The sequence below is a fragment of the Epinephelus lanceolatus genome, chromosome 3 (assembly GCF_041903045.1).
Source record: "Epinephelus lanceolatus isolate andai-2023 chromosome 3, ASM4190304v1, whole genome shotgun sequence".
In the NCBI taxonomy this organism is placed as follows: domain Eukaryota; kingdom Metazoa; phylum Chordata; class Actinopteri; order Perciformes; family Serranidae; genus Epinephelus; species Epinephelus lanceolatus.
In genome coordinates, this window is record NC_135736.1 from 38,489,994 (window position 1) to 38,634,172 (window position 144,179).

The 144,179-nt window shown below is 40.6% G+C and overlaps 6 protein-coding genes and 1 long non-coding RNA gene across 9 annotated transcripts in view; 3 read left to right on the plus strand and 4 right to left on the minus strand.

Annotated features, from left to right (window-relative positions):
- zdhhc5a (zDHHC palmitoyltransferase 5a) overlaps positions 1-16,862 on the minus strand; it is a 22,994-nt gene extending 6,132 nt beyond the window's left edge. Inside the window, exons 1-9 of the mRNA XM_033623410.2 lie at positions 15,748-16,862; positions 9,753-9,874; positions 8,289-8,446; positions 5,931-6,103; positions 5,527-5,629; positions 3,917-4,008; positions 3,419-3,545; positions 2,628-2,736; positions 2,374-2,483 (exon numbers count right to left, since the gene is read on the minus strand). Coding sequence (XP_033479301.2) covers positions 2,374-2,483; positions 2,628-2,736; positions 3,419-3,545; positions 3,917-4,008; positions 5,527-5,629; positions 5,931-6,103; positions 8,289-8,446; positions 9,753-9,874; positions 15,748-15,911 — 1,158 coding nt within the window. The 5' untranslated portion in view covers positions 15,912-16,862. The remainder of the gene's footprint in view (positions 1-2,373; positions 2,484-2,627; positions 2,737-3,418; positions 3,546-3,916; positions 4,009-5,526; positions 5,630-5,930; positions 6,104-8,288; positions 8,447-9,752; positions 9,875-15,747) is intronic.
- Positions 16,863-30,272: 13,410 nt separating this feature from the next.
- slc43a1b (solute carrier family 43 member 1b) lies at positions 30,273-56,543 on the minus strand. Its single transcript, XM_033625401.2, has 15 exons — positions 56,336-56,543; positions 53,326-53,484; positions 51,294-51,477; positions 51,152-51,207; positions 50,865-50,941; positions 39,447-39,539; positions 38,835-38,968; positions 37,073-37,215; positions 35,650-35,796; positions 34,893-34,928; positions 33,985-34,117; positions 33,768-33,897; positions 33,562-33,635; positions 31,360-31,483; positions 30,273-31,238 (listed from the first exon to the last, which is right to left on the minus strand). The coding sequence occupies exons 2-15, from the start codon at positions 53,477-53,479 to the stop codon at positions 31,026-31,028; spliced, it is 1,698 nt and encodes a 565-aa protein (XP_033481292.1). The 5' UTR covers positions 53,480-53,484; positions 56,336-56,543; the 3' UTR covers positions 30,273-31,025.
- On the plus strand, positions 55,033-64,737 carry LOC144462484 (uncharacterized). The gene is made up of 2 exons (XR_013490773.1): positions 55,033-55,265; positions 62,699-64,737. It is a non-coding gene; the product is annotated as an uncharacterized LOC144462484 (long non-coding RNA).
- Positions 61,988-88,734, minus strand: LOC117255203 (sarcoplasmic/endoplasmic reticulum calcium ATPase 2). The gene is made up of 24 exons (XM_033623854.2): positions 88,369-88,734; positions 86,347-86,466; positions 85,763-85,780; positions 85,539-85,621; positions 85,233-85,337; positions 84,087-84,225; positions 75,338-75,504; positions 73,793-73,948; positions 73,497-73,638; positions 73,016-73,182; positions 71,801-71,889; positions 71,532-71,634; positions 71,223-71,354; positions 67,542-67,667; positions 67,211-67,432; positions 66,913-67,024; positions 65,784-66,022; positions 65,453-65,673; positions 65,123-65,325; positions 64,920-65,005; positions 63,590-63,723; positions 63,313-63,430; positions 63,010-63,144; positions 61,988-62,905 (listed from the first exon to the last, which is right to left on the minus strand). Exons 2-24 carry the CDS (start codon positions 86,462-86,464, stop codon positions 62,723-62,725), a joined length of 3,198 nt encoding a protein of 1,065 aa, XP_033479745.1. The 5' UTR covers positions 86,465-86,466; positions 88,369-88,734; the 3' UTR covers positions 61,988-62,722.
- Positions 88,735-90,526: 1,792 nt separating this feature from the next.
- pold4 (DNA polymerase delta 4, accessory subunit) lies at positions 90,527-95,848 on the minus strand. 2 transcript variants are annotated; one of them, XM_033623603.2, is made up of 5 exons: positions 95,710-95,848; positions 92,701-92,819; positions 92,211-92,294; positions 91,718-91,829; positions 90,527-90,682 (listed from the first exon to the last, which is right to left on the minus strand). In XM_033623603.2, the coding sequence occupies exons 2-5, from the start codon at positions 92,807-92,809 to the stop codon at positions 90,658-90,660; spliced, it is 330 nt and encodes a 109-aa protein (XP_033479494.1). In that variant the 5' UTR covers positions 92,810-92,819; positions 95,710-95,848; the 3' UTR covers positions 90,527-90,657. The 2 variants fall into 2 exon arrangements, with proteins under 2 accessions (XP_033479494.1, XP_033479493.1); XM_033623602.2 differs by having other exon boundaries at positions 92,211-92,297.
- Positions 95,849-101,130: 5,282 nt separating this feature from the next.
- p2rx3b (purinergic receptor P2X, ligand-gated ion channel, 3b) lies at positions 101,131-111,355 on the plus strand. The gene is made up of 12 exons (XM_033625002.2): positions 101,131-101,656; positions 103,860-103,995; positions 104,090-104,161; positions 105,613-105,682; positions 105,877-105,970; positions 106,323-106,400; positions 106,528-106,669; positions 107,400-107,536; positions 108,696-108,789; positions 109,611-109,676; positions 110,077-110,154; positions 110,876-111,355. Exons 1-12 carry the CDS (start codon positions 101,535-101,537, stop codon positions 110,999-111,001), a joined length of 1,215 nt encoding a protein of 404 aa, XP_033480893.1. The 5' UTR covers positions 101,131-101,534; the 3' UTR covers positions 111,002-111,355.
- Positions 111,356-117,276: 5,921 nt separating this feature from the next.
- Positions 117,277-132,801, plus strand: LOC117256051 (deoxycytidylate deaminase-like). 2 transcript variants are annotated; one of them, XM_033625348.2, is made up of 6 exons: positions 117,277-117,406; positions 119,025-119,124; positions 120,519-120,657; positions 123,988-124,098; positions 125,743-125,833; positions 130,428-132,801. In XM_033625348.2, exons 2-6 carry the CDS (start codon positions 119,035-119,037, stop codon positions 130,483-130,485), a joined length of 489 nt encoding a protein of 162 aa, XP_033481239.2. In that variant the 5' UTR covers positions 117,277-117,406; positions 119,025-119,034; the 3' UTR covers positions 130,486-132,801. The 2 variants fall into 2 exon arrangements, with proteins under 2 accessions (XP_033481239.2, XP_078022460.1); XM_078166334.1 differs by having other exon boundaries at positions 117,304-117,406; positions 119,028-119,124.
- Positions 132,802-144,179: the final 11,378 nt, after the last annotated feature.

Genomic DNA, 144,179 nt, shown 5'->3' on the forward strand with positions numbered 1-144,179 from the left:
TACATTTTTTTTAACTTCTGATTTATTGAAATTTGTTCTGAGCGAAACATGATGCTGAATTTAGCAGCAGACTTCAGTAATAGTAATATAAGGTATTAGTAAAAGAAATAACTTTTGGCGTTCATTTTTTTATGTGATACAAAGGAAGTGCAGTAAGTCAGTAGCACATTCTCAGCCCTAATGACTAAATACATATTTCAAGGTGTGTTGCTGAATTTATTTTATAACGAGCAATTTTCTAATGTAGGTTGAAAATGAAGTCAGACGGGGAAAGGCGGGGATATCGTGTACTGACGTTGAGTGACGGACCTGTCAATGTAGGAGTCATTCTCTTCTGCAAATTCTGATTTAAGACTTTTTTGCTATGTCTCGTGAAACTTATTTGGTTTTTATTTCTCATATCAACGGTACCGTTGGCAACAGGAACAATCCCTTTTTGTTCTGGTTACGTGTTCAACACACAGTTGCTGAAGACAAATATTTAGCTTAGAGTGGTTATTAGTCGTTACAGACACGGACAGTGCAACAGGTACCAGAGCTCCGCAAAGACATTTTAGAAAATGCTAAGTTAACATTAGTTAAATAATAAATCAGTCTTTACTAAATTGAAAGCAAATTACTTTTGAAAAGAACAAGTGCTGGCAGGTAGCCACTAAGATTAGCCACTGGGACTAACTATAGACAATATATGGGACTGACTAGCTCACTGTTACTTCTGCTATCTCACTGGAAGTTGCGCCCATAATCATTTCTACAGTAGTGCCCTCAGGAATAAGGTGGATTTAGATTTGTTACTGAGATTACACTTTATATTCACGCCCTGCTTCTACCTCCTAAAGCCCACAATACAGGAAAAGAGGAAGAGTTCTTCCCCTTTGACTTTTTTTCTCCATATGAGATTAACTCAGGTGACAGCAGCATGAAACACCAACATTAGATATCAAATTGTATTTATAGGACAATACTGACACTTCATATTAAAATATGGAAGTAAATTTGAGCCTTTAATACTGTGTCTGAGCTACAAGGGAACTCTGGGGGAATCTACAGGAAACACATTTCAAATCAGGGAGAAATGAAGGAGAATCAAAATAATATGTGAGTGCTGGACTGACACGACAGGGAGGATATGGACCAGACATGGGTGCAAATACTGAGTTGAACCAACTGATCTGTACCAAATTAAATGTATTCGTGTACAATTTAAATACAAAAATAACTTTCTTTCTCAGCCTTATACTTCTGTTTTACTTTTTCTGTCCAGTCATGCCAAGACAGATCAATCTAGTCACTAACCATTTTAAATGTATCCAAACAGTATTTCACCCACGTCCAGGGCAAACAGAAAGGGGCAGGAAACAAAGTTACGAGTGGAGATAAGAGGGGGAAAAAAATGCTTTTAGAACAATCACTTACTGATACTGATCAACAGAAAGCCACTGAGAAACCAAACCCAGATGACCGACAGGAAATCAAAAGGAAAAAACAAACAAAAATGGAGATGCATTAGACTGAAATTGAAGAGATAAAAGAAGCAGAAGCAGGGACAAATGGGAAAAAAAAAACTTCTCACAAACACACACACACACACACACACACACCATACATGCACTTTCTAAATTTGAGCGTCCTCGAAACTTTTTTTGTGCATTACTGCAAGGATTATAGTTACTGCAGATTTGGAGTCCACCTGCTTGGTTAATATGTCCAGTGAGTAAAACTTCCACAGTCCAGGCTATCAGACTGATAGCCCAGGTTACAACACTGGGACTGGCTCCCTCCACTGCATCACTCATAAATTCTCTTTCCCTAAAATTCAATGCCTTCAAAAGACTTTTAAGGATCCGCTGGAACTCTGTGCATACTCTTGAGAACTGTGTGATCTTTCAAAGTTTCTCTTGCTTGTGTGCTTGTCCTTGTCTCTCTCTGTCCCTCTGCGTGTACTCATTTTTGTTCTCCGTCCTGTGTGAAGTCTTTCCTCTTCCCAGGTCTCCATGGTGAAGATGAGGTCCTGCGTTTCAGGTCCTGTGCGTTTGGTGGCACCTTAAGTTGCTTGACTTCCTCCAGGATCCATTTTCCTCATACGTTTACAATCTATCTGTAATTTTGTTGTTGTTATTGTCCATACTGTAGTTTTATTATTAAGGTACACACGATCTATTGCATATCTGTTCATCTAGGGAGAGGGATCCCCTCTCAGTTGCTTTTCCTGATATTTCTTCCATTTTTTCCCTATTAAAGTGTTTTTGGCGACTTTGAGAAGTGAGGGTCTGAGATTGTGATTTGTGATATTGGGCGTTAAAGGAAAAAACTGTCTTGACTGTGCTTGTATATCACCTGGCTGTCTTTCCTGTGTGTTTATGTGTGCATTACCTGGTTGGCGTAAGCATGTGTGAGCGCTGTGTGGTTCTTGCCGGGGCTGTAGGTGGGCCTGTATTTGTACATGGTGGGGGTGGGAGGGGCTTTGTTCAGTAGACTGCACTCTGCAGGAGGGTGGGAAGAGAAAGAACAAAAAATATCACTCTGAGATCAGAATCCCATCAGGGTTTCATGTTAACAGGACATTAAGACAAGATGCAGATGGCCGATGGAAGTCAAGACTGTAGCAGGATGTTAGAAAACGTTACCCTCTGTGTTTCCCCTGGTGATTCCAGGGTAGCGGAGCTCTGGTTTAGGAGGAGGAGGTGGCTCAGCGTCACACGACTGGCTCTCCATCATCTCCAGACTGGACTTGGACTGGACAGAAGAGAAAAGAAAGATAGAAAGTCAAAATATCATATTCAGCTGACTGAAATATAGATGTTGTTATCGATCCCTATAGCGTATGTATGTACAGACAGGTGACCGAAAAACCTGACTAAATAAGTGGAGACACTTCATACATGAAAATGATGTGACTCGTATATTCAAAAAAAGGTATGAAATGGCTGAATGTTACATTAACCATCTTTTTAAGTTGCTCTGTGTGGTGTAGCTGTTACGGTTATTACAAACCAGTGATTGATAAATTGGTGGATAAATATGACAAAATAGAAGAATGGAAGTATTTTTTAACACTGCTTCAACTATAGAATAATTGAAAATTGAACCCTTCTTGGCTACGATGATTAAAAACAGTCAAAGACTCTGAGACCCCATTGAAACAGACTCGTGTGTTTTTGTACCCGTGTTACGAAGCGTCACAGCCAGTCTGGGCTGATACATGTGGCTGTCTTGCCGTTACTGATGTGACCTTAGAGGATTTCTGCAAACAGCTTTTAAACCTCTTGCTGCCATCTGGACCTTCCCATAAGAAAAACTTACCAAGTGCAGATCTGAATGAGAAGCGCAGCATCCTTACATAACAGGTTTACAAACAGGCGAAAGCAATTCTGTTTTTTCTTTATCTCGTGTCTGAATCAAACAGAATGATTCTTACCCGGTGCAGGTCTCCCTGTATACCGTTGTCCAGGATCTTTGCAGCCAGCTGGGCCTCCGTCAGCTGTGGCCGCAGAAAGGGAGGTTGCACACAGACACTCTGCACACACTTCTTTCTGCCCAGATACCTGCAGAGAGCACAGAGACAGTGAGTGTCCCCATCATAAAGGCCGACCACACGTACACTGTTAGTACACGCTTTCTTTCAAATGCAGCAGTAAACTAACTGAGCACTGAAATATGCTATTTATCATCTGTGCATTTTTTAAATGTCAAAGAATACTTGCAAATACTCCTGGCAATCTCAGTTACTCCCTTAAATTGTGGTCTTTGGATGCTTTAGGTCAATGTTATTTTGTTATGTAGCATATGCTCAAGCATATTGATAGGTTTTGAGTGGAGACATGCCTTTGAAATGTTATGTAATGCATTGAAATGTACAGCAAACCAGAGAGAGTAGTGGTTAAAAAAAAGGAAACAAAAGGTTAAAAAAATGCACCTGGGTGCTTGTGAGCTACAGAGGACATGGGAGACATTCTTCCAACAGCCATTGGTGAAAGGGTTAACACCCCCTCTGAACTTCCCTGTTACCTGGAGAAAGAAAAAGAGACACCAACAGAGGCATTCAAAACATGAAAGGGAGGGTGAATACAGTATAAAAGGATGTTTAGTAACACGTCACTACTACCAAAAAACATCCATATTAATACAGTATGATTTAAGGCATTAACTGTTTCTCTATATTGTTCTAAATAACGTCACTTATACTGAAATCTATTTAATATTTGAGCACTGAGAAAACGGCTTCATTTGTGGCAAGTAGTGCAACTCTCCACCTGCTGCCAACAGTTTTAAAATGATGTTTTAAATGCGCTTGGGTCAAGTGGCCCCTAGGTGGGGACTGACCCACACTCACAATGTGAAGTGCCCAGAGTGTGGGAAAACAACAATCTGCATGTCCAGAGCCAATTGCTATTTGCAGAGTACTGCTGTCATCATTTGTTCATAGTTGGCAAAGGTCTGTATTTCTTTTAAAGAAGGTGGTTACAGCGGTCACCATGAATAACTTGGATTATTTTCTACAAAATGAATGTGAAAGTCTGTCTTTTGAAGTAAAAAAATTAGATTAAACAACTCGGTGGACACCAAGTGTGAGATATGTTATAAACCAAACCTCTGGTGAAAAATAATCAGATCTAATGTGAAGTGGATCTCCAGGAAAAACTGGTTAACTGCCATCTTGTCAGAGAAGAGTGTTTTTGGCCACCTGTGTGATGGTTCCTGGTTTAATCCCAGCTTTCAGGCACTCAAACTTGCTGCATTTATGCTAACATGGTGAAGCTGGAAGTGCTCATCAGAGCAAACGTAGCTACCTAAAGGACAGGTATGTGCCCAGTTGGATTATCACCTGTGTTAAATTTAGGAATGTGCGTGGTTAGTCGACTCAATTAAATGTTGCTACCCTTGCTATTCCACACCAGAAATATTTGTCAGTTAAACTTATTAAGATGCCCAGAGGTAAATGGAAGGGGGTTTGGATTGGCATGTGAGATTAACCAGCGACTCTGATAAACTGCTCTCCTTCTCTTTCATACACGTGCACTCTAAGACTCGCATGCACGTTTGTGTGCCCAGTAAATCTCGGCAGCTGTACACGGACGCGTAAAGTATGAAACCTTAACACACACTTGCACTGGCTGGATGTCTTCTCACTAGGCTGAATGAGAGAGGAGCTTTGGCTTGACACTAGTTTGGTGAATGGGAGAGCCTGAGAAGCCTGGATGTGGCTCCTATAATACATGCAATATTTTTTAGGATAATGTTTAACCTTATACAATAAATTTTGCTCAATTTTGACAGTTTTCTGAGCATTTTCTTACTTAGAGACCAGTCGACTCATCTAAGTTTAAACTTCCTTTTTAACATCAGGGACATTAGTCATAATGAACATCCCTGTTTAACTGTGTGGAAAATGTAAAACAGCGCATTGTGTGATATTGTCTTGTATGTAGTAAATGTTGTTTCTTCCATCTAAAAATGCCACTGTTTGTAAGATGTCCTACTGTACATGACACTGGTGCACACGTACTGAAACACTGTGTATCCCACCTGTTCATTGGTCGTCCTGCCTCTGGCCACAAGCACTATGTGGAAACCAGTAAGACCAGCGACAGGGATGAAGAACAGGCCTGCAACACACATTACAGCCAGCCTGGGAGCACAGGGGGGTCAAGGAATATTTTAAGAGACCGGATTAAACAGACTACCAAAAACTGGACTGATAAAATTTGTTTAAGGCAGTTAGCTTTTTCTCAAGTCAAAAAAACAGACAAGTTTCATTACTTGTCTCAGAGTGTTGAGTGAAATCCTCCCACACCACACTGAAATGAATCCTCAGTACATCTCATAGCTGAAGCCAAGGAGGAACTTCAGCTTTTGCCAAGGTGGACAAAAGTGTGACTGAACAGATTGGATAGGACGAAAATACATGGGGAAAGCTCTGTAAAGGATACGTGACGATGGCGTGCAGGCGGTCGATGTTCTGGCGATGGTAGAGGACAAAAAGCAGGCCGAAGCCAAACACGGCCATGATGTGGGCCGTCAGAGACAGGAGGAAGAGGAAAAAGTAGCGGTAGTTCCTCCTGCCGATGCAGTTGTTCACCCAGGGACAGTGGTGGTCGAAGTCCTGCATTATGAGGGTTAAAAGACACTGTGGTGAGAAAAACAGTAATGACATTTGTCTGTACTCTCTTCTACATCTCTTTCACCATTGTCCTCTGTAGTGAACTGCTCAGGCACGGTAACCAATCGATTTGATTGGTAATTGAGTGAGGCTACTGCTGCATTAACTGGATTAGCTGCGCCCGCAGTCTCGAGCGGTGACCTTCAGAATAGGGATAGACCGATATGGATTTTTTAGGGCTGATGCCGATACCGATTTTTTTCCATCACCCTTAGCCGATGACTGATTATGGACTGTCGATTTTCTTGAGCCGACATTTATTGAACAGTAAAAAATACTAAAGAAAAGATGGAAAGTTGAGGTAGAACAGGTAGAATATTATTATTATTATACATTCAAATAAAAAAAGAGTTCAGTGCTCTTAAATCTTCCAGTAATGTCCTTATAAAATAAACAAATATTTAAGATGAAGCATAAATAAAACAACAACTACTGTACACAGTAGGATTCAACAGCTTTGTTCAACTTAACCACATACTTTCAAATGAAAAAAAGTGCCAGGGAAAAATAAATCCGCAAACCCATGCGCGTATCGGCCGATGCCAATACAAGTAAAAAACTCAAATATCGGCCCGATAGTCTATCCTTACTTCAGAAAAAACAACATTCAGTGGAGATTATAATTTATTGTTATTAATCTATCAGAAATTGGTCACAGGTCCAGAAAAAAAACTGTCACTCGGTCAAGATCTGGACCGCAGTCCTTCATATGGTGATGCCCGTCCTTTAAAATACCTTTGAATCTTTCACACTACATGAGCTACAGTCTGCAGCCAATCTCCACAGCTTAATCTCAATTACAACTCAACTGAGGGTGCCTATATTCTACCACCATATTCTAACCCCAATAATACTTTGTGTGAATTATGGGCTCAGCTTTTGATTATCTCTGTTACCAAATTGGCTTCTGTGAGAGCTAGCAGTGTTCTTACAGAGGTTTTCCTTTATCTTACAGATTTCTGGGAGATAAATGTTGTGGCAACACCTTAAACAGATTAATTTGATCATACATTTGACTTCTGCTACAGAGGGAAGGGAGGCTAATGAAGAGGTGACCCTGGATAACGTACAGTAGCATATTTAGCTTCTTTATTGAGTCAGAAGAGATACTTTAGCATTCCTTATTTTTCATGGACTACTTAATCCTAATAATGGAAATCCTAGTTGAAAGCTATGAAGCTGATACTCTTAAGGAGAAACCTGACTTTTTGCAGACTATCTGTCTCGTGTCCTTTTGTGTGGATTTAGGGACAGTTTATTATCATTCCCAGAAATCCCTAAGAAAAGGTAAGACACCCAAAGAAGACAGCTTCCTCTCACAGTGAAAGGAGACATCGAAAGTTGCACACATACTTCACACAAGGTATCCTGGAGCCAGGAATAATGTGGATTGTAATCATTTATTGTTGTTATCTCAGTCTGGTGATGCAGTGTGGGCTTTTTCCACATCAAACTGTACTTTCAACTCTATTATCCTGCAACCATTAAGCAAAATTGAAAACAATAAGAGAAGACGTGGACTAAAAGACAGGCACATGCACTTGTTTTGATGTGTTCATGGTGCCAAGATCAAAATAGGTCACATTCAGTGACTCCTATACCAGTACGAAAAAGGTCTAGAGATGTCCCAAGTTGATCTGAAAGACTGTTAGAGTCTTTAATGGGTGGGCATCAGCTATATATTAACCAAATGCACTTTGGGTATGCTTGCTGTCACAGGAAAGTATACCTTCAAGTGAGTCTGCAGAAAGTCTTTGTGTCTATCACAGAAACATTATACGGATGTATAATGCATCTAAAGTGCTGCTGCTGGTTGCATTTAAGCATCAGTTTTTGTTGATTCAAAGGATGAAGGGAGCCTGTCCAGTGTCTTACCACAACAGATCAACACTGATTCTCTCCTCTCCACCAGAAAACATTAAAGGAAAGCTGTGTTTCAGGAGACAGAGTATATCTAAACTGGATTTACATATTTTAAGGTAGGCCTACGTCAGGCTAAGTGTGCATGATGCAGCTTTCATCTTGTCTTCCACTTTTCCATCTTACTATCATGTATTCAGAGATGGTGTACACGAACAATGTCCTAATTTATTATAAGTAAAAGGTGAATGGGTGAGTGTGTGCACACCTCGACACAGTTGTCACAGACGGAACAGTGGGAGCACCGTGGGGGCCTGTAGAAGCGACAGGTTGAGCACCACTTCATCCTGACCTGGATCCCTCTGATCTCCACAGTCTTGTAGAGGGGAGCACGAAAATCGTCCTCCTTGTCCTCGTCCTCTTCGGCTGCAGGGGGCGTGAACAGAAGACACACACATGATGACACACACACTCAAAACCCTGAAATTTAACAAAATGAACATTTGAGCCCTGGCATCAAAAGACATACGCACATTAACTTCTTAAAATACCCGACCATCGAACAAATGTTTGACACATTTTTGTACCATTTCTCATTAAAAACTTGGCACAAGACCAAACAGTTCACATGTTCAATATTTCTACATTTCTACACTGCAGAAAATCAGTGATTAGTGAAAAACTGGATGATACAGATCTTATTTGTACACTTGGGAGAATCTTTATCCGATTTTCTCCTACAGTTCAGCTACAGGTCAATGAATTAATCAGTCAGTCAATCAGCAATTAGTGCTGTAACGGTTTGTGTTTTCATGCCAAACCGTCACATTCTAGTGCACACAGTCGTACGCAGACTACAAGATATGTGAACAGATTCATGCAATGCAGAACCAAAGTTCACACACGCAAGTTCGCCTGGGAACTCTTAGCCGATGGTTGCTGCATGCAGTAGCTTGTACAGGTTTCAGCCATGCTGCGAAATCTTGGTTGAAGCACTAATTTTAATTTAATCCGCACTTCCCCTGTCGTCCAGGTTACAGTGACAGTAAGCTAACACACAGTGAATCCTTTGCTCTGAGAATCCAAGCCAGAAACAAAATATGAGTGCAGTCCACAATGTTATTCTGTGTGATAATAGTGTGAGAGGCATTCACTAAATTATTAAAAAAACAAATTATTGAGATTTTACATCAGGAAAAAAAATAGTCAAATCCAACTTCCCATGTCTAAGCATTAAGACTCTTGAAGGATTGATTTAAGACATTATATTATCAATTCAGGCCTTATTTTTAGATCAATTAATTCAATGCCTTTCAAGACTTTCAAAGGATCTGCAGGAACCCTGCATATAAGCTATCACTGTAGATCAGTTGATATGACTGCTTTGAGCTCTGATTACATTTAAAATTAAACTAAATCAAATTGTGAATTTCAAACTTGTGCTGTAACTACTCCCCTTACTGACCCACCAACAATCTGCTCGTTGGACACAGGTGGAGAAGTTCTTCATCTCTGTGATGATTAAAATGTAAATTAGAGGTTTGATAACAGTAAATTACCTTTGAGTGTGGATGAGCAAGAAATGTATACACTTTGGAAATTAGTCCAAATGGCAAACTTGACAGTATGAAACAACAGAAATATAAACATACTGCAGACAGTAATTAGTGGACAATGTGCTGACACATGAACGTCACATAGATACAGTATACTCAACCATCCACATGCTCACCTCTTGGGAAGATGCCGGGGTCCATGAATGTGGCCATACAGAAGTTAGCCAAAACAAACAGGAAGATGACTCCATTGTAAATGGGCACCGCTACCGAGAAACGCTCTGAAAGCCACGGACACCTGAAACATGCAGACAGAGGACAGTGGGTGATGCTTCAGAGGAAAAACAAGAGAAAGATTCTTCTGTCACAAAACATACATTTTGGTTAGAATGAGTGTTGCCATGGTCCCTGGATGACAAGATGAATGGCCATTTGTTGGTCCTTTTACAGACTGATAATTACCATCATGATATCCTGAGAAATATTCTTGTTTGGTGAATTTCTTGTCTGGTATTTATTTCATCTGTTACATCCAGAACAGAGAGCTCCAGGACATTGGTCTACATGTGGACAGCTAGGAGTTGGTTTGATTGGACTGCAGATGATTTTACATTAGCCTGAAGTTAGAGTTGGTTGCTGTTACCACAACAAACATGTCCGTTAGCTCAAACCTGTGAAAGTGTATGAAGATTCAAAGTGAGCTGAGTCATTGCTTAGACCCCTTTAAAAGGATAAGGCTGACGGTTTCCTCATTTTTGTCTTTATGTTGACAAATTTGATGTAAAGACTTTATAAGCAACAATGTTAACCTGTCTCTCAATATTCTGATTCCATCGTACCATCTGTGGCATTCAACCACACACCCACTGGTTCCTCCTGAAGATGCAGATCTATGAAAATGGTTCACGCCTACAAAAACACACCTAAATTTTTCTACAATCGGTCACTGTGGTTGTTAGCAAACATTATTCAAATGGGGGAAAGTGTGCATTTGTTGGGGATGATTTTTGACTGTGGATTAAATCACAGTTAGTCAGGGTTTCCCACACGTTCATTTATTTGTGGTGAGCTGCCATGATTAAACATCTGCCGCCACGTTTAGATATTCTATTTTTGGAGCTGGATTGTTCATTAGGTGCTCTGTTGGAATATACTGTTAGCTCATTATTTGCTCCACAGATGGAGGGCACAGAGCGTCAGGCACAGTGAAAGTGAAACTTAACCTCGCAATCTGATCAGCTATTTTCGGATCGACTGGTTAATTACCCATCCCCGCCACTCAAAACTCCACAAACTGTTCCACCTGGGCTGCGTTTACAGACCCGCAAAAACCTTGGAATTTAGAAAGGGAACAGAGACTGATACAAATACGCACAGGCAAGAAAAAACACAAAAAGTCTGTTCGCTAGCTACCATCACACATAGATTATAATTCTGTGGGAAACACTGTTTAGTGCTCTGATGAGTGTTTGATGCAGCAGGACAGTGTACGGTTCCACAAAAAGAGATGGTCTCAGTCCGGATGGTTCAAACTTAACCATGGTTCAGTCCGTTCCTGAAGTGAAAACATCTTTTGGATAGTTTGGACCGTCAGACCAATTACAGGAAGTTTTGGCAGGCTATCATCAAATGATAAGAGTAGTGTAACGCTTCAGTGCGTCGTGTTTGTGTGTGGTTCAGTGACAGAGAAAATGACTGCACTCCGAGCAGACAGATGCTGGTGATGGGAGCAGAGGAGAAATTAGCAGTTAAGTCGTCGTAAATGTACAGTGTAGGTGTCAGTTTGTATGGAAACAACGAGAGGATGAGAGTGAGGGGACATGAGAGGACAGAAGAGCCTGTTGATCAACCAATCAGTGTCAAGTGTAGGGAGACGCTGTTCATGTAGGTGACGACGACAGGACTTTGCTATGTCATGTATACTTCTTTTGTGTGCTCACATGATTGCAATTTGAAACCAAAACTAAACTGGATCGAATGCATTTTAAGACAAAGTTACAGGTGTAAGAAAGGGCCTAAACTATCCAAGGCGAGCTCCAACCTCCATGAAATAGTGCCGACACTAACTGTTCCAGTGTTTCGCTTTCATTTCAACAAATCTAGACAAGAAGTCCATAAGATTTTTGAAGCTGCAGGAAAGCACATTTTGTCACATTTGATGGACACTGCTGATTGTGCTGGCAGTTCACTCCGGCTTCCAGTCTTCTACGACAGCACACAGGTGTGTTTCCGAAATGGTTTAATAAAAATAGGGTTTTTGACAGTGCTTTAGGAATAATACACGCTGCCGACAGCTTTGACGCCATCTGCTGGTATTTGTATATTTGACTATATGCAAACCAAAATAAACCAAGTCCATGCTAATTATTTTTTGCAAATAAAAATAACAAGCCTACATATCAAAATGAATTACACGCATATTACTGCTTTACGTTCTCCAAGGAGTTTTCTTTGATGTTTTTTATTAATTCACTAGTGAGAAAACAAGAGGAGGTGTGAGAGTGACCGCAGGGATTCAAACACTGACAGAGTCTGGGAGAAAGAAACAGCGAGAGACTGGATGATGGGCTTTTGTCAGAGTGACAGATGTTGGCCTATTTTCTCCTCACTAATCTGACCACCACACTGACCACACACACACAGATTAGATTTTCCCACATATGCGCGCACAAATATACACAGACGGCAGGCACACACACTTGTTCACACCTGTCAATCTGACTTTCTCACATTTAAATCATGTACACACTGCTTTTCCCACAGAGACTGGTTCGCATGCTCCCACTCTGACCACTATTTTTCCCTTCTCTCACACACACACACAAACCCACTCCGGAGTGAAGTGTCAGCGAGATTAGTGATGACAGTCTATAACACCATTGACTTAGCATTCTGTCAGAAACACTCATGAGGCTGAAGGCCACACAGAGGCGGATAAAACTGAAAATGCTGTTTACATGCGAAAACGACCTTAGCTCAGTCCACACTACTGTTTTCAGCTTGTTGTTTTAAAAGATTGGTATCCAAAGTCCGAAACTATGAAGCCAGCCAAACTGCTTTTTACTCCTGGTTTTTGTTGAGAGACAACACAATTGTCAAGCCTGTGTCCGACCCACAAAAGACAGACAGACAGATATTACTCTTCTGCGTTTGAGCAGGTTTAACATCAGTTCTGTTGGCCAGCTGAAATGATATCCCAGGTGTTAAGGTGTTGACCATGAACTGCGATGTTCCAGGTTCATGTCCGGCTCGGGATGTTTGCTGCTCCACATCTCCCTTCCTCCTCATTTCCCGTCATCACTCTACTATTGCTATAAAATAAGGCAAAAAGAAGCCCCTAACATAACTTAATCTTATTTAACTTCCTATCATCCAGCTACAATAGGTAGTTGTGCACTTCAAACACAGCTTGAGCTTTGTTTGTTCTTTGAATTAAGTTACTGTGAATGAAATACAATCTTATTTTTAAATACAGTTCACTTGAAAAGAGAGTTCAAACCATGATCAGCTTGAGTATGATTGATTCAGTGTTTATTATATGATCTTACTTATAATTGGCTGCCACTTCACTATGGTTATAACATCTCTGTTGCAGCTTTGTCAGTTGATTTCAAGCTTAAAAAAATCTATCTATGCAGTGAAAACATGTCAAAATTTCTCAGTAAAAACATTTACAGCAAAGTGAACTCTGTAATCAATAATACCTGCATATATTTACTTCTATCTATCTATCTATCTATTACATTTTTATTGCCAACAGCTGCCTCTCTGTGTTTGCTGTGTATATAACAATAAATAACTTGAAACTGAAATTTACAGCAACGACTCAGATGTGACTGCAACTGTTTGTTTCAATCCGACTGTACAGAAATGCAACACTACATTACGTTTTAGTTTTTAAACTTAAATTCAGAGCATACAAGTTGTCTGGACACCGCTCTTAACATGAAGGTGGCTGAGCTGACGGCTAGCAGCTAACAGTGCTAACTTTAAAAACAGCACTGTACAACGGCAACAGTACTGACAGAGCTAATGGTAACCAGGGAGGAACCGGAGGTGACGACACCGTCCTGATATCAGCAGTAATTGCCGTATAAGCATAGTGAAAAGTGACGGCGATGAGCTAGCCACTGGGATACAAACATGCACGCGTGTCCGGACTGGCTTACCACAACAAAGAACTTGGATTGCAACACACACACAGGGTTAGCGTGACTTCATTCTCTGCTCAGGACGCCATTACTCTATGATGTCTTTACATAGCAAATAGTGGTTTGCTGCTGTATTAATGCTCTTAATGTTGCAAACTGAATGTTTAAATAACAAATACCTGTTAAAATGTCATGACTGAAAAATGTTTTATGGTTCAATTAGTTTGATGGGCTTCACAAACCTTTAGTTAAGATCATTTGTTCTGCCAAAAGTATCCCAAACTGGACTGGCTTTAGAAGACACGTTTAATAAGTCTATTTACTCCTATTAACTCCTATTATCATTTCTCTATTGGTTCTGCTAAGCAAAGGTTAGAGTTTGGGGTCGATATGAGCTTAAAGGAGCAGTGTTTAGGATTTAGTGGCATCTACAATGAGGAGAATTTCAGATGGCAACCAGCTGAAACTTCTTCCATGTGCTCAGTGTGAACTCCCATAGGATTCCTCAAGTATTCATTGTTCAGGAGTTGTTTCTTTTTACTGTGAGCTGAATTATCCACAGAGGTCTTTTCCTCCCCCCCAAAAAACTAGGTAATTAAAAGTGGTAAAAACACTGAATAAAGCAGTTTCACATTACGAATCAGTGTTTCACAGATGCTGTTCAGCTTGTTGCAGATGGGCTGCTAATGTGTGCTCACTTTTTTCTCTTATAAGTTAAGACATAGACATTCAAGCAGTTTTTTGTTAAGAACTGAATTATCCATCTCTTATTTCTTCCACTCAAAAAAAAAAAAAAAAAAAAAAAAAAATGGACCCAGTGATTTCAGTCACTACAAACACCAAGCAAAGCAGTTTCACGTTAAAAATCAGTGTTCTTCCAACAGTGCTCATCATGACGGGAACGCGAACTAATTCCTCTTTTCCACCACCATTAGCACATGTATGCAGTTTTAGATTTTAAACACGGGTAAACCTGCTAAAAATAGGCTGTAGACTCCTTTCCCATTGCCAGTAGACAAGAGCAGCTCTGCAGCAGATGATTATGCCTTTCTGTGTGTGTGTGTTTTTTTTTGGTGTGTCACATTCAATGTCACGGACACGCCAGAGAACACGTAAACAACAGAGAGAAGTATGGAGGCCTATGAAAACTTTACGGTGGTTACTTTCTTTTTATATGTCTCTTACTCATTCAGTCTCTCTTTCAAACCCGGTGCAGACTAATTTGGATCGATGTTTGAGGACTGCTTAAGTGGAGACTGACAGTATTTTGGGGCGGCGTGTCATTGCATCTCGCCAGTTAAGAAGCTAAAATAAGCATGTTCACCCTGCTCCAATCGGCACTGATAGAGACAGCAGAGTCATTTCACCTGGACGTGAATGCTGATTAAATCCTTTCCCACTGCATTAAAAAGCCAGATATTAAAGAGCGTTAGCAGGTTTTTTTGTGCAGTGGAAAAGGGGCTTAAAGTGGCTGATGTGAAATTGCAAAGGGCCCTATCTAGAGCCAGTGTCTGGTTTGTCTATTGTGGGCTACTGTAGAAACACTGCTGGGCAAGACTCCGTGGACGAGAACCTGCTCTGTATATTGATATAAACGGCTCATTCTAAGGTAAAGGAAACATGACGATTCTTATTTTCAGGTGATTATACACTACTTATTACATTATATTATATTTGCAACAGTATATCCACCCAAATCATACACACTGAACCTTGAAGCTGTAGTTACTGACTGCAATTTGTTGACTTGGGAGCACTGGTAACCATGAACACTGCCTTTCTCATTGTACGGTCACCAATTTATGCAGACACGTTACAGCTCCAGGAGTGATCAAGGCATGCGTCAAATCATCACCACTCCAATCAAACTCAGCTGTCCATGCCCAAAGAAAGAGTCCCTGCACTCTATTGTCACTTATATTTTTGATATGAAATATTTTTTAGTTTATGAGATGAAATAATCATTGCAGCATATTAACAGGTCTGTATGTATGTGACACAATGCACTGTTGCCACTTACGTGAAGCAGAAGAAGAGCGTGGTGGAGCCAACGAGGAAGAAGGTGGCTGCAGATACCGGGACGTAGCGGGAGGGTCTCAGTGGTCTGCTGGGCGGGACTACGGCGTGGGGGAGGGGTGACGAGGAGGGACCCCGCCCTACACTCTTACTGCTGCCACCTGGCATCACTTCCTTTGTGTTGTGGTGTGAGTGTCTGTTCAGCAACTGCTATGCTGAGGAATTTATCATTCAGAGTTAAATGTTTCTTTAGGCGTGGTGTGTTGAGTGGATTTGTAGTTTGTGGGTAAAATGACGGCTTGGCAAAACGAAAAAAAAAAGTAAAGGACAGATACAAATGAGATGGAGGGATAATTGAGGAGGTGGAAAATAGGAAAACACTCCCCTGCTTCACCACACTGAGAGGGGAGGAGGAGCGATCGCTTGTTTTTTTTAGGTTCTTAGGTCAATCCTGATCTACTGTGTGTGTCTGTGTGAGATTAAAAGAAGCTTACAAGTCGCTCTGATGTAAAAGCCTTGTTTTCCTGTCAGCCAGAAAACAGGTGGGAAGGCGGGATGAACAAATAAGCCACAGATTGTAAAGAGGAGGAGGTGTCCGGACAGCTATCTCTGTCAGCGTTGCAGGTAAAAACAACACTAGTTCGTCTCCAACATGTCAATCAATTACAAATACGAGCCAATAGAAACTGATAATTCTTACGGGTCTGTTTCCACAAACAAGTCTAAAAAGAGGACATCTGCGAGGTGAATGAAGGCTTGGTGGAAAACGTGATAATAGTGCAATTAAAAAAAATGGCTGTTATTTAGATATAAAAAACAATTTGGACCCTTCCATTAAAACATAATTTAGGGAAGTGATTTTGTGCTGTGAAAAGCCAATCAAATCCTGACAGACAGAAAACCTCAGCTAAACTGATGAACCTTGAGTCTGATGTGACACGGTCCAGTTTGATTTGAGTGGTCTATAAGTGGGAGTTCAGTGAGGTACGAGAGTTGGCAGAGGTAGGCCTATTTTGGTGGGAGATGGACTTACAACATGGAACAAAAGCAACAGCGAGAAATGAAGTGAGGCTCAAAGAAAGAAAAAACGGGAAGCCTGAAAAAAAAAAAAAAGTCTGGGATGATGACTTTCCTTTGTGTAGAAAAAGTGCAGGTCAAGACCTCAAATGGGAAAAGGGTTTATTTGTAGCTGGGTCTGTGATAGAAAAAAGTATGGGGTTTCCCATTCACTTCAATTCAAACTTTAAGCACCCAGAGATCAGCAGTCTGGGCAGCTGTAGCAACGTGAGAAAAAAAGTCTTGCAAATGAAAAGGGACAACCCCTTGCTCTCTGTTGGAGACAATTCGCTTTCAGTCCAGGACTCGTATTAGAAACAGCAGTCTGTAAGCGGGCCAATGGAGTAGCCTGGTTTTCCTGTGTCGGGGCATCCCTAAACCCCGCCGGTGGCTGATTCAAACCACCTCACCTGCCAGCTGCACCAGGGGTGTGATTGGAAGACAAAAAGCAGTAGGTGTTGGTGTCGTTCTTTCCAAAACATCTGGGGGTAAATCCAGTAGAACATCCATTAGTATCCATGTAAATGAAATTTTCGAGAAAGAGAGTGTTAATTTGAAACACTGGGGGGTTATGTGCCAATGGATAGTGGTATTATCTCATATATCAGCCAGCAATGGCAACATAGCACAACTCAGTTCCACCACTGGTCTCCTTGTTCCACTGTGTTAGTAGACGACCGCGCCTGTTAGTTATGTAACCGTCAGCCTTCCAGCTTCAGGCCGCTTTCTGTTTTGCCCTCTTCTCCAGGGACTTCCAGGGCCTTCCCTCTGCTTCCTTCCCCAGCAGAGAGCACTGAGGCTTGGATAACACCCTCCCACAACAATCCCTTGGCAGATAGAGCCTCTCCGGAGCTACGTCCTCGAAATGACCTCAACAAAAACGTGAAAAACCGTGGCTTTTATGTGTGGAAAATGGACACTCCTTGGGCCATTTGTATCATGAGGTTTTTCAGGTTTAAAGTATTCTTCTCCACCCTGTTAAGCAGGATCCAGTGCTGATCAAAAACCTCCTTGACTGTTGATTCTGATCGCTTTGAGTGTATGGAGGAACACAGAGGTGGCCGTATTGAATATCAACTTCAACAGGTCATCCTGGGTCACAAAAGAAGTTAATCTAGTCTGAAGGTTGGCCGGGATGCTGCACCTACAGTGAGAGGACAAAGAGTTGGGTAAAGATCAAATGCTCCAGTGTGTAAACATTCATTTAACAAAGAATTTGCAGGTACAATTAGATGTTTGGTCCATCCTCTCTACAACAATAAGGCACAGTCAATGCACACAGTTAGGGATGATAAAAAGGCTGGAGTGTGATGACAGTATTATGTTTTCCTATGTTACTCACACTGTTTTAAATCTGAGCTGCTCCTGCAACTCGCTTATCTACATTCACTTCCATGAACACAAAACAAAGTGAGAGTTGAGTCTTAAACAAACCCCAACAATAGCCGGCGCACGATAACAATTCTAGGGGAAACACCACTTCCTTAGACAACTCTTGTTGACACTGTCTGCTTACAAGCGATAGATTGCAGGACAAATGTTTGAGGGTGTTTTCTCTGCAGAAACTTTCCCAGGGGACCAATAACCTTTTTAAGAGCTCAGAAACTTCACCTGCCTTTTGAGCAGAGGAACCAGGGACCAAATTAAGTTCCTCTAGAATAGTTTTGTACAAAGGCTTTAAGGGTGCTTTCACACCTAACTAGGGCTGTAACGATAACCGCATCCCCGCAATACTACAGTGGTAGTACATGGTACAATGGTAGTCTACAGGGATTTTTTGGCTGCAATACCATGAGTGGCCACTGGGAAAAATTACAAGCCAGGCTGAGCTGCTTTCCTGGGGGCCTGGGCCAAACTAAAAGTTGGGGATAGTTTAACTTTTAGCAGTGACCTGAGGCCAGTGAATACCTGCAGTCAATCAGAAAACAGTCCTGTGACTCCTGTGACATGCTGATCCATGTTACAAAGATTTACTTCCTGTCTAAAACATATGAGCACCCCTCCCAGCTGCAGAGAAATGAACATTATAATTGCAGCAAGCTGCACTTCGCTGATGCTTGGTGTGTTTGCGACATAAGGCAGCAGATATTTCTGAAGTTCTACTAAACATCACAATCTCTTAAACTGAAGTTGCAAAAAACAGACCAGTGTTTCTGCTATGTTCACGTAGCCACTGGATGTAACCTCAGTTATTTGAGTACAAGAACTGCAAGGAGAGGCACTGTAAAGTAGAGGCCGACATTTTTTTGGGAATCTTGTGGGTTTTGGGATTCCTGTGGGATTCCCGTGGGATGGGAGTCAATTTCACTCTTCATCATGTGCATTCACACACAGCATGTGTTCGCAGTATTGAGTGTACACACTGAGCTTTTAAGACAACAGGTCATCTGCAGGAAACCATTTTATAGGACACTGTTGTACATGTCAACAACACTAACGCTTTGGCTGGGCCTCTCCCTTTTCTGAAGTCTCCGCAGAGCTACTACCTGCCCCTCTCCCTCCTCTTTGATCCATCACAGAGTACTCGCAGCTCAGCAGCTTAACCAGAGAAAGCTGTTTGCAGAGACAAAGACAGGCAGAGAGACACAGTCGCTGTACACAGTTGTTCACTTTATGGACTCGAGACTTCAACTCTTCAATCAATAAGCAAATGAGTGCACCTGTTCAGGCGAGGCATGATGGATAGACCTGTCTTCCTACTCTTCATCTATTACTGCTGTCCCATTCATCAGCATTAATTGACCCCTACTCCTTTTCTCTGCCTCATCCTGTATTGACGCTCATCATGTTATAGCCTTTTCAAACTCCACAAAGTCAAGGAAAATAAATGAAATCTCCTGACAGCAGGTCTATAGCCCAATTAGCATACCTGGTGTCCCACACTTGCATGAGATAAACTCTGAAAAGTCTCCAATAGCGTTGCAGTTATTGCATGAAACTGCTCACAAAAAGGTTTGTGGATTATCTTAAGTAACTGGGTCATGATTTCTGGAAAGAGACAGTTTTTCAAATTTATCTTTTTGGCACTTTGAGCACCACAAGCCTCAAGCACTTTCTTTCTATTATATTCAAGAGAAGGCAGACATCTCTATGGCCGATATCGCCAACACTCTGCAATTCACACAAAAACAATCTCGACTGATGATAGCACTACAGGTAAGAGGAAAAATAGGTATATCTGAATTTGGGGGTCAAACTGTCCCTTTGAGGTAGTTTATCCTACAACATGATTGAAAGCGGTGCCAGAAAGCTGTGCAGGTCTTGTCCGCATTAAACCCCCTATTTACCACGCTCAGGTTAGGATATGCAAATAGTATACTATCCATCTGGTTAGCCAAAAACATTTTTAATCCTGCCATTTTATCTGTATTTGCATCTGTATGTATTACACATTTGCTGATACGCTAAGATTTGGGCCAACAATTTTTGGTCATGACATCCTGAAAAGGCAGTGTCAGCACTCATTTTGTACCTGCTTTTTATAATGGCCTCAAATGTATTCTTCAAAATGGGAATTTCAAGAAAAACCTACTCTTTGAATGGGCTTAATGACTGTAAGCTAATGCACAGGTGTGAGGTGTGTGAATGACAAACACGTGAACCCTACCATGCAAACTAGCAGGGATACAAGAGCTCGCATCTTGTCTATTACCCAATATTTGCCTACACTTGGCAGTCTGCCATGACAAAGCCAAAATTATGGTTTGTATCTCTGTCAAATGGTCCTACCCAATACTGAACACACACTCCCATACAATACAAGGGATATGGCAACCCAGCCATTCAATAAATCTCAGTCCATCACTTTCAGGGACTACACACAGAATAAGATGGTTAAGTGCTCACTCAAATCTATATTGCAGTATATTGCAGAGGAAATCTGAAAATACATTGGCTCATTTGCATTTCCTCAAGCTCCATGGAGATATAGATATTTCCTCATTCAACCATGACTGCTTTTCCATGTGATCCTATCAAAACTATGCATCCTTACTCCATCGGTCAGATTCTCTACCTTACAGTGCCATTAATGCTTGAAAATCCCCAGACACAATGGCACCTTCTTGCATCTAAAACGAGCCTACAGCACTGCCAGCAATTACACATATAAATCCTGGGTGTGTATGGCCCGCTGCAGTCACGGCAGCGCGGTAGCAGCAGCAGTTAGAGCATCGGTATATGCACCAAACCGGTAAAAATGATGCCAGCAACCTCATTTCCTGAGCACGAGTCTCTAATTTTGGATTGCCATTTTGGTGAAATTTTGCAGCATTGAAAAAAAAAAATAATAACTGACTTGAATGGGAGCGCTCACTGACGTCTCAAATGCTGGCAAAGGATGCTTTATGGACACAGCTGAGCCAGGTGACACGCAGCCCCCAATTGATTCAGTCAAACGGCCCAGCAGCGCTCGGTTTGACAGCTCAGTGGACACGATTCAGCCCGGCAGATGTGCCATTCAGTTTCGAAACGAAACGCCACGCCAAACCACACTGGAAAATGTCACAATTTAGTGTGGCGGTTGCGATAAGCAAGTGCACATGTTGCAACACCCCATTTAAAGCCTCCTCCCGATCACTGTGGGATCCACTCTGTAAATCGGCGTGGATGTACGATTATGCAGTGGCTTCTGGGTTTGATAACCGAGCAGCAAAACACCCATTCCCGGTCCGATTTAGGAGAAATCATTTGGCATAACGTTCCGTGCATGCAAGTGAAAGACATCCAGCCCACACTGGACAGTGGGTGATACTGAAGCCGGGGTGGGGACGCGTATTGAGGACGATATAAACGTTACAGACCTGGGATGAGGAGCAAAATTAAGCTTCAATTAAAGTCCTGGTGTTACGTTAACGGTAACGTTAGCTAGCTTATATCAGAATGCTAAATGTAACGTTAGCGAGTCCGTAGTGATGAAAGGAAAGTAGGGTGGAGATAACGTTAACTAACGTTAGCTTCCGTTAAAGAGCCACGGTAGCAGCACGATAATAGACATTATCCAACAGGATACATGATAAATGTATTACACATAAGCATTAGCCACACCAAAGTAATAAAGATACCTGGTTTAAGCGATACAATTATTAGTAAGGCTCAGTATACTGCACGAGCTTCCTTTCCCATGTAACATTAGCTAGCCTAGTCTCCACGGGCTAACCCTGGCTAGCAGCAGGCTAACAATTCACCTCACCTGTGAAGGGTTTTACAATTGCTCTGGGTCCAAAAACGGTGAATGGTATGTGCCACTCCTGGTCGTGTTATTCCCTCTTTGGATTATGATCGGCAGAGACAACTCCTCACATCCATTATTATCCATTCGACTCATTCAGCGGTGCCAGCAAGCTGTGCGGGTCTTGCTGTGATGGCTAGCTAAGTTGTCCCAGCGCCAAGCTAACACAGATAACGTTGAATGTTTGGCTAGCTAGCCAGACACCGATACGTCTGACGTTATTTTACTACACGCAGCTATCTTAACTAGCTGTTAGCTAGGGGTGGGAAGCTGCTTGGTTCCTTAACTTCTTTTAAATAGCTAACCTAGCATCTGTCTGCAGGCCGCTCCACCAACACGGAAGTTCACGAAGAGAAAGGCAAGTGGTTATAATCCCAAAACAACTGTGTGCTCCTCTCATATGTCCACAATACTGGTGGCCAAGAGATTCCCAGAGGCCGACATATTTGTCAGTACTACAAAACTCTAATGCCAGGTTCACCAGCAGAATTGTCGCAATGAAAATAGCGTTGATTGGACAAGAAGGGTGTCAATCAAGCTGCAAGCGTATTCTATTGCTTCTCCAGCCTTGACCCCCCGCCCCTCCTTACAGTAGGCTAAACGTCATGATTGCACTAAATCGTGATTAAATTTATTTCCCAGCATAGCAAAGCACAGCCACTGGCCTGTTGACTGAGGTGCAATAGGTAATGACGCCCTGGTTAATATATTTTATTGTGACTAAGCATGGTTGGCACATAAACTGTCTCTGACATGAGGTTTTAATCCTCTCATGTGACACACTGACACAGTAACGTATGCTTGTGTGTGTGTGTGTGCGTGTGTGTGTGTGTGTGTCCACATAATGAGAATACACACACACACACACACACACACACACACACACACACACACACACACACACGTTGGCAACACAAAGGGGAGATTAAAATGACAGCAGGGGCTATGGGGATAAACCCACACAACCAAGCTCCTCATCATTAACACACACACACACACACACACACGCACAATCTCCAAAATAATAACAAATGTGAATCCTGCCACCAGGAAATTGTACAGTACATGGAATTGGATTGTGACTCACCCTGCATGCGTGTGTGTGTGCGTGCACGTGTTGAAGCCCCTTGGCAGTTGGCATGTGAGGCCATAAAGCTCTTAAACTAAAGGGGCAATCATGGCATTAAAAAAACAATGGCTGATTTTGCGATGACCCATTTCCCTTAGGAGGTCGAACAAAGAAAGCAGTTTTTCAATGTGTGTGCCTCCATGTGAAGGCCAGACTGTCACAGGATAGGTCAATTCTACCTTAATACAATATTCACCTGTCCTTTAATATAGAAAAGGAGTACATAGAGGTCACAGAGTTTATGAGTAAACAGCTTAGGGTATCAGTGATGACTACAAATAGTCTTAATCTATCAAAAGAAAGAAAAGTGCATCTCAGTCCATGTGGAAAGGGGCTAACACCCATTTTAAAGGACCTTTTACCTGGATGGTTTAATCTGACATCCTGCATCTTGTCACGGGCCAGATTTGGCTGATCATGTTTGCCAAAAAATACCTAGTTTTGGGGGCAAAAGAGGTAGAAGTGGCTATGTGTCAGTAAAAAACAATCGCTTTTCTTGCCACTATCCCCACTGGTAAAACAGCGACAGGTCACTACAAAACACTCGTGGTTGGTGTCTGAAAAGCAGCTGGAAAAGAAGCAACGTCCAGCTAAATCACTTTTGTTGGTCTCGAATAGCTGCGTGCAGTGGTCAGCAGCTTGGCAGGTGTCTCCCCTAGATATTACGCCATCCATCTTCTCCTCTTCCCATTGACAAAGTCAGCTTGTATACTACACGTCAGTTTGTTTTAGAAACACGGATATGCATGAAACATTAGTGGTTTGCAGAAACATATCATGGAAACATTTTCTTCTGGCGACTGGGCTGACAGTATAAGTCTTCTTTATGCAAGGTAATAAGTCTTTGATAAGTATCTTTACTGTCGCTGCCGAGCTGGGTAATGTCTGTGCAACACAGTTTGTAGGAAAGAAGAAGTAATTTATTAATCCCTCAGGGGGATTTGTTTCCACTCTATTGTTTTGTTTTACACACACACACACACACACACAGCAGGCCTGAAATAGACACACGTGCACAAACAGGACCTACATATGCTTTAATGCCACTGTAGCTGTGAGGGAGAGCAGGTTCGATCCCAGCTCCTCCAGTCCTCACATCAAAGTATCCTTGAGATATTCAACCTCCCAATGGCTGTTCCATCGGTGTGTGTGAGTGTGTGTGAATGGTTACTGACTAGCAGGTGGCACCTTGTACGGTAGCCTCAGCCACCAGTGTGTGAATGTGACGTAGTGTAAAAGCGCTTTGAGTGGTTGGAAGACAACAATTTCAGTCCATTTAATGTATAGAGAGATGTCAGAGTGAGGGGATTGCCTAATAGGATGGTGCCCTGAACAGTTAGGGGTCCTGTGCCTTGTTTAAGAGCACCTCGGCAGTGGCCACAAGACGAACTGGCACCTCTCCAGCTACCAGTAAACACGCTCAAATAGTCGGAACTGGACTTTAACCGCAGACCCTGTTTCACAATGAGGCATCATACTATAAACTGTTGTAAGGAATCTATTTGACTTTCTTGGCAAACTCTTATTCATTAAAATAAGATTAAACATGTAAATGTGGAAACAAGCACAGACAGGCAATTTCATTTAACATTTTTAATGGCTTTTAATTCTTTATTTCTCCACAATGAATCAAAGCAATGTTGCAAATCAAGTCAGAAACCAAATAAATGTTACACAAAACACATCTTCCTCCTTTGAGAAAAGTTATTTACACTAAACAGTTATTTTTTAATTATGTTTTCCTGGACATTCAGTTTTTAAAGGTGATATTCTGTCACCTTTTACATTTGACTTTAATTCTATGATTATTTCATAAAACTTTAGCTCCCTCTTCATCGCCAAAATAAGCAATGACAAACGCTGTTGATTCTGCTGCGACCAGAATCAACTCAATTACTGATGATAAACAATTAAATAATAACACACAGTAGGTGAACACAACACAAGCCACACCTGTACATTGTGATGCAATCCAATACAATGAATATACAATAAATACTACCTCTCTAAAGCCTATAATGGCCTGTGTTTCTGTGATGGATTGTGTCATTCTTAAAAAGCACCTTCTTTATATTCTGTCTAGACAGCTATCAGATGAGCAGCGCGTCACAAAACATGACTTTTTAAACAAGGTGTTTTCTTTATTTGTGCGTATGCTGCCTTTAAATCAAGACACTCAAACATCAGCAGGTTGCACTTTGCACTAGAGGTCAACCCAAGGCACTTCCAAAGCATGCAGATTATGTCACAATTTTACATATTATTATGTAACCACTAAAACAAAGCTTATCATTGAACTATTACCACATTTTCCTATTAACACTGTACAAGCTCTCTATTCACAGGTTTTACTGGAAGCCATGTTGTGCTGTCAGCCCGAAGGGATTCACGACAAATCACAGTTTCAAATCTTTATTCATCATGGTGTGCTGTTGGCTTTGCTACATTCAAGTGCTTCTTGAATTGCAAGAGTAAAATAAAGCAGCTTTTGTTACTATAATATTTATTTTTATACTCTATAAAACACTTTATTTTTCTTGAATGAACTCCTTAACTGTGCCTGCACAGGCGAGGAGATGGAGGGATAAAATCTATCCAAAATTTCTGGCACCAAAAGCCTTTCTGAATCTCTATCATTTAACACCAAGATTTAAAACTTATTAAGTCATATGTGGCACATTATGGCACCATATATCAAACTGACAATATGACAGGTGGCACATAGAAAGGCTACTTGGTGCAAATGCTTTGAATTCAGTCTACATGCAGAGAGAAGCAAGCTAACAGTTTTGAAAAGCTTGTAAAATGTGCTTCTTGCTTCATTCTCTGCATTGAGCTTTAATGTCTGGCAGCAGCCTTTACAAATCGAATTGTCAGGGTTATCTGCGTTCTGCTTTGTGTTATGTCTGATTTGGTTTCCTTCATTTTGGGGGAACTTTCTTCTGGGCACAGAAACATAAAACACCAAAAGTCATTGTTAAATTACATTTGCTGGTTTCATACTAGAAATCTTTTGGCAACAGACAGAGTTGAAGCATTTTTTTAACCACTTAGGGCATTCGAAATAAGTTATTAACATGAGAATGACATACAAACCTAATCCCCAGAAAAATGTTGGCACTGTAAGTTTCTGTGAACCACGGATATGTTACATTTGCACATTATTGTGTGGTGGATGCTTTGAAATTTTTTGTCTCAACAGCACTGTGTTTAGCCTGTGGTTAGGTTAAGGCACAAAAAACACTTGGTCATGTTTTGTCTTAAAATAACCCGTTCTGGGGTCACTATCCCTGCTAGAGACAGAGCAGTGTTTCAGTAAAAAACTGTTGCTTTTCTTGACACAATGCAGCGACGTCTCAGCAAAAACCAACCGCTTTTTGTGGCACTATCCTTGCTGGCAAAACTAGTATTGTCGGCTACAAAACATTCACATTTGGGGCCTTAAAAGCTGCTGGAAACACAGCGCTGACTCATTAAATCACAACCAGTTTTGTTGTTTGTCTGTCTGCAGTGCCATTCACCATTCCCTCAACACCAAATGACAAGGTCAGCTCATATACAACATCACTTTAGAAATGTTGATAATATACAAATGAAATGTGCAAATATAAATTATATTTGTGTTTATTTTTAGGAACATACAATGCCAACATTTTTCTCTGCCGACTGGGCTGGACATACAGTATCATCACCTTTTCAGTTAATGTGTTACTTGTGAGCAAATAGTTGCTTAATTGCATATCCGGCGGTTACGGAGCAACATTAGCATTCATCTGAAGTTGTGTTCTTGGCCACCTGGCTAACAAAGTCTATTTTTCACTCTCTTTTAGCTCGGTTTTGGTCTCCACCAACTTCTGAGAAAAAATGTCTGATTTTTTTAGCTGCTAAATGCTCCTCTGTGTTCACCAGCTAGTTGCTAAAGTGCAGTTTGATGCTGAGCAGGTAGTGTACAGTGGGTTTTTACTGCTTTTTCTCTAAAAAAGAACAGCTGCCTGCTGTAGCTGAAAACGACACTACTGTATCAGAGCTGTGAGAGTGAACCACAACAGGTAAGTTGTGGCCTGGACAGCTAAACAATGAGCTGAAATTACAAACAGCTCCATAAAACTGAGGCCATACACTGCTATTGCAAAAAAAGCAGGTTGAGGGATTTTTTTCATGGTGTTGTATTGAACCGTGTGATTACTAAGCCATGCAAACACAGGAATCAAATAAATATAACCTTTTTAAATGAGTGAGTGAGTGATCGCGAATGGTGGTAGGCTACTATAATTTCATACAGTCAGATACTGACTCCTCCTTTGTTTACAGATAAAACAAACGAAAAATAACTTTCATTTATGAGCTTTAAAGGTGTTGTCCTCTGGATTTCTTTTTACATATTGGACAGGGCCAGGCTAGCTGTTTCCCCCTTCTCCTGCAGTCTTTATGCAAAGCTAAGCTAATCGGCTACCTACAAATTAACACACAGAGATGAGAGTGGTATCAATCTTCTCTTCAGCTATTCCAACTAACAGCCTACCCACCGGGGGATTATTTGCAATACTACATGCATGTTGCTTATAATGTTGCTTGTTGTTCTTATGTGAGCATGCTGCATTCAGCAAATATCTTCTTCAAGAGCAGAGACTACTAACCTCAGATTGTCATACTGCATGTTTGCAAAGTTAAATATGGAAGCAGTGGCTGTGGTTGCCACTTATTTTTAGGTCCATTATCTTAACATCACAACTTAAAGCCAGACTATGTAACTGTTGCTGAACAGTAGCCACTGCTGCAGGATAACTGCAACCCAATCACCATGATAAATGTTGGTAACTATTTGCAAACCACAGATATGCTACATTTGTGTGTTATTATGCAGTGGTTGAAACTTAACACCGCTGTTAACATGTGGCTAGGTTTTGGCAACATTTCTTTCTGGCAACTGGGCTGATAACTGTCACTTAAAGGAGCTATATGTAAGAAGTCTAAAGCAAATAGTCATAAAATCCTCCTAATATGTCACAGAGACTAAGGAATAATGTTCATATAACATACTGATCTCACCGACAACAATAGTACGGCCAGAATATTTACATCTAAAAAAATATTTTGCGGTCCGCAAATCATGTTTATGTTTTGAATTTATGTTTTGGCCTGTTGCACCACCCACCGCCGTCTACCAGTCACGCAGTCAGTAGAGTCTCAGCATCAGTTACAGTTACGACTGAGCTACAGCAGCACGGCAAGCAGCATTAGCAGTGTCCCAGTACATAGCATTAGCAGTCTCCTCAGCTGTATCCCGGCAGCAGCGTCAGCAGCAGAGAAGCTGGACTTGCTTGAACGGTCCGCTGGAAAACTGAAGATCAAGGACGCAGCGACGTAGCTCTGCCACGGCAGCCGCCCGTGGGCAAACAAAACAGTCTCCAGCGTGCCGCTGTCCAGCAACCTCAAATCTGTAAGGGAGGGGGGGCGGACACGACTCGCGGCAGTATTTTGAATTTGAGTGCAGTAACTGTTTTGGCCACATTCTTACATACAGCACCTTTAAAGAAGAATCATAAAGTCAGCAAAATGACTTTTTGATTATAGAACAATATTTAGTTAAAGTTTGTAACAGTTGCTTACATTTAGCGAGCAAAAGCTAGTGGTCTTACCGGATAGTGTAATGCAGTAGAAGCAAAAAACCCTGAGTGTACTGAATTGAGCAAAAGTATCTTTTAATGTCTATAAATTCAACTTTCAGTTTGTAGAGGAAGAATGTGTAGTCTATTTCATTTTGTCTTTAAAGTTACACAGTTTCTCTAAACGTCTCATTTTCTTGAGATAAAAGCTTTAATTATGATCATAATTGACTCTTTTTTCAGGATAACAATTTATCTTTTGTCATTTATAGTAATTAATCTTGAAGGGCAGGTTCACAGATTTTTAAATTTAAGTTTGCCTCAAAATGATACTTTCAGACAGACAGAGCAAGGCAAACAGGAGAATTACATCAATGCTACGGCTACAACTACAAAAAAAAGTAGATTTAACTGTACAAAGCACCTCGGTGGTGGTAGGTGACCTCATCAAGATTTAATGTTGAATAGGATGACTATTGTTTTAAGACAGACTTGAAAAAATGTGAACCTTTCCTTAAAAGTAGACATTAAAAACATGTCTAAATTATATTACTATGTCAAGATGACAAATATTGCTCATAACTGTAACATACAGTTACATACATAACATTCAAAATGCCACTGACAGACTCCACAGAGCACATATAACTTCATCACACTCGCTACCTGTGCGTTTTAGAATCGATTTTAGGATTTTAATTAGCACTTTTAAGGCCCGGATGGGATTGGCCCCTGAGTATAATGATACATTTTTAAATCCCATATGAGCCTGAGTGTAGCCTAAGATCCTCCAGTGGGTCCCTTTAAGAGATTCCAAGATCTAGATTTAAAACCAGGGGTGACAGGGCCTTTGCTGTCAGGGCCCCGTCACTCTGGAATGATTGGCCGGAGGAGATCAGGCAAGCCACATCTTCTTCCTCTTTTAAAAGCACACTTTTTGAAATGTACTTTCACCTAATGTGCTTTTACTTTACTTATTTAAATAAGTTATTTGGTCTATTTTGTCAGGTTTACATATTTCAATTAAATACAAAATGTCACTCAACTGAGTCAAGTAATTCTGACATAAATTATGTAATTTAACCTAATAGAAACTGAGACAACCTGACTACGAAACTATAGCTCACAGAATTTACCTAAAGTTTATGTCATGATTGTTAATTAAGTCTATAAAGTATAGATATGCTAATAAACATCAACATAAATTAAATTAATTTGATTTAATTTAATTCAATGAGCAAAAGTTACATAAATTCTCAGACTATTCATATCCGTTTTTATGTCATTTTATTACATATATAGTACTTTTGTACTTTATGTTAGAATTACTTGACCTAATGGAAACTTTATATGTAATTCAAATATGTAAACCTGACATTAGACCAAACATTTTTAGTGCTAATTCTTTGCTGTGTATGACAAATAATCAGGTCTATTGTTTTATTATGTTAATATATTTTATATTATGTTCTTTTTATAATGCTGTATTTTACTTTTATCTGTTTTCATTTTTGCTCGTATTAAACACTTTGTATCTATATTAGTATTATTAGTAGTAGTAGTAGTAGTAGTATCATCATTATACAGTATGTGTAGGCCTGTTGTTTTGGCTTGCAGTTTTGCTGTCAGCTGTGATGGATTACTTCGTTTCAAGCACATTCAATAATCTAAAGAGTTCAGTTACACTTTGAAAAACGTCTGGAAATACTCTTGTAGACCGACTGTATGTTATTAGTGGGATAAAACATGCAGAAACACTGTATGGTCCTTGAATTATTATGTTATTTGTCACTTAATGCTTTGGGGACTGGAAGCTTGTCAGTCCATCACATGTACTCATATTCTCACTTATGGGCAATTTGAGTGTTCGTGGAGAAAGCAAACCCCCACGGTCAGAACAATATGTAAACTCCACACTGGAGGGAGCAGACTGAGACTCATGCTGTGAAGCTACAGTGCTAACCACTGAGCCACCTTTACATGTTATTTTTAAATGACCATGTGATGAAATCTAGTGAAAAGTCAGAGAATATATTCCAAACGAAAAGCCTGGCATTAGGTCAAACTGTAGACCTACTGCTGGCGATAACCTTAAAGGTAAAATAAATTTTTGCTGTCTTGTTTTGTTTTTGCTAGATGTCATAGTTTCCAAACTGGGGTAAGGTTGCATTTACATCCTCAGAATATATTTTTAAACTACTAAAAACAGTAGTCAAAACAGACTATTACATAAATTGCTCATTTCAGTCCCATTGATTGTTTTAAGCAGTGTGTCCATTGGGTGTGTATCCATTAGCCGCATGCCCATTGGCTTGGCTCTTCAAATCAGACTGGTTTAGAGGAGCATTTTCTGATTGGCTGGCAGCCAACCTATCATGCTTTGCCTTTGCCCTGATCAGGTTTCTACGGTGATAAAACAGATAGCCGGGCAACAGGAAGCCAGTCAGGGAGAAGATGAGGAGGGCAAAATTGATCTGTTGTAAGGAGAGACACGTCAGTGCATGTGATAAACTTGTTATTAAACCTGCTGTATGTATTTGCATATGTCTGTCTTCTCTTTGATTGTGTGTGTGAGTGTGTGTGTGTGCTCCCTACCCAGTAAGGATCTCCTTTGAGGGGTCCCAGCATCACTATGAACAGAGGCTGTTGGAGCAAGGCGAAGGCAGCACTGATCATTGACTGCAGGCCTGTCAGTGTTCCAAAATGGTTAGCTGGATACCTGCAGCAGAATGGGAATTTCACAGTTAAAATATTGTGAGCCTAGCACAGTAGAATAATCGAGTACCAACTCCACAGAGCACTGGTGAAAGGTAAATAAGTATATTTACTTGAGTACTTTACTTAAGCATAAATTTGAGGTATCTGTACCTCTGTAGGTATTTGTCTGCAACGCAGTAATGTAACCAAGCAGCAACCTGTGGCACTGAAAAATTAAGCCAATGCGAAAGTGCCAAAAACTGCAGTTCACTGAACTACCACTTGAGGTTGGCTCCAAAACAGGTGACATGGTAAAATGCCTGACTTTACAGGATATATAAACGTATTTACAGCCTGGTACAAAAAACAGTTTTGGTCTTTATAGCTTATTTCAACGTTCATGACAACTGTACAGGGGGTGAATTTTTATGCAAACCAACCATTTACATTTTATCAAGGCCCAAAGTTACGCATATTTAAGGGTGGGGCCACTTTAGTGACAGGCTGTCTGCAAGGCCTTGATACAGTTTATGAGTCAAACCATCCACAGCTCCAACCTCTCCAAATATGGTCACTTCTTGCTCCAAAAATCCAAGATAGCAGCAGCTGAAATGCTGAATCCAAGGCTTCCAAACAGCAGTCCACAAACGAATGCATGATGCCATGGTAGCTATGTCTATTATCCATACAGTCTATGTAAATAAACATGTTCACAGGCTGGTACAAAACAGATCTGTAGAGAGACAGATTTGATTAGATAGTCCATAGGGACTTGGTTGGGTTGGGAACCGGAGGGTTGCTGGCTCAAGTCCCATCCGGACCAAAAATGGAGTATGGACTGATAGCTGGAGAGGTGCCTGTTCGCCTCCTAGGCACCTCAGAGGTGCCCTTGTGCAAGGCCGAACCCCCAACTGCTCAGGGTGCCTGTCGAAGGCAGCCCCCTGACTCTGACATCTCTCCATTTAATGCATGTACAGGTCCTGTTTGTGCATGTGGGTGTATTTTCGGCCTGTGTGTATATGACAACAGAGTGAAAGAATTGAAATTCCCCTCAGGGATTAATTAAGTATATCTTCTTCATCTTCTTCTTCTTCTAATACTACTACTACTAATGATAATATAATAATAATAATAATACATTTTATTTTCAGAGTGCTTTTCATAGTACTCAAAGACACTTTACATTAGTTAAAAACAATCATAATAAATTATTAATAATGATCATTTTAACTCACCCATTTAAATACTATTAAGGCTTAAAATTATGCATATTAAGGGGTATGGGATCTTTAAGTGACAGGTGTTTGCTGTCTTTTGACAAGGCACTACCATGGCAACAGCGCTGGTTTGATTATGTAACCACTGTGTAACCCCAAATTCACTAGCTGTCCCTATTTCAGTGTGTTTTCAGCATAGACTGTAAAAATAATGGACTCAGCTACTGCAAATTCCCCCACTGGTTTTTGGACTTCCGATTTGAAGCCTCCAGGTCCCCACTTCAGCTTGTTGCCATCTTGTTTTTTGGAGCCAGAAGTGACCATATTTGGGTGAGAGGCTGGCGCTGCAGAGAAGCAGGGAGTGGATCTGACAGAGATGCCGAGGACACTATCGGCGAAAAGCCCGTCACTCAAAGCGACACACCCTTATTTATGCATATCCTCAAGGCTTATTAAATGTTAATGGGTGAGTTATATAAAAACACACCCCCTGTACAGTGTCTTGATTAGGGAAATTAGCCATACAGACCAAAATTATTTTTTGTATCAGGCCTATAACTCCTGGGGTCTCAAGATTATTAACGGGCCCCTGGAGCCTGCCTCAAATGGCCGTTCATAGAACTGCAGTTTTTGGCACTTTTGTGTTGGCTCATGTTTTTGCTCAGTCAGATTATCACCTGTCTTAAACTGTGTGGAAAATGTGAACTAGTGAATTATGTCAAACTGTAAAATTGTGTAATTTTCTGGTTTTGCATCTGTCCAAAATAGTTGCTGCCCCACCATTTATTCCACCTAGAAACATCACTTTGTAGGGCTGAGGGTAATTACAGAGTCAGCTAATATCTGTTAGTGTAGCTTTAAACATGACAGTGGTGTCACTCACACAGCAGCATAGAGACCTCCACAGCAGGAGTGGATAAATCCTCTCACTATGGTGTGCAGAATGTACGACACCAACTAATAGAGATGGAAAGACACAGCAGAGAACAAATTAATAAATGATCATCGAAAGTGTCCCTTAGTGTTTCTTTATCTCTGTGTATTAGTATAATGTGTAAAACACGTATTCCTGTTCAGTGTTTTTCTAACCTGTAGGGGCAGGTTGTCAATCAAGGAAAGTATTCCGAAGGTGACCAATAAGAGGTTAGTGAAGATGAAAGCTCTCATGGCATTGGTCAGTTTCTGGATCTTCCTGTCTCTCTTCGGGGGATCTGATTGGCTGAAGGGGACAAAACTTTCTCAGCCTACAATAGACATTGTCTTGCAAACTGCTGTACAAAAATGTATACATGTAGCAACACAATACCTCTTTTCTATTTGTGTGTTTGCGTTCTCCTCTTCACACTCCATCAGCCTCCAGTCCATGATGTAGCCAATCAAAGGACAGGTCAATAGACACAGCAGCTGCATTGTGCCGAAGATAGATGAGTAGAAACCAACTGGGGAGGACACGCAGAGATAGAGTGAGGTTCATAGAAACACGTGGACAGAAGCAAATAGGAGACAGGTTGGAGTCTCTACTTATGGTACTTATTGTGTTATTTAAGGTTTCATTCCCCGTATGAAGGTTGAAATGGTATTTTAAATCCCATGCTGTTAGGAACACAATGCAGACGGAGAAGCAGTGGGTCTAAAAATACTGGGATCAGTCTAACACAATGTGCAAGGACCAAGGACACCAAGGACATGACTTTAGTTACATATTGCTTCCTGTCCAACTAATGAATACAATATCATAACAACAATAAGTGGTTGTCTTTGTAATATTTTGATTGAATTCCACACACGTAACCTTCAACTAGGACCATATTGTCCATGTTTATGTGTTTAAGTTACTTGTTGGAACAGCAAATTTTGTCCAGCATTGAGAAAGACCACTGCAACTGGCAGCAACAAAACAGGCTGCAAAGTAACCACTCAGGACAGATTTATTCATATTAGGCTTCTGAGAGAGCATTTAGAGCACTGGGGACAAGAAATTATTTTTAAAATAATTATTTTTCATAATAATTTCTAGTGTCCAGTGGCCTAAATGCTCTCTCAGCTTGATATGAATGAATTTCTAACTGTGTTTTGAACAAGTAAACACACAAAATACAACTGGGAACATCAGTCAAAACACTGTAGTAACTCCACTCAGCCCAGTCGATAGTAGGCACTTGTTAACGTAAGGACAGCTTGTCTACTGTTAACACTGAGTATCTTGACTCTTACCTTGTTCCTTCGCCTCATTCACCATCTCTTCTGAGGCTGAAAGAAACAAGTTTCAGGTCAACTCCACAGATGGTTTTACACAGTGACAATGTTTACATGCACCAAATATTCCAGTTTCTGCCTTTAATCCAAAAAAAACAATATTCCTAATAAGCTGTTAACATGGTGAAAATGATTATTCCATTGATATTCCTGTTTACATGCAACCGTGCGTACTCCGATTAATGTGCCCTAACATGTTGCTTGTTTCATTTTGCTTTGTTGCATCATGACAGGATTTTTCCAAAGTTTTCCACAAGTGGTGGACTTGATTGACCGTGTGAACACAGCCTACCTCTTTTATTCCTTCAAACACCTTCTTGAAAAGGTTGGCATTGGGTTATTTACGCATATCCAAAAACCTGCTGATTTCCAAGTCTGTCATAAAGCTTAAAAGCAGGTCTGTTTCTCCTTCCAATCACAAATGTGGGCTTTTCTTTAGGGCATGCATCTCTACTCCAGGCTTGCAAATTGTTGGTGAGTTGGTCTGTGGACAACCAACACATTCTCACTCTGACCTCAATACACATATCAACGTTTGGTCATGGACCTTCCACGTCCAGAATTGATATGAAAGCTACCTTGGCTGAGTTGGTTGTGAGTGAGTGTAACAAACAAGAGGTTGTGTACTGCAAACTGTGGTAAAAAACGTTTGTTTGTTTTGTTCAGTGATAACAAAGTAGTAGTTAAATTATTTAGGTTGGGTAATTATTCTTACGGTTGGGGTCACCGTGGGTGACCAGGAACTCCACCATCTTGTTCATGGCACCCATGAAGAAGATCAGCCTCAGCTGGGTCATTGCCATGGTGATGAGACTCCACAGTAAGATGGGAGAGCACACAGAGTGACAGAGTGGCACTGCGTCTGAAGGAGGAAAGAGAGAGAATGTGTGAAAACAGCCTTTAGTTCAGGTAGTGAACTACTCATGGAGTCACTCCAACAACTCAGCCAAATTGTTACAGTTCACTTCCCTGGAAAACTCCCAGAATGCACAGTTTCTCTTTTATTTTTCAAGGCACTTTTGTACCTAACCCTGGAGCTGGCATTACATTATTACCATGTAAAACGTCAGAGGTTTAATGACAGAAACTGATACATCAGTGTCCTAATTTATGGTGTAGTTATTCACTACAACAAGGAGCCATTTGGAAAAAGGGAAGGAGCACAGTGTGAGACAGATGGATGAGACTAATGAAAGCATAACACACATGATGAGTGACACTTTCAGTTGAAGCCTCAGGGAGTTTCACACAGCACTAAATGAACCAGTTTCACCATAATAAAACAAATACAAAACTAGTGTAATAGAATTCGTAGAATAATTAATTCAAGTTCTCAGTTATTCCAAGGTAAAATGTCTATTCATGTTGTTCCACTGGATTGCAGATAGATTGGTATTGTTACTGGTTTATGTGTCTTTTAATCATAAGAGCTTTTGTTGTAAAGTTTGCAGTTGCCTGGCACACAGTCTGAGGCTTTAGCAACAGGCACTGTGTTTTTTTTCTGTGAAAGGTATGAGATTAGTCCATCGGTTATAACGTCTCCCTTATTTAAGAGACAAGTTTTACACTTTTAGAAGATATGCATGCTTGCTTGTTTCCAAGCGTTAGATTAGAAAATTGAATCCACTGTCATATTTGTGTATTAATTATGGAGTTAGAGCCAGAAGGCGGTCAGCATAGCTTAGCATAAAGACTGGAGGCAAGTGCAAACAGCTAGCCTGGCTCTGTCCAAAGTTCAAACATACAACAACTAGTTCCTCTAAAGCTCACAAGACATTGTTTGTAGTTTATTGAATCCTTAAGCTAGGTTTATGCTTGCTGTAGTGTCTCTAATGTCATCATATCTTTTGCGTCAAGTGTGAAGGTTCTGAAAGTTGCCTTAGTGCTTGGGCCTGCACCTCTGAGTTTTTGTAACAACACACCCACTGTGCATACTGCAGTTTTGAGTTTAACATGGATGCCTTACAGGGAAGACTGGCCCAGTAGGTTCGCCTATACAGACTCTACAGAATCTCTATAACACTTTAATTATTAAAAGTTAATTAAACTTAATTTCATGTAAATTGGATAGTTCATTTTTTTAATGATTATTTTAAGATTATTATTATTGTATTATTGTCAATGATAATGTTTCTTACCCTGGGTTGTGCCTTTGGAGTCTGTCTGTTCGGGTTCTGGCTGCTGAGCTCCCATCATGTCTTCCATAAGAGTCACATGGGTGACATACGACTCCCCAGTCACCTTGTCCTCTGTCACAACTCCGCTCAGCTTCACCTTTTTACTGATAAGAAAAGAGAAAGACAATAAAATAACTACAGCCCTTACCAAATGAAGAAAACCTGTCACCATCTCAAAAACATGTGAACCTGCAGATTAGTGGACATTATATCCATGATTACTTTACTCAACATCTGCTTTCAAGTCATGGAGTGCTGAACATGGACAGGGTTCAGCATGTATGTGGTCAGTAAATTTGATGACAGTCTACTTATGGTGGCATCATAACAGAGGTCATGGGGTTACCAGAATCATGATGAATTATCCTCTGATTACTTAGAAGAGCGGAGGGGTGGACTCAAGTCACATGACCTGGACTTGAGTCAGATTTGATTCACAAATTTGATGACTTTAGACTTGACTTTACAGCTTTAAGTGTTTGTTTTTGGGGATAACGAGCTGTTGGAGAAATGGTCAAATGGGACATTTTTTGGACTAACAGGGCTTTAGAATTTTAGGTCGTCGGAATGATGGGCGGCCCCCAAAAAGGATACCAAAGATAATTTCAATCGTGTACAAACATCACATGTTGGTCAGCAAAAAACAAATTGCAGTATGCAAAACTAAAAATTACAGATTGGAGATGCAACAACTTAAAATTTTGTTCGACACTGAAAGTTGCACAAAGAACAGTACATCAAGGCTAATATTAACAATGCTAGCGAGCTAATGCTCAGCTAACGTTACCGTAACATTTTGCAAACTTATTTTAACAAATTTCAAAAAGCACTTTTGATTTTTGTAAATTCAAGTCATTATTACTCTGTTGTTAAAATGACAGAATGTTTGGCGAAGAGCGCATTATGACTTCTTTGGGACTCAAAACTCAAAGTTTAAGACCGAGGACATGACTCGGGACTTGCCTGTCTTGATTTGGGACTTGACTCTGGACTTTGGTGCAAAGACGTGAGAATTACATGTGACTTGGTTCCACCTCTGGTGAATAGTCATTAATTTTCATGGCAGTCTAGCCAGTAGTTGCCTACTTATCTCTGTTTTCTCATGGTCCTGACTGACACAAGCTCAGCAGATGTCCCTTCCCTTGTGTATTTACTAAGTGCAATCGCCTGTTTACTTGTCACAGCTGTGCACAGTAATCTCATTAAGCCTTACATACATGTATGTATTTACTCCCTGTCCTCTGTTCAGTCAGTGGCATATTATCCTCTATGCTACCTGCATGATTGTTGCCACAGTCAGAGGCTGTGTTAGTGATTCCACAGTCTCTGCTCTGCTCCTTCTCCCTGCTGTCGGGTAGCTACATGAGGCCAAACCAGTTAGAGCCACAAATGTGACAATCATGGTGTGGTTTTCACAGCATGCCATCAAGCCAATATTTGAGGAGTGACATGTCTGTACATGCCAGTGAATTACTGTTAGAGGATGGAATTAACCTGAAATAGTACCTGGGTTGTGGAAACTGTAGATTAAGAGAAATTCATTTGATTCGTCTTTTGTCATGTTTCCTTAATTACTTAGCGTTATAGGATTTCACATGCTCACACAGTAAGCTATGACAGTGTCATCATCGCCACAAAAATGCCCTAGCACCCTTGATGTGATGTGTCCAGAGCCACTTTGTGTAGAATATCAATGTGTTTATAGGACGTAGAGCGCACTGACGTGTATCTGACGTCTTCAGGTGCAGGGAAGGATTCAACAGGCCAGTTTACAAAGCAGTTGACGAAGACCATGCAGGCCATGCCAGACCAAACCCACATGAGGACGCGGAATGACACGCCAAGGTCATAAATCACCTGGAGTTGAAAAACAGAAAGGAAGAGGAGGGTTTGGGAGAGAGATGGGTAGAAGAGCGACGAGGACAAGGATGAATAAAGGAGACAGGGACAGGGAAAATATGTTAAAAATTTAGTGTAGTAAAACTGACCTTGTTGCATTATTGCATTACATTTAACTTTAACAGCTTCCCCCTTCTACCTCCCCATGGGCACTTCTGTATCCATTTAATCACTAATCTATTCCTCCTTCTTTAGATTCGATTTATTTTCATTCCTCCTGACATCATCTCCATTTCCAAACCTTTCTTCCCTCCTTCTGTCTTTTGTTAATGCTCCTTTAAAAACAAAACTTGATAAAACTGTGCACGTTAGTTAATGACAGCAATCCTAGGTAAGTATTTTGTGATGATTAAGTTGTATTGAAAGTTAATCTATGCTTTTTCAAGTTGTCCAACAGTTCAGCCAGGTTTGTACATGCGTGCATGTGTGGTTGTACCTTGACACCAGGGAAGGTCACGGCTGAAGAAGCATAGGAGCCAATCATCAGGGAGAGGACGGTTGATCGTATATTTCCAAACATGTTAGGCAGCTAGATGAGAGACAAAGACATTAAAGAGAGAGGAAACTTGTGTAATATCAAACTAATAATTGAACCACCGTCCCTATCAGTCAGCAGTAAGTGTGGAAAACACTGTGGAAACACTTTTTCTAAATCTATTAATCAGCTGTGACCCCTGTTAGGAGAGAGCTAATGTTCATTCTCAGTTATCCAAATGCACTTTCAAAGCGTACCCAGTAGGCGGTGCTGCTGCATTCTTTTAATCACAAGCTTCTTATGTGAGGGGTGAAAATTGAGCTGATTAACACACACACACACACACACACACACACACACACACACACACACTGTTCCTGTGTGACAGTCACCCGTCCTTTTGTCATAGAAAGTTGGCATGTGCCAGTGTGCATGTGAAAATTCTCTGGCCATGCAGATGGTGTCTGAGTTTTGGAGAGTGTGAGAGTGTGTGACTACAGACTCACTCTAACTATAGCCGCAGCTGGAGCGCTGCCAATCACACAGCAACTGCATGTGTCTCTGTTCACACTACAGGCCTTCATGTTGAGTTTAAATTTACTGCTCATATCAGATTTTTTGCACGACTGTTCATTTCTATTTGAGAGTGTCACCAGTAGCATATCTCATATACCAGTTTGAACTGAAGCTGTGTCAAAAACACAAAGGCTTCTGTTTTTTGAAGTGTCCCTATAGACTGAGACAACTATTACCACCGTCAGAAATGTTGGATGATAAACGACAGCATGTTGTTTGTTAGTGCTGGGAATTATGGTTCTTTGAAGGGAGCCAGATCTTATGGCTCTGTTCTTTTCCGAGAGCCGTTCGAAAGAGGTTGCTACTGGCATAACATACAAAAGTCTCACCATGTTAAAATCAAAGTGAAAAGTTTCTGGATTGTATTTAAGATATATTTCATAGGATCATCCTATTATTCTGTCTAATTTACCAAAAAAAAGGCAGAAAAAAGAAATCAGCTCTCAGACAGGAGCTGGCTCATATAGGCGGCTCATCTGCAACACATTACTACTTTTCCTGAACACAGCAAACTAAATGGCAACCCAGCTTGTAAGCTTATGACATATCTTGTATGTAAAGTTTTGTCTTGAGGGTGGTGCCTAGTCCATTCTCATTTCCACGTCATTAAATACAGATACTTTGTCACGCCCTGTGTGATCATACACGATACTGACAACAAAGGTAACCACTGAGCAAATGCACGAGACTTCCCACTGACTCCAATTTAAACCCAATCGCTGCAATATTTGACGCTGAAAACAACTAAGAGCAAGAAAGTCCACATAGGTTGGGAGGGAGGGGAGGTGGATGCCTCAAGGAGAACAAGACTTTCCCAAGGAAACAACAGTCTGTGTCCCATGTGAAACCAAAAGTCACCTTTGTTTAAATCTAACGTTAGATACTGTATTTTATGTATGGTCATTGCACAGTGATGTTACTCACGTGACGTATTTATGTCACGTTTTGTTACGTAACATACCTATTCTAACTCAAAACATGATCTTTTTGTAAACCTTACCAAGCAGTTTTGCTGCCTAAACCTGATCAGAACTGTTTTTATCATGTGTTACAATGTGTTTCAGCTGTGTGTCACACAGACACACTAAAGGGTGACTAGTGTGTTGCTGTAAGACGCCAAGGGGAGTGACAAAGCGTCGGCAATTGACCTCCAAGGAATGAGACAGGGCTGCAGCACCAAAGCAAAGTGCACAGAAAAACCAAAAGGAAAGGCTCCTTTCTATGGGGAGCAAGGTACTGTATGTTCATATTAGGGCTATGGTTATTTAAAAATTAGGTTTCAACAAATTAAATCACAAATGAACAATCAACATGGATTTGTTCATTTGTGGTGCCTTTGTTGCCTTACTTGAGTGACAAGCTCATGTTACTGTAAGGCAGTTTAAAAAGTCGGCAAACAGTCTTACCTATATTGATAGCTTTTCTATTTATGGTGTCAAATCCGAAATGCTTCCACACATGACCTCTTAGATGGTTTGTCACTAGCACAGCTCACTAGCTTTTCTCCATTTTGTACTGGCAAAGATAGCAAACGGAGCGGTGTGTCAGATGGACAGTGGCTACATCAGGATTGCCTCCTGCTGTAGTACACAGCACTTATACACTGTGTACTTTGATATAATTCCACCTATGAATGATCATTTGATGTTTAAATGAAAAATGACTGCCCCATTTTACATCTTAAAATCACTGCCATGTTTATCTGTGACGTGCTGATGTAAGATAGTTAATAAGGTCAAGTTTAAATCCAGCTAAATTTTATAATAGTGCTGTTATATGTGCCCTATTTCCATTCATTTTGTGTGTTAAAGTGATATCTATGCTGTTGAGATGCTATTAGTTCAGAATACGTCAGTTTGAAGGGAGCGACAGTGCCACCTGCTGTCAAAACTCAGTATCTGCTTAAAGTAGTAAACAGCGGAGGACTGTGGGCAATTTTCAGAGCTACGGAAGATTTTCCTTGAAATAGCTACTAGCTAACATGTTGATGTCTGAGGACAAATGTAAAGTTAACTTATTAATAAAGCATGTAGAAGTTGAGCTGGCTTTGTCTGTTTGTATATTCATTGTTTGTCATTAAGTTCGCCATGTTTTTATTGAGTTAAATATTCGTTGTTATTATTTTGCCGCTCTTAAACACTGTCTGTTGTGCTGTTAGCTAACAGTAGCATGATGCCGCCTTTCCAGGTGGAGCACGAGCGGGTTGTCCACATGAGGTCACCAAACACCGCTGTCCTTTGCTAGTTATCCCAGACTTATGAGGTTTTCCATGAGGTGAATAAACATGCCTCTTACCACCATCTACTGCTCCAGGTGGTTCTTTAGAGCAGAAGACGTCACACACAGGTCAGTAAAACATAGCATAAAAAAGCCACCTTATTCCTAGCTCCCATAATACCTTGCGTGAATTATGGGCGCAACTTCCGGCGTTGAACCGGAACGTTTTAACGTTTTTTTCCTTTTCAACTGCGCATGCTAGCAATTAGCTTGCCCCGCCCTGTTAAACTATTGTAAACCTTAATATGGCCTGAGCTAGCGCAAGGTAAACATCTGCTCCTTTTAAAGATGATTTCTGACGACTTTCAGCAAACATGTAACATAATTAATTATTAACTGTAGCTCCATATAAATTGAATAAATGTCATGTTTCCTAGCTAATCCTCCACTCGTCTGCGTTTACGACGCAGTTTACAGTTTTTTTAACTTCTGATTTATTAAAAACTGTTCAGAGTGACACATGATGCTGAATTTAGCAGCAGACTTAAGTAATAGTAATAAAAATTAGTAGTAAGAGAATAACTTTTGGCACTTTATATGTGATATAAAGGAAGTGCAGTAAATCATTCTCAGTCCTAATGACTACATCTTTCAAGATATGTTGCTGAGTTTATTTTATAACAAGCAGTTTTCTAGTATAGGTTGAGAATGAAGTCAGACGGGGAAAGACAGGGATATCATGTACTGACGTTGAGTGACAGACCTGTCAGTCTAGGTGTCATTCTCTTCTGCAACTTCTGATTTAATTATTGTCTCGCTATGTCTCGTGAAACTGTTGTGGTTTCTCATATCAATGGTACCTTTGGCAACAGCAACAATCCCTTTTTGTTCTGGTCTATGTTCAACACGCAGTTGCTGAAGACAAGAATTTGGCATAGACTGGTTGTTGGTCACCACAGACACGGACAGTGCATGCTAAGATCACATTAGTTAAATATTTGTTTAAAAAAAAGTAAATCAGTATTTGCTAAACTGAAGGCAAATTACTTGCGATAAGAACCAGTGTTGGTGGGTAGCTACCAAGAGTGGCCACTGGGATTAACCACATATAGTCTATGGGACTAATTAGCTTACTGCTACTTCCGCTATGTCACTGGAAGTTGCGCCCATGAGTAGTAGTCGTAGTAGTAGTAGTAGTAGTAGTAGTGCACTCAGGAATAAGGTGGATACAAGTAGGAACATCCCTGAAATATCATTTACAAGGTAATATCAAGCTAAATTAGCTAACATTAGCTTGTACCCAAGCAAGTCAGACTGTAAGTAAGACCAGTGGGATGGGAAAAAGGTGTCATTTTAAACAAGTCTTGGTAAAAATCCAGGATATCGTTTCTTCCTTTTCAGCCCAGAAAGTTTTATGCATGTAGTTTCCATCAAGACTTCATCACTGTGACAAATGCTTTATGTTATAGTTTTAAATTATAGGCTAACCAAACATCCTCTTTTGCCCCGACATGTCCACTTTTCACATCCAGTCCGGGGCGTGTTTATAAATAGATGATAATGTCCGGTTTTCCTTGTGTGTGTGTGTGTGTGTGTGTGTGTGTGTGTGTGTGTTAGAGTGCGGCACAGGCCGCATATTTCTGTCCGAACCCGACAGTCATTCTGTTTTGTTATGTCCGAAACCGAACCGAGCCCGACATTATTTAATTATTGAAGGACTGAGTTTGTGTCACACAGTTGTTACAGTTACAGGCTATTTAACAGGCCAGGCATGCGCCGTGGGTGCTCTGTGGAGAGGGAGACCTTTCATGTTTGAGACGGGAGTGGGCGGTGGGAGGTCCGAGGCTTCCAGTGAGGGGAGAGGGAGAAATATATAACAAAATAAGATAAAATAGGAAAAACGTGTCTCCCTCTTTTATTTTATTTTCACCGTTTAATCAAGGCGGGCGGCGGGAGGTCCGAGGCTTCCAGTGAGGGGAGAGGGAGAAATATAACAAAATAAGATAAAATAGGAAAACTTGTCTCCCTCTTTTATTTTATTTTCAGCGTTTAATCAAGGCGGAGGCAGGCAGCGGAAGGTCCGAGGCTTCCAGCGAGGGGAGAGGTAGAAACAAACAGCCAATGTGTGTGTGTTGTGTTCAGGTGTTGTCACGTAAATAACACTCCCCAAGCAATAAACAGGACAGACAATAGGATTTTATTTATTTTTACACTACATTTTCACGGAAAGCTGACCGAATCCGACCTGAGCCCGAATACAATTTATACATTTTTGACCAAACCCAGCCTGACCCATCGGGTAGGCCTAGGCCTACCGTTGGGACCCGTCGGGCTCGGATTGGGTTGCCACACTAGTGTGTGTATGTGTCCCCTATCTATAGGGGCCTATCTGAATTTCTGTCTTTGAGAGGTTTTATTTTGTAATATAAGTGAATTTTCCATCCATACATATAAATTTTAAATATATTAAAATGATAAGGCATCTTTGAGTAAACTGCGAGTATCATTTAAGCAGGCTATGTCGTGGCTGGGCCGAGTGTCCTCTTTTTTGGAAATCAAAATATGGTCACCCTATTTTAAATCACTCCTTTGGGGCCATTATTGTAGCAAAGCCGTTTACAGGTGTGTGCGGAGAGTTGTGAAACTGTATCTTCTTGTGTGTGTGTGTGTGTGTGTAATTAGACGTGTAAATGTTTAAAAGAATCTCTAAATGCGTACTGAGATTTGTGAATGTTTACAGGAATCTGCAAATGAGTAGGCCTACTGAGAATCATAAAATACAGTAGTTTAGTGGTTTATTGAAATGTTGTACACTTTTCTTGTTTTCTACTGACAGTTTTGACAAACACAGGGGGGTGGGGGTCCACCTCTGTAAACACTGTGGACTAATGTCCTTCTCAGGGCAGCAGTAGAGTGAAAATCAGTCAGGCTTGGCTCTTTGACATTCATGTAGTTTGAGCACATTGTGTACTCAGCTTGTGTGTTTTTTGCCCTCTGTGTTATCCCGAAATCTGTAATCTGACTTCTGCATTGATTGGATAAAATCTTTCCCACACTGAAAGGAACCAGTTCCTTTTGATTCTGTTAACTGGAACTTCATGAGAGTTTTTGACATGTGGGTTAATACTACAGATTATATTAAATACATTTAACTGGTTTAATTTTTGCTTCATGACCATGGTACTCCATCAGAGTACATGGAGGAGGGATGGAGGCCATGCTGTTGGCATGGCCTGAGCCAAGGACCCACAGCAAGCTGCCCTCCTTGGCCAACACACCCTTGGGTCCATGAAGCCTCGTGCGGCAGACCCTACGCACGTCGCTTACGCTGTTGTGAGAACTATACTTGTGCGGTGGTGTGTCTGTGTATCTCTGCAGTTACTCCTCCAGAACAGTAGTTGGCGGTGGGGTTTCTGTGAAATACTGTTAAGTTTAGTTGATTCAAAAAACACCCAAAACATACATTAAATATGAGACAATTTCAAACACAAGTACACAAATTGGCTTCAATATAACCCACAGCATTCACAGACTAAGCACTTGTCTTTTGCTGGACACATTTTCCCCAGAAATATAACATGCTAATGTTATTAGCACAAGCCTATGGCATTTTACATTGTATAAATTAGCGACGATTAGCAAACTTTCACCAACAAAACAACTGTCTTATACTAAACACATTTTCCAAACAAATATAACTATGGGGAAAAAGCTTTGGGCTTGTGCTAACGTTATTAGCACAAACCTGTGCTACGGCGTCCCGTTAGACTTACACAGATGTAACACAGTCAGCACAGAGACAAGGTGTCCCCTTGTAGCAGCGTCAGACTCATGTGGGCCTGAGGGGCGCCCCTCTCTAGCCCTGGAGGGTCACATACAAACTGTGCTCACCACCAGTACAAGAAAAACCCACTAATGTGACGATTATTTAAACCCTACTATAATGCCACATTGTTGTGATTAAATATGAGGCCAAACATGGGAATAATCCACTTTTTAGTTCATTATACATAAAAATGTATGATGATTCATCTTATAAGTAGCAAAATGCCTTTCTTTTAACCTAGCACTTCATAGCTAGCAAAATGCTAACCTAGCATTTTCTTCAGTGCTTCTGCTTCTGGACCAAGGGACCAAGGGGGCTGATCCTGGCCTGACCTGTCCGTATGTTGGGTGAGTCATGTAGCTCCAGCTGCACCTACTCACATCCGCTGGGTGAAGCGAAATTCATTGTTGAAATCTGTCAGCCATGCGAGCACTTGCGGCACAGAAGGCAAATCATACACAGTTCATCAGCACACAGTGTCATGACACAGAGCTGGTTGAAAATCGGACAAGTTTCCCTCTAGCTAGTTTCCAAATGGTCAAGTGGCCAAAAAATAACAGACACAAAGTAATCGGGATGTTAGGGTTCTCTGAGGCTCACTTTGTGTGATTGAAGGTTTAATTATTGTCATTGTAAAATACAGGGTTACACAATGAAATGCTACATGAGAAAAACAAATCAAAATAGAAGTGCATTCCAGTCGAGCATTTGTTGAATTTACATCAGGAGGGATGTAAATGGAAGCTACAAAAACAATGAACATGAATATTTGGGCAGATAATATGGCCAAAATTCAACAGACGGGAAACAACTTGTCCTTCAACTTTGACTATGTTTGAGCGCCAAGCATCACTGATATAAACAAACATAGACCATGACTAAATATCACCTGTGTTTCTCTCTCTGTCTCCAGTCCTCAAGTATAGCTAACGTCATACCTCTTTGCTCAGTAATGTTTCCATGCTGCAGCTTTGCTTGCAACTCTGTTTTTTCCACTCTTATCTGCCCTCCCTTCTTTTCCATGGCTCTCCCCCTGTCTTTCCATTAGCTTTTCCATCTGTTCTTGCCTTCATTTCCCCAAAGCCTCCCTCTTCTCTCTTTCATTATTGTCCACATGTAGTTTGCGAGATAAACCAAATATGTAGGGAAAACCTGTCAACCCGAAGTTCTTCCCACAGGTAGGCTATACCTACAGAACATCTTCATGTTGACAGTGTTATTGTGGGCATGTTCTCAGAGCTCTTTCCCAGAGCCACAAGCACTCTTTCTAAAAATGTAATTAGGACAATATTGAGCCCTGCTTAGATCTGAAGGAGATCTCAGAAGATTAGAATAAGACTGCTGCACTGGTCAGTCACTTTATAATAGTGCAAAGTGCATTATCGAAGTTCACAGAGCGTGTGTTTGCAGCTAGTTAGGTTATGTCCATGTTGTTATGTAAGAGCTTATCAACGAGATAAAGACTCCACCAGACAAAATACATAAACACACACCAGACCAGGAATGACAGCAGTGCGGCCAGGATGACCATGTCAATACCAGGACATGGTCAGGGTCAGAAAGAGGGTGAAGGAGAGAGTGACAGAACGAGACTGAGGGGGAGAGAGTGAGATAGACAGATGGACAGAGAGAGAGAGAGAGAAAGAGAGATGGTGTGGACAAGGGTAGAGGGCCGTGGGAGGGTGTGTTGGCTGGCCATGCTTCGGATTGGCTGAGAGGCTGCAGCAGAATTTAGAACAAGTAGAACAGCATGTGCTACTGTGCAAATACACACACACACACACACACGCACACAGACATGTGCTCATGATCTAAGGTACACACAAAGCAGTCAAAACCACACACACAATGTGTTGGAGCATGACTACTGAGGTTTATGGTTGGATGTAGGTGTACTGGACTCAGAAAGTGAATCCACGGTGACTCACTGGGGTCAGGGAACGCTGCTGCACTGTAGGCTGAAACCTTAAAGCGTTTACACCTCTGGCCACGCCCCAGTCTGTGATGTCACGACAGGTGTTTTGATTTTACAAAGAGGGGGACATATAAAGTGGGTATATGGGGCGTCCTGGTGACCTAGCGGTCTATGCAATATACTGTGACGTCCGAGGTTCAAGTCCAGACAGCTGGGACCTTTGTCCTACGTCCCTGTCCCCCCTGTACCTCCCCCGCACTGATGATGTACACAGACTGATGAGCTGAGATGACCTCTCTTGTGTTTCATCTGGGTCAATTATAAAATGGTTTCTCGGGTGTCATTGATTAAAAATAGTGGGAAAACTAGAGGATGTTACGTTGTTGTTGGTCACAGCATTTACATATTATCACTTGATAAGGTTATTATAGTGAACTTCAACTTAGTTGAACTCAGCAAACTAGGGATGCACCGAATATTCGGTAACCGAATATATTTGGCCGAATATTGCAAAAAAACACACATTCGGTATTCGGTGGAATAAGTTAAAAGCAAGGCCGAATAATAGCGGTATCATTGGTATCGCACAGTGGGTCCCAATTTTGGTACCGTGACAACACTAATCTGGAGGGGGTTCATCTGCAAAAATAAAAATAATGAAAAACTAAACAATGATATTCGGTATTTGGTACTCGGTATTCGGCCAAGCGTTTAATAATATTCGACTTCGGCTTCGGCCACAAATTTTCATTTCGGTGCATCCCTACAGCAAACACTTGTCTATTTACTCATCCAACAGATACTGAGCAACACTGGCATTCATCAGTTGTGTTTGTGTCCGTCTGATGAATGTAAGTCCAATACTTGCTCTCTTTTAGCTCTACTCTGGTCTCCAACAACTCATGAGATAAAAAGCCTCTGTCTATTTAACTGAAAAATCTTCCACGATGTTCCGTGGCTAACTTTGGTAGTCTGCTGCAAAGTCATGCAATGGGTGATGGCTAATGTAACAGCCCTACAGGCAGTTTAAAGAATGAAAAAATGAGTGTACAGAAAAGGTCAGGGTGGTGGTTGGGTCAAACAAACACAGGAATTTCACTCAGAAGACTGCTGTTCATGCCCTGTGTGGCAGGGGTTGCACTAACTGGATATTCTCGGTCATTGACCGTTTTTTTACAACAATGACTGGAAAATCTGAAGGCCGTCGGTCGTTTTGACTGGTTGCAATTACCACCCCTGCCTAGCAGTGTTTCCACACTGCAGAGAAAAAGTCATTCATCTGCTTCATGTAGCGTTGCTGACATAACGCCCTGGACACACCGGACGCGGAACCGAAGCACAGCACCCAGCAGCGGAGGCAGTTTTCAGTCCATGTTAACCTATCTGACTGTCCACACAGGCCGCTGAGCAGAGCGGAGCACCCGCGGAGGCAGCGCTTCAGTTCGGGGTCTGGTCTATTTTTCATGCGAGCCGCGAGCGCTTCTGTCAAGCTGGATCGAGCGGATCGTACCAAACAGGAAGTCGGACACAGAAAAGACGAGAGAATCCGGCCAATTTTCAAAATAAAATAACAGCACGCACTGTGGAACGTGAGGAGAAAATACCGTGTTTATAATTTAAAAAAACACAACAGTGCATAACTGAACACATTTTTCAATACCCTAATCACTTAGTTACAATTTTAATTTTGTGTCACCGAGCCTACAGGCATAACTACACAACGCCTTGGACACACCGGAGCCGAATGGCACGGGTGTGTGGATGTCTGTTCATCTTTTCGTTCATGTCCTTATTAATGCACACTTTATAACTTGCTTTTTGGATTTATTAAAAACGAACTAATGAAAACTAAATGTCTTTGAATATCTTTATTATTATTTAAAAACGAAAATTAAAATGACCGGTAAAAATAGATTATGACTGGATTTTTATGATCCTGTCGGTCAAAATGACCGGCGACGAAAAAGTCTAGCGCAACGTCAGCTGTGTGGACACCACCACCAACACATTCTCACTCCCAACTCATCACATATTGCCACTTGGTCAGTGGACTTTTACATCTACATATTATGTACTGTGTATCCTGGGTGTGTCTGTTGTTGATGATCTGGGATGCCGTGTCAATTTACACCTGTTACATGTATGTGTATTTGTATCTTTACAAATTACACTTCTGTTTGAAATGTACAGTTTTTGCTGGTAAGATTCATTCAGTCTTTTTCAAAATAAACTTTGGTAAACCACTGCATATTTATGTTGATTTCATAGTGCAACAAATGCACATGGTTAGGTTTAGAAAAAAAAAATCCCATCATGGTCTAGCTCAACATTCATATGGGAAGCGAACACCAGCCTCCGTACCATTATTAACTGACGCCATAGCACTGCGGCTAAAAGGTGCCTGTTTTGTGTCAATGACCAAGTGGCAGTATTTAACGTCTTTGGAATGAGAGTGTGTTCCCACCACACACTGATAGTGGGTTACAGTGATTATTGAGAGGGATTACTGTTGTGTGACACTATATATAGTTTTTTTTTACCCCTTTATTTATTTTTTAAACAAAATTATGCATAGTATGCCTTAAACACCTTATGTGCCACCCCAGCATAATGTGTTGTTAAGAGGTCTAAGAGAAGTATTTCTGTGAGATCAGGTTGTAAAAACAAGCTACTGCTAGAGATGAGATAGATGAGATGGAACTAAAACAGTCAGTTTAAAATTGGTAAAAATATTTTGTAGAGCTGAGAGAAAATGCAGAGTGGGTGAATATTCTCACTCCTCAGCTAGTTTAGTAATAGAGTGTGTGTGTGTGTGTGTGTGTGTGTGCGTGCGTGGGAGTCATACTGTGAGTGAGGTGAAGGTCAGACAGATCCCTCCAAAGCCGTTGAGGGAGACAGCGAGGAAGATGAGGGCGGACAGCACTGATGGAACACATGGACATGAAGATTATAATAAACTATGATGAAACGTTGACGGTACATTTAGTTTTTTTTCTCCTCAGCTAGTTTGGTAATAGTGTATGTGTGTGTGTGTGCCTGTGTGTGAGTGGGAGTCGCACTTAAAATAAGTGCACCCAGCATGTCCGTTAAACGTGTGATTATTCAAGGGTTCATATTAATGTGTCGTCTTACCTTCAGGATTGTATGCAACGATAGCGATCATTGCGCAGGAGGCTGCAAAACATGAACTGAAATATACACAAGGTGTCAGAGCACATATGGTTTCAATGTCACTTTCACTGAATATTTAAGAAACTCATCTGGTCTGTCACACCTGCCGATGAGCCTCAGTGGGCGCGGCCCGTATTTGTCCATCAGGATGCCCAGGGGTAGAGTGGCTGCACTCAAGAGGAACGAGCCAATGGTAAAGCCAAGGTTCAACATCTCTTCCTGCTCCACGCAACTCCGCCACTGACCGCTCTCCATGGAAGTCACGTTGGTGTGGTCAGTTTCGTTTTCTGGAGAGGGTTGTTTAAAGAACAGGTCAGGAGTGTTGAAAGAAGAGAACCAAACACTTCCTGACTGCAATAAAAATACTAGTTTTTTTTTAATTTAAAGACACATAATATACAACTTGCGAGATTTTAGGCCCTTACACAACAGGATTTTTTTGTGCAATTGATTTGTATGTCCTGTGGAATTTAAACGGAAGCAACAAGAACTGTGAACTTAAATTATTTGGGCTGATACTTGGTGCTCAAATGTAGTCAAAGTTGAAGGACAAATGTTTCTCTTATGTCGAATTTTGGCCATATTATCTGCCCAAATAATTTAGGTTATATACACGCTATAAGTAGAAGTATAGCGTGGCAATATTATGCAGCACTATAACAACCTAATTTTTGAAATGACGATTTTTCTGAGTTTAGCGCTGTGAATAAAGCCATCAAACAATTACACTGTGTGGAACAGACATTAGGTCATGTCGTCACGATGGTGAAACTATGACGGCAAACTTAAGTACTCTATTTAGTCTTGACAATGGCAGCACATACCAGATCCTCTCCTTCCACTGTTACCTTTCATAATAAAAGCCTTAGACAGATAGCCTACACTGCCTAACTGTTTACTAGAGGGAACTCAAATTCACCCAGAGCATTTGGCTAAAAGGAAACTCAATTAAATAGCTTACAGTAACGCAGGCTCTACAACAACTTAAACCAGACAGACTGCCAGATGCTGCTGGGGGTCAATACTGTATTGTATGTCTATAACAAGATGAGACCATATCTCACCCCTGCTGTTAGGGACACTTATCTACATGCAGTCATTCTCTCAACAATATCCTACTGTCTCCCAATTTGGTCCCTCACCACCAAGGAAACCATTAAACCAAAAGCAAGACTGTACAACAGAGCTTACAAGATCCATGGAAACCTCCCCCTTGGACTCATCACTGCACTACACTCTGACACTTTCAGATCCCAACTCCAATCCTCCCCACAAAAACAATTATGGTCAGAGATCATTTTGTCACACTTACACTAAGATCTGGAATGAAGTCCTATACTACATAGGAGTAATAACCTCTATTACACATTTCCAACACACATATAAACACTATCTGATGGAAGGACACACCTGCAACCACTGATTTAAATCCCTTATCCCATGTTGCTAAAACACAATGTTACTTTTAATTCCTCTTCTGTATAAATAAATGAAATGAAATGAAATACAATTCAGGTAGATGTTCCTCTGCCTCCTCAGCTTGTTGCCATTCCCACCTCATCAAGTACAGATGCTTTGTAATGCCCCTTGGCAGGTGAAAGGCACCCTTTGGCATCTCCATGAGACGTGTCAGGCTTTCCATTAACTGCAATGTAAACCCATCCATGGCAGTATTTAATGGTGGGGTGGTAGATGGGTCAAACAAACACAGACTTTCATTCAGGAGACCACTGTTTGTGTCTTGTGTGAAGCCAAAAGGGTATGCTGTTTTAATTTAACATTACGTAACTTACGTCCGTCCAAAATGTACTCACATCGCTCATGTAGGTTTTTACTTTGTTATGTTATTTATTTTAACCCAAATCATAACTGATTGTGACCATTTGACAATGTTAACCACGTGTTACAAGGAGTTTCACCCAGGAGACAGCTGTGTATTACATAGAGACGCTAAAGTGTGCATCTCACAGAAATGCCAAAGGGTGCCTTTGGGTAATTTAGGCATAATTTAGGGGGGAACAATCCCTGCTGGACAAACAGCAACAGTTGCTAAAACCACCCACAATCTGTGCCTAAAAAATGCTAGAAACACGCTGACTGTGGGTGATTACGAGCTGCTTGGATGGCGGTCTTACCAATGCAAAGATGGGAATAGAAGCCTTCATTCTTCAGCATGATGAGCAGTGAGCCCCAACCCAGCAGAACAGCAGAGAAGAGCAGGTTCTCTATAATGGCTGTGATAGCCATCCACCACCTCCTCCTGTACGCTTGGGCCAAGCTGGGAGCCATGACAGCTGTGGACACATGAGCACAGGAAACGCATAAGAAGAAAAGTCTGCCAAACAGCTGGAGACCAAGTTCTACCAGGAACAAGGACAAGAAAGCCTTAACTTTGCACCACCAAACTCTAGTGTCACATTACAGTTTCCTTCAATTGACATTTAGCTGCCTTGCACAGAGCTTGTACTGTATTTACAGTTGAAGATGTCTTTTTGGCACTGTGGTTGAGAAAGAGAGAGCTTGAACTTGACTTCAGCATTGGTATGTCAACGTTAGCTAACATTTAAAGCACATCTTACTGCTGCTGGAAACCTGGAGAGTGTCATCAGTTGGGAATGTACATTTTGTGAGTAGTTTTGTAAGTACCTCATCATATTGATGCCAGAATCCCAAACTGTCATGAGGCAGCCCAGCACATTGATAAGCAGACGATGGCCGAGTATACCCAGATATTAAAGGGCATTTATCTTGGTATAAACATGTATGTTTTTTATTCTCCATATAGTTAATCCTTAACGCTGTTACTATATATTTCAATGATAAAAAATAGTAAATTGTGTTTTTAACTGTGAAAATATCCAGGAACTTTAAATGTTTTGTAGACATTCATTCAACACAAGGCCAGAGGGAGACACACACTATTGGTTTTGGTGAGAATCACTGAATGTAAACTGTGTGTGTTTACAGGAACACCCTACAGAGAGCCCCTCAGTCTGCCACCAGTAACCACCACCAGTGTTGCATGAGTGAAACCCCGAGGAGCTATATACTGTACAGTGCGAGGTGTCAGCTGAGAGGTGCCATGACATCTGGAGGAGTCCGACCCCACTTGACCTTCAAAGCTATCAAGTAGCGTGCACTGATCTAACCCATGTGCACACACCTACACACACACCCACACACATTCCTAACTAAAAATCAATGGACTCTGTTCTTCCTGAGTGTGTAAATATTTGATGGAATTAATTCAAAACTCTGTGTGTGTGTGTGTGTGTGTGTGTGTGTGTGTGTGTGTGTGTGTGTGTATGTGAAGCTCTAGAATGCAGTGACTCAACCTGTATAAGGTACATGTTTGTACACTAGGGGTACAGCTGACTAGCCATAGATAGACGTCATCCAATGAGCTGTGTGTGTGTGTGTGAGTGTGTGTGTGTGAGTGTGAGTGTGTGTCTGTGTACATTTGTGTTCAGAGTTTTGTTTAAGGAGTACTTCACCCACAAAATGACCATTTGCATATCAACTACTCATTGTGTGTTATCCTGAATTTATCTCACAATCCAAAAAAGGCGAACATTCTTCGTGAGGGAAACACGGGCAGCATTTAACAACAGCAAAACAATTTCAAAACATCCATTTACAAACTCTCACTCAACTCACGCGGGTGTATATTCACTAAAACATTAGGATTTAAAAGACGTCAGTAACAACAGTTACATGCATGGCCGAGTCGTGCCTAGGCGTGGGCGTGTGTTAGAACTCCAGTGAAGTTTATTCGCATGTACACACCCAGACATGCTCAGGGCGTGTCATTTGTAGGTGGAAGTGTGTTATATTGTAACATTTAAGTGAAAATGCAACTACCGGGACGTTCTGAGCGTGCGACTGGATAAATGAGACTTGGATTATACAGCATGAGTTGGTTGAGAGTTTGTAAACGGATGTTCTGATATAGTTTTGTTGCTAAACGTGGTCCCCATTTATTTCCTTTTCATGAAGGATATTCGTCATGTTTGGATTCTCCGTTCACTGTGGGGGCATACAAGAAGTTTTCTCCATTAAGTCTAGGTAACACACGGTGAGTAATTGATATCAGATGGTCATTCTGCAGGTGGCTCCTTTAATGAAAAACAAATACTTCATTCGGCATCACACAAATCTGATTCCATACAAATCAGCTGTGATTTTGATGTCTAAGGTCATTTTTATCTTACAGGTCTTCATGTTGTGATTATGTGACTGACGGGCTTTATATATGTTTGTGAGGAAATCGTATGCAAGCAGAACATTTTTATTTGAGCAACAAAACTATTCTGTGCTCACTAAATGAATTTGCGTCGCAATTATCCACATTAATGTGCAGTAATAACTCCCACTCAGTGTCGCTCTTATACCCTCTTACAAACTCTTGCTTGGTGTGCTGGCGAGCTGCTGCGCGCTTGCTCAACCTGGCACAGCGTTACAATGTGACACACAATCCACCAATGGGAAACTTGAAGAAGGCAATTTCTGATTGGCTTTTTCGTCTCCAACTAGATTGCAAGTCAAAGTGTCTACAGCATCCAAGGAAATTTTAATAGAGTCCTTGACAGCATCCCGGAAGTATTATGAAAAAAAAAAAAATATAACTTACTAGAGAGGAGTTTTTTTTACTATTGAAATTGATCAGCACAGACTGACAGGCTAAAATAGTGATTAATTTTTTCTTTACTTGGGTTTAAATTTATGTTTAGGATCAACAAATGAGAAGGCACAACAGCAATAACCTAGGTCACACCTAGTAAACTCAGTCATATCAGAAAATGTTCCCTATCAAGGTCATGTATGCCACTTCAGTTGGAATAGACTCTTCTAATGGACACAATAAACATGGTCAAACCTTTCTTTATCTAGATAACATGTTGTGCTTTTACCTTTTCTCACTTGTGTTAATAAATGAAAGTTTCCATGTCAAAGTGACACAAACCCATCGACAGTGGTTGATAGGAGGGTGAACTAGCTGATCCTCATGCAGTTTTGATCACCCTAAGTCACAAGTACCTCGAGAATGCATTCCCATAGAGCCACAGGAGTTGAGTCATAAAACCCTTACTTAACCCTTTATGAGGGGACACTGTCATATGTGGCAACATGTTTAAAGTCACTTACTGTATGAGTTGAGCTCCTCCAGTAGATGATCTGTATTTATATGGTGAGGATTCAACACGTTTTCTTCTTCACTGCTGCTTCTGTTTCCCAACAGAAGAAAGTTTAAACAATCTTTCTTTCTTTCTTTCTTTCTGTCTGTCCTTCTCTTGAAGATTTAAAGCGTGTGGCAGCTGTATTCAGTGGCACATGTGCGCTCACACTAACTCTCTCTTTCTAAGTACAGTATGTCTATAAATGGAGCTCAAGTCTTGCCTGCCCACCCTGCTGACTGTAACACACACACACACACACACACACACATTTGTCCACACCTAATATGTCTTATAATCAGGACACATGACTGTAGGTCTGATGGTTTGATGGAAATAATATTGTTGCTGGAGCTGATGTCTTCATTGTTAAAATTGTTGATTTCTCAGCCCCTCTAGTGTCATAAAACCATTTAAACTCCTTGCTTGTAGTGCTTTGGCTCCTGACAAAGTTTTTTCGCCTGAAACCAGAGACACTGGTGTGCTGATAGCTTGCTCACTGGCCCCATCATGTGGTCAGCAACAGGGTGTCTCAGAAACTTTTTTTCTGTACACAGTATATAGAGAACATAAACTGTCTAAAATGTAGATAAAAACAGCAGCAGACATTATTATGTAGTGTTTTGTGTAACTTTTGTATCATGTCAATCAAACACAGCACACTTGAGCTCTGGTCCATTTTATTTATTGTTGTTTTCATCCTGTAACATCGTTTCAATGACAACAAACCCTCCAACAGTAGAACGAACGACAAAGAAGTTACAAATAAAATCTACAAAACGGTGCTCCTTCATTAGCACCAGTGGAAATGTTTCTTAGCGATGAGGGAACAGTGAAAAAGGAGAGGGAAAACGGTCTCTCTGATTAGAATGTTTTTCAATTCAACCTTTATTTTAACAGGTGAGTTTGTCAAGAACAACTTCTCATTTATTGTGACAGTCTGGAACAATAAAAACTCACATCCACTCATTCGTCTCCCAAGATATAGGCATGAGCTAATATAACAAATAATAATTATAATGATAATAATAATAATATAGAACAAACAGTGTAAACAAAAATTGGTACATTAGGGATTTGTCATGGCGTAATACACCCTTAAAGAAAAAAATATCAATAAATAATGAAGTAAATACTCACTATTGATTGCATCTACATGTGTTTCTTCTGCCTTACTAGTATCAAAACCAAAATATTATATTGCAACAAATGTCCCTCTTTGTCATTATTTTGCAGTTTTCAAGCTATTATGTGAGAAATGGAGCAAAAACAAAAATAACAACAACAAAACAAAAAACAGAGAAACAAAAAGAGGCAGAACTTTGGGCAGCAAAGAAACAAAAACTTTTTGATTCGGATAATTGAAACAACAGGTGAGTTAGCCCAACACCTCCATAACAATGCAATGCTTTTCTATTGTAAAGCAACAGCTTAATGTTTTTATTAAATGGTATCACAAAGAGCCTTAAGACCGACTGCTAGGGCCATTTTCTTTGGGGAAAAACAAATCAGACATTAAGAATAAAGGTGCATCATTTTGAGAAAGACAAAAAAAATGTTACAGCCTACTGTTATGTGTATAAAGTGTTAATTTTGAATAATGTTGCACTTTTATGCAGAAAAAATCATTAAATTACAGATTAAAGTTGCAATTTAATAAGATGAGGTCATAATATGAGAATGAAGTCACAGTTTATAAGTCGTAATTTTGAAATGTTAAATTACAAATAACAGCACAATTCATAATATTACCATAATAATATTTATAACTTGCGATTTCACAAGATATTATGAGTTTATTAAAATTATAATTGAAGTCCTACGTTTACATACATACACTGTATGTCGCTCGGTGCAGAGTATAAATAGTATTTGCACATATTGTAACTTTACTCGCATAATGTCATGACATTATTTCTCATAAAAGTATGACTTCATATTAAAAAAATATGACTTTTTTTCTTGTAAAATTATGACATTACCTCAGACAGAACATAACATGACTTTATTCTCTAAATCTCTGATTTTTCTTTCCTGACAGCAGAGGTGGGACCAAGTCGTTGTTTTGCAAGTAACAAGAAAGTCTTGAGTCTTTGCACTCGAGCCCCAAGTCCTTAACTTTGGTTTTGTTTCCTAAACAAGTTGTAATGGTGCGCTCTATTGAATATAATGCCATTTTAACAACAAATTAATGATATATTAAATTTGCAAAAATCACAGATGCTTAAAACAAGTGTACGGAGCCTGTGAAGTCGTGGAAGGTGAAACTTTTTTATCTTGTGAATGCAAGATTACAAAAATGTTACCTTTCGGGACTTAGGGGCTCTGTACAAGTGCGACCGGACTTATCCATAAAAAAATAGCAAACAACACAATTAACCAGTGCACAACAGAATTAATTTAGTAGGTTTCTGTCCTGTCTTGTTGAATTTAACTCATCTCATATTGTAAAAATGTCAGTAGCTTTATCTTCCTAAATTTGTAAGACACTTTCTGTAAGACTGTTCTTCCTCTTAGTTGATATTTTTTGTTGCTGCATGTGTTATGTCTAATAGAAATAAAAAGATTGTTAGCTGATACAGGACATGAACTGATTCGTGGCACACTTTTTAAATAACACACGTATTATCAAGTCAAAAGGCTTGAGTCTAAGTGTAGTCATGAGTCACTGGTGTTAAAGTCCGAGTCAGGTTTTAAGTCTTTTCTCACTTTGTTGAGTCTAAAGTCATAAAATTTGTGCGTTGAGTCCACACCTCTGTCTAACAGCGGCCCTATGTTTCGTCATCGTGGCTGAATGTGATACACAACAAAAGTCATTGTAACTACATAAATCAAAAACGCTTTGTTCAAAAATCCCTTCAATGGCAAACAGAGTGAGATGTCACAATGGCATCGCTGGAGAAAATGGCAAACAGGTCACCAACTCGCACATAAAAACACATTTAAGTGAAACACTGACTCACTGTCAGGCCTACTGTGTGACTCATTAGGAATCTACGGCTCTGCTAAAAGCGTCGGTCGCCAAATTGAAATCCTGCATCTGAAGTACACTAACACAGAGGCAGATTCTGTGGTAAACAGGAGTAAATAACTAAAAGAGAAGTGTTGCCGTGTACTGAGCAGGACCGGTGTAATAAACGCAGTACAATCAAAGCCCTAACATAATATTAATCCATTTAGCTTACACACATGTAGCAGCCGCATCATTGGAATGCTGACCGGACCTGGAAGCACAGAACAACCTCTACTGTGTTTAAACATGAATATAAATAATATCATCAACATTTCTCCTGGTGTGAAGGCTTAAAGTCAGCTTCAGTCCATCTGTGAAGCCTCAGGATGTCAAGTCAAGTTACATTTAAGACTTTCTGAGCTTTTCAGTGTCAGTAACAATCAACAGAAAAGACAAAGGAGGATATTGAACTGCAGATCTATCAGAACGACTGGCCTTTAAATGCGATGATGAACTGCACTCCAACATGTGAACCCTTCTACAGCAAGTGGACACCCATGATGCCCCATTTTAAGCCCAGACTCGGCAGGACATGATGTGTTTCTTTCACAGTACAGACACTTCTGCTTTAAAGAGTGTTAGAAATGTGTGACGTGCGTTGACATGCATCCTGTAATGGTCTGCTAACAGTCTTCCTTCACAGGTTAAATGCTTATTTTAGTCTCATGTACAGTATCTACAAAGAGGTTCTAACAATATTGTGGCTGGATATTTTTGCATCGCAGAAAAAAGACTGTTGCAGTGGCCAGTCGCGGGAATATATTGTACATCTAGTCGTCTGGCCTCATTGCCTGTCACTGACCACAGATTATTACTGGTGAATTACAGTGTGGACGTAAAGCTGGTGTGTGTATGTATGTATGTATGTATGTATGTATGTATGTATGTGTGTATATACGTGTGTGTTTGATTCAAGACAACTCACTTTCCAACAAGACATTTTCATCTAAAAGGTGCTATATGTAGCATTTAACCAGCAATAAATCATCAACATGCTGTTAGAATTACTCTGAACTCATTAAACATCCTCATCAGAGGTTTCCGACATGGAGGTCGGGACCACAAAGGAGTCATTCACAAGAAAAAAGTAAAAGAGAAATATTTCTGCAACACAAATTAATTTCCTGACTTTCTGATCTTTGCCTTTTTACTTTGAAGACGTGTTTACTTTCACATCTTCAGGAGCTGCTTGCACCAGCTCTCCCAAAGTTTAACGTCAGCCTCGTTGTTACAGAAGTTTCACCACGTGGAGATCAATGCATCACTAAATAAAGAGAGAACTGGACACAGATCAGAGGCAGGGCCCCGTTCATTTCTATGAAAGTTGCTCAGTAGCGCATGAAGCCAAAAAAGTTCAACTGCTGTGTATAAAATTACCCGGATGATGCACTGTGCAGCCCATAAAGTAATTCAGTCATGCGGCTCTTGTAGTCAATCAAAATGTTACTGGACTGAATGGATCAAGTTCTGTTGCTAAAACGAGTCATTCTGCAATGGTTTTAATGCTCAAAAAATGTATCTACTGATTAACAGATGTTTCTTTTGCCATGTAAGTCTACGGCAAAAAGTCTTTTGAGGCCACACCATCATGTGGATGGATATAGTCAACATGTCTGACAGTGGTAAAGATGTTTCCTAGCAAAAGATTCACACATTACAAAAGCCTTGTCTACACATATACAGATATTTTGGGAAACTGATAATTCCTCTGTGTTTTGGCCTCTCCTCTATATGCCAATGGATCTTTAGGTCACGAAAATAAAGATTTCTAAAGACGTTTTCTCAGCCTTATATTTTTCAAAACTCTGGTCACTTTGGTCTGGCCACATGTAAAACGGAGTATTTAAGAAACGATGACTTCCTGTGCTCAGTTCCTCCATTGTTGCTTTGTGTAATAAGTACGGTACCTAAAACAATAACAACGGTGGACTACAGGTTTGCTTATGTTTGGTTAGCACAACTTGATCTAATAATGACACTTTACGCTTAAACTTGTTAGTGCTACACTTTTGGCTAATCTGGACCGGTCGAACCAGCAGCAGTTGGTACAACTTTAAGAGTGGGATTGCTGTCAAGTGTAAGGAAAACTTTTGCATGTCCAGAGCATCACTTGAATCTTTGAGTCAGCTCCTTCGTCCTTATATTGAAGTGGAATCGACAGTGCTTTGAAAAAGGTAACATTAGCCTGTACACTGTACTACCTTTGCGACAAGGGGAAACTGTGGAATATCTTTTCCTAGCATGCAGCGAGCAAATTTTGGCAGATGGAGTGTGAAAAAGTGTCCAGATATACAAGCGACCACAAAATTCAGCCCTTAGTGAGCCTAAGCAACAGGTTGTTGTTGTTGATCTAAAAATCTGTTGGAGGTAGCTTCATTAAAATAGAGCCAAGGCAAGCGCTTTTTCAAACACTGACATGTCGCTTGGCCTATTCGCTGATGCATGGAGCAGATGAGGATATCTTCATTGGGAAATACTGGAACAATCTGACGTTAGCGCACTCACTTGTTCACATCTCGTCTAGGTAGCAAAAGGTCACAAACACATGCGAACGTTTGGAGTTTTAGTGTGTGCAGAGATATTTTGTAAAATAAAGGGGGAAATTTCCCATTTTTAAAACTATCTGTAGATGCGTAGACAGGGCCTAAAGTCTTTATTACCTAAGACATTTTATTTGTGCATTTTGATTTAGTAAATTACTGGTTTGAAGATAGCTAGCAGTTACTGAGAAGGTTACACACAAACTTAGGGAAAGTTTTATGAACAGCTGGTGCAGCCGAGGTGAAACAATCTGAGAGGTGACGAGCCAAAACTGTTGGGAACCAGTGATGATCTACACTGTACTTTACATCGCATATTCCTTGTCTCAAAGAAACATATCATAGAATGCTAACATGCTAATATTTATCATGTAACCTACAGTACATTATAATGCAAAGGTTAGCAGGTGAGCATGCTATGTTAGCATTAAACTGTAACTTTTGAGATCATGTTTCACTCAGGGTCAAAGTGTTGGACAGACAAGCTGAACAACAGCCAGCTCATAGAAGAACAGCCTCAGTGAGCTATGGGATGCAAATGAAATGCTACACATAGCACCTTTTAGCATCGAGGAAGAGATGATATTTCTTTCTTACTGTTTCCTGATTGTCTGTTGGTTAAATATGTCGCTCTTTATCCCTTATGTTCTTGTATCTCAGCAAAGTATTTATCATCTTTGCTTGTTACGCTCTTACATCGCCTCACCCTTACACACCCAATCCTCTGCGTTTCATTCCAACAGTCCTTCATTACATTTTCCCTTTCTTCTTTCCCCCACAGTCCACCCGTCCTCTCTGTCCGCCATCACTCCCAGAAGATGTTGGTGATGTCAGAGTCCAGGCTGAAGATCCAGATCACTAGCGGTGCAGAGATCAGGACGAACGACCAGGACACGCCCTTCAGCGACTGGCGCAGCTTCGTCATCATGGTACCAACAAATCCTGTGTTAGCCCCTGTCCTCCTCAGCTCCTCCTCCTCTTCCAGTGACTTTTTGAAAGATGAATTGCAACAAAGGAAAGAGTTAGACCACTTTGAGATACAAATACAGCTGTTGCACATGAACAGAAACACTGTCAGGCACGTCTTCTGACCTGGATCTGGCTTCCTGGCTCGATGTAGTTGCGGGCTAGAAACTTGAGAGCCTCGTCCATCAAGATGACAGGAAGTGACATCTTCAACACCACCACCCACTGAGGCCAAGACAGAGGGCGTATCTGGAAAATCACCTGAAGACACAGACGGGAGGAATGGAGGATTTTTAAGTCCTGAGTAGATTAAAAGTGTCAGCGAACTGATGTATGACACCATGGAATAAGTGCGGGTCAGCTGTTAACAATCAGTGCAACCTTTCAAGGAATCTTTCAGACATATACTGTTCGTGCATGCTTGCTTACCGGAAGTGGGTCTACATATAGAATGAGGAAGTGTAGAGCCATGGACAGACAGATGGCACCCACCAGCCAGGGGTTTGACCAGGGAGGCATTTTCAGCAGGGACTGGTTCTCCGAAAGACTGGACAGCACAGATAAAGAAGAAAGACATTATTTTTACTGTTACACTGCCTGATCTGTCACTTTCACTTTGTGTAATATATGACAATGAAATGGTGACACAGCACTGTAGGATATATGGTTGAGTGTGTGTGTGTGGGTGTGTTTGTGTTATTCTTACCTGTTCAAGGCGTTGCACATCTCTATGGTAACCAGGACAGACAGGGCCATAGTCATGGGATACGGAGACTCAAAGACTGAACACTGCACGCCGGCAAACTCAATGTGTCCCTCACTGCACTGCAGGTAGTGGGACTGTGGAGGAAACAAACAAGGAAATAACATTCTTACCACCTTCATACCTGCCTCACTTACCTACCTGCTGTGATATCTAGATAAATAGAGTCTGACAGATGTATCACTGAAAGTTAATGAGCAATGTCAGGGCAGAAATTCCAAAATATGTGTCTCAGTAATTTCTCTGACCATCAGAGAGCACTGATGAGTTCATTTCTTAGTGTAAGTTGGTGTCCTGCTCAGCACGTATCTTTGCCACCCTAACCCTCCCCTCACTGTGATGTAGCCTTGAGTTCTCGGTCAAAAGGACCCCCCTAATATTGACTCTTTAAAAGGGCATTTCACCCACATATCAAAAATTTAAGTTGCTGAGTGTTGGACATATCAGCTGTTGAAATGTCTGCTCTGTTTTAATCTCCACTAACTCCTGAGGGAATTATCCGTCTTTTTAGCTGCTAAATGCTCCACTGTGTTCACCAGCAGGTCTCTGACTTTCTCTGTCTGCTGTCTGTCTGATGCCGAGCGGGTAGTGTGCAGTGGGGTTATCAGAGCTGTTTGTTGCCTGCTGTGTAGAAACAACGCCGATGAGAGCATTGATAGCTAAACAACAAACTGAAAGACACTAAATCTTTCCACAGAGCTGAAGAGAGCCGCAGAGTCTGTGATAATTTGACATTTTAACTTTGTTACACACACATTTTTAACTTGTTTTTTTTTTAAATCATTTTGAATTAATATTTCATTATCAATATTCTTCTCCTGCCTGATTACTCAGGTACTGTAGTGACACTGGAACTCAAAATACTTAAGACAGAGTAGCTGAAACTTAGAAGCAGACCACTGATCATACAGCTCAGGTAGGTCTGACCTATAGCAAAGTTCCTATTCTGAATAAGCAGTTATTAATATATTATCAGTAACAAATATAAGCTGTTTATTGCCCCACTTTTATTGTCTTATTTCTGTTTTCTATTACCTGCAGTTTGTCAATAAGTTGTTTGATAGTTTGAAATAAACGTGGAACTCTGCCTGTATAACGTGATAGTGTGATTTTAGAGTGAAGTAAAATCATGTGTTTATGGTAAGAACAAGGTTTCAGCTTCTCCTGCTTATGTTAGTGCCACCATGTATCTATTTATCTACAGTGTATAGTTTAGGGCAGCAGAGCATGTGAGGCCTGAAAGAGGTGTAGTGAAGGGGAGATGTGTGTTTACCAATTGATAGAAGGAAAGTTTTGGTCCGTCGTGGGCTGCCATGAACCACCAGGCAGCAGCGCCGACAGTTGCAGCTCCCACATAACCTACAGAGGGTGGTGAGCAGCAATAGGTCAGATGCTCTGATGATACATAAATGATCTGGAGGTTTTTGTCGATGTTGTAGTAGTAATGATCAGTTCTGTTCCAAGCTCATGACTCACATCCGATGATGAGGTAGCGACAGAACAACCAGCTGGAGATCAGAGGCTCCTTGGGGGAACGGGGAGGGCGGGACATGATGTCCAGGTCTGGAGGGTTGAAGCCCAGAGCTGTTGCCGGGAAACCATCTGTGACAAGGTTGACCCATAGCAGCTGGACAGGGATCAGCGCTTCAGGCATGCCAAGTGCTGCCGTCAGGAAAATACTGAGGAGGAAGGAAGGACAGATGGAGGAGAAGAAAACAGTGAGAGGCACAAAATATCCATTCAGTGAATCTCTCTCTCTGTCAGTGTTAAAGTTAGCACACCACACTTATATCAGCTGTTACTAACCAGACCACCTCTCCTATGTTGGAGGATATCAGGTATCTGATAAACTGTTTCATGTTGTTGTAAATGGCTCGGCCCTCCTCCACCGCAGCCACGATGGTAGAGAAGTTGTCATCGGCCAGGATCATCTCAGAGGCTGACTTAGCAACCGCTGTGCCGCTGCCCATAGCAATGCCAATCTCCGCCTTCTTCAATGCAGGTGCGTCGTTCACCCCATCACCTGTCTGAAGTCATGAGAGAGGGGTGAGATGTGGGAGGATAATTCAGTGACACCACAGGAGAAAGGGTGTTTTACTGGTTATCGACACACCTATGATACTGGCAGTACTCCTACCATGGCAGTGATGTCACTCAGGCTCTGAAGGTACTCCACTATACGACTCTTGTGTGCTGGTTCCACCCGGGCGAAGCACCGTGCCGTCCTGCAGGCCTGACGTTGCAGGTGAGGGGGCAACTCATCAAACTCCCGCCCCGTCAGGCCACCGATGACCCCCGCGCCCTCTTGCTCCTCTTCCTGCTCCGTGATGATGCCCACCCTCCGACAGATAGACAGGGCTGTCCCTTTGTTGTCACCTGGAGAGATACATTGTTCGATTAATGATTGTACTGGTTAGCCAGGTAAGGTTTCTTTCATTAAAATCTAATGGCCTATCATTAGTAATTTTAAATGTGTGTGCACAACTAATGCACATAATGTGATTTATCTGCATGTGCAGGGTGTTATTTTTGTGTCATGGCCAATGGGCAGCTTTCATGTCTTCTTTTGCAGGTCTAAGAGTAACTATGAGTATTGTGTGTGGATTTGGTGAACCACGATTCTCACAACCGGCAACTGACGGCACATTAAGTTCAGCAACCTCTCTCTCATCATGTCTGCTGTGCATTCATACACCTGAGGATTCTGTCAGCATGCTTTACTGCCTTTCACGATCACGTCGGAAAAAAGGACATGGGAACTGTTTTCACTGGCTGAGTGGCATTAACATTACCAAGTAAACTGACTTATGTGCAAAAAAAGTGCCCTTCAGCGAGTGTCTGGGGTAGCCTCACATCCACAGACTGCAGACGTAGCCACTGTGACGTCACTCAGTCTTGAGTTTAGCATTTTGGCTGCTGCCATCTTGTTTTTTTAGAACTAGAGGTGACCGTATTTGCAGGAGCACCTCTATTCCGATTGACAGGTCATGATCGAGAACATAGACTCATGAGGAAAATGTTTAAATCCATTGAGAGGTAGGGTCATTTCCCCATGAACTTGTATACAGTCTGACTTCTTTTTGCACCTGTGGAGTCGTCCTCTGCTGACAACATGACACCATAATGCAAATCACACACAGTCTCTACTGATGTTATAGTTGTCTGTTATATTTCTGTATCTGTGTGGTTTAATGTATGCGTATTAAAGGTGAGTTTTTAGACACACATAGTGTACTTTTAGATGTGTGCGTGGTCGTGCGTGTTACCTGTGATCATGATGACCCTTATGCCAGCCTGCCGACACATTCTGACGGCGCAAAGCACCTCTTTCCTGGGGGGGTCCAACATGCCCACACAGCCCACAAAGGTCAGGTCCGACTGGGGAGAGGGGAGAGAGGGAAGGGAAGGCGTAGGGGACAACAGTTAATCTTGTTATTTAGAGCCACTGGTGATTTGAAGTAAGTCATCTATATCTGAATTTAATGTCCAAATGGTATGGATACAGTGTTTTGTTATTTAAGAGTATGTCAGCACCATCATCACTATCATCATTTTAATCATCACCTCATAGTCAGCAAAGGCAGCTGTGTTCTCCAGGTTGAGGCAGTGGATATCGGGGGGATTGTCCCTGGTTGCCATGGCAAGGCAACGTAGCGTGTCCCGACCTGATCCCCATTCCCGCACAGTGGACAGGAGCTGCTCTCGTACCGCCGGGCTCAAAGGCACACGAGCCGAACCGCTAACCCTGATATAATTACAGCGCTCCAACACGCTCTCTGGAGCTCCCTGAGGAGACATGGGGAAACGATTAGATACTGAAGGGGAAGAAGACATGACAGTGTCTTTGTAGCCACAGAATAACCACATGTATCAAAGAGAGTGATGGGGAACACACCTTGACAAACATCTTGGCTCCAGAAGCCGACCTGGTAAGTTTATTGGATGAGCAGAAGACAGACATGGACTTCCTGTCTCTGGAAAACTCCAGCGTCAGCTCCTTCCTCATCAGCTGCTTAATCACCTGAAAACAACCAGTAAAAACTACAGTATGTACAGATCATCTTTAACACAGGTCAGTGAGGTTTACTGGCAGAGCATACAGAAATAAAAACACAGCACATTTAGTCACTTTGAACCACTGCAACCAAAACACAGACGTACAGAATGTCAAACCAGCGTTCATGGGTCAATGCTCAATACAACAGCTTAATGGTCTCATAGGTAACGAGACATAAGAGAGAAGAGAAAGCATGGAAAAGGTTTCAGCGTAATGGATTCAGAGGTCAGAGGGAAGGATCAATTTGCACCAGCACTTTCTTTAACTTTCTCTCCCACTCTTTCTCACACACACACACACACACACGGGATTCCCTTAGAAAATTTGCTGCTGGTTTACATGTTCTGAAGATTTCACTGTCACAGATAAATGGGAGGAAACTGATGACCTGTGGTTACTGAACAGACTCATGCACATAATAGAGCTATTTTAAAAAATATATAATTATTAACACAAAAAAGTTTTTTTTTAGCTTACCGCATCCAAACAGAATGTGACATGAGTGACTGTCAGAGACAGAGAAATGAGTTTGATTGCATAGCTTTTTAATGGAATGTCCTAACTGGCTGCGAGCGATGCAGCGCTGTTTGTATTTATTCCTGTGGCTTGCTTGTAAAGCTGCGCAAGATATGGCTGATTCGTGAAGATGAAATGAAGCGTTATCTATACAATACAAGCAGCAGCCTCTGGGTTTGAAACATGAAGCCAATGCAATATCCAAAATTTGCAGTTCCTCAAATGGCCACTAGAGGCTGGCTTCAAGATTGAGTCACCACCCATAGATGCCCCTGTTACAATGCCCAACTTTACTGCACAAATAAACATGTTTACTCATGGTGCAAAAAATGGTTTTGGTCTCTATATCTAATTTCCACGTTCATGACAACTGTGCAATTTATGCAACACACCTATTTACATTTTATTAGGACTTTAAATTACGCATTAGGCAGGGCTGCTATGAGCAACAGGTTGTCTGCGAGGCGTCACCACAGTCAGTGAGTTAGATTCATGGCTACAGTCAAAATGCCAAATGTAAGGCTTTAAAACAGGAGTCTACAAACTAGTGGTTTACGTTTACGTTACGTTACGTTACATTATTTTTGTAGTCTATGATATGACTACAAAAACCTAAATAAGGTGGCAGCTGGCTGGAGGGAGATCACCAGAGACGTAAAAGTTTCTGGTAAATGACCATCGCTATTAACAACCTACTTGCTGTTGTCTTTCCAGTCAATATCACAATATAATATGTTTAGGACGATAGCAAGTGCTCACTTATCTTTTAAGTCAGTGGTTACCAACTGGTGGGTTGTGGTCCAAAAGTGGGTTGCGGGGCCATTCTGAATGGACCGCAAGCGACCTGCAGATATGTCAAGTTTGTAGAAAATACATTTTAATTTTAAGCACAGGGAATTTTTAGCACAGAACTTGTGCCATTTCCTGCTGTAGAGTGAGTGACTGACAGCTACTTGACAGAGACAGTAAACTAACACGATGACATGGCCAAACGCAAATATGACGCCAGATGTATCAAACTGTGTGGAGCTTGAACTAATGACTAAGGAGAAATCTGGACCAGTTGGGAGTGGCTACGTCTCCAGTCTGACCTTGAGCGCAAAGATAGGTACAGTCAGGTCCATAATTATTTGGACAATGATACAGTTGTCGTCATTTTGGCTCTGTACACCACCACAATGGGTTTTAAATGAAACAATGAATACCTGCTTAAAGTGCAGACTCTCAGCTTTCATTTAAGGCTTTTTTCAAAAATGTAGTATGAACCGTGTAGGAATGACAACCATTTCTTCACACAGTCCCCCGACTTTAAGGGCTCATAAGTATTTGGACAAACTAACATAATCATCAATTAAACAGTCAGTTTTAATACTTGGTTGCAAATCCTTTACAGTCAATGACTGTCTGAAGTGTTGGACACATAGGCATCATCAGATGCTGGGTTTCTTCCCTGGTGATGCTCTGCCAGCCCTTTACTGCAGCCGTCTGCACTTCCTGCTTGTGTTTTGGGTGTTTTGCCCTCAGTTTTGGCTTCAGCAAGAGAAACGCATGCTCAGTTGGATTCAGGTCAGATGATATGACTTGGCCATTGCAGAACATTCCACTTCTTTGCCTTAAAAATGTCTTTGGTTGCTTTTGCAATATGCTTCAGGTCAATGTCCATCTGCACTGTGAAGCATCGTCCAATGAGTTTTGAAGCATTTAGTTGAATCTGAGCAGATAATGGTGCCCCAAACACTTCAGCTTTCATCCTGCTGCTCTTGTAAGCAAGACAAGACTTCACTAGAATAAATACAGAGGGTTTATCACAAGATGCAAACCATTGGTTAGCCTTAAAAATGGAAGGCCAGATTAGAGTTTGTCAAAAACCATCAAAAAAGCCTGTACAGTTGTGGAACAGCATACTATGGACAGATAAAACAAAGATCAACTACCAGAATGATGGGAAGACAAGAGAAGGAAGAAGGGAAGGAACTGCTCATGATCCAAAGCACACCACCTCATCAGTGAAGCATGGTGGAGGTACTGTTATGTCATGGCCATGTATGGCTGCCAGTGGAACTGGTTCTCTTGTATTTATTGATGATGTGACTGCTGAGAAGAGCAGCAGGATGAAAGCTGAAGTGTTTGGGGCACCATTATCTGCTCAGATTCAACCAAATGCTTCAAAACTCATTGGACGATGCTTCACAGTGCAGATGGACATTGACCTGAAGCATACTGCAAAAGCAACCAAAGACATTTTTAAGGCAAAGAAGTGGAATGTTCTGCAATGGCCAAGTCATATCATCTGACCTGAATCCAATTGAGCATGCGTTTCTTTTGCTGAAGTCAAAACTGAGGGCAAAACACCCAAAACACAAGCAGGAAGTGCAGACGGCTGCAGTAAAGGGCTGGCAGAGCATCACCAGGGAAGAAACCCAGCATCTGATGATGCCTATGTGTCCAACACTTCAGACAGTCATTGACTGTAAAGGATTTGCAACCAAGTATTAAAACTGACTGTTTAATTGATGATTATGTTAGTTTGCCCAAATACTTATGAGCCCTTAAAGTCGGGGGACTGTGTGAAGAAATGGTTGTCATTCCTACACGGTTCATACTACATTTTTGAAAAAAGCCTTAAATGAAAGCTGAGAGTCTGCACTTTAAGCAGGTATTCATTGTTTCATTTAAAACCCATTGTGGTGGTGTACAGAGCCAAAATGACGACAACTGTATCATTGTCCAAATAATTATGGACCTGACTGTATGTGGTTTGTTTACATGAATTAACAGAAGTGCATATAGTGTGGACAAAGCAAGGCTTACTTACTGTTAAGACACGGTGTACGACCTGCATCTTCTCGAGGGGAATTATTTTCACCAGACAAGGACCAGAGACATTTAAATGTGTTGGACTTGGACAGATTATCCCAGTCGCAAACCGGTGGTGACCAGTTAACAGCCTGATATAGACACACACACACACACACACACACACACACACACACACCCACTTACAGAGCAGCACGCTGTAGCTCTCTCAGCAGGGCTCAGTCCTCTCAGGTCGGTGTCGAACACGTTCATTTTCTCCACCAGACAGCAGAGGGCGGTCTCTGTTGCCTCCCCAACCTTCTCATACACACCCTTTGCCTGGAACACACACACACACACACACACACACACACACACACACACACACAGGGAACAGAGGTTAAAGTATGCTGTTCACGGTATTTATAACGCAGAATCAGTTTCCAGTTGTACATGTTCCAGCACCGTATACGGTAATCTATGATGGTCTGAGTCGTCGCTGCAGTAATGTCTTACCTCATTGTAGTCCAGTGATGAGTCATTGCACAGTGCACAGATGGTGGCCATCTCCACCAGGCCTTCATACTGACTGGACTTCACCACTGAGCCATCCTTATAACTGGAGAAACAGCAGGACAGGCCACGACAGAGAGAGTAGGAATATAGAGAGAAGAGTAGAGGCAATAGAAACAAACTGTAAGAAAAGGGGGAAGAGATAAACTCTCATAATCCATATCCATCCATAACCCATCAGGGGTTAGAGGTTAAAGGTTAAAGACACTCACACTTCCCCTTCAGGGGCATAAGTAGATCCAGTCACTGAAAACTCGCTCAGGCTGCAGCGCTCCCCCGACACACTGTCTACTACAAACATCTAAACACACACACATACACATAGACAGACAGACAGTGCAGTAGTTTATTAGTTCAATAATATTAGAAGATCATATTTGGGGTTAGCTTCATATTCCAACTGGTCATTCCAGCACATGAGCCTTTTATATCAAAGCCGACACAACACTAAGTGGCAACTTCCTGTTGATTAACATGGAAATTCTTCAGAGTGTGAGGCAAAGTCCTGAACCTTATTTTGCTGCACTGATGCAGGTTTTCACCACTTTTTTAAAATGTAGATTTTTCTAATACCGTTCTGTAGAAAGGGTGGGACAAATAGCCTGTCACAAAGGCCAATGGTCACATCTTACATGTACAAGTGCTGCTATGGAGAAGAAATTAATACTGAGTCCACACAGACCAGCAAGTTTGTCATCTTTTCTTACATGCTTAAGCCATCCCTTCATCTAGAGCCCATGGGCTGCTTTTAGCAAAATGTCAGGAGGCCAGGAGCCAGTTAAGATGGACATTTGCTGTCCTCACTCATCTTTTACAAAGTAAAAATCCAGTTACAGCAACCCCGCACAGGCCAGGCAGTGTGGTGTTACTAGGATTTCAAGACATTCAAAACTTAGCCCAGGTATCTGTCGGGGGGTCCGAGGAATCCTCCCCCGGCTTTTTTTTTAATAAGCAAGCTCTATTTTGATGTTTTTTTAATGCCTCCTGGCACCATAATGACATTCAAAGTACAAAAAATAAAAGAATAAAATTCCCAGTGTGAATCAATTTAGTTTCATTGTGAAGAAGAAAATGGTTGCTGGGCCACCAGGCACCATATCACTGGTCAGATGTGGCCCACAGGCCTTGAGTAGAGTATCACTGATCTAGAGCAAGTCACTCTACCTTGTGCTGACAGTTTAACTTCCACTGATATTCCAAATCAAAGCAGTGAGACGCAACTGAAGCTGAAAAACATGCACCTCATTGCCCTTCTGTGTTCTGCATTTACCAATAAACAAGTACTTTTTCTTTGTCATTTAAAAGGCAACAATATAATTAATACTGAGAGCTGAATGAGGCTGACTGGCCCACACAGAAATCCTGATACAAAGCAGATGTCAGCCTTTTATGTATCATTCTGATTTAACATTCCTCCCACAACTTACCCTGCAGACTGACATCTGGTTGGTGGTCAGTGTTCCTGTCTTGTCAGAGCAGATAACCGAAGTGCAACCCAGCGTCTCCACTGATGGCAGGCTGCGGACGATGGCGTTCTTCCTGGCCATCCTCCTGGTGCCCAGTGCCAGGCAGGTAGTGATGACTGCTGGGAGGCCTGGGAGAAAACACGACAGGCAGACGATGGTGAGGAGAAAGCTTTTTTTTTAGAGGGAGAGGTAGTTTAACAGCTTCATTGCCTTGTTTTTTTTCTGTCAGCCACTGAGAGAGCAGCATTCAGCATTCATAAGAGCAGCTGGATTCATGTGCTTTAATCAATGGCTCATAGAAGACTTTTAGAGTGAGTGGAGAAAGCTATTTTGTTCCTCTATCCAAATTTTGCCAGCTCAGTGTCTTTAACAAAAAAAAAGTAAAAACATACATCTAAAAGAAGTGATTTTGTTGCACTGATAAATAGATAAGATATTTGACCTTCTGGTATGGCAGCTACAGCCAGTGCGACAGCGATCTTGAAATAGTACACAGCTCCTCTCAGCCAGCTGCCTCCATGGACTGGATCGTTAAAGTGTCCCACATTGATGGCCCACACTGCCACACAGATCACACTGATGACCTGCAGGTTCAAACACAAGTGCAGGGTAGTAACAGAGATACTGTGTATTAAATCTTTGGATTACTGTTTTAGAAAGTGTCAAAAACATTGATTAAATTAGAGTCCAAAGTGATGCCAGGCACTAACACACACACACACACAAAGAGGTCCTTGCCTTAGACAGCTGTTCTCCAAACTGGTCTAGTTTCTGTTGTAGTGGGGTCCGTTCAGGGTCAGTTGAGGCCATCTCATCTCGGATTTTCCCAATCTCTGTTTGCACCCCCGTCGCCACGACAACGCCGATGGCACGGCCCGCTGCAATGTTGGTGCCCTGAGGAAAAGGTCATGAACTTTGCTGTCAAACTTGTTGTCATCATGACAAATACTGGGTTGTAGTAACGCACCGTTTCTGTAGTTCTTCAGCAGAGAGCCGTTTAAGAGACGTGAGTAGAATCTGTATGTGTCTTTGAGCGCTTTGTCTATTTCATATGCTCCCACATAAAGCAATGACAGTGAAATCTAATATCTGAGTGTAATGATTTCATTCTCCCCTGTAACAGCAGGTTCTAAATTGTTGCCTACACATCAGTGTGTGAAGTCACACTCAGGACAGCAGCACTGAGAGAACCACGCCAACAAAGACAACCTGCAGACCTGCAGCCTGTCAGAGTGATGGCGCTGAATAAAACATCACTGGCTGTTGTTCTTTGACCACAGACCACCTGGTGACTCAGCAGTCTTTGAGGTCTCACACACACACACACACACACACACACACACGCACACACACACACACACACACACACCACAGCCGCTTTGTCTGATCAAATAATGGTCATTTTCCCTGTCACACTCTCTGGTCATGTTGTGTGTACATGAAACACATGTCTTGTCATCTATTGTACCATTAAATGTAAGATGTATAATATAATATAATAATATAATATAATATAATATAATATAATATCTTTAACAAATTTTAGTGCATAAACAAATAAATTAAATATGTAAGAAAGTAAGTATTTTTCTACTTAATTTTCAATGGGTCTGAAGTGTTTTGCACTTTGTTTTATCCTCTCAAATGCATCTGGTAATTTTAGAGACGTGCCATGAGCAAAGAGAAAAAATGTGTGACTCGTGTAGCAGATAAATGCTTTATGTCACTGCAACTCTTTTTTCTTAGAGCTGCGGAGCTCAGTGACTGCTGCCTCAGCAAGTGAACGATAAATATATTATACTGCATACGAAGATCAGTACAGATGTTAGTAACAACACAACTTTGTTCCAGCACTGAACTTAAAAGATAAGGCTGGCTGTATTCTGTATGTGTTAGTCTCGTAGATGTGAATCTTTAAATACATCATTTCCTAAATCTGCTGGTCACTGTAGTTTTTAGCGATCGCTACTTAAACAAGAGGAATTCGTGCATTTGTTGGGGACTGTTTTCAGCAGCACATAAATCCACATTTGGTGCTCGAGTTAGTGTTTGGTGCTGCAGGATGGCGTATGAGGAATAGAGTCAAAATAAACTACAGTGGTAATAAAGGAAAATGTCTCCTAGTGCAACAGTGTGACTCATTAATATTGACAATAATAGAAATCATTCAGGTATAACTTAAACACTTGGTAGTCCCATTCTCCCTGGTCCTTTCCCTGGTGGTGTGTGTTACATTGACTGTATGTGAATTAGGAAAAGACAGATATGGTTGTTGAGACTCACAGAGAAGAGCATGTTCTTCTTGTCCTGGTTGACAGCACGGGGGTCTGGTACAGGGTCTGTGTGTTTGAGCACCGACACAGACTCCCCCGTCAGAATGGACTGGTCCACCCTCAGAGTGGTGGAACGGATGGACGTCAGCCTGATGTCAGCTGGGACCTTATCACCAACTGCAGGGTGTTGAAAAGACAAATCTTAATTTCACTTTTCATTTCTGTATTTAACTTGGAACAAAGGTGGTGTTTAAGCCCCGAGTAGTGACCAAAAACTTGAGCATGACATACTCTACATCACTTTACATTATCTAATATTTTTATACTTTAATACTAATATTTTTAATGACTTAAATGTTGATTATGTGGAATGAAACTGCCTGGATTCCCTTCCTCCCCTCTTCTACCTCCACATCATAAAAGAACAAGCTAATCTAAAGATCATGATTAAACACACCAGCTGGGGTTAAAAAGTACTCTCCATGGACGACAAGCAAACAGTCGCACTCCTTTTAAGATCAAAGCACAGTGGCTTAAACAAGCAACGCACTTCACTTCTCTGACATTTGTCAGAGCTGCAAGATGTAAACTTGCTCCTGAATTTGCTTAACTTGCCAGGCGCAATCATTGTAGTTTCCTGTGAGCTTCACCAATCATAGCATGCCCCCGCAAAAAAACCCCTCTGTCTTGTTTCTGGTTGTAAAGATGCAACATGAACGTCTCACACTTACCAAAGAAAATTACTGCTAAACACAGAGCATGGTAATTCCCTGATGGTCGGCACAAAAGTAAGGGTAAACTGTTTTGCACCGTGTACAACGTTGAGGTGGAACACCTGACATTCTGACAAACACTTTTCTACCGCAAAACACACCTGGAGAATGTCTGAAACGTGATGATAACAGAAAAGACAAATCACCATGACAGAGGTGGTTGCGTCCAAATCTACTGCGTGTGCCGAAAGAATCAGGATGACAGTATATGTCACAGACTCAGAACAGAATGGTTTTATTCTCACTGGAAGTTGCATTTATATTTTAATGAATTATTCGGAAAAAAGAATTTGCAATTTTCACTTGCTCCTGCACTCTCATTGTAAAAAAACCCACCTAAAAAAATCACAACATGCACCTCAATTATTTTGAATAGCTGCCGGGAAATCATGCAGGGAAAAAACCCTATGAAATCTTGGTGGGACTGACATGTATAGACCAATCCCAGTGACACCTCACTAGTGAGCCGAGGCATTACACTGTAATGCCTCGGCTTTTTTGGACAAGTAAAATCCCACAGGGGAGCTTTAACAAATGAAGCTCAGCCTACGTTGAATCAGGAAGACTTCCTTTGTGCTCATCCATCCACAATTCTCTCCATCGCACTCTCACTACTTCCTCTCATCAGCTGACTCTGGGCGCTCACTCTTCTAGTTATCCAATCAAACTTTGCCACAATCTCTATCAGCCAATCAGGATGCCACTGCCAAATTTTAAATCTGCTCTCTCCTCTGCTGCTGTCAGCCGTCATTTTATGCAGAATCTTCGCGCCCTCCTCCACCCCATTCACCTCCAGCCATCATATCCAGTGTCCAGAACAAGCTCAACAAAGGCTCATTCCTCTACTCATCCAGATCATCAGCACCTCTCCATCTTCCTCTCATCCCATCTTCACCACCTCTACCACCACCAGATTTCCACATTTTTATTCTGATGTACACGTTAATAAATATTCTTTTACTATAAAAAACAATTCTCTCCCGATTGAAATGTTAGTAGCAATGATTTTGGACAAAAATGTTTTCTTTAAACTGTATCTGTGACACACCCTGACACACAAAGCTGTATGTGAGTATTACTAATTGTAAAAATAAATTACAAATGGATGAAATTGTTTGCACAGTCACTCTCAACAGTAAACAGACAGACAAAGATCAGTACATGAATCTCATTGGCCTAACCACAACTTAATATGGACGTTTCCTTGTTGTCCAAGACACTGATGCATTTGTCTGTTCCTTATCTAGCTTGCTTTTTTTACAAATACGAGGAGGAGGAAGTTCTGAAACTGTTTCATGGTTCTTTCCATCATAAAAGAGCTTAATATTAAGGGTTGTTTGGCTTGCACATGACATAAGCTATAATCCTTTTTTCATTGGCACAGTTTTTTGCTAGCAAGACAAATCACGGGTAATTCATGAGTACAGGGAGATGTGAGAGCATTTTTATTAAAGGTGCGTATAAACACTCTTTTCTGGCTAAGGTCTTCAATATTATGAAGTAACGATACAAAGGAAATTTTCCACTTGTGTCCAGAAAGATTTCTAGAGGAAATCATATGTTTATGACCTTTGAAATCATGTCTTATTTATGCAAATAAGGACGGACTCCTGCATTCCTTCTCTTGGAAGAGCACAGCCTTTTTTATAAACTGTTTACAAATGTTTCCATAAGTGAGTGACTCAGAGAGAGCCAGCGAGAAACGAGAGAGAAATGAAGAAAGAGAGGCTGCACTGACACATTACCCTTTCGCTTTCTTTCGACACTAAAGAGAGGCTGACACTTAATATGAGCTCTAACAAACCACGACAAAGAAACGTTTGCAATTGTTGGTGAGAGCACTGACACATTTTACCAGAGCAGGGATATTCCTGCCTCAGAATGTTGTCTTCTTAATGTAAAAATATAGAAACATATAAATTAATTAATGTCTCAAATATAATCAAAGACATTTATTAAATTAAGAGCCCTATAAGTACTCATCATTGGATGAGATTGTTATACATTTATAGCTTTGATGCTTGTTCTCTTTTTCACGTTTATAAAGTCATATGTCAGTAGTGTGGAGGGGACTGGACAGGAGAATATTGGAATGTAAGTTGACATACAGTTGACGTGTTTTATTTTAGGGATAGAAGGTGTCATTTGTTGTATAGAATAGACAGCATATTTTGTGATTTAGGGTAGTATGAAAGTGACAGCTGTGTCGGTCTTATACATGTTCGGCACACTTTTTGGGGCCGTTTTCCCGGCACTGCGACAGGATGAATTCTTAGAGTAGGTCCACACGAAGATGGTTAAAATTAAGATCCTCTGTCACTCTAAGCCATGTTGACTTCTCCAGAGTGCAGACATCTCAAAATACCATCACTAAGCACAACACCAGACCTATCTGAACTGATGAAAATCAGACGTGTGGGCAAATACTTAATTTGGATGTATAAAATAATAAATTTATTTTTTTCTTTGTAAAAGAAAGCACGTACTATCTACTCTACACTCTATCTATACTACCTACGTATACTACTAGCCATGCAAACATACTGGTTTTACTGGGGTTTTTACAGTGGAGTAGAGCAAAGTAAAATAAACTGATGTTAGGGGATATTGAGAGACATGTCGATATAGAGCAGCCTCGATGGCAGTGTCTTTCTGGTCTATAGCAGTCGGCATTGTTATTATTACCCTCCATTCATTCCAGCGCACTGCCTGACAAGAGCTTGACAGCGATGTTAGTCCAGCCCATCGTGCTAATTGGCTAATCGTTAATCCCCCCCGTGGCACTCATGGGTTGTTTTTTAATTTCTTTTTTTAAAGATATTTTGGGGGATTATTTGCCTTTATTTGATAGGGTAGATTTAGCATGAAAAGGAGCAGGGACTGGAATTAAATCTGTGGCTGCTGCAGCAAGGACACAGCCTTTGTGCATGGGGTGCCTGCTCTACCACAGGAGCTAGTGGGCGCCCCAGGTTGTTTTTTATTTCAACCAAGAAACCGCTGTTTCGTGTTACAATGCCAGACGATCAGGCAACTTAAACTCAGTGGAGTGGGTGGATTTAAAGTTCTGGATCCAGGCAAATGTAACTGTTATCTGTGAATATCTACAGAGATCCATTCACCAAAGTGACAGCTCTGCGCAGCTGCAGATAACATTTAATGTTTCATTCACTCGATCTAACGTTACAGGTGAATGGTAACCAGGCACAAAACTGATTTTTGGAAGTATTACATAACAGGGAAAATTCATATTGAGGGCATACAATTAACATTTTCTATCAAAAGATAAACATAACAAGGGTATAACATGACAACTAGGACTTTTCTTTTCTTGGTTAGTAGCAGAGAACAGCAGAAAGACTGTATTAAACATTAACAATAAGAGACCGAGCTGTTGCATCAGTACTGTGGAAAATGAGCACTGAAACCCTTAATATAAATATATAAACATTAGAAACTGGTATGTATAGATAAATAAATATTTCTGACAATGCTAACGTGCTATGTAGACTAATCTCTACAGTCTGTGGAGCGCAGAAAGATAAGCTAACACTGACCCTGCTCTTTTGCGAGTACTTGATAATAATTTAATGTGAGCACTCAAAAATGATAATCACTTGAAATGGTTCACTTGAAATTCAAAGGTCTGCAACTAGACGACCTCAACAGGTAGGTGTTTTTTAGAAAGAACTCATTACAACTGATACACACATTAAGGTTATACCATTCAAATCTGCTGGTCTGCACAGTAATCATTTAGTTGACAAGAATACAACTATAAAACAGTGATTGCATCAATTTGCTTTTTTTGTAATAATGATGGATACATGTACTTTAAAACCAGACAAAATTACTAACACAAACTACTGGTAGCTTCATTCCAAAAATGTGAGGCTGTACCCAAACAGTCATATTGGTCACTGTGTTATGTTTGGCCTGAAACGTCGGAAAGATAATAAAAGCACGAGCCACATTAAACACAGCCTCCAGCTCCGTCCTGTTGTTCCAGCTCTGATTAGTGTCACTGTGTTCCCATGCTCTGGAAGTCGAATACTTTTACTACAGACAGAGGGCACTGGATCTCACACACACACACACACACACACACACACACTCCTAACCCTGCTTCCTCTCTCCGAGCAGCCTGAAATAGCAGTGGGTATCTGGAGGATTCAACAGTTTTCTTACTGGGTCAAGATGAAATGTGTGTGTGTGCAGACTGTTACTACAGCTGGCAGTGTTCATGCGACCCAGCTGGACTGGTTTTAATTGTGTATACAACTGATCTCAATGTGTTTATTCAAACACAAAACATTTTTTTTTATGTGAATCCATTCAGCTGTAAAATGTGCAAAAAGAAGTGGACTCATAGGACAGGGTCACATCTGGTCACATCTGTCCGACTGCCAACTTTGACAAGAGAAGTGCACCAACAGATCTTGAAAAATGCTCAGAAGCACTTGAAGCATTCTCAGACCGAGAAACTTTGCTGCTCGCAACCAGGGCTGGAAATTAGCACGAGCCACCAGCCAAATGCTGATAAACTATGCAAGTGGCTGCTAGATTTGCTTCACTCAAGAGCCAAAAAACAATTATAGTCTATTAAGTGGCTGGTAGATGTTGAAATCCACCAGCCAGAGTGGCAGGTGGACAAAATGGTTCATTTCCAACCTCACAGCAATCTTTTCTTTGTCACATCAGAAATAAATTAGCGTCTTATTCAGAGATTACTAAATTGTGATTTGTTCCTTATAAACTCCCTCTTATGAAAATTAAGAAGTGACAGAATGAATCAGCGTGACTTGTAACTTGTTTCTTCTCAGAGGTTTCTCAACTCCAAGAACAGAAAGCTGAGATTTGAATTTGATCACTGAGACAATTTTCTGAAATTGTGCAGGCTCATTCATGAGCCAGTGAAGTTTTCTTTTGGATTTTATGGTTATCTCAAGAGCTGATAAATTGAGACAAATTTAAATGACCGCAATGAGAAAAGAAAAAGAGCATTTTAAGATCTTAAATTAGGGTCAGGCTGAGACATGTGAAAGGCTATTTCTCTAGAGCTGAATTTAAAGCCCAGTTCAGACCAATGATGAGACGAAGACGAGACGAAACCGTTCTAGAACGTGCAGAGAAACATCCCAACAGTGTGAAGTGGTCAGTCTGAGCTCGACTCAAGTGATGGTGTCACCTGCAACTCAGCTGGCAGAATGTAAAGCTCGTCACCTGTTTCTACAGCCAGTTGGCTTGTCGTGAAGTCCGCTGGTCAAGGCAAAATACAAACAGAGGTTGGTTTGCTTGTTGTGGAAGGTGCTCCAGTTTTTAATATTATTGTGGCATATTTATTATGAATATAGTCCATCTCATGCTCATTTTATGTTTTTACTATAAATGCAGCTGTAGCCAGTGTCTCCCTATCACTATCCTCATTCATATTTTAAGAAGCTACAAATTAAATTCAGCCACAAAATAAACCCGAAAAGCTGGAAATCAGAACTGAAGTAAAGAGTTGTTGCATAGAGATGATACACCCAAGAGGTATGAGAAAATGGTCTCCAAATCTCATATTAACGTTATATTGAGCTCTGTTGTGTCTAGGAGGAAAAAGCCTGGTCAAAGAATAGATCTTAATTTAAATTTTCTTTTCCCCTAGGCTTTTTCATTGTTCTAAGGATACCCCTTTATGTTCTGTCTGCACTGCAAGGACTAGGAATGATTGTGGATTCTTGGAACACACATTCTGAGGGACAACCAATCCAGCAACTGCAACTGCCATTCTTAAGAAAAACTGTTAACCGTGTAAACAAAAGACAACACAAAACACAAACAGCTTGTATCAGAAAAAAATGCAAGAAAACAGACAAATGAACTTGCAATGAAGTCCAGACTTTACTGAGTCTATATGTGATGGTGGAAATACAAAATCTTGACTAGTCTATGCGGAAGTGACATTCCTATCCAACCATCGGTTGGCTTACAGTATATCGCTTCAGTGTTCTTTCTGGCAGTGCAAATGCAAACAGAAAAACAGCCCTTTAAGGTATGTGGTTCTAGCGGGTACTCCCCAGTGGACAATTTCTCTCAGGGATCCCCAGAAATGTTTCGTCTGCACAAGCCTTTAGCCCTGCGCTTGTGTAGCTCCTTTTTTAGTCTTTCGACCACTCAAAGAGCTTTTTACACTACGAGTCACATTCTCCCATTCACACACTCATTCATACGCTAGTGGCTAAAGCTACCGTACAAGGTGCACCTCAGTTTTTAACACACTCATACACGAATGAAACAGCCATCGGGTTCAGTATCTTTCCCAAGGATACTTCAACATGCGGACGGGAGGAGCTGGGGATTGTCGATCTTTCAATTAGTGGACAACCCACTCCACCTCTGAGCCACAACCGCCCGATGTTGAAAACAATGCTGTTGACCTGTTTAGATTTTCCACCTCCTTTTGTATGTCTGGTCACATTGGTGACAAATCAGTTGCTAAACAACCATCACAACCTCCCAAACAAGCCAGAGCAATGAATACTAACACCGGCATTCACAAGCACCTAAAAACTCTACATGCACTCTAACACTCTAAAACACTTGATAAAAAATGGCGGCACTCAAAAAGCACTCCAAGTGGATGAAAAAGGTTTACACAAGAGGCCATTAGCTTAGATGTCCCATATATCATTAACATACTGCTCAAAAGAGATACAAATGATTAATTCAGACCCTTCATTTCATTTCAGCATTCATGAATCCATATAGCAAAACCTTCTGAGACTGCTGCGCTGATATACACTCCAATCAAATATTTTCCATGAAGGCCGTGTGTGCCTCTCACTGGGTTTCCATGACGATAACAGCCGGAGGAAAGGGCAGAGATTAAGATGTTTGCCAGGAATGACTAAACAAAGATGCCGCAGTGTTATTTCAACCATGTCTAAACAACAATCCAGTGTAAATGCATTGTGCTGGAATACAAAGGTCTTTCCAAGCTCACTGCAGTACTACAGATACACTGTTAAAACAGCATATCAAGTGAGTGTGTAAAAACACGTTAGGGCTTCTGTTTTAGGTTATTGATGGCTCCCATTCATATACTTGTTTGCTGCCTTCTGATGGCGTTACCTTTTTGAATACTAATGACACCTTTGTGCAGGAGTCAAGTTAAATTTAAGACTTTTAAAGACCTTTTAATAGAACATAGAATGCAGTTTAACACATTTTACAACTATACCATCAAATATACGAATGGGGTGGGACGATACGGCCTAGAACTATTCTTTATATCACTTTTTATTCAGTACTTCTAGGCAGTATATAACTATTATTTCTAATAAAAGTTAATTCAATTAATGCAACCTGGACCCAGAGAAGTGCCATGAAATGGATAGATGGATTAACCAATGAAACTGCTGACTGAAACAACCTCCTACAGCACAATCCCACTTTAAATTCGTAAGTGTATAACATCTTGTAGCCCACAGATTATCGCTGACATTACTGCATACAGCACTTTTTCTAAACCTTTTAAGGGAGCTTTTACACCTAATCTGTTTAGCTTGGTTAAAACGAACTCAGGTCCTTTTGCCTGGTTAGTATGGTTTGTTTTTGCTGGTGTAAAAGCTGTCAGTGGAACCCTTGTGTGGATGAAACAACCAAACCAAGGCTGCCTGAAAAAGTGGGTCTCTGTCCACTTCCAAGTTGACTCACGTGTGGTTCGTTCATGGTAGGAAAGCAAACAAACCATGCAAAAAAGTTCACAAAAGCGCACACATCAAGATAATAATTACTAGATGCAGGACAGAGGGATGGAAAAAACAGAGTCTGCACACTATGACATGCATGCATGTACAGCTCTTCTTCAGGTCTAAAAAATACATAAATCAATTTTACGTCTTAAAGGAGAAAACCAACTATTGGCTGACTATTTGACACTCAAGAGACATTTAATGAATTGAATTTTACTTGAGAGGGTGAAGAGAATTTGCCACTACTCACCTGCGACTTCCACAATGTCTCCAGGAACGATGTCTCGGGCTCTGACTCTCTGGACACTCTTCTTGTCCTGTCGGTACACCTTGCCCATCTCTGGCTCGTACTCCTTCAGAGCCTCAATGGCATTCTCTGCATTACGCTCCTGGAGGACACAGCGCCATAGAAAGGTTCTATGAGTTTATTTTAATTGTCGATATGTGGAAGCTAGGATTGTTAATGTGAAAAATCCCTTCGAGCATGGTTGCCCTCATGTGAAGACAAAGACAGCAGGGAAGGAGAGACAGGAAGCTACAGGTATGACAGAACATGAGGTATTGCTAAGCTGGGCAGTTCTCTGTTTGTGATATGGATAATTTCAGCAGTGATTTAAAAGTGGGGACTGGTTCATGAACAGCTCAGAAACCCCACGTACACACACCCATTAATTCTGTTTGATTCTTACCATCCATGTGAGCATATAAATGTTATAATCCGAACAACACACCACCGAGCACAGAAGCTAAACCCAGGAAACAGAGGCACATCCAAGAGGCTTTAAAAGCCCATGGTTGCCCTGACTGGTCTTTGTTAAAACCCAAACTAGGTCAACAGACCTAGATACATTACATCAAAAAAGAAACAAACAACACAAGATGAAATACACCGTTAACCCACATGTAGTCAGTGTTTCTGAAACGAATCCAAGGACTTGTATTTCTGTTATTCAGCCCACTGTCAATTAAATAAATGAGGTGGACAAAATGTAAACTGAACTTGAAGGAAAGATGTTTTGCACAACTGTTGTATGAGACTGCATTACTTTTAGTTAAGTGTACCTACTAAACTGGCAACTGAGTGCAGCACCTCAGTTTTGGACTGACGGCAAGTCTCTCATGACTGGCACCTTTCCTCGAGTCTTGTGCAGTTGAAGGGATATTTTGCCAATTTTCAATTAGGCCTGTGTTACAGCAGTGTGGGGAGTGTGTACAGATGAATGCCGTTAAGGTGCCCCCCTGCTGCTAAATCCCGGAGCTCCCCGCCTGTCCACCTGCCAAAATCCACCGAAAAATGCTAAATGTTGCATTTCACACTATAGTTACTTAATGGTCTAAGAAACCACCCTGATATGGTGATATTGCCAGTCCATAAAAACCTGCAAACACTGTTTACCTGCCATACTCCTACAATAGCATTGGCGATGAGAATGAGGAGGATGACAAAGGGTTCAACAAAGGCTGTGATTGTCCCCTCCCCTTCTTCAAACCAAGCCAGGGTCTATGAGACAGAAGACAAAACCAAGAGAAAGGTGAATGTTTGTGTTCAGTGTAGATCTGTGTTATTAAAACTCATTTCATTTGTATGTATATCTAGCAGGGTTAAACTAATACAAACTCCATCGTCATCACTACTTGATTATGTGAATTTGAGTGTGTATGTGTTTGCTCGTGTGCTGTACAGACAGTTGTATTTTCTTACAAAGGAGATGCACGCAGCCAGCAGCAAGATTCGCACCAGCAGATCCTCAAACTGTTCCAGGACTAGCTCCCACAGTGACTTCCCTGTATGAGGAAACAGAGGAACACAATGAGCAGCAGCAAAAAGAAACACAGACAGACTTTGATGTAAATTAGTTAATGTGACGATGGAAGAAAGAAAAAGAAAGAGTAACAATAAAGGGGATAATAAAACAGATAGCTCACCTTCTTCTGCTGGCAATTCTGTAAGTACAGAAAGAGTTAAAGGCAGAGAGAAAGCAGAGAGGATGGAGAAAAAGAACAAATTACATCACCACCACTGGTACTTTGTTTAATAAATTACATTGTGGAAAAGTAATCAGTTATTTTCCTTCCCAAAGTGCTTGGTGCATATAATTTTCTTTTTTCCCAGCAGCAGGACTAGATTGATATTGTGCTTGCTCAGACTTGAACATGATGCAGATATAAAGTGCTCCTTCTACTGAAAACAGGATATATATTGGATATGACGTGATTCACAACACTGCAGGGTAAGTGTGTATCCATGTACACATTTACTGAACATTTTAATCAATACGACTGCTGCACACTGGAAGCCTGATGATTTTTTGTATATGTTTTTTATAACAACGATGGCTATTATTTTTGTGAGTGGCAGTAGTAGTACGAGCTATAGTAATTTCATCATCATCATCATCATCATCATCACAGAGATTTACTCTCCTGAGACTACAGTGAAATTGTCAGTTTGTTTTGAAGAAATGTAATTGGTGTTTAATGAAAAAAAAAGAAGCTATTTCCATGAGTACCGTTGGGTCCCCATCTCTCCCTGTTCTTCTTCAGCTGCTCACAGCTCAGACCTGTAGACTCATTTACACTGAAGAAGCCCAAAACCTCCTCCACCGTCTTAGTATGAGCATTATCCATCACTATGGCGAGAAGAGAAGAAAGAACACAAGGAAATGTGAATATCAACAGATAGCTTCTTCGATATAAAAATATCAGTTGTCAATGCCTATTTTACTAACTTACAGAGGGAGCTATGAACTGTGAGAAAAGCAGTTTGATTCAAAATGTTAGTAGTATTGTAGTACAATCATCCTTCTTTACTAGGCTTGGGTGGTATCAAGGTATTGCGTTATACCAGTTCATTTATAAATCCCGAAGATATGATTTTCAATAGCATCAAAAATACTGACTCTTTCTATTAAAGTGATAGGGAGATGCTGTAATGAGTTCTGTAGAGCACAACACGCTCCTCCAGAGGTCAGTCTGGGGAGAAGGATGATAACTGCGACTGGTGGGGATGATGTTACTGTAACAACAGGCCAGCAACAAGCTGGCCAGCAACAGAGGACAGAGAGCAGGGGAAAACAGTGTAGAGCCAGCATATTTTCACATCTAACTTAGTGAGTTAAAGGTTATCTTCAAGTAAACCGGAGGTGGTGATTATTGGCACAATGAAAAGACAAAAAAGGGGGTGGGGGTTACACAAAGACCATCATATTGTATACCCTGGTTAAATGTCAGGAGGATATGAAGGTACCGCCCTAGCCTATTCTACTATTATGGCTCTGATAAAAAATACATTGAAAATACATTCAACATTTTTCAGATCTTACTATTTCCATGATATGTTGTATAGCTGTTTTTTTTTAAACTGCATCAGAGATAGAGCACCATGACTGGAGCTCATCTGGTTTTCAATAAAAAAGACAACACTATTATCAGTGTTTTGCACCCCTGCTTCTTGAATGTGTAAAAATTTCACACTGTTACAGCATGAGTTGGCTGGGGAATCAAATGTACTGGATAGCCAAGCAACCACACAAACTGGAACCCGTAGAGGCAAACAGGCCCAAGAGACATGAGTTACTATCCATAGGGTGTGAGCTGGCTCTGAAAAAGAAAAAAAACATCTCCCTGTGTTGCATCAAATAGGACAGGATTTATTTCTGAGAATTTGGGGGTTGTGCTGCTCGGAAGGGCTTTACTGTATAAGTTTTTACAAGATTTAAGGCCTTTAACAAGCAGGTAGGGGCCATGCCAATTCAACAGCAGGCTAGTTTTCACCCATTTAAATTACATGATAACAGAACAGAAATCATTTGCCTGTTATTCCCATTCCAACACTATGGAGTGTGTAAGCAAGCAGCTTGAAATAATTACAAACTTTTAACATCATTTACTGGAACATGCTTTATGGTAGCGTTAGATGATCTGTGCTGGATTTATCACAAGACTTTATTCTCAGTGATTGGTAAAGGCCAGTCAGGCTGTCAGAAGAGGGCCTGTGTTTAGAATAATTAACTCGGGAGCATCGCCTTTACATCACTTAGGCCAATTTCTGCATCTGCAAAATACCAGCGACTGCCTCTGCATTCAGCACAGGAGCCAAACATTAACATTATGCTAATAAATCGGCTACCGACGAAACGGTAATAATGATGACACTTCCGGTCTTTTGCTTAACGTTATACACCACATATGAAGGGTTAACACTGACACTTTCTCGCTGTTATTACGAGGAGCCTCGCCTAAATTCTGGGTAACGTTAATATGGATGACATGACGGCAAATGCTCAGACATGTAGCTCACGACTGGTGAGGGTTACCAGCAATTTGACATGTCTGCATAATTGACTGGTTACACGCTGATACCATGAGCCGTATGTCAAATGACAGGTGAAAAACTGTAACAAGCTAAAGGCTTCGAGCCACAAGCTAGCAGACAGCTAATGGGCTACATCTCTGTAGGTGACTAACGTTAGCTAGCTAGGCAGCTAGCGCTGATATAACGTTAATCCTCCGGAGATGAACAGGTTGCTTACCAGAGTGTGGCGTCTGTCCACTATCCCTACAGTTCCAGTAAGACAGTGTATATCACAGCACCATGGGTTTTGGATTAAATTCCCCACAGCGACGGAAAAAAAGCAGCAAAATATACTTTGAATGATAGTTTTCACAACAGGCTATCTAGCTAGTTATATTGTGACAGCCGCTCATGAGTGAAAAATCATCAGAACGACATTTCCATTGAAAGAGTACCGGATTTCCGATTTGTAAAAATGTTGTTTTTAAAGGAAAAAAATAAGGCTTATTTAAGGCGAATTATTCCCTAAATATATTAAGACAAGTTTGTACAGACAGTGTGGTATTATTACTCCCTGTCCTGGCTGCAGGAGTGTCTGTGGGTCACTAATACTCAGCCTACACGCTACAATAGCCAATAAAATCAAGCTAGCCACTCACAAAAAGCAACTTCCGGTCTCAACCTTCAAAGTAAACACTTATGCTTAATAAATATTACGTACCTTGATATAATCTAAATGCCCAGTCCATGAACATGATTAACTCAAAAATTAGAAAACAATCATAAAGTATTATGCGACCAAAACATGACTGAAAGCTAAATTAATTCCAACGCTAACAGATTTTAGACTTTTATTTTGAAAAGACGTCCTTTGACTTCCCATATTATGATGGCTAATCCTCTCTACCTTGACGTGCTGCCCAGTAATGAGCGTGATTAACGGTGTTTGTCAATGCAGAAACCAAACGGAGATAAAAAAAATGAACCAATGAGAGGCCCGGGAATCAGACTGATGCAACATACTAACGAATCAGCGTTCAGAATCCTCTGAAATCCCGCCCACTAGAAGCCTTACTACAGAAGCGCCCTCCTTCCCAAGCTCTCGGGTCAATCAGCGGGCGGTGCGTCTGCTGTCGCTCAACGGATCGACATGCGAACCAATCAGCTTTGAGCTCTGAGTTTTTGACAACACTGTGGACCAATCAAACAGCGCCGGAGGCGGGACATATGTTTAAAGTGTATCTGGCAGCATTCCTTTTCCTCCTGGTGTCCATCTGTCAAAAAAAACTGTTGTGGGTTTGTATTTTTTAAATCAAGGCTGCAGAAACCTCCACAATCAGTATTTTCAGTATAACTTGAAAATAAATTGTCTATTTTTTTTCACTTAAGTACACTTTTTTCTTTCAACTGCATTCACAATGGATACACAGTATAAGAAAAAAGAACATTTTAAAAGTAGTTATGTACATGTTTTTTCAAATTTGATTGGATTTACATGTAGGAAAAAAGCTAACTACTACTTAATGAAATACACATTCTCTTCGCAGCAGTATGAACACGTTTTTTTTGTAATAATCCTCTCTTCTTAAATTATAACCCCCTTTGCTGTCTGAAAACATTTTTTGTATGTTACTTAAAATGAATTACTTTTTGCTTTACACATTTGCTCTGTTTTAAATTCTACATGATTCATGAACTTCAGAGGATATGACTCTAAAAAGAGTGTGTTAGAGTGGTCACAATATCCTACAGTGTTTACAATCCATATGGCTCTCTTTTGTAGTATGAATGACTGTCATGTTATTTTGTACATGGTCTCCCACACCTCCACACAGTAAATCAAATATGAATACACAAGTGAATAATACAGTGTGTAACGCATTATGATTCAGCATGTGGCTGTTTTTTCCCAACTCTTTGCCAACTTAGCTCACACATGAGGTTTCCAGGTTGTGGTCTAATATCACGACCACAAATTAATTTTCGTATACTCTTTTTTTTTTTTATTATCATGTATGTGTATTATCGCTATTTATGTGTTCCAATTCCAAGTTCACATCTATCACATTATCTGCTAATACAGACCTTTCACGAATGCTGAACTTTCTCCAATGTGCCCATGTTTTGGTATCATTGTGGAACTCATTCATTCACTCATTCTCAATCTTGTGGAGAGTAAAAACAGAGAGACTGTGCTAAGTTAGGTCAGTTATAAAAAGACCGAGGCAAATGTATGTCAGCATTCAGACCACACGGGAGATACCAGAGGGTAGCAAATTATGTGACTGTGTAACTCTTTGTCATTTATATCTCCTTCACCATTTTCATTCCACAGTGTTAACCGTGAGGTAACCCCCCCCCTCCCTTCATTATACATCAGAAGATGACAGAAGAAGTAAAATTAGCAAACTTCTTTTTTATTAAAAATGTAGTAGACTGTGCGGAAGCAGTGTGGTGCAACTGCAAGGAAAAAAACACACACACAACTGGATGCTCTGTCATTCTTCTGTGTCTTACGATGTCTTCCTCACAAAGGGTATTCACTCCACAGGCTGAAAGACAAAGAAAATGTTCTCATCATCATTACCTACAAATTAAGATGGACTTTATTAATGTATCTCCAAGAGATAGGGCTGAATATAGTTACACATTTTTCAGCACAACATGAACTTTGCCTGCAGATAATAATGAATCATAATAATTAACCATGAATCTCTAACCATATGAATTCAAGTAGGTATTTCGTGTTTTATGCTCAACACTATGGACACATTTTGGTGAGTACTGTAAAGCATAGATTTTTTAATACTCAGCGTTAAGTAAGCATTTTTTTCACACCATGATAAAGTCTCCATGTCATAGTGATGTTACTGAGAGTAAGTGATATAGTGAATGATTGGCAACCTGTATTTATGCATGTATCACCACCATGTATCTTAGCTTATGAATTAGGCCATTAATATTCTGTTACATTGAAAACAAGTGTGCTACATTAATTCGACTTCCAGGGTCACGACACATCATACTGTTCAGTAACATTTCTGATAAGCGCAATGATGTTATCATATTGTTGTTATGGTGCACAATATGGGACAAAACAGTGTTAGTAACATGCAGGTGCACTGAGGTGATTTATTAAACGGCAGGTAGATAAGAAATCCGGTTCCTATAATCACGCTGAATTATGGAAGCTGAGTTCCTCAAAATAATTACATCTAGGATGAAAGGAGACATTAGACGGCCATAACCTGATTTCTACCAGTAACATGCTTTTGTGTAGATGTTAAAGGCTAACCTTGGTATATGAAACTGCTGTCGCCAAAGCCACCTGATTACATTTGAATTAACAGTAATTTATCATTGCAAAACACACTTCATTCAAAGTTGGCTGAAACAAAATAAAACTGGAAAAAAGGTCTTGGTTCATCTTTCCACTGTTCCAACAATCAGCAACTCTAGTTTGGTTGGAAAAAAACCCCTTAATTCACCCAGTTGGATGTAAATATATGCTGGCTCTATACACGCTAAAATTACTATTTATTTAAATGGAGTCTGGTGGGTGAGATATGCGTGAGTGTGTGTGTTACCTCCGGCTGTACTCGGGGTCAGTGTGTGTTTGCAGCAGCAGGTCTCTGATCTCCTCAGGTGGGCTCAGACCATGAAGCTTTGCTCTCTCCCATCTCTGCAACCTGCTGATACCTGGAAACAGATAGATGATGTGATAAATGATTCAGTGTTCTGTGTGATTAAAAGCTGTTTCTGCACCACTATAACTTTACCTTTCCCAAAAAGAGCAGAGCCCAAAACAATGAAAAACACAGCAGCAATACAGCTTTGTCCCTCTAATGACAGTGCAGGACAGAGTGTAGTAAAAAATGGACTTACTGTCTGGTAGATCTACTAAGCCTAAACCACAGCAGTAAGACTGAACCAGACAGTAAAGCTGTAGGCGGTAAAACCAAAGCAAAGAGCTAAAACTGGCTAAAAAGCTTCATAGGACTGAGGAGAACTACAGAGTTTGTTATCACTCTCTATCGGTTCGTTAGTTACTAGTGTACATATGTATGTATGGTATGTTACCTGTGCAAGGCCCAAATCTCCAGTCCAGATCAAAATGTCTGAGTGTCTCCAGCTCCTCCTCTCGGATCGTTTTAGTTTCAGCCTCTGCTTGAGTAAGAAAATTCAGAGAGAACTAAATAAAACAACAAAAACTAAAGAAAACAAAACAATGACCGATCATTTTCAGTGAACTCTAAAGTAAGTAAACACTGCATAATGCATTTCCATATACTGTTACTGTGACACTGAATTTTACAGAGCAAATGTATGTATATATCAATAGAGAAAGACCTTTAAAAAGCTACCCAGAACTGACAGTAACACAAAAATATTTCAGCGTTTTTCACAGTCCGTAGATGCTGATTGATATTTGGATTTCGTTGACTGTTTTTCAAAGTGATACTGCAAATACAGAGTCAGTCTGTATCACTGAGGGGAGATTAGATACAACACAGAGCACAGCTACAGTAGCCAAACATGACCTCTATATAAACACCATGCTGCTCTTCACCTTTCTGTGGTGGCGGAGGAGAAGAAGGCGTCTTCGCTCGTTTCGTCCCCCTCCTTGCTCTCTTCACCACCTTGAATGAATCAGTTATCAGTCCACGCTTGGTTGTCATGGTGACTGATCTAGAACATACACACATGCATACACTTTACTGTATACTCCACATCACTGTTCAGGGATTTTTTTCAAACCAAACAATAGTAAGTCTATTCTGAGATGGAAATCTATGCACACCCCAAAGACAACACCTTAGAGTTGTGATCACATACCGTCCTTTTTCTTTGTTAATTAGGGCTGCAACCAACAATTATTTTCTTTGTTGATAAATCTATCAATTACTTTCATGATTAATTGAGCAGTTGTTTGGTCTATAAAACGTCTGAAAATGGTAAAATATGTTGATCAGTGTTTCCAAAAGCCCAGGAGGACGTCTTTAAATGTCTCATTTTATCCACAACCCAAAGATGACTCTCATTGAGGAGATAAGAAACCAGAACATACTTACATTTAAGATGCTGGAATCAGATAATTTTGACTTTTTTCCTTTAAAAAAAGACTCAAACCAAACAACTGATTATTGTTTATATAAGTTGGCGATTAATTTAATAGTTGACAACTGATTAATTATTACAGCTCTCCTGGTAACATTCTCAACATTCAGATATGTTAGATGCACAAAAATGAGGGGAATTTTAGAGATGGCAATGTAATTATTTAGTATTATTTTCTTTCACATTTTAAGTAGAACCCTATTTGCAGCTCCACTAAGAGTACCTCTGCTAAATTCTTGATTTAACCACATTTAAAATAAACTATAATGCAGAGTAAACCAACGTAAACCTAAAACCAAGACACACGACCACATCACACCAGTTTTGGCCCCTTTACATCGGCTCCCTGTTTGTTATAAGATTGACTTTAGAGTCTTATTGATTACTTTAAGGTTCTTCATGGCCTGGCTCCAGATTACATTTCAGACCTGTTATGAACCTCTGTGTAGTTTGAGATCCTCGAGCAGAGGTCTTCTGCTTGTTCCAGAGTCCAGACTGAAAACTAAAGGGGACAGAGCTTTTGCCATCAGGGCCCCAAGACCCTGGAACGACCTTCTCGAGGATATAAGGCTGTCTGAGTCACTGGCTTCCTTTAAGTCTCTCCTAATGACATACTTCTGTCGGAAAGCATGTCCTGACTATCCTGCTATCATATTGATCAATGTTATTTCCCATTTATTATCTTGAATTTAGTTTTGGCTTCCCATCTTTTTATGACGTTATTTGTTTTATTCTTCTTGTGTTTTAAATGTGTTTAGTTTTAATGTACAGTACTTTGTAACTGTGTTTTGAAAGGTGCTCACCTTCGTCTCATGTCTAGATTACTGTAATTCTCTTTTCACCTGTCTCAATAAAACTTCATTAGACCGCCTCCAACTAGTCCAGAACGCTGCCACCAGGCTTCTGTCCAGATCTCATAAGTTCACTCACATCACTCCAGTCCTGGCATCCTTGCACTGGCTCCCTGTTAATTTCAGGATCCAGTACAAGATTTGAACCACCACTTACAGAGCCCTCCATGGTCAAGTAACTGCATACTTGACAGATCTAGTGTCCTTTCACTGTCCTGTCAGGTCACTGCGGTCCACTTAAGGCCATCTGCTTACTGTCCCTCACACAAAATTAAGGACCAAAGATGACAGAGGCTTTAAGGCTGTTGCACCTAAATGGTGGAATGCACTACCTCATGAGCTGAGAGCGGCCTCTTCCGTGGACATTTTTAAAAGGCAGTTAAAAACACATCTGTTTAGGCATGCGTTCCAGTAATAGCCCATTGTATCATCTCTGTATTTCGCTGCACTTTATTTTTTATTGTTTTTGTGTTTTTGCATTGTTTCTGTTATTGTATTTTTTTTGTATTTTAACTTGTAAAGCACTTTGTGAGTCCTCTCTGTGAGAAGTGCTATATAAATAAATATACTTACTTACTATAAAAATGAAGATTGTTATTATCATTATTATTATTAGTATTATTATTATTAAATGCAGTTATATCACTTCTTAATGCATGGAGACTACCCTGAATTGTCCACATTTATTTAAATTAAAAAAACTAAACATTACATTAGGAAGCACATTTGTAGTTGCTGCCTTTTATGCTCACCTCCTGATGCTGGTCACACAGCACTGTCTTATTGGAATTTACATAGCAGTCTGTATTTGTCAGTTTTTAACTGTTTGTATAATTAAGCAATAATACAATGTTCTTGCAGTGTTTAGCTGCTGTTTGCTTTAAAACATTCACATTAGGCTGTTTTGTACAGCTGGACATGTCCGGGCAAAGGCTCCCATACTTCTCGTTTTTCAAAATAAAAGCAGCGCTCAATAATATGAAGTTACAATTTTATTTTATTTGACAGTTTTAATAAAAATTATACATGTGTGTATATGGTTAGAATAGCATGTCACCACAATTTAAATGACACATATCTTTTTGTCCCGACGCTGCACTCTCATAAGGTCACACCAAATTCGACTAAAAATTCTGGTTAATTATGTTGACATGCTTCCCAGCAAACACATGTATGCCGATAAAATAATTTATTAAATGTTTACGTACCTCTGCGATGCCATCTTATATTCGGCACAAATAAACAAAAGCTATTTCAATGACAAAATGAATTACTGCCTTATCAACCTTTAAATCTCCTCTACTGACTGCCACACCTTCTTTTTCAAAATCAGTAATCTGCAGTAATTTGATTGAAAGAGTTGTAACGAAGTCATTACAACTTTACAAGCATATATCAACAGCGTTGTTAGATTATATTTCAGACGACTTCACCAATTCAAAACAGATGGACGAGCCACAGTATGTCTGACGTTACTGACCCTATCGATGGTCAAAGCTGCAGGAAACAACATGTTCCACTAAAAGCTATATGATAACACAGGAGACGTGTTTCAGCGCGAGCATCTTAACTTTCAGCTAAAGGTTTCTGCGGCTGTCTACTTAACTTACCTCGTTATTCAACCAATACAAGCTCCAGCAGATGTATCGCCCAGTTCAAAATGTTTTCTCTTCATTCAGTCTGCAGAAAAACCAGTCGACCAAAACAATGACGACTGACGACGCTGTCTTCTTCTTCTGTCAGTGTCGCTACGGCAGACGACAGACTGCTGGGCCTCTTTGCTGCCCCCTGCCGTTACCTTCACATGTACTACAGGTCAGTGGTTGGCTACAGAACATTGTACTGTATTTTTGTCTCCCTCACTATTTAGAACATGTGCATCTGTCTCCCCGAATAAAAATATTTATTTTATCATATTATTTTATTTTTACACCATAAGTTGATGCAGGAAAGGCACAAACTAGAGAGCTGAAGTGAAACCCGAAAATGTTTCTGTTCCGCAATTAAGAAAATTCAAATTCACCAACATTCAAATCACACAAACATCTGTAATAACACAGATTACAGAAAAAGGGAAATACAGCTTTGAACACAAACATCCTGCTCAACAGTTTGTTGTCTTGTACACTTCATAAAGATGGCAATTAACATTAACTGTCAGTGTTTATTTGTTTTATGCTGTGTTTTAAGCTGTTAAATGAACATAATTTTCTGTAACTGAACTTTTAGGTCACACCACCAGCCTGACAGAAGAGACTCCTTGCCCTGCTGAAGAGGGGTGGCAGTAGCTCAGTCCCATAGACTGTCAAAATAATGAAATAATGGACGTAGCCACCGTGACGTCACCCATTGCTTTGGTGGTCTGAGCTTTATTTTGAACTGCAATTACATTGTACACAAACTCCCTGTAAAACTGTCCATTTTCCATAAGCAGGTCCTTTTAGCATGGTCTTTCATTTATAAGCACAATTTTTCACCTCACAGGTATCTAATTTGGAATAATAGAGATATTTTATATAAAAACAAGTCACTCTTTTGTGAGAATTGGGTACAGAATCAGATTCTGCTGGTGGGCCAGCTATCCAACGGAGAGGGGTGACTTTTCTCTTATAGAGAGTTTCTATCAACATATAATATTCTAGTTACGCCACAAGAATTTGCTATTGTATTTGACGCCATTCCATCAGGCTCAATAATGCTTTTTAGAAATACTGGCAGACCTCCACCCACTTCTGTCTCCCTCCCCGCTGCGGCTGAATCACCATTTGGAAAAATCTGTTTTTCTAAACTTCCTCGAAATAATAAGAATATTCGTGCCTTGTTTCAGAAAGAAATTGTATCTATTCCAAATGTCGTGTTTTACTGGAACCGATTTATAAACAACATTGACTGGAAAAAAGTTTGGAGGATTCCTCACCGATACCTGATAGTAAACAAGGTGAAAGAAGTGTCGTTCAGAATAATTCACAGATATTATTACCCTGCTAATCATTAAATGGTTAAATTTAAAAGAGACATCAATACAAACTGTTCTTTTTGTGAAGACCACCCAGAAACTGTTTTGCACCTCTTTTGGTATTGCTTACACACCAGAACATTTTGGCAAAACTTCAGCAGATTTGTCATTGACCATATTTATAAAAACTTTGCCTTATTGTGGGAGAATGTGGTATTTTGCTTTTATAGAAGCCATTTTGGCCGTCGCCATCTTGGATTTCTGTCAGACGTGCAAATAATTGCAAATTTGTGGGTGAGGGGGCGGGGCTGTGGAGGAGTGAAGAGGACACTACGCATGCGCACCTACACTGGCAAACTGACTGCTGTACCTGGCTTGCCTTGCTAATCGCTAATAATTCGAGGTAAACTTTAGAGGTAAGTATTAAAGGCACAGTATTAACGTTAGCTAATTGCATACATGTCTACGTTACATGTAAGAGGAGTAACGTTATTGTAACATTAGTGTGGTGTTAACTGGAGTCAACGTTACCGTGTGTAAATTAATGTTAAAGTGTGTGGTTAGCATAACTGCAATAATACAGTGGTTAACACTTTAAGCGGGATTTATAGTTGTGCGCAGACCCTACGCACGTCGCCTACGCCCTTGTGAGCATTTTTACTTGTGCGGTGGCGTGTCTGTGTCACTCTGCAGTTACACCTCCAAAACACTAGCACTAACACTAAATAGCAACAATTTCAAACACAAGGACACAAATTGGCTTCACTATAACTCGCAGCATTCACAGACAAACACTTGTGGTAATACGGACACATTTTCCCCACAGACACAACATGCTAATGCTATTAGCACAAGTCTCTGGCATTTTACATTGTATAAATTAGCCTAGTGATTTCCTCTTCGCATATGAAACCTGGATAAATCCCTGGAGGATAAATCACACACAAGGCTAAAAGTGCTTTTTTAGTGGAGGCATACTGTCGTTCAGTTCGATGTGCCTTTGTGCACTGAACCCCCAACTGCGTAGGGTGCCTGCATGTATAGGTCCTGTTTGTGTATGTGTGTGTATCTTGGGCCTGTGGTGGCGCAGAGTGGTACAGGTATTTTTAATAGTTTATTATAGTTTATGTAGAATTTTATTTTTTATAGATACTACTGACTGTTTAACAAAAACAAAACAAAACAAAAAACCCCACACAGATGAATTTGCCTTTTTCAAGGGTATATAGTAATTGGCACTGTTTTTAATTTAGCAAGAGTTCTTCTTTGAACATAGGCATATTTCCAAGGTGTCAGTAGCCATGTTTCCATCAGATGTTTAGATGCGCATCTAGAGGTATCGCATCGGAAAATTATGATGGAAACGCCAAAATTCAAATTAAATTCCCCTGATTCGCACAAACTAAAATACGCTCGTTTTAGCCAGGTTTTGGTTGATTTGAAAAAATGTTGATTCTAGAAGAAAAAAAACGGGGGATGGAAACAGTTATGTTCGAATTAAGTCTGACGTAGCGCACCTCTCTCCGTGGTGATATCCACACTCCGGGTCGGGAAGGCGGTAATGCATTTACAAGCTGGTTGCCAACCGCCAGAAAATGTAGAAGAAGAAGAATGCGAGACTTGTTTTGTTTCTGGTTCTGCGGAAAACTCGCATGGGTTCGTAGTTTTCACCAAAGTCCGTACATTTAATGGAAACACACAGGATTCGTATTTCTTTTAATGCACATTTCCCAATGATTCAAATCACTTTTGGATGGAAACATAGCTAGTCGCTCTTATGGGCCCATTCTTCACCCAACACATTGTTGGAGGGCCCACTTCACGGGCCCCACTGCGACCACACTGCCTGCACTGTCTATATTTACGCCCCAGATTTCAGTAATTCTTCTTGATGAAGACCGCAGACACAGCAGTGTTCACCAGCTTTTAACAGTATCCAAAGACCAGAGCAGCACTGTCTGTTGTCACTGCTCTTGTTTTATAACAATGGCAATCTAATTTAACCAGAACAATAAAAGCAGCTGTGTATAATTGTAATAATTATTATTTACTTGCTCCATGAGGCTCCATGGAGAGAGCTGGACTCAGCAGTGATGGCTGAACACTTTATTCTTTATTTGATTTCCCATTAGCTTCCACAGAGTGGAAGGGTCCAGATCAAATTGTACTGCTGTGATCTTTGTGGCCAATCCTTCAATCATGTGGACGGATGTCTTTACAGTGAAAATAATGGTGATGATGATCATGGGTGACAGGAAGGCAGAGGGCAAAGTAACCTCTCTCTCACTCTAACTGGTCATAAATACCAAAATCAATACAAATCTTTTTGACCAGTTCTGCAGCCGTCTTCATGGGTATTTCCCTCTTTATGTCTCCCTCATCCCTCCATCCAGATGGATCACTTACTGTATAATCTAATCTAAGGTGTATGTGAGTGTGTGTGTACACGCTTGAATGTTAACCACTGTAGAGAAATGCACTTTATCTTTGTCTTTACATTGAAATCAAGGCAATGCTTAAGAGATTTATAGTTTGGGAAATAACATTTACATGTCACTGTATGATTCATTCTTTTTAATGTTGCAGTATGATGCATGTTCCCCTCTTCTTTCCACTGTCTGGTTTCCCATGAGGTCTCACTGAATTCAAAAGTCTATTTTCACATGGGTTTCATGACTGTCCAGTTTCAAGTGCACGCACACACTTACTGTATTTACATCCCAAAAATTTTCATATAGTTAAGAGCAAAAATCATTACGGTGGATGGCATATTTTGAGAAGTAGAGAATGTGTGTTTATAAATTGTATTATTGGTACATTTTATTATTTACTGTCTTCCTGACAGATGTATTCTTGTTTATATTTAGACCATTGTAGAGTGCTAGAAATTAAAACTTAAACAGGGGACATCAACCATATTAAAATAAGGAAATATTTCGATGTGGTCATGTATGAAAAGATCTTTAGCGCAGTATTCTCCATTTTCTTGGCCTTATGTCGTCAGCCTGACTGGCAGCCCTGGGTCAACACTGTTCTGCTCAGCTTCATTTTATATGTTGTTAAACCTGCTCTCCATCTCTTTGCTCTCTTTTTCTCATCTGTTACTCCCCCCTTTGTGCCCCTTCTCTATTCCTTTCTCCCACCCTCCTCCATTGGTTCTCATCCAATGGCAGTGCATTATCAACTCCACGAATGTGACTACTGTTTAATGGAGGTACTCTGAGAGTCTAGGTGGCATTAAACTGAAGACAGCTGTGATTGAGTTAGACTGAAACGTTATATCCTGGATGTGGTTTGTGGTGTACTGATAAATGGGCCTGATAGTAGACTTTTATACACTCACTGTGGTTCACATTGAACATGATGGATATAATGCACTTTGAACCATGAAATATTTATCATACAATTGATGTGCTACACTAAACTGGATGTGTAAGACACTTGTCTGAAGCCCTGACATGGCACCAAAGGGCAGTGGTCGATTTATTAATCTGTATTTCACTCGAGTCACGATGCTGATTTGTATACGTGGATTTGAATAGCTGAGTAGCCTCTTGTGGGATCATAAATTAACGCATGCAATTGGTCTGTGAGTTTCCTGGGCTGCTAAACCAGTGCTACATGCTGTGCCGCTTAAAATTGAAAAGCTCCAACGAAATGTAATAATTCTCAATATTTTATCGGTTATAGGTCAATTCAGAAAACATGGCATCTGGATCCAGACCGGGGATGGAGAGGACAGCAAGTTAGCAAGGAGGATGTGTTTTGGTCATTGTGCTAACCAGGAGAATGTCGTCCCCCTTGTCCTTCCTCAGATTGCTTACTGCTAAGGTGATATTGACATTTGGACTTAAAGTTGTTATTGATTTCTTTTTAATGTAGAATAAATATTTTTAAAAAATCCACAGAGCTTTTAGCAAGGTGCTTTCCTAAAACAAAGTCATTATGATTCCACTGTACACTGAGCAGAAGGAGGGAGGGGGCCTGTGAGGAGCCGAGGAGAAAATCAAGGAGGGAACCTGAAAGTCGGATAAACAAGAGAGAGGAAAGACGAAAGAGGCTGTGCTGTGGGTTAAGAGAGAGGGAGAGCTATTTACTTGTTAGTCAGCATCATACATGAAGTTACAGGAAGACATCATTAACTGAAGACTGGTGCAGCTGAGCTACAGGGATTTATTTGCCCTTTCCGTGAAGAAGAAGAGAAACAGCTCTTGGATATCTGGATACTGCTCTCGGTGTTGGACCTGATTTTTTTTTCTCAACACAAAATAATAATGAAGATGTCAGCTTCAACTGGGGGCCAACATCTGTAGTTTCTGTAGGATCACACACTAACATCTGCTTCATCTGGAGTTCAGTTTCAGCCTTTATTTCCATAATCCATACATTGTGGAATTTTCTTTATAATTCTGTAAATATTGTAAAGCTTCATACCCAAACACACGCTTTTTTCTATTTACTGACACACATACTGCCAGAATGTGGTCTTGTATTAAAGACTTCTTCACCTATGAAACCACCAAGTCAGTGGTAGTGAAGAGCTGGACCATCGGCATCATCAACCGCGTCGTCCAACTCCTCATCATCACTTACTTCATTGGGTAAGTGTTTACCTTCAGTCTGGTGTATTTTTTGGATTATTCAATTTTTACATTGGTCTGGTTGAGTGAATTAGCAGCAGCTGCCAGTTACAGAAAATATATATTTATTATACATTAATATTTAATGTAATCGATTAGGCATTTATTATCATATCACATCTACCCTGATTAATTAATAAACTATTGCTTGTGGTGGTGATGGCATACCTGGTCGGTTTAGAATTAAAATGCAATATTACACACGGCATTGCCATATTATATTATCATGTTTATTATTGTATTCTCGTGCTGTAAGTATTATAGGTGCTATTACCTCAGTTGTAGTTTTATACAAATATTATGTTTGTATACATATGTAATATCTAAACATATATTAATTCAAAATGTTAATGTTCAGATATTAAACATATTTATTTACCACTAACAATATAATACAAGTGTCCTGTACCTGACATTAAAAGAGGGAAATTAGGTCCATTTCAGAGGCTAGAAGTGCTATATTATAAATGAATGAATGAATGCATAAATAATACACAAATAAATGAATACATAAATTAATAAATAAATAAATAAAAATATACAATCTTATTTCATTCATTCACTATCAATAAAAAAACATCTCAGCCAGTTAAGTTTTGCTATATTTGTTTTGTGTAGTTTAATTGTAACTGTAGGCTGAGTTTTAGGTTTGATTGCATTGCAGTGTATCAAATTAAAATTCACTGAACTAAGTTAAATTTGAGGTTCATAATTTTCCTCTGTTCTTAATGTAAACTTAGTTACATTTAATCTTATTTTTCCTAATTAAAATCCATTAGCTGTAGTTGTAGTGATTTATCACCCTTAATCTGCTCTTAACGGTTTTAGTTAATGGGTTACTATGTTGATCAGCAGTTATACTGGACAGTTACAGGGAGAGTCTCTTTATCAACAATATCTCACTTGAACATTTGAGCTTAAAGTGTTGCATGTGAAGAGCAAAGATCCTTGCTATTCATATCCCTCTCAACCACACCCGACTGACCACATCCTCTGGTAGTTCATGATTTCATGAGCTCTTGGTATCAAGGTATCAGACTGAGTTATATGACTGTAACTGAACCTCCCATCCAACACACGAGCGTAAACATCAGCATGCTATTAAAAATATTTAAAACCACCAAAGCTGTCAAACTAACAAGCTATAGGTGATGCTCACTTTGACCCTTTTTCAAGTCACTACTCATTCAGTCTACAGCAGCTGAAAAACAGTGAGCAGTCACACAGCAGCTTAAACTCATGGCCCAACCTATAGCTAATTCCTAGTAAATTATAGAATAAAGCATTAACAGGCTCCACTGCATCTTAAAATGAAGTCTGAGAGAATCAACACACAAGATTTACTACTGTATTGCACTGTTTGTAAGTATCTGCAAACGATGGATATGTTACATTACCACATTTCATATCAACTTTTTTAAAGTGATGTATATCCTCCTGAGACCCTGCGTCCTCATATGAGGACATCACATTCTGAGTTTGTTGCAGCTTATACATCATTCTAACTACTTAGACCTGTTGTCCTCATTCGTGGACAGTTTTTTGTGCCACTTAGAGGGTAGCAAAAGCACAACAAACTGACTGATCTATGTGAAAACGAGATGGTAGCCATCTCTGCCAAGTCAGTCTGCAGCTGATCCCGACATAAAAGTGGATATGGCACAAAACCTGATCACATGTTATGGCTGAAACTTGTTTTTTTATGATTAATGTTTGTAGTTTGATATGGCAACAAGTCTGACCGCTTTTAGCATCAGTAACAAACTTTTATAATCGTCATATTTGAGGACGCTGGGACCAATTAGGTGTAACAGACTGTTCCTACAGACACAAGGACACTCCTAACTTGGAGTATGGATCAAAGGAAATTCATGCTGAGTTTCTAAATGAACAAAATACACGACAAGTGGTTGTTTTTTACTGGGGCATGGCTGCTTTTCCTGCGGGGATTGTGCCACCCAAACCAGGAATTTTTAGCCAAAGCATGATCTTTTTCTAACCATAACCAAACGCTTTTTGTGCCTAGACATAACCCCATGCTAACCACGGTGTTATTTAAAAGTAAAGGTTCAATGTATCGGCTACATAATAATGTGGAACAACATATTTGAAGTTTTAAGAAACACACAATGCCAACATTTTCTCTGGCTTCTGTGTACTTCAGGTGGGTGTTTGTCAATGAAAAGGCCTACCAGGTGAGAGACACAGCTATTGAATCCTCAGTGATGACCAAGGTCAAAGGTTTTGGAATCTACAATAACAAGGTCATGGATGTTGCCGACTACGTCACTCCCACACAGGTTTGGACAGACTGATGGATGAACAGATGGCTGGATAAATATTCATTTAACAGTGGGCTACAGTGATGATGTCCTATAAATGTGTTTTCCACAGGGAGCTTCAGTCTTCTGCATCATCACCAAAATGATCACAACAGAGAACCAAGTCCAAGGATACTGTCCTGAGGTCAGCAACTGTCACTACCGTTACTGTAATACCACTACTGTTACTAGTGCCTTACGATTATTAATACTTCTACCATTACAACTAGTGCACATCAGAATTGATTGGCAATCTGACAAAAGAATAAGGACGCTAGGCTCATTTAAGTTTTGTTTTAAACTGTATATTTTGATAACATATAAAAGCCCAACTAGGGACAAGAAATGACAATTAGCAATAGCTATAAACTCTCTGTGCAACACATCAGTCCCATAGTCTGTACTGGAACTATGTTGCATTGCATTGTCCCCATAAAATGAAACTAAATTAAATTAAATTTAATTAAATAAAACAAACAATCTTATCCGTGACACTGTACACATTTATGCCACTTCTAAATTTTGCATTGCATTCTCTCTAACTACCCTTTTACAGTCACTGTTGCTAATAGTGCTAATAGTCTGCTATCACTGTTAACACATGTTACACAGAGCAGACAGTTTTCCTGCTGACATGCACTGTTTGTGAAATATAGATATAATTATGAGGATGATATATTTTTGATAACCAAAACACAGCCACAAATCTTTGATTTGTGTCATTCAGAACTGGACTTTTAACGATCTTAGCGTTGTCTGGAGGCTACAGAACAACAAAATAGGAAATGACAATACACTTTATTAAAATAGACAAAAAAATTAACTGCGTAGCGTACTTACTTATGGCAGCACCACAATACTACAGATAAATGACCAAAGCAACGAAATATGTAAGTTTATAAAATCTGCTACGCAAAACGCTAAACTTTTGAAACACTTATGGTGTGGTATGGCGGTGTGCAGCAGATGGAACAAAAGCATTGTAGCTGTGCCTGGTGGAATTGTCTGTCCCAGCCTACAGTCAAGATGGCAGTGACGATAACAGTTCATCTCGTATTGTGCCTAACTTTAGTATCGGTAATGGAATTAATCTGCAGAAGCTTCGGTTCAAAATGAGACCAAACTCTTCGATGGATGCCAGTTTTTGAGCCACAGTGAATAGAAGGCCAAAATGTGGCCTGCAACAGACAGTAAAGCTTGTTGTTTGTAGTCACGCCAGTTTTTGAAAAACTGAAAGAAGAATCAGTGACAGTATCAAACAGTCAATAAAACAGGGTTTTCAGTGATTGTGAATCAAAGCGACCACGGAAGGTCTTTGAGCATACAGCTGCGGTAGCTGTAGAACCGTCAGATACACACACTCACACAGACTCACTCACGCATGCACACACACAACCAAATGCATGATCCCCTCCAAACAGATATGCTAAAATCTCTGTAGATATGAGGGTAACTGCAGAGTTGGACGATAACTCTTTCTGGGTTCGTCATTACTAGAGATTCCTTACACATTAAACATAGTCATTTGATTCATTATTAATATGAAAATAATTCAGCTGAAGAGTGAGTGTGTGTGTGTTTAATTGTGTTACCCAGAGTGAGAAGAAGTATATTTGTACCAAGCAAAGTGACTGCACAAGGCTTCTCAACAAGCCAGGAAGTTATGGTGAGATCTTCTCTCTGTGTCTTTATCTTCTCTCATCATATCAGTGTTTGATCGATATAATTTTATACTCATTGCTATTATTACAATTATGTATATGTATTGCATTGCTACGTTACAACTGCTATGTATTTCTGAGCCTCGCATTTGTTTTTGGTTTTGCAATTTGAATAAAAGCTTTTTCTTTTCCTGCTCAGGAATCCTGACAGGGAACTGTGTTCCTTTCAACGCCACCATCAAAATGTGTGAGATAAAAGGATGGTGTCCTGCCGAGATCGACACCATCAAGACGTAAGGCAATACTCTGATGGAGAGCTTTTTACAAGGCTGCGCTATCACTGATCTTTACTGTAACAAACAATGAGAGAGGGTATCCTGATACCAAAGTTATGTTGGGGCAGTACACTCTTTAAAGGTCTCCATCTAGTTATATTTATCCATGCAGATAGTTTGGATTTTATTTTTGTCCAGCTTTTGAGATATAAACGGCTTCTGCCTCCACCTCAGTACAGTACAGGTGAACAGAATCATCTCTGTTGGTCGAAACTGAGCCACAGGCGAGAGAAGAATAACACGTTTAAACCCAATGCTGTTTGTATGTCTTTTCTTTTTTTCTATGTTCGTCTCTACACATCTTTTTCAGTACGCCAATGATGGAAGTGGAGAATTTCACCATTTTCATTAAGAACAGCATCCGCTTTCCAACCTTCAACTATACCAAGTATGACAGTTGTGATTTTAAATATGATGATGATGCTACTGCTGCTGCTGCTGCTGCTGCTGCTGCTGCTGCTGATGATGATGATGATGATGATGATGATTATGATGATATTTCTGTATGTGTGCAGGGGGAACTTCCTTCCCACCATCACTGATGATTACATCAAAAAATGTAACTTTGACAAGGTCAACAACACCTACTGCCCCATCTTCAGAGTCGGAGACGTGGTCCGCTACGCACAGCAGAACTTCACTAAACTGGCAGACAAGGTAGAGTCAAGAGACGTTGTAAAAGTCCCAGTGAAACGCAAATTAGAGCGTCTTAAGCTTCTGCACTGTGAAGTTTTTCCCCAGTTAATATTCAAGGCTGCAGTTAAATGAGGTCAATCAAATCCTTGGCATTTGATTGGACCAGCAAAAAGTATAAGGGCCAAGCTACAACAGAGTCCACTGCTGAGCAGACTGTTGGCTCTCCACACTCCTCCCTCGCCGTTAGATCAGGAGGAGGACAAAGGAGAGATGAATTAATTAGACCTCTGCCACATTGTTGAATTGTTGCTGCCCGATTTTTATGATTTGCTGTACTTAAATTAAAAGACATTTCCATCATAAATTGCTGCATAAAAAAATATCATAATGTAGGAAATGCAGTGTCATGCTTAATATTTCCTGGGGATAACCCCCCCAGACACTCTGGCTTAATGTATGTCACCACAGTGTTGAAATGAAATCCACGCCATTCATCAGTTGTCATGCCAAAATTATATTCAAAAGTCGCTGAACAGTTGTAATGGTTGCCCTTTCCTTAAGTCTTTTTTGTGACCTCAGTCTTGCATGAGGCAAGATATGAATCCTGGAATCAGGATGAATCAGGCAGTGCAACACTTCTCTTGTGTTTGCCCGCACACATTAGTTGTATATAAATGTAATTTATAGGATACAGGGTTCAGCGCAAACACACTTATCCATGTGCCTCTCTTATTTTTAAAAATTCTGTCAGGGAGGAGTGATTGGAATAAAGATCGGCTGGGTATGTGATCTGGACAAGCCCGATGACCAGTGTAACCCCTCGTACTCATTCACCCGCCTGGATGCCATGTCACAGAAGAACGCTGTCTCGCCAGGCTACAATTTCAGGTAAGACATGGTTCAACTGCTATGATCCATACAGAGAATTAAACAACTACTGAGCAGATTGCCATAAAAATCAGTGGCTTAAGGTAGGTGTGACAGGCCACTATTATTACCGAACAATCATCACTGCATAGCTGTACATGACAAAAAATACCAAAGAAAATAAGAAATTATTAATTTAATTTAACAATTTTATTAGTTTATCAGAGTTTATTCAGAATAAGATTATTATTTTGTTATATTTGCTACTGACTATTTTACAGAAAAAAAGAAAAAGGGCATATATAGCGATTGGCACTGTTTTTAATCTAATGAGAGTTCTTTTTTTAACACAGGCATAATTTTAATTCTGCAATTACTTATAAGGGCCCATCCTCCACCCAACACATAGTTAGAGAGCCCACCCTCTATGGGCCCTCCCACCTCACAGGCCCCAGTGCAACTGCATTGCCTGCACTGTCTATATTTATGCCCCTGACTTTGTAAACAAGATATCAACAACACATGACCATATCTGCATGATATTTGCTTTGGATATTCATGGCTCCTGTGGCTATCTCAGCCACCTATTTGTCAATGAAAAGAGTTCCAGGTTGTTAAACAGATTGCTTAAATAAAGGGCTCTGAATAAAAACAAGCGTTTCAGCATTGATAACTTCTTCAATAACACATCAGTCAGACTGCATCATATCCAGTATGTCTGAGATTGATCATTTTGGCTTGTCCAGATCTGAATGTTAAAGGGTAACTTCAGTATTTTTCAACCTGGACTCTATCTTCCCATGTTTATGTGTCTAAGGGACTAATGGGGACAACAATTTTTGAATTTGGTGCCGTACTGAACAAGACTGCTGCAGCCTGGAGCCATGAAACAGGCTGCAATGTAACCTAAAGACTCTGGGAAATTGTGCATTGTCAATGTACAATGCTTGTTTTTGCTACTAATGGACTCAGATTTGTCTGTCAACATTATGGAAAGGATCCCTACAGAGATAGAGCTTTTGTCAAAGACGTAGATCCTTTTTGTTTAACCAGATACAGCCACAAAGTCACTGTTCTTTCTTTCTATTCTGCCAAGAAAGTGTCTCAGTTGCAGACTAATCTATAAGCTTAATAGTGTTTTCTTTGATATAACAATGGTGTGATTTTTCCGTCTGTACAGGTTTGCCAAATACTTTAAGATGGAGAATGGCACAGACTACCGCACTCTTGTCAAAGCCTATGCCATCAGGTTTGATGTTCTGGTCAATGGAAATGTGAGTATGTATCTCATGCTGTGAGGCCGAGTCCCCGTTGAAGTGTTGCTCAACCGCTCGTTAACAGAGCCACATCGTCACGGGTTTGTGTGTGCCTGCTATTTGCCACAAAGCACCTCAAGTGAACACCGCAATACACAGAAAGCTGGTACAGTGTCAGCTAACCAACCTAGCTACAGAACAGTAGCACAGCTAGACACAAAAACATATAGTTTGTTGATGCTTCACTTTGTCAGTGGAACACTGAAAAAAGCTGAGACCAGCTCAACTTTGGTTAGTGGCACATCATGCCTGACAGCAGCAACAAGTGTCGGATGTTGGTTTGTAGCTTTATGTCACCGGCTTCTAATAAAAATGACTTGCAGCCTGTTGCTGTGTCGCTAGTAGTGTGAACAAAGCATTAGTGTGTGTCAGGGTTTGTGTACTTACAAAACACAATCTGTTATGAATAATGACAGACATTTGTTTGTAGTCGTTTTGACAGCTCAACATGGAAGCTCTCGTTCCTCTTTACAAAGTACTAAAATATATTTTATGGCACCAGTTGCATACGTTTTTATGCACAACACTTCTCCATCTTTTGAAGCACCCTATTACAAATACCTTGTTTAGGCATTACTAGAGCAGAATAGCAGAATAATTTATACAGTACATCTAAATACAGTCTTGATAACTGTTGCCTGTGTGTTTGGGGCATGAAAGGGTTATTGTCTTTAACATCATTTCAGGTCAGATAAAGTAGCTATGATCAATGAAACTGATTCATATAAAGCCTGGGGTCTTTGAATTGAAACTCCCTTGTTATTATTCTCCCTTTGCAGGCAGGGAAGTTCAACATGATCCCTACACTTATCAACATGGTGGCAGCCTTCACATCAGTGGGAGTGGTGAGTTTTACTGGTATACTCGACACAACCAGTGTAAAGCTCATTATAAACCAGTTTGTTTTTTTTATTTAGTAGTTTTGAGTTTTTTTCTCAGAACTGTTAAATGGAGTCAATTATTTCCCTGTAATCTCTGATTTTAAGCATTATATCAGGTACAGTTTTACCTCTGCCGCACTTAAATACATCACAAAAAATGTCCGCCCATCTCGCTGAAACTTGAAGTGTATTGGGTTTTACTTAGTTTTGAAGGAAATTTGAGGCTGTTGGGCTGAATCTTACAAGTGTCATCTCTACTCTTGCTTTGTTGATTGCTGTATAAATAAATGTTCTTCTTCTTATTATTATCATCATTATTATTATTATTATTATTGTTGTTGTTGTTGTCGTTATTATCATGTAGGGTACAGTGTTGTGTGACATCATACTGCTGAACTTCCTGAAAGGAGCGGAGCAGTACAAGGCCAAGAAATTTGAAGAGGTAAAATACCCAGCTCTTCAGATAATCAAACACAATGGATTGTGCACCTCATCAGATTATTTGAATTTATTAATCACAGATTGTGGCTTGCTAACCCGTAGAGCTGCATTAATTGATTTAAAGCCATGTGGTGGCTGTGGAACAAGCTGTAAACACAACACTGGCAATTCATCACCATTTAACTAGGAGTAATGGCATCCTGAGCAGAGAAAAAGGTCAAGACACCTCTGTGTGTTGTAATCAGAGCTTCTCTGTTCCTCCACACATGCATGTAAGCACACATGGAGTCCCTGTGTGTGTATCCCATGAATCACCACTGCTCTGCACTGCATCACTGCTCTGCACTGCACTTATAACGTTGATAACGTCGTCCCAACTCATGGTGGCGAAACAGCATTGTCATGGAAGCATAATGCCCACCCTCAGGTTGAATAAGCAACAACTCTCAAGCTGTTTTAAATCGCCATGACCACCTGTCTTACTTTCAGTAACAGTTCCACCTCTTTATCGACCCAAGCAAAGACATCTCTGGATTTTTTTTTGCCAATATGTTATGTAATTAAGCAACCAACCATGGAGTAGACAATCTGTTTCCTAAGTAGTATGCGTACAGTTTAGAAATGACAATCACCAAAACTGAAGGATATGACAGATGCCAATATGTGTGTGGTAGTATATTAAAAAGAAACATGTCTCCCTCTGTCTCTTTCAAATACTGTAGGTGTCAGACAACCCGCTGGATTCCCCAAGCAGTGGGTTGTACCGCTCCCAGCTGTCACTACGACATAACGAAACCATCATGAGGTCCAGTGACTCGGGGGCATTTTCTATTGAACATTACAGCTAAATGGACAGGAGCATCAGCCAATGGTTTGGGAGGAGTGGACTGAGGACGACAGATGTGGGTTGGATTTCTCTAAAAATGTTAAAAGTTTTATCGATTTCAAAAATGCAGGTCTTTCACTCTTTTTTTTAATACCTCAACATTATCAATTTGTTTATGTCAATGTCAAAAAAAATCTGAAGATCCTTGAATCGCTGCTATGTAATCCTTAAATTCACAGAACAGCTGCGGTCAATGACAAACAGTTATATCTAAAATAAAAGTATCTTTGCATGGCGACACTTTTGGCATGTGACGTTGGCTCAGGATTTACCAGGCAAGAAGAAAACATTGGAATTAAACCTGAAAAAGATTTCAGCTGAGTCTGAGCTCTCTGTACTTGTTTTGTACCTTGCCTTGAAACTACTATAATGCACTACAACTGATGACGGCCTTTGTGAATTGAATCACTTGCTTGGCCTTCTTTAATAGCTCTATTGTGGTTTCTATTCTAACAGTTTTACTCTGTGTAATGGAGCTGAATCGTGGTTTGGTTTGATAAAAGTAGCCATTTTGTCTCTGATGATAACAAGCTGGATAAAGCCACAGCAGTCATGGCGAGCATGCTATTTCTTATGTATGTTTGTGTGTCCTTTTGTGTTGGATATATGTGCATGGCTCTTCACATTCAAGCAAATTTTTACCCTTAAAAGTCCAGTGTGTTAGGGGGATATATTGGCAGAAAGAAATACAATATAATAAGTATATTTTCTTTAGTGTATAATCACCTGAAAATAAGAATTGTCGTGTTTTCGTTACCTTTGAATGAGCTGTTTATATCTACATATGGAGCGGGTCCTCATCTAGGGAGATTGCCACGTCCACTGCAGTGTTTCTACTGTTGTAGACAGGGTCATTTGCATTTTGGCCACTAGGTGGCCCCCCCATTCCTCCATCTCATCACCACCATGATGAGATGGAGGAATGGGGGGGTGGATGGCACACAGGAAAACATCAAAAAGAGATTATACCCGGATGCTGAGGAGAGAAAGAAGCTAATCCAATAAAGACAGAAACACCATGTGATGTCTTCTCATGTTTCTAATGGAGCCTCCTTCAAAGTCAAGCCCAGTAGTGTGTATCCTCAGGTGTGTGTTGAGTTTCACATATGAAAGAAAGGTATAATGTACTGCAAGATAAAGACACGTGGCATTAAGCAAAGTTATGATGGAATAACATCTGCTGTGAAGGGAGTGGAGGAGCGTACAGCCCTATTCAGACATGCACCCCTTAACATTAATATGACGGCAATGTAACATGTTGGTCTCATGTCTAAATAAGAAATAAGTACCTTAGTCACTCTTATGTAAAAGGTATGGCAGCAATCTTACTATGAACATGGCAAAAGTCTGAGTTCTATGCTGTATGATTAATCTAAAGGCTGATCACTTTGAAACCCTACTTAATTGTTTGGTAGCGTTCTCCAGTTCTTCTGGCTTGGGGGTAATAAGTGGACAAAACTGCAGCACAAGTTAACTCTTGTCTCTTACTCTAACATCTATCCCCCACCAAACAGTAGTAGCTAGGAACTATAATTACTCTGACTATAAAAAATATACATAAAATAATAGTTAAAGTGCCATTTATTTTAATGTAATACTGTAAGTAATATACAACTTAATTCTGTAAATCCTAAATGACAATGCGGAATTAATCCAGCTATATACAGCTTTCCTAACAGCAAAAATTGGTTTGGAGCAAATAGAATAATCCAAAAACATAATGTGTACACTACCTACGATTCCAACTGTAATAAATACATTACTTCAATCATCATATCTAATGCACTAAATCAGCTTAATAAAGTAGGAAACACCATGAAAGAGCAAGTTTAATAACCTGGATCCAGAGTGAATAGCCTAATGTAGTTCAAATCAAAATGAACACCACCTAAACCAGCAGCAGCAACATTAAGGTGATGCATCATATGTAGGCTATGGTATATTATTACTTAAATTACTTTCTTATTAAACTGTATATTTACTGCTGCTTCATGAGGAGCTCAGCATGCCTTATATATATATAGCCCTTTTTAGATAGGAATTGCGCAAATTTGCAGGAAAGCCCAATCAGTCTTTATTCAGCATTGGCAGTATAAAAACAAATTCGGGAATGCGGCAAAATGCCGCCTACCTACTTTTGTTTATACAGAATGTGCCGTTTTCGGGGCAATGTGGGGTGTGAGCAAGTAACAAAAGTGTAGCTCAGCGTGTGACGTAAACAGTGACGTGGGAGGGAAGCCGCGGCTGGTCAGTCCTTCAGCGATTCTCTCGTAAGTCGGCCCGTCCTTCACCGTCCCCGTCATCTAACGGTTAATGGCCTCTTCGTTTGTGAGGGCAAGGAGGGTGCGCAATTCCTTGTCTCCCCAGTTGCTCATCTTTACAGTGTCTGTCAGGTTTGCATTTCGGGAGCGTATCTATGTTTCCTGGGTTCTATGTTTCCCAGGTTCTATGTTCCCCACTTAACCCTGCAAAAAAGGTTCTATGTTCCCCGTTTACACAAATAGGTTCTATGCTCAATCCTTTTTGGTTGAGCGGGAAACATAGAACCGGGAAACATAGGGATGACCCCTGCATTTCTCTCTTGCTACTAGCTGCTCGCTAATTCCTGCTATCAGCTGTTTCCTATTTATCCACTGCCAGTGGCTCGCACATGTGGCGTCATCAACAGCTCCTCCCACAAGTCATCAACAGCCCCTCCCGTTGCGGGAGGCCACCTCGGTCTTCTTAAACTAAAAGGGCTCCACCAATATAGCACTGCCAGATTTTCCGCAAATGTTGGGCTGTTTTGCTGGCAAGCTACGAGTGTTTATACACAGAGACGGAAAGGCAAGTTGATCTGAGGTGCCCAATTTTCTGCCTCGGAGGATAGTCATATTGGCGGAACCCTTTAAGATTAAACAGACTAAATGTAGTGGTTGTGTACTCTCTCTTTCTTGCATTGTGTATAATCATGAAAAAGCTCAGATCACTGTTGACACTCGCTGTTTATTCCGGCATCAGGGAGACAATGCAGCCAAACTGTTGCTTTAGTTTTAAAATGAACATAAAATATGCAAAAAGCGTACCTGGCAGAGAAGTATTTGTACAGTCAGTCTTGGCCTCATTTACACACGTGCTCTCACACTGGGAATATAAATTAAAAAAGGAGTGCAAGTTAGCTAAACCCTGTGTTATGCTAACCACGTTACACACAAATAAATAAAAACACCGTCAACTTTTACAAAAGGAAGTGCTCAACCGATCGGGAGCTCCAGTCTTACAAAAGGTAACATACACAACCCCTTAGATACAAAATTAAGATAAATAATACAAAATTATTACGGAGCTGATAACATGTGCACCTACCAGGGAGACACCGCAGCCAAACTGTTGCTATCTTCCGGGGTACACGACCCTAGTCTGCAGGGGTGTTGCGTTCGCTGACCATAAAATAAATCAGTTTAAGCGAAAGTAATCAATAAAATAAAGCAGTGTGAGCTTTATACAGTCTATGAGTGTGAGCCATGGCAAGCGGAATCATACATAGGCTACTGTATATTAACTCCATCACATAAACATACAGGGGGTGCAGAGATACAAACAAAACAAAGGAAAAAAACAAAACAAAAGACAGCAAAAAGACTTTACAGATCACTTCCACAGACTTTCTCCATAATAGAGTATCTTTTTGGCAGCTTTCTTATTTCTAATGTCCTTGATTGTGGCAGCATAGCGGTGCAGTTCTTGTCGAAAGAGTACAATGTTTGGTTTAGATTTGGCCCATTTGTTTTTATGGATGTGAAATTTCCCCAAACTCATGATCAACTGACAGAAAAAACACAAATCTTTGTCTTCCGTCCGCTCATCAAAATAAATAAAAATGTTTTTTTTTTTCCTGGAAACTGATCATTTTGTCCTGTTTTCTCTTGTACAAAATGCTGAACATCTTTCCAAAAAGTTCTACTGTAAGTACATTGATTAAATAAGTAGGCTAAGCGATGGTTTCATCTTCAAGTCCACAGAAATCGCACAAATATTCAGTGTTTAAATCTTTCAAGTGTTTTCTTTGCAGGGTAGATTTGATGTAAAATTTTAAACGAGACTTCTTTCACCTTGTTATTAAGACGGAATTTGTCACCAACCAGCCTCGCTTTATGCCAGCTAACCTCTCCAAATTGTGCAGTCCAGTAAATTTGACCTCTAGGCAGAATCGTTGATTGTAAGCAGCTTCTCAAATATCTGTTAGAGCAGGATTTTTTTTTTTTTGTAATGTCTAGTAGGCTACTCCGCCAACAAAAATCTCACACTTATAATTTTCTGCAACAGTATATTTCTTTCAGTCCCTGCTGCATCAAAAATCACAGCATAATTCTTCGGCGTAACTGGCAACTGAAATTTTAACAAAAATTCTTCATAAGAAAGTAAAAAACCTTAGTCATTAATAAGTTGGCTAATTAATAAAATTCCATGCTCCAGCAAATCCTAATAAAACAGTGATTTGTTTTTATAAAGGATGTCTTCATTATTCCAAATATAATCACTGGTTTGTGAGAAGTTATGCTTGTAGATCAGTTTCCAGGCCAGCAAAGCTTGTCAGTGGATTTGGCAAGGAAACAAACGACTTTCTTCATTTATTTGAAAGATTTTTCTCTTCACGATCTGTTATTTCCCTCATCAACTTTTATTATGGATACAAACTTTTATTATGGATACAAGCTTTTATTATGGATACAATCAAAGTCAGAGTCTGTCTGTCATTTCCATTCAGTTACACAGGCTGATCATTCCTGAGCGTTGGGTTGATGAGTTACAGAATTTGAATTTTCCCTTCAACATTTGGCCTAATCAGGGCCGCCCCTCCCTAAAGGCAGAACACGCGCTATGCGGAGGGCCTCATCTTCTATGGGGGGCCACATTTTGCGCGAGGGGACGTATTTGCGCATATGCGCAATGGATGCGCACATGCGCTACCGTGAGGCGCGCGTAGAATCAGCTCGAGGAAGGAGAGAAGAGACCTGACCGCCCATGCGTCGCTGCAATGATTGACAGCACTCGACGTCTGAACAATAAGAGGGGTGCGCTGGCAGGCACTTGCAGAGCTGCAGCAGATGAAAAGTTGTCGACATGTCGTCCAAAAGAGCCTCAGGAGTATGTGCGGGGTTGAGAGGGAGGGCGGGCTCCACGGAGGGGGAGACCCAAGCCTCGGGGTTATGTGCGTGGCGGGAGGTCGGATGCTCCCAGAGAGGAGAGAGGGAGAAATATAGCTAAATAAGATGAAAATTGAAAAGAATGTCTCTGTATTTTATTTCTGTTTTCAGTGTTTAATTAAGGTGGGAGAGGCGGAGGGCTGAGGGAGATCGGACGCCTCCAGAGAGGGGAGAGAGAGAAATATAACAAAATAAGATTAAATAGGAAAAACCTGTCTCCCTCTTTTATTTTATTTTCAGTGTTTAATCAAGGGTGGGGGATTGAGGTGGTGGAAGTTACTTTCTTTTGATGAGTAATTGATGGCTATTTGTGACTCAGATTTGTTCATTTATTTATTTATTTCAGTTTGAAGTTATTTTTATTTAATATTTATTTATTTATTTATTTATTTCAGGTTGAATTTTTTATTTTATTTGACTCATACAGCCAAACTAGTGTATTTACAGTACATTTGTTATTGCCAGTAAAGGTTGTCAAGTTAAATGGCAAGTTGTAGTACGGTCATTTTGTACCTATGATACATTTGGGATGGGGGCCTCCAAATAAAATTTCGCTTAGGGCCCCAATTTGGTCAGGGGCAGCCCTGGGCCTAATACATTATTTCCAGTGTTCAAAGACGTGATTATATTCTGGGTTATTAAATAATGAACCCACAAACAATAGTAATAATAATAATAATAAAGAATAAATCAAAAACACATAGTGTGATTCTGAGCAGGACAGATTATAAATAGGCTACAGAAAGCAGGTTGTTGTTCATGTGCTGGTGATTGTTAGGCAGAGAGAAAACACTGCTGCTCTGTTACTGATAACTGTAGGCCTGTCTGTATCTGTATCATTATAACATTATGTGTGTGCAGACACAAACTCCATTAAAACTTTCTATAGCTGTTAATAAAGCCTCCTGGCAGCTGATCATCACAAACGTCTTTTACCGACCGACACACCCTCTGATTGGATATGAGTTCTTGATTGGACAGTGCAGCGCTTCAGCTGATTTGACGGATCTGATACATCCCAACATCACCGGAGTTTGATACAGAGTGAAGACATATAAGAGATTAAATTCAGGTGTATCACTGCCACACACAGTCCAGAGAAGAGCAGAACAATCTCCAGTGTCTATCAGTTGGAAGATTATAGAAGAAAATCAGCAGTCAACGTCTGATCAACCAAAGAGGTAACTTTTAACTTTTGTCTACGTTTAACATGAGAGGCGCAAACATCTACCAAGAAATGTAAAGTTACCGGGCAGGTAGCATAGGGCCTATCATGGTGTCGTGTGTTTTTCCCCACAGTGTTTGTTAAGTTTGCTTTCAGTAGCCTATTTAAGTTTCTCATATTTAAAACACCAGCCTGAGTAAACCTGCTTCAGTAGGCTATATTGAGTTTGACTCTGGATCACATGCATTCTTGTTTCCCTTGTACAGCAACACAATTGAAGCCACTTGAGTAACTACCGCCCCGAAGCTCTTTGTAGAAATTAAACCGCAGTCTAATTTTAAAAATGAGAAGAGCATCTTCATTAGCAAACACAACATTGCTCCTCTTTGTTCGAAAGGTTCGGCAGTATAATGTCAGAACGTCTATACACTGATTTCTAGAAATAAAGACACACAACATGTAGCTAAGGGATAATGTGAGCCGGTGACTGCTGGAAAAATAGCCTAACTCCCGACAGGGGTTCCATTCCCTTGTCGGGAGTTGCTATGGCGTCCCTAGCAATGGAGCAGCAGAGCAGCGGTGATACCTCCAGAAATAAACACCGCAGAATTTTGTTGATTGACCGAGCTGTATATGATGACCAAATGTTTTATATTTTAATATTTAAAAGTGCAGACAGTGCCTGTGAAAATGTGATAAGTAGCATGAAACGCTACAGTAGGCTACAATACTTGAGTAAATGTGATCAGTTGTATTTCACCACTGCTTTTTAGGCCTACCTTTGATAAATAAGCAAACCTATAGTGCGCACTCATACTGACACATCAATTATGTGATTTGCTGGCTGAGAAGGTCGTTGATGACAATTTTGATATAAGTTCAAACGTAAAAACTCCAAAATTTCCAGTTACAACTTTTCAAAAGTAATGATGTAGCCTATGTCTTTTCTGTTACTTGTATCAAAGTGAAAATGTGAGTGTGTTTCACATACAGATAAATCAGAGGTCATAGACACACTAGGCGTGCTGCCAAAATCAAGCAGCTGAAATAAAGCTAAAATATGGGCTATTTTTTTAGACAGAGAGGAGATTTCAGTAAATTAAACTACAACCTGTTCCCCTGGTGCTTGTAAGAGAGACAGACTGTAAACTCATCATGTTGGAGCTTTGACTGAGGATTATGCACATTAAGCTTCTTCTCAGAATATAATGCTGGTATTTTAACATTTTACAACTGGTAATACAAGTTGAATTCAAACAGGAGCCTGGATAGGTGTGTAAACAGAGAGAGTTCCTGCTCAGAAATTAGGTGTGATTTCAATAAATGCAAAACAGTTGCAAATCATCATTGGGTTAGTGAAACACACAACAATCCCTTCAGGGGGATTAATAAAGTATATATAAAATAAAAAAAATAAAAAAAATTAAAAACAAACAGAGACAGCAAAAAACAAAGCTATTTGTGTGACATCAGTCTAAAGTAACCCCCACATGTCTAAAGGGGAATACATAATATAGTGAATTTCTAAATATTTCTGTTTCTCTTGAGACAGAAATTGCTGCAGTGCTTTGTGATCTCCGAGAAAGATCTCAAACTTAAAGTCCTCTCTCTGTCTGTTTTGTGTCTCTCCGTAGCAGCACAGCCATGGCGAGGGAAGACTTCCTGGTATCATCAGACTACTTTATGGCTGTAGCCGTCCTGTCAGCCCAAAGGAGCAGAGACCCAAGCACACAGGTGTGTGTGTGTAATGTGTATTAGGGCTATAACAATTAGATACTTGGCAATGTAGTTGCTGATTTAGTTTTAACAAAAAGTTTTTGTTCCCACAAGCCCCTTATTCAAATATCAGGAAGTTCAATGGGTTAAAGGAACAGTGATTGTCTTTTACCTTTGTTTTCCTTGCCTCCAAGATACATGAAGTTCATGTTGTTTTTCTAGGCATCAGCTGTACAGGAAAAAATGTTGAGTCTTTCAGACTTACTATTTTTCTCATGTTATGTATCCAAAATGAGAACATACAGATACTTGGTTTGACTCAGATTTGTAAGACTGGTATTTTTTAATCTTACACTTGGTAAGAAAACAGTGTCTGTTGTATTATTTACAGATTTTGATGAGAGTTGTCAATGAGGAGATCCAGACAAGTGGAATTAGAGATGATGATTGTTTTGGCACTGTGGCTTCGTAGGGTTGGCTACCGAACTTTGTAGTTTTAACGGTACTGATCAAATTATGAAGATACTAACGAATATGGATTCATGTCAAAGCCATTGGTGCCAAATGTTGGTACCTGGGAGCACATCTGTGTGAGAACGACGGGTTTAGACAAGAAGGGGAAGTCTAGAAGCGAGCCATGGAGAACCAAGGCCAGCAACAGAGCTCTGCAGAGCCCCTTGGTTTTACTTCAGACAGGAGGCGGAAGCACAAGGAAGCCTGCTGCCCCATTTGGCTGCTCTTTCACCTTCCCAGATCGCTCCTTTGGCTGCTCCTTTGGCTGCTCCTTTGGCTGCTCTTTTGGCTTCTCCATTGGCTGCTCTGTTGGCTGCTCCATTGGCCGCTCCATTGGCCACTCTGTTGGCTTCACAGCTAGCCAAAACTATTGCTACAGCACTGATCTGCAGCGATAGTTTCTGATCTCAGCAGAATCCCTTGGTTCCACATATTTATGTTCAGACATATACTTGAATGCTGCTTACTAAGTGCACTAAATCCCTTTTTGTGTGTATGTGTATTTGACAGTTTCCATTACTTGTTCTCTACCTCTTAAATATATGTATATGTATATATGTTTTCTTTTCTCAAAAAGAGAGACTTGTGTGTGTTGTGTGTGTTCAATAAAGTTTTTGTTATTTTTTTCTAAAATTGACACTTGTGTACCCCTCATTGTTATTATTGTGACATTTCTATCATGCAAATAGAGGGACAAAAAACTATATCGGCTCAGAAACATTGGCAGTACATATCGGTCATCGGCTGAGGCTGATGGCAAAACATCGGCCATAAAAAATCCATATCGGTTGACCTTTACTTTTGAGTGTGTGACATACTACTGAGAGTAGATTAGATTATTTGGTCATTTAAAAGGTTACGGCCAGACTAAACTGCGGAACATGTCTCCCTCTCTGCAGGTGGGGGCCTGTATAGTGAACCAGGAGAATAAGGTAGTTGCCACTGGTTACAATGGTATGCCCAACGGCTGTGATGATGCCCAGCTGCTGTGGGCCTGCTCTGGTACTGCTGACTGGCTTGACACGAAACACCCTTACGGTGAGAACACATGTGCAAACACACTTCCTGTTTTTTCATTGCTTTATTTTTGGATAATCATTTTGGTTAAGAAAATGTGCACTTGCAGCAAAGAACTCCTGGTTTCATCCACAACAGCACAGAACCCTGTAGTGATTATACTGAACTGAGTAGAAGGATTTCTCAGTAGCGCCAAGATCGAAAAGTGGCTGAAGGTATGTCGATTGCTGCTCAGCGGCATATTCCTCTGGCTCATCAGTGGTACGTCCATGCCTAAAGGCTTATGCCGCTGGAAGTAAAGGCTTATGCCGCTGGCTTATGCCGCTGGAAGTAAAGGCTTATGCCGCTGGCTTATGCCGCTGGAAGTAAAGGCTTATGCCGCTGGCTTATGTCGCTGGAAGTAAAGGCTTATGCCACTGGAAGTAAAGGCTTATGCCGCTGGAAGTAAAGGCTTATGCCAGTCTGGGGATCGGTAAATGCCAGTCTAGGGATCTTTATGCCAGTCTGGGGATCGGTATATGCCGCTGAGCAGCAATCGACATACCTTCAGCCACTTTTCGATCTCGGTGTCACTCGGATTTCTGGAATCAACATAATACAATTTTAAAGGCATCTCTGTGCAACAACGACTGTGATTGACTAGTTGTCCATACTGTGCTGCTGAGTTCTCTTCATGTCTCAAGTGATAATCTTGGGCCTGTAGAGGGGATAAATAATGAAGGAATCTCACTCTTTCTCCATTGACCACATGCTCTGTTCACATTCTACTTTGACATTCTCTGTTTCTCTCTCTTCCCTTCCCCTTTAGTGCTCATGTAAGGGTGGGATATTAGGGCAAATAAGTAGTCTACATCTTTCTCCACTCATAATGAGCCCCTTCTTCTTATTTTGAGTTGTTTTTACTTTAAATGAACTGACAATTCCACAGAAAATGTCTAATGGTGATGCTAGAGGAAAGGTTACATCAGGATTCATCTGTCATCCACGAAAATGTTCTTATTTTCTTCTTATTTTCTGTGTTCAGGACATTTATGGGTGTGTAAAACCAAAAGCAAGAATAGGAGGGATGGATGGATGGACAGACTAAATTGAACAAGTAGTGCATATACCAAGACCAAGAAAAGCACTGAAAAATTCAACTAACACATCTTTTCCACTGTTAATCTGGATCATTTTCTGTCGATAGTGAGTTTAATGCGTCCTTTAATCCCAACAGTATCCTGGGAAAAATCTTTTTGTCCCAAACATGTATTCTGTTGTCCCCAGGATAATGGGACACTATAAGTCTCCAGCCCTGCTTTTTAGCCTGCACAAAATTGATGTAACACAATAGAAAAACATCGTCCACTACCATTTCTCAATGACATCTTACTTGCTGATAAACCAGTGGCAGTAAACAAAGCGAACATCGGTCAATACCGATGTGGGACTAATAAATGGGTGCATTCCTAAATATCATGAATGTCAGCTGATATTGTGTCTGTGCTACGTTTTGGAGAAAAGGAAGGGTTTTTCTGTCGCCCGTGTCACAGAAAACATACACCATCCAGAGGCCTGGTTCTTGTATATTATGCCTGCCTGTCTGTTTATAGAGTGTTTGTAGTACATCTTACTATATAATGACAAAAACTCCGTCTGTGTTTCTATCTGTGTGTCTGTCCCACATTTTTCTCCTCACTGACTCGGTCAATCCATGTGAATTTTGGCACAGTGGTAGAGGGTCATGGGAGGATGCGAATGAAGCAATATTACATCAATTGGCCAAGGGGGAGCGCTATAGCAACCGATTGAAATTGCAAACTTTGAATGGGCATATCTCATGCCCCGTATGTTGTAGAGACATGAAACTTTGCACAGAGATGCCTCTCCTCATGAGGAACAAATTTGCCTCAAGAACCCATAACTTCCAGTTATATAGATTTTCTGCCATTTTGAATTTTTTGAACACTTAAAATCGATCTCTTCCTAGGAAGTTTGACCGATTTGCATGAAACTCAGTGAACATAATCTAGGGACCAATATCTAAAGTTCCCTCTTGGCAAAAGTTGGAAAACTTACTAAAACTGAGCTTCTATAAGGCAATGAATATTGTGGAGGGCGTGGCTCATCACATAAAGGTGTATAACATCTCAAGGGTTTCTCAATTTGAATTTGCTCAGCGAGTCAGTCTGGCAATCAGTAATGATGCTCATTACCCATGCCCTTGGAGCCGAGCTGCACCAATCACATCGGTGTATCTGATATAGGCGGGCCAGAGGCGAGCTAAACAGATGATGACAGCGCTGCGACGACGAAGTCCGGAATCAGTCAGTAAACATTGCAAGATGGCTACGGATGAACACCAGTTGTAATGGCTTTGGCCGCTACAATGAACGAGTTAGACTTGGCTTTTTCTCTTAAAGAAGAACAGAAGACAGCACTCGAATCTTTCCTTTGCAAGAAGGACGTTTTTGCTGTTTTGCCGACCGGATACGGCAAGAGTCTAATCTACCAGTTAGCTCCACTGGCAGCACTCTGGATACGTCACCCCGTGTATTGTTCTGATTGGTCGTAGTATTATCCAATTGTGTGCAGTGATATTTTCAAATGCATGCTTGGTGCTGCCCCTCGAGTTGGGCCATTTGCATTACTCATAACCAGACCCTAAATCTTTCTAGATTTGGGTCTGGATTTCCAGGCTACAACTTTGTAGGCATATGACCACACATAATCTGAGGGGACCCCTCCATTATTGACCTGATCAAACAAAATGGGGGCGCTAGAGAGCTAATTTCTTATCTAGGCCTAACCGCCATATTGATTTTTACTAAACTTGGTAGATATGTAGAACAGGACACCTCAAGGTGACTGGAGAAATTTAACTCTAATTGACAACTGGGTGGTGCTGTAACAACAGAAAAATGCTTAAAAATGGCTAAAATGCGACCGATCGCTGTGGCTCCCCCTGTGGCCGAATGTTGTTGGGGTTTTTTCTCATTTTTGGTATGACTAAGTCATGGTATGGTATGCTGCACATAATCACGGAAACTGTCAGTGTGTCATTCTGTCAGTCAGTCATTCTGTCTGTCCCACGTTTTTCTACTCACTGACGTGGTCAATCTACTGTACTTTCAATAAAGCAGTCGTACTATCAAATTCACAAAAACTCACTCTGAATACATTGCTCTCCTTAATAGGTTCACTTGACTATTTAATCTGCAATTTCCTATGACCTGTATCCCAAACACGCAAAAACTGTACATGGGCAACTGTGCCCTCAATGGGTATGGACTAGTCCTAATTAAACTTAAAAGAAGAAAACTCGCAACGTTTTGTACTGACTGGAGACCATCTCAACGCTCTGTCTCACAGTGTGCCACGCAGAGCTGAATGCCATCATAAACAGCGCTGACGTGAGAGGCTGCACCATTTATGTGACTTTGTTCCCCTGCAATGAGTGTGCCAAGCTCATCATCCAGGCTGGTGAGTGTTGACAGCAGACACACACACACACACACACACACACACACACACACACACACTCTTATGCTCTAGTCAGTTGTAACTAAAGACTGATACTCATCCTAGAAGGCCTATTATGATATTTTATTTTATTTTATTTTGTTATTTTTTATATGTTAAAGGGATAGTGCACCCAAAAATGAAAATTCAGCCATTATCTACTTACCTTCATGCCGAGGGAGGCTCTGGTGAAGTCCTCACATCCCTTGCGGAGATCGGCGGGGGGAGCGGCTAGCACACCTAATGGCTGGTGGCGCCCCAGACTAACGTCCAAGAACACAAAATTGAATCCACAAAGTATCTCCAACATGCTCATCCGTAGTGATCCAAGTGTCCTGAAGCCCCAACATAAAAAGATGTTTCGAAAAATGTCATTTGAACTCTGTTTTTAGCCTCATTGTAGCCTGTAGCTCTGACTGCTTCTCTGTGCTCCGCGCTCACGTGCACTTGCGCGAGACCAGCGAAAGATCGAGCTTTGCTCACATTATGTGACACGTGCACCGCAGGGAGAGGGAGAGATAACAGTAACCGCATATCCGAGACCAACGCCATTGTCTGCCTGAACTACGGTAGAAATGAATGACTTACTCCTCTGAAAGCCTGCCATCTGGTCCTGCGGGCCTCTGCCCTTTCTTCCAGTTGATCTTGGGGAAGTAAAAAAATGTCTCCAGAAAACCACAGGTCAGTAGTGCTGGAAACTGATCGGTGATGCACGGTCTCTGAAGAGCAGCAGTCTCGTCAGTACTGATGTCCAGATTCTCAAGTGCAGGCATCGCCAATTCCCAGTCTGAGCAGCAAAGACTTTCCTCATCCGTTGGCACTGATTTGCATTTGAAACAACTACACCACCAGGTTTCCAGTGCTCGACTCCGGTATTCTGCGGCTGGCTGAGGCTTATGAGCTGCGGCGGCTGCTTTGTCCAGTAGCCTGAGTTCTGTCTGTATACTCAGGCTCAAACAAATACGGCTCAACAAAGAAATGCTGTTCCTCCTCACTTTCAAAGTCTTCAGACATGTTGGCTGTCCTTTGCTAAAAGACCGTAGTGCAAATTATCTTTTAGCTCCGTGGTTACGTTGTCTCCCCCTGCAGTGCACATGTCACGTGATGTAAACACGGGTAGGGCAAAGCTCATGCTTTCGCTGGTCTCGCGCACGCGTGAGCGCAGAGCACAGAGAAGCAGTCAGAGCTACAGGCTACAGTGAGGCTAAAAACAGAGTTCATATGACGTTTTTCGAAACGACTTTTTATGTCGGGGCTTCAGGACACTTGGATCACTACGGATGAGCATGTTGGAGATATTATGTGGTTTCAATTTTGTGTTCTTAGACGTTAGTCTGGGGCGCCGTCAGCCATTAGGTGTGCTAGCCGCTCCCCCCGAGCAATTGGCAGGATGGACCGCCTGTCGGATGTTGCCGTATTAAAAAGACAAAAACGGCAACGAAATCAAATCCATCTTTTACCCTTTTCCTTCTCTTCATGCCTTCTGCTGTCATGCACTTCCCTAGGTGAGAAGCATGTCTCTGCTAAGAAGACTATGAATGGTCTTTATTTCTACGTTTGCCTTTTGTGCCTCTGTTTAATCCTTCTCTCCCTCTGTCACACCAGGTATAAAGAATGTGGTCTATCTTTCTGACTGTCGCCAACAAGAGACGGTTGCTTCCAGAAGACTGCTCAATGCGGCACGCGTACCATACACGTGAGTAACAGGTTTGATCTGGCACACAAAAACAAGTGGGAGTGTTTTTGCTGTCTGTTTTTATTATTAGCCTACACAAGACCAAGGGATACATACACTCACACATAGACACAAAGGAACATAATAACAATACCACCAGCTGAAACCAACAACAAGTTATAGGAGATACAAAAGAACAATAAACAAAAGAATAAATAAAACAAGTGCAAGTGTTGCTTCTTCGCCATAAAGGAAAATTGTGATGGTGCTGTAATTAACCTCTTTTTGTTGCACAAAGTTTTTTCCCAACTTTACTCCTCCGCCCAACTCAGTAACACTTAGAGAATTGTCAAACACCTGTGCTGTGTTGAGAGAAGAGGCAACAGATAGGATTAGTTGGTTTTTTTTAGCTTGTTGCCACCTAGCGTCTAGTCTCGCTCACCAGACCTTTCTCAAGAAAAGAAAGGTCTGGCTGGGCCGACTCTCACTTTGAGATTGGAGAAAAAAACGCCCCGGCTGCTTGTACTTCTTTCAACCAATCACAATCGTTCTGGGCGGTGCCACAGCAACGGTGCGCTTGCAAAAATATTGCCGGGGGGAAACAGGTTTTGGTGTAACACGCCCACAAAAATATCACCTAGAGGACGCGAACCATGGCAGAAAAATGGCTACATCCCCGCAAGATCAAACACCCCACAAGTTAGTAAAGGACATGTTGAAAACGGTTGAAAACTGCTACACAACCGGAGGTGGTAGGGCGGGACTTCAGCGGGTGGCTCGTTCCACCCAATGAGAGGCTGATCTCTGCAGCAAACTTCCGCCCACTCAGAATACCTAGCGTCAGTAGTGTTGCGTCGCACTGTTGCAACAACCAAATTAACCGTGGGGATCAGAGATCATCAATAATATGACTCTGTTAGACTCTCTAAATTAAATAAAATGTAGGCTGTAAAGCCACCAGTATACCTCTATGTATATGTAGAATGAGAAGGTGTGTGGACGCTCTACTAAATAAATGAGTAAAGAGACCGAGCAACAATTATCAGATTTATCTGAAGAAAAAACAAATAGTAATGCAAATAATTATACCAGAATGCACAGTACCAGTACAAACAACTCACAGTAAATTATGCCCATATGTACAGTATCAGTGCAGTAAATAATACCAATATGCACAGTATCAGTACAAACAACAGTAGACACAGTGGAATTATACCAATACGCACATGTAAACAGTCCCGATTCTAGAATAAACGGTACTGTATGGAAACGATACGGCCGGTTGGAGCTCAGATTGAATGGGAAACAGAGTTCAGTGTTCACTTAGCTGGGCGTAACTTAGCTGGGCGATGTCCGTCAATAGCTGCCTCCGTGAGAAGAGAACAGAAGGAAGGGAGGAGGGTATCACTGTCCGAGGGCTGCTGTAGAATGGCAGCGAGGATGTCAGCCGACCAACACTCGCTACCCGCTCCCTGGTTGCGGCGATTTGCGATGCTGGCCAGCTAGGAATGAACTAGCAGCCAGTACAGTACAGTCCTCTCTCGTCTAGCTAACATTTAGCCGTGTTACTTACTGATCCATTAGAAAGAAAGCTAGCTGGACATCGGTTCTGAAGCCTCTTTGGTCACGGAGCTCCCTCCATCTCTTGAATTCCTGACTGAGGTTTACTCTTGTTTTTCCTCTTCTTTTATCACTCTCCTTTTTGCTCTTCTTTGCCTCCTCAGACAGAGGAGCTCGGTTTCTTTCGCTAGGCCGTTTTTCACTTGTCTCCAAACTTTGTCCGTCTGCCATTGTGCTCGTGACTCAACTACCTCATGCCCAACTCCTCCGAAGGACTCGCTCCAGTCCCTGATTGGCTGACGGACCAATTTCGCAATACATGACGCATTTCCTGCCGTAAAGCAGATTTTTTCCGCGGAATTTCGGCACTGGTGGCAGAAACTTATTGCAAAGATTGCAAAGCCATTGAGTAACCTATGTAAACTACTGTGGCCACTACCCTGTGCAACCCACATTATTTTCATAATGATATATTTAGGAAAAGATGCTATGTTGCCTCTTTAAAGGTCAGATCTGGTCAGGTCTGTAAAGCTGAGAAATAGTTTGTAATGCCTCTGCTGCAATCGTCTGTCTCTGACAATGTCAGTCATGTCAGGCAGTTTGAAAACCAGACGTACAGGAAAACATTGAGGAGTGGTGGAAGCAGACAATAGGTGCAGAGAAGAAGTGAATTGTAAGGACCTTTACACCGAGCCAGAATGCTGACAGCCGCAGAACAAGTTGCTCTGCTTTTTATACATATTAAAATCAGTTTACTGACAGGGCAGTACCAGTACTCTAGAATGAAAGGTTGATATTGTTATTAGGGCTGCCGCTTTAAAGTCGTAGATTTGAATCGTTGGTTGAAGACTGCTCAGTCGACTGAGATAGCTTCAAGTTTTTGACTTTCACGCAACTCTTTGGTACAGACCGCTGTGGAACCTGATGCAGTGACACAGAAGAAATAGTGATAGATAATAATACATATTACCAGCTTCATGTGAAACAGACTACATTAAAAACAGGCCGTTATTTATTATTCCCTCTGTATTTTTATATATTTACTTTTTATTGGCTCCAGTTAGCCTTCATAATGTTAATGCATCGCGCCATCATTTCAAACTCAACACTTCCTGTACCTGTTTCAAATTTAAAGCCCCTTCTTACTTCAGTTGAGAGAATCCCTTCATTTTCTAAATAGGCTTTTATTGTGAAACATTTGCAGAAACTTGTCGAGGAGGATTCGGTGACTTGCATGTTTGCGTACAGTACTTCAAATGTAGCTCCTGCCATCTGCTGGCACGTTTTACATTACTGCAACAACATATTGGCTGGCACATGAACAGACACAGTGACTGAAATAATAGTAAAAGTAGTAAACGTAAGCAAGAATAACCTGATGACATCACAAAAAATGTGACTGGGAATGATTGACAGTCACATATTTTAGCCCTTGTAGCATTTTCTCTAGGGAGGTTGGCCTGGAAAAAAATGGCAAAACCTGGTCTAAAGTTAAAATGGCGGAGTATTTCCCTGCTATTTAATGGGTGCTTTCTTCAGATAGTGAGAGGCGGGTTCACAGGGGTGTGTGGGTGTGTTGCGGGTGGGTGAAATAATACACTGTTAATGAGGAAAACATTAATTACATCCTGTAGAATGTGAGCAGACCTGCAGAGCCGCTGTGTGGCTCCACATCTAGAGAGACATTGTGCATATTTACACGAGGACCGATGTAACTTCTTTGATTATTTCAGCAGCTGAAAGTTTAGTTCTGTTTCCTCTGTCAAGTTTATAACTACTGCTTAAATGTCCCACATATCCCATGATATTTACTGCAGTGACATTATTGCTCTTACTGCATTATTAAGCAGAAAACTGCTTCTCCAATTTGATAAATGCACGTCAATGTCAGCACACCAGGTGCAGGCACACCTGGCTTTTAGAGGTAATGGGAGTTGAAACTCTGTTTGGTTGAATTCATTTTATGCCCAAAACACACCTTTTATAAATGAAGAGACTAAATAAAAGCCCTTTACCTCATGAGCCTTACTGTATGCCCAGATTACGTCCCATTTAACTAGACAAAAATAGCGTTGGACACGCCCTAAATGTACTTGTGCCTGGCACCACTTGTTCCCACGGGGTCCAGATTCCTCCGTAGTCATTAGTTAAAGATCCACACTCTTCAGTACATTCAGCATCATACTTCCGTACAGCATACTTGCATGTCTTTGAGCTAGTTTGCTGTCTCTGTTAAGTAGCTGTCCATTAGTCACTTGATCTACAGCTGGAGACAGCACTTCAAAATAAAAGCTCTGTGTCGCGAAGTTGCTGCACTTAAAAATTATGTGTTTTTTTGTTTGTTTTTTTACAAACGACACATTTGCAAGTCACTTGTGGTCCATTCAGATTGAACTTGCAACCCACTTTTGGACCACAACCCACCAGTTTGCTGCTTTAGACCACATGCTACAGATAGCTTGAATAGGGCCCAGAGTGTGTGTGTGTCCAGGAGGTCCCAAGGTCTAGTTGTGAACTGAGTGTTTTTGTCAGAAGGTCAGAAGCTACGTGTGTGTGTGTTTGGGTTTTTCCTGGGTTGGCTTGGGAGTGGATTTGTGTCCAGGATATGGTGGTGTATGTGTGTTTTGGGAGCTGTTGAAAAAAGTGCCCACTTTGCCCACTAATAATCTGCTCAGAGACATCTGGTCACAGAGAGAGAAGCTTTTACATGACAAATTGTAAAATATAAAAAAAAAAATAAAATAAATAATTAGTCTTAATGGGTTTTATTGAACTCACTTTAGCAGGCTGTAAAAGCTGTTTTTTGTGTTTCTTCCTTTTCCTTCTTGGTCTTACTCCCTTTTTCTGTGCACACTTCCATCTACAATTTACCCGGACCTTGTGAAAATGTATCGGGGGTGGCTGACAGATGAAAGCGAGACCTGATAAGAAAACCAAGAAGTGACTTTCATCCTCATCAATGTTTGTATTTGGTGTTTTCCATGTGTGTCCTCATACCTGCGCGTCCCTGACTAAAATGCATGTGTTGCTTTTTTCCTCTCTGTGTTTTTGGCAGGATGTTCGAGCCCATAAGGAATGAGATTGTGATTCCATTAACCACCCCTGAAAACTGACCAGCGTGACCAAGTGAAATGCAAAAGGCTCACCTTGGGGAGCTGCTGAATGAGGCGGGAAGTAGAAGGAGACTGACACGATTGAAAGGCACTTTGATGCCTCTTTTCTGTATGTCTTCTTGCCCCCTGCCTTGTCCAAAGGAAACCTCAAGGATACCTCAAGATAGTTTAATTTGAAGCTTTCGCTCTTTGTGGATGGTTGTGGCAGAAGGTCTTTCAATGCTGCTTTCACACTTTTATTTCCTTTTAAAACTCCCTTTGGAGTGGGACAAGTGTATACAAGGGCTCTGAACACACTTTCTTGAGTGTTTGATTTTAAAATCTTTTGTGTTGTGAATCAGATCTTCCAACTCATGGCTGTCTGCACAGGGGAGAACCAGAATCTGTTTAATTCCTCCTTCAAACAAGGTTCCAGATTAATAAAGAGGCACCTTAACATTTACTGCATTTGACCTTTCACATTCACAGTGAAAGCTGCTCTCAGTAAATCAGTCTTTATGCAATTTGGTTCATCAAACCTGTCTGCAGAAAGTAGCCACTATGTAGCCTGGGGTTTTTACTTTTGATTGCATTTCTTCTTTTGATGTTCTAATAGGTATCAACCGTACTGGCAAGTAAATATAGAAAATATATTTTAACAAAGATGTAACAATGACTTAGCCTGAATATCCAGACTCAAATCTAGAAAGATTCTGAGTCTGGCCCTCACCGATACACCCTTCCTACCCAAGGGGCGGCACTAACTGAGGCATATTAAATGCCGCCGCACACAATTGGATAGCACGATGGCCAATCAGAGCAAAAAACAAGGTGACATATTTATTGCGCCAAGCCCCATTTGTTTGCCGACCAGTGGGGCTAACTGATATATTATGTTTTTGCCGTATCCCGTCGGCAAAACGACAAAAACGTGTAGTTGGCTTAGCGTTTCTTCCAAAGCTAAATTGAATGGACGCAGTCCTTCAGCAGCGGCCATCTTGGCTGTTTAGCTCTGCTTTCCAAAGCACGGCCGAAATATATCTTGCAAGCTCTAGATAAAGCCCAACTGGATACTACTCCAGGTGGAGGTGTCTCGTCCTCCGTCACATCCAGACCTTGAAAATAAGGCTGCAACCTGTCCCATTCCTTGTAGCAGAGGCATTCCTCTTCTGTGGGCACTGGGGCACAGCATTCACAGGTACACCACCAATCTCCAGAGCTACGCAGCCTTGCAGCAGCCATTCCTCCTCTCTTGTCCTCTACCTGTTGCGCCTCTCTCTGTCTCGTCCTCCGTTCTTCAATTTCACGAAGCTCTCCCTCAGTGTATTCTGGCTCAAATAAATTTTCTATATGTTTTCTGACATTTATCCTAACGATATGAGGTGGTCTTTGTGGGAAAAAAAGTTTGTTTAGTGGACTAACTTTGCACTTAAAGGTTGCCCGTTCACTTACGTTTTAACAGGTCTGACGCTACTATGCGCCCCGGCTGTATCTAGGCTAACATGCTAACTATTATTTTTATGTCACTAGTCACTTGAAACAAATTTAGGATGATAGGAGACAGGTTGAAATAAACCGAAATTTCCCTTTAATGGCCAATTTACTTTTTTTTTCTCCAAAACATGTTGCAGTCTTTAGTGGGACAAAGTTTCTGTGTGTCTATTTTCAACTGTAGTAAGACAAGACTGCATATTCTCTTGTAACACTGTGTTTACTCTGGTTTCTTTCATGGTACCAAACAGCCCATTCGTCTGAAGGCAATCTTGGCATTGTACGTTACATTTGCACATTATTATATAGCTGTTATGTTTAAACTTTAAAAACGGTAATGAGTCGTTACAAAACACCCACATTTGGTGCCTAAAAATCTGCTGGAAACACAGCAATGACTCGCTTAATTAAGTGCAAGTAAATTAAGTGTTTTTGTGCCCAAACCTAACGACACACAAACCTCAGCGTTGTTGAAATGTAAAGTTTCAACATATTCAATACATAATGTGCAAATTTAATGTATCTGTGGTTTGCAGAAATGCACGATGCCAACATTTATTCTAGTGTTTGGGATGCATATAAAGGCTTTTAAAAATACGTATCTGTGGCTCATGATACTACATTGTTTTCAAGACTACCTGTCATTAAGATGAGAACAGCTGATTCTTTTTGTCATATTGTCTAATATGCTGTACAAGTGTATGAAAGCTATAGTCATTCCTTCATAATGTGTCTGTGTAATGAATCAATGTACACGACCAGAAAGCACTTGTCAGTTCTGTGACTTCATACCATCATGTCCGCTGTGAGTGCAGCTGAAGTCAATAAAACTTTTGGGCCACATCAGCTTGTGTTCAGTGTGTTCATTATTCTTGAAAAGGCATTTTAGAATCTAATCAGTCTGAGAGTCACTGCTGTTCAAATGAAAAAGTATATAGTGTTAAAGGACAGTAGGTCTTTCACTGCTTTGTTAAGTAGCCTTTAGAAACTGCCAGACAGATTATAATCAAAGTTAAGCCATGAGGCCAAGTGAGCAGTTTTTGATGTGGATAGTTCCATCATTGCTGGAGCCAAATATTTGACTTAATAATTCACAGAATATTTTGTTTTTCTTTATTAAATTAAGTAAAGCAAAGGAAATAATGAATATGAATAATATATGAATATGTATTGTGCCATGGATTATGTGTTTTGTTTCATTTGAATTTCCAATTATTATTTGATTGATTATTGTTGTTTATTGGATGCTGTAGTGATATTGGCCTGGAGCTGTATTCACAAACATTCTGAAAACACTCAGAGAGATCCTGACTTAGACTAAAAACTTTTTAGTAAGGAGTCCTAGCTTAGGAGTGATTTAGGAAACTTCTCAGAGCAACTCTGAGCAAGGACGGGACAGAAACTTTTACGCTGGTGTGGAGGTGTGGTTCACCCAGTGCTAGGTATGGTGCAATCTTTTAACAGATGTGATGGTTGTCACAGACACACCCTTTTGTGAGCCTGCAAGGTGTGGATACCCAGTGGAAATGAACTGAGAGTGGTTGTCATTGTTTGTGCGATCACTCTGCTGATGGAAGGTTGAGACAGACCAAAGTCATCACCAGGGCCGCTGCTAACCATTTGGAGGCCCGAAGCATAATTGGTCACAGAGGCCACGTGCTCCTCCTTGAACATATTTTAGCATTGACCCTGTGTATATTTTAAAAATACAAAAAAGAGATTAGCAAGAGCTAAATGAAATACCCAAACATTAGGATTTCAAACAAGGGTCAGAAATAACTGATCACCCCTCCCGCGCTCAAATTGGTACAACCCTCAAGTCCCTCGTTTGTTCGCTACTTGCGCTTGCCTGAAATTTAACGTTTGACATTAGCCTGCTTTAGCAACCTCAACCTAATGGCAAGTATCAGACAGCATGAATCTGGAGCAGAGAAACGGAAGAAGAAAAAACTAATGTTAATGTAGTTAATGACAACCGACACCACGTCTGGGATGCCTCACAACATTCCAACAGAAAGTCTAGCATGTCTGATTTTCTTTTTGTCGTTCACAACTTCGCCCATCACAGCCGTCACTTTGACCAATAGAAACACATAGTGATCTGCTGCCGTGGACAACTGTATGACAACAACACCACAGCCTTGTAGATATTTCCTCTAGGGATGTTACCACACAGAGTAAAAAGGGGCAATGATGGTGTGAAACAGCAGAGGCACTGTCGACCTGGTGAGTTAACGTTGCTGTCATTAGCATCAAGCTAGCAAACAGTGTTATTTCTTCATAATGGAGATGGACATAAAGTAAGAAAATTAACAATTGGTGGGGCTTTTACTCACCACAACTGCAGAGGCTCCCAGCTTCATTTGAAACAGACTACATTATAGACGGTCCGTTATTTATTAATCCCTCTGTATCTTTATATATTTACTTTTTATCTGCTCCTGTTGTCTTGATAAAGTTAATGCATCGCACCGTCATTTCAAACACTTCCTATATCTTTTTCAAATTAAAAGCCCCTTATAACCTCAGCTGAGAGAATCCCTCCATTTTCTAAATAGGCTTTTATTGTGAAACATTTGCAGGAACTTGTTCTGGAGGATTCAGTGACTTGTATGTTTGCGTACGGCACTTCAAATGTAGCTCCTGCCATCTGCTGACACTTTTAGGTGACTACAACAACATGTCAGCTGGCACATGGACAGACACAGTGACTCAAATAATAGTAAAAGTGATAAAAAAAATAGGACAAGAATAACCCGATGACATCACACGCGCCGTGAAAGACGAACGGGGATAATTGGTGTGTACCATTGTGTAGTGTGTCATGTCTGTCGGCCAAGTCACGGCACGATTGTATGATCCCACAATTGTGTAATGTTGTGACATAGTGACTTTCAGAACGAGCAGAAAAGTCGTGAAGTATGTACCAGGCGTAAGGCTCTCTTGAGGCTGTGGCAAGGGCGAAATCTGCTGGTAAAGTTTTGAATTGCTCAATGTAGTAGTTTCAGTAATTTGAAATTGGGTAGAGGACTAAATGCCACCATTGTTTTGCTTGCCTTTGCTCTGCATTTATTGGTTAAATAATGTGTATGATTTGAGTATTTAATCTTTATTCAGTGTGTGTCCCACTAGATTTGCTTTAATATAATTCTTATGTCACTGTGAAATACATACTAGAGATATGAAAATATCAGTATAATGAAGTGCTTTACAGATAAACAGTAAACTTAGGCTAACGCACATGATTTTTGAGGCAGTGATTGTCCAATTATAAACAGCTGGTCAATATAGGTATCAAATATGAAAGTCGTTGCCAGATGGTATAAAAGGGAGTAGAGTGTCACATAGTTATTGTGTTATACTGTGTTGTTAAGGTTGTCGCATTATACTGTTAAGTGCTGTTTATAATTATTTTGTCCACGTTGTGTAGGTTGCCTTGATGCAAAAGTCTCGGTTAATGAGACACATTAAAGGGGCAATAAGCGGAAATTCATCATTTCTAGATTGAAGGAATTAAAAAATTGCTATGTGAAGAACTAGAGGTGTAATTTCATCTGGAGTATAGCATGACCTCACACACCCTCTCTCTGTGTCGATTTCCAGCCCTTTGTTTACAAGCCGGTCTGGCCGCGTGTTCATGTACGTTCATGTGAATCGCCGCCTCCTCCCTCCTCTCTGAGCCCTTGGCCCTCCCTCCCTATAAAAGGCTACAGCCAGTGAGCAATGGCAGCATGTATTTTCAAAGCGAAATGGCGGAGAGCAGAACGAAACGTCCACCTGAAGATGACCAGGATCCGACATTACCTTGAAAGAAACAACGGTCGCTGGCGAAGAAGTTGTCGGATAAAGAAAGGGACAGAACCCGGATTAACATTGGCCATGCATTTCCAAGGTGGAGAGCACTGTGAGAGCTAAAGGGGCTACAGTTTGACTCGGAGCTAGCTCTTCTTCTGCTGGACAGGTACAACATAAAGTCAAATGTCTGTTTTAATTAGTGTTACAGTAACGCTTCCACCAGCTCTTCTAGTCACTGAGCCTCACCTCCATCTCAGCAAATATATTACATTTATTACAGGTACCATCATGTCATCATCATCATGTTCCACAAAATGGTGATGTTGTTTTGCTCAGCGTGTTTGCACTTTGCAGATATTTGTTCGCAGACAAGGCGAGTGGGGGGTGGTTTGGTGGTGTTGGAGAGCAGAGGTAGAGGGAGGTGTGGCTCATGACACTTTGTTTTGGTCTACAGGCAGTGCACAACAGCAAACCTAGCGGTGAAAAGATTTTTCTTTTTGCCCCTTTAAAGGTCCAATGTGTGGGATTTACGGGCATCCATAGGCAGAAGTCAAATAGAATATTCATAAATATGTTTTCCTTAGTTTAAAGTTACTTGAGAAGAAGAACTGTTGGGTTTTTGTTATTCTAGATTGAGCCTTTTATATCAATATGTAGAGTGCATCCTCTCCCACAGAGTCCGCCATGTTGTTTGTAGAGCTGTCAAGAACAGACAAATCAAACACTGGCACTAGATGTGTCCATCTGAGTTTTCACATTGGCCAATATAAGGGAGAAGTTTCAGTTGTGCAACCTCACCGCTAGATATCACTAAGTCCTACACACTGGACCTTTAAGCTTTGGCTATAAGTTAAATAGTTGACGCTCCACTAGCATCATACTTTAATGGATTAGTAACATTGACGGATGAGCAGTTATGATTTCTTTATTTCACTTATGAATAAGCTTTTGTTTTTGTATGTGTGACAGAAGAAAACAGAATTAATTCTAACAATTTTAGGTAGAGGCATTAGCAAAGTAATTTTAAAAACAGAAAGCATTTGGTCTATTGCACTGTTAATTATACAATGAAGAAAGACAACACACACTCTCAAAAAAGAAGAAAAAAGTCTGGAGGTGCTCGGCCACAGAACAACAGTATAAACAAGAAAAAGCCAGCAACACTCGGTGTCCTTCGTTACCAACTTTTAATACCTCACTGGTACAGGCGATTAAACACACAGACCGGTTTCGACAAGTGTCTTCCTCAGTGTGTGAAAAGACAGAAAAGCAGGGTGAGACATGTAGAAATAACCTCCATTCCCAATCACACAGCTGCGTGGCATTAGGCAATCACCAGAGCACCAAGCAGAATCCTTTGACCTGTGGCACTTTATATATTTTTTATTGTACCATTTGCTGTTAAGCAGTATTTTGTATATATTTATTTATTTATTTTTTGGGTGTATTAGGTAAGTATTTATTACTCTTAGGTACTTTATATTTTCTCTTCTATGAGATGTTTTTCTATGATTACCAGGATTCTGCTTGGTGCTCTGGTGATTGCCTAATGCCACGCAGCTGTGTGATTGGGAATGCAGGTTATTTCTGCATGTCTCACCCTGCTTTTCTGTCTTTCCACACACTGAGGAAGACACTTGTCAAAACCGGTCTGTGTGTTTGATCGCCTGTAACAGTGAGGTATTAAAAGTTGGTAACGAAGGACACCGAGTGTTGCTGGCTTTTTCTTGTTTATACTGTTAATTATACTACACAAGAATTGTCAGCAACTGTTTCTATACATTATCGAAAGTGAAATTGAAAATCAACCTACTATTGTTTAGCTGTATTTGCTTTTTTTCTGCGCTGTGTCTGCAATTTTTGTAGCTTCCTTTTGGATGTGTGCTGCTTACGGTCTAGTTCCTGGTCGCTATCTGTAGAAAATAAGAGAATACAGGCAGATGGTGAGGTCTCTCCAGATAAATAAACTCCCACACACTTCTAGTGGGTCGATTGAAAGGGATTACTTTTGTATGAGTCTATACATTAGTTGTTTTTTTTTGCGAAAATCCTTTGGGGTATATCTTTAGAAATGTCTCACATGTCTTGACTACACTACTTTATAGTGTTGTGCTATAGCACAAAACAAGGTGACACATTTGTGCACTAAGCCCCATTTGTTTGCCGACCTGTGGGGCTAACTGATATATTATGCTTTTGCCGTATCCCGTCGGCAAAATGACAAAAACATGTAGTTGGCTTAGCATTTCTTCCAAAGCTAAATTGAATGGACGTGGTCTTTCAGCAGCTGCCATCTTGGCTGTTTAGCTCTGCTTTCCAAAGCACGGCCGAAATATATCTTGCAAGCTCTAGATAAAGCCCAACTGGATACTACTCCAGGTGGAGGTGTCTCGTCCTCCGTCACATCCAGACCTTGAAAATAAGGCTGCAACCTGTCCCATTCCTTGTAGCAGAGGCATTCCTCTTCTGTGGGCACTGGGGCACAGCATTCACAGGTACACCACCAATCTCCAGAGCTACGCAGCCTTGCAGCAGCCATTCCTCCTCTCTTGTCCTCTACCTGTTGCGCCTCTCTCTGTCTCGTCCTCCGTTCTTCAATTTCACGAAGCTCTCCCTCAGTGTATTCTGGCTCAAATAAATTTTCTATATGTTTTCTGACATTTATCCTAACGATATGAGGTGGTCTTTGTGGGAAAAAAAGTTTGTTTAGTGGACTAACTTTGCACTTAAAGGTTGCCCGTTCACTTACGTTTTAACAGGTCTGACGCTACTATGCGCCCCGGCTGTATCTAGGCTAACATGCTAACTATTATTTTTATGTCACTAGTCACTTGAAACAAATTTAGGATGATAGGAGACAGGTTGAAATAAACCGAAATTTCCCTTTAATGGCCAATTTACTTTTTTTTTCTCCAAAACATGTTGCAGTCTTTAGTGGGACAAAGTTTCTGTGTGTCTATTTTCAACTGTAGTAAGACAAGACTGCATATTCTCTTGTAACACTGTGTTTACTCTGGTTTCTTTCATGGTACCAAACAGCCCATTCGTCTGAAGGCAATCTTGGCATTGTACCTTACATTTGCACATTATTATATAGCTGTTATGTTTAAACTTTAAAAACGGTAATGAGTCGTTACAAAACACCCACATTTGGTGCCTAAAAATCTGCTGGAAACACAGCAATGACTCGCTTAATTAAGTGCAAGTAAATTAAGTGTTTTTGTGCCCAAACCTAACGACACACAAACCTCAGCGTTGTTGAAATGTAAAGTTTCAACATATTCAATACATAATGTGCAAATTTAATGTATCTGTGGTTTGCAGAAATGCACGATGCCAACATTTATTCTAGTGTTTGGGATGCATATAAAGGCTTTTAAAAATACGTATCTGTGGCTCATGATACTACATTGTTTTCAAGACTACCTGTCATTAAGATGAGAACAGCTGATTCTTTTTGTCATATTGTCTAATATGCTGTACAAGTGTATGAAAGCTATAGTCATTCCTTCATAATGTGTCTGTGTAATGAATCAATGTACACGACCAGAAAGCACTTGTCAGTTCTGTGACTTCATACCATCATGTCCGCTGTGAGTGCAGCTGAAGTCAATAAAACTTTTGGGCCACATCAGCTTGTGTTCAGTGTGTTCATTATTCTTGAAAAGGCATTTTAGAATCTAATCAGTCTGAGAGTCACTGCTGTTCAAATGAAAAAGTATATAGTGTTAAAGGACAGTAGGTCTTTCACTGCTTTGTTAAGTAGCCTTTAGAAACTGCCAGACAGATTATAATCAAAGTTAAGCCATGAGGCCAAGTGAGCAGTTTTTGATGTGGATAGTTCCATCATTGCTGGAGCCAAATATTTGACTTAATAATTCACAGAATATTTTGTTTTTCTTTATTAAATTAAGTAAAGCAAAGGAAATAATGAATATGAATAATATATGAATATGTATTGTGCCATGGATTATGTGTTTTGTTTCATTTGAATTTCCAATTATTATTTGATTGATTATTGTTGTTTATTGGATGCTGTAGTGATATTGGCCTGGAGCTGTATTCACAAACATTCTGAAAACACTCAGAGAGATCCTGACTTAGACTAAAAACTTTTTAGTAAGGAGTCCTAGCTTAGGAGTGATTTAGGAAACTTCTCAGAGCAACTCTGAGCAAGGACGGGACAGAAACTTTTACGCTGGTGTGGAGGTGTGGTTCACCCAGTGCTAGGTATGGTGCAATCTTTTAACAGATGTGATGGTTGTCACAGACACACCCTTTTGTGAGCCTGCAAGGTGTGGATACCCAGTGGAAATGAACTGAGAGTGGTTGTCATTGTTTGTGCGATCACTCTGCTGATGGAAGGTTGAGACAGACCAAAGTCATCACCAGGGCCGCTGCTAACCATTTGGAGGCCCGAAGCATAATTGGTCACAGAGGCCACGTGCTCCTCCTTGAACATATTTTAGCATTGACCCTGTGTATATTTTAAAAATACAAAAAAGAGATTAGCAAGAGCTAAATGAAATACCCAAACATTAGGATTTCAAACAAGGGTCAGAAATAACTGATCACCCCTCCCGCGCTCAAATTGGTACAACCCTCAAGTCCCTCGTTTGTTCGCTACTTGCGCTTGCCTGAAATTTAACGTTTGACATTAGCCTGCTTTAGCAACCTCAACCTAATGGCAAGTATCAGACAGCATGAATCTGGAGCAGAGAAACGGAAGAAGAAAAAACTAATGTTAATGTAGTTAATGACAACCGACACCACGTCTGGGATGCCTCACAACATTCCAACAGAAAGTCTAGCATGTCTGATTTTCTTTTTGTCGTTCACAACTTCGCCCATCACAGCCGTCACTTTGACCAATAGAAACACATAGTGATCTGCTGCCGTGGACAACTGTATGACAACAACACCACAGCCTTGTAGATATTTCCTCTAGGGATGTTACCACACAGAGTAAAAAGGGGCAATGATGGTGTGAAACAGCAGAGGCACTGTCGACCTGGTGAGTTAACGTTGCTGTCATTAGCATCAAGCTAGCAAACAGTGTTATTTCTTCATAATGGAGATGGACATAAAGTAAGAAAATTAACAATTGGTGGGGCTTTTACTCACCACAACTGCAGAGGCTCCCAGCTTCATTTGAAACAGACTACATTATAGACGGTCCGTTATTTATTAATCCCTCTGTATCTTTATATATTTACTTTTTATCTGCTCCTGTTGTCTTGATAAAGTTAATGCATCGCACCGTCATTTCAAACACTTCCTATATCTTTTTCAAATTAAAAGCCCCTTATAACCTCAGCTGAGAGAATCCCTCCATTTTCTAAATAGGCTTTTATTGTGAAACATTTGCAGGAACTTGTTCTGGAGGATTCAGTGACTTGTATGTTTGCGTACGGCACTTCAAATGTAGCTCCTGCCATCTGCTGACACTTTTAGGTGACTACAACAACATGTCAGCTGGCACATGGACAGACACAGTGACTCAAATAATAGTAAAAGTGATAAAAAAAATAGGACAAGAATAACCCGATGACATCACACGCGCCGTGAAAGACGAACGGGGATAATTGGTGTGTACCATTGTGTAGTGTGTCATGTCTGTCGGCCAAGTCACGGCACGATTGTATGATCCCACAATTGTGTAATGTTGTGACATAGTGACTTTCAGAACGAGCAGAAAAGTCGTGAAGTATGTACCAGGCGTAAGGCTCTCTTGAGGCTGTGGCAAGGGCGAAATCTGCTGGTAAAGTTTTGAATTGCTCAATGTAGTAGTTTCAGTAATTTGAAATTGGGTAGAGGACTAAATGCCACCATTGTTTTGCTTGCCTTTGCTCTGCATTTATTGGTTAAATAATGTGTATGATTTGAGTATTTAATCTTTATTCAGTGTGTGTCCCACTAGATTTGCTTTAATATAATTCTTATGTCACTGTGAAATACATACTAGAGATATGAAAATATCAGTATAATGAAGTGCTTTACAGATAAACAGTAAACTTAGGCTAACGCACATGATTTTTGAGGCAGTGATTGTCCAATTATAAACAGCTGGTCAATATAGGTATCAAATATGAAAGTCGTTGCCAGATGGTATAAAAGGGAGTAGAGTGTCACATAGTTATTGTGTTATACTGTGTTGTTAAGGTTGTCGCATTATACTGTTAAGTGCTGTTTATAATTATTTTGTCCACGTTGTGTAGGTTGCCTTGATGCAAAAGTCTCGGTTAATGAGACACATTAAAGGGGCAATAAGCGGAAATTCATCATTTCTAGATTGAAGGAATTAAAAAATTGCTATGTGAAGAACTAGAGGTGTAATTTCATCTGGAGTATAGCATGACCTCACACACCCTCTCTCTGTGTCGATTTCCAGCCCTTTGTTTACAAGCCGGTCTGGCCGCGTGTTCATGTACGTTCATGTGAATCGCCGCCTCCTCCCTCCTCTCTGAGCCCTTGGCCCTCCCTCCCTATAAAAGGCTACAGCCAGTGAGCAATGGCAGCATGTATTTTCAAAGCGAAATGGCGGAGAGCAGAACGAAACGTCCACCTGAAGATGACCAGGATCCGACATTACCTTGAAAGAAACAACGGTCGCTGGCGAAGAAGTTGTCGGATAAAGAAAGGGACAGAACCCGGATTAACATTGGCCATGCATTTCCAAGGTGGAGAGCACTGTGAGAGCTAAAGGGGCTACAGTTTGACTCGGAGCTAGCTCTTCTTCTGCTGGACAGGTACAACATAAAGTCAAATGTCTGTTTTAATTAGTGTTACAGTAACGCTTCCACCAGCTCTTCTAGTCACTGAGCCTCACCTCCATCTCAGCAAATATATTACATTTATTACAGGTACCATCATGTCATCATCATCATGTTCCACAAAATGGTGATGTTGTTTTGCTCAGCGTGTTTGCACTTTGCAGATATTTGTTCGCAGACAAGGCGAGTGGGGGGTGGTTTGGTGGTGTTGGAGAGCAGAGGTAGAGGGAGGTGTGGCTCATGACACTTTGTTTTGGTCTACAGGCAGTGCACAACAGCAAACCTAGCGGTGAAAAGATTTTTCTTTTTGCCCCTTTAAAGGTCCAATGTGTGGGATTTACGGGCATCCATAGGCAGAAGTCAAATAGAATATTCATAAATATGTTTTCCTTAGTTTAAAGTTACTTGAGAAGAAGAACTGTTGGGTTTTTGTTATTCTAGATTGAGCCTTTTATATCAATATGTAGAGTGCATCCTCTCCCACAGAGTCCGCCATGTTGTTTGTAGAGCTGTCAAGAACAGACAAATCAAACACTGGCACTAGATGTGTCCATCTGAGTTTTCACATTGGCCAATATAAGGGAGAAGTTTCAGTTGTGCAACCTCACCGCTAGATATCACTAAGTCCTACACACTGGACCTTTAAGCTTTGGCTATAAGTTAAATAGTTGACGCTCCACTAGCATCATACTTTAATGGATTAGTAACATTGACGGATGAGCAGTTATGATTTCTTTATTTCACTTATGAATAAGCTTTTGTTTTTGTATGTGTGACAGAAGAAAACAGAATTAATTCTAACAATTTTAGGTAGAGGCATTAGCAAAGTAATTTTAAAAACAGAAAGCATTTGGTCTATTGCACTGTTAATTATACAATGAAGAAAGACAACACACACTCTCAAAAAAGAAGAAAAAAGTCTGGAGGTGCTCGGCCACAGAACAACAGTATAAACAAGAAAAAGCCAGCAACACTCGGTGTCCTTCGTTACCAACTTTTAATACCTCACTGGTACAGGCGATTAAACACACAGACCGGTTTCGACAAGTGTCTTCCTCAGTGTGTGAAAAGACAGAAAAGCAGGGTGAGACATGTAGAAATAACCTCCATTCCCAATCACACAGCTGCGTGGCATTAGGCAATCACCAGAGCACCAAGCAGAATCCTTTGACCTGTGGCACTTTATATATTTTTTATTGTACCATTTGCTGTTAAGCAGTATTTTGTATATATTTATTTATTTATTTTTTGGGTGTATTAGGTAAGTATTTATTACTCTTAGGTACTTTATATTTTCTCTTCTATGAGATGTTTTTCTATGATTACCAGGATTCTGCTTGGTGCTCTGGTGATTGCCTAATGCCACGCAGCTGTGTGATTGGGAATGCAGGTTATTTCTGCATGTCTCACCCTGCTTTTCTGTCTTTCCACACACTGAGGAAGACACTTGTCAAAACCGGTCTGTGTGTTTGATCGCCTGTAACAGTGAGGTATTAAAAGTTGGTAACGAAGGACACCGAGTGTTGCTGGCTTTTTCTTGTTTATACTGTTAATTATACTACACAAGAATTGTCAGCAACTGTTTCTATACATTATCGAAAGTGAAATTGAAAATCAACCTACTATTGTTTAGCTCTATTTGCTTTTTTTCTGCGC

What these genes read in the sequence shown, in the direction of transcription:
- slc43a1b (XM_033625401.2), bottom strand. Translation starts at nt 53,479, where the DNA reads ATGGCTCCCAGCTTGGCCCAAGCGTACAGGAGGAGGTGGTGGATGGCT. An exon ending in CACCCACGGTGACCCCAACC is followed by an intron (nt 34,929 to 35,649) that starts GTAAGAATAATT and finishes TGTTTCTTTCAG; the next exon opens with CCTCAGAAGAGATGGTGAAT. An exon ending in GAATGAGGCGAAGGAACAAG is followed by an intron (nt 34,118 to 34,892) that starts GTAAGAGTCAAG and finishes TGTCCTCCCCAG; the next exon opens with TTGGTTTCTACTCATCTATC.
- LOC117255203 (XM_033623854.2), bottom strand. Translation starts at nt 86,464, where the DNA reads ATGGATAATGCTCATACTAAGACGGTGGAGGAGGTTTTGGGCTTCTTC. An exon ending in CTATTGTAGGAGTATGGCAG is followed by an intron (nt 84,226 to 85,232) that starts GTAAACAGTGTT and finishes TGTGTCCTCCAG; the next exon opens with GAGCGTAATGCAGAGAATGC. An exon ending in AACTTTCCTTCTATCAATTG is followed by an intron (nt 63,724 to 64,919) that starts GTAAACACACAT and finishes TTTCCTCCACAG; the next exon opens with TCCCACTACCTGCAGTGCAG.
- p2rx3b (XM_033625002.2), top strand. Translation starts at nt 101,535, where the DNA reads ATGTGGTCTTGTATTAAAGACTTCTTCACCTATGAAACCACCAAGTCA. An exon ending in TCGCCAGGCTACAATTTCAG is followed by an intron (nt 107,537 to 108,695) that starts GTAAGACATGGT and finishes CCGTCTGTACAG; the next exon opens with GTTTGCCAAATACTTTAAGA. An exon ending in CCTTCACATCAGTGGGAGTG is followed by an intron (nt 109,677 to 110,076) that starts GTGAGTTTTACT and finishes ATTATCATGTAG; the next exon opens with GGTACAGTGTTGTGTGACAT.
- pold4 (XM_033623602.2), bottom strand. Translation starts at nt 92,809, where the DNA reads ATGACAACCAAGCGTGGACTGATAACTGATTCATTCAAGGTGGTGAAG. An exon ending in TCCTCCGCCACCACAGAAAG is followed by an intron (nt 92,298 to 92,700) that starts GTGAAGAGCAGC and finishes TTCTTACTCAAG; the next exon opens with CAGAGGCTGAAACTAAAACG. An exon ending in GACCCCGAGTACAGCCGGAG is followed by an intron (nt 90,683 to 91,717) that starts GTAACACACACA and finishes TTTGTCTTTCAG; the next exon opens with CCTGTGGAGTGAATACCCTT.
- LOC117256051 (XM_033625348.2), top strand. Translation starts at nt 119,035, where the DNA reads ATGGCGAGGGAAGACTTCCTGGTATCATCAGACTACTTTATGGCTGTA. An exon ending in GCAGAGACCCAAGCACACAG is followed by an intron (nt 119,125 to 120,518) that starts GTGTGTGTGTGT and finishes CCCTCTCTGCAG; the next exon opens with GTGGGGGCCTGTATAGTGAA. An exon ending in CAAGCTCATCATCCAGGCTG is followed by an intron (nt 124,099 to 125,742) that starts GTGAGTGTTGAC and finishes CTGTCACACCAG; the next exon opens with GTATAAAGAATGTGGTCTAT.